The following is a 144,179-nucleotide window of genomic DNA, read 5'->3' as shown; positions in this document are numbered from 1 at the left end:
TCTTTAAGGCTGAGCACTCGGCAGTCACTTGCTCTCACTGCTTTGACCAGTTAGGAGCTCCTCAGTAAATGACACCTGCTGCAGAAAGCTTCTTGGATCAGACTTCCAGCAGGATAGGCGGACATGTTAGAAGGCAATTTCACAGGGACGCCATGCCCTCTTAGCAGTACAGCAGCAACAGCTTCACCATTAGGCTTATGTCTTCCCCAGCTTTACAGTCCCAGACACCAGTTTCCTCCTGTGGGTAGAATCAGAAAGGAGCTGGTCACCCCAGATAGTCAATGTCTTTTGTGGAAGGTCAATAATGTAGCACATAGGGTCATAGAGTAAGATGTTGTTTTTTCCTCCCAGCAGCCTGCCTGGATGACACCTTCCAGGACCGTGAATAGCCAGCATGGAGGAAGCCTCCAGCTCAGTTCCAGTTTGTCCCCTTATCCCCATCATCCTTTTTCTCCTCTCTGTCTCTTTATTGTAGTGTGGTAGTCTTCTGTTCGTGTCCACTTAGACTCCTTTCCCTCTTGCAGAATTCTTAAAAAAAATTTAAATGGCATTTGTGTGTGTGTGTGTGTGTGTGTGTGTGTGTGTGTGTGTGTGTGTGTGTATGTGTGTGTGTGTGTGTGTGTGTGTGTGTGTGTGTGTGTGTGTGTGTGTGTGCTGGTGGTAGGGGTGCAACAAGAGTATGGAGGTCAGAGGACAGTTTACAGAAATCAGTTCTCTCCTTCTACCATGCAGCTTTCAGAGACTGAACTCAGGATGTGGGGCCTGGTGGCCATTGCCTCCACCCCCTGCCACCTTGCCTGCCCCCGCCATGGTTTCTCTACTCCTGTATCAGCTGATGTCTTCAGCAATAAGGTTCTCACCATCTAGTTCCAACTGTGCTATTTTTTTGTTTTTGCAATACAGTCTTTTGTAGCCCAGGATGACCTCAAATCCAGTGTAGCCAAGGATGGCATGAACTCCTGAAGCTCCTGCCTCAACCTCTGTAGTGCTGAGCTTATAGGCATATGCCACCATGTCTGATTTTGCAGGAGACTTATTTGCTAGGACTGAACCTGGAGTCTCATGCCTGCTAGCGAATGCTCTAGCACTGAACGATACCCCCGTCTTGGAATAGCCCCGTAGCCACATCCCCTTTTTCTTGCTGTCTGAGCCTCTTCCCCGACCCACTCTTTTTTTTTTTCCTTCCTTACTAAAAGTGCATTAAGTTTTGTTTGGGAAACATTAGCAAATACAACTCAGTAGGTGTTGGTGTCGAGAATTATAGACTTTTTTTTTTTGGTTTTTTTCGAGACAGGGTTTCTCTGTGTAGCTTTGCGCCTTTTCCTGGAACTCACTTGGTAGCCCAGGCTGGCCTCGAACTCACAGAGATCCGCCTGGCTCTGCCTCCCGAGTGCTGGGATTAAAGGCGTGCGCCACCACCGCCCGGCAACTTTTTTTATATCAAGAATAAAATGTGTACTCTATTCTTTCTTCTGCTTCCGACTTGGGGCCATTCTCAAATGCCTTCATTTACTCATGACCAGAGTGTTTATTATTTGGAAGGTGGAAGATAGTTCCTACCCTTAAGGGCTTCCTTTCTAGTGCTGGGACTGAAGGAGGGTCTAGATAAAGATGTGATAATACTCCCAACAAGATGTCTGGGGAGCCTGGCCCTTAGTCTGGAGCCTAAAGTGACTCATGTTATTACCAGAGTCGTCACTTCTAAATGACTGCAAGCCAAAACTAAACAAAACAAAAACAGTTGATTTGTTAAAAGGCCTTCCGCCCTAGAAGTGAAATGTTCCTGTAGATAAGTCGGCAAGTGTTTCAGGCTCTCCAGCTGCCCTTTAGGAATGTGCTTACTTCTTGATGTGTAGAAAGTCACTTACTGCCCCCTCCCAGCAACCTGCTTCCTTCCAGCAACGCCAGAGATCTAACCCAGGGCCTGTGCACCTCCAGCCTGCATTTCCCTTTTAATGACTTTCAATTTTGAAGCAAATGGCCTCAGGGAAATGTAGGACTGAAAACGCATCTGCCCTCTGCGTGGGCGTCAGGACAGGACGTAGACGGAAGCAGTAAGGTGACACGATTTTGATCCAGTGAACTTTCCTGGTTGAACAAGGTGGGGTGTCAGCTTTGACAATATTAAATATTTTCACTTTGCTGTTTCCTCTGGTTCTCCCACACTTCCCATCTCTCATATATGTTGTGATTTAAGAAAACCCAATTTAGCTGGGCGTTGGTGGCGCACGCCTTTAATCCCAGCACTCGGGAGGCAGAGACAGGCGGATCTCTGTGAGTTCAAGACCAGCCTGGTCTACAAAACGAGTTCCAGGAAAGGCACAAAGCTACACAGAGAAACCCTGTCTCGAAAAACCATTAAAAAAAAAAAAGAAAACCCAATTTACCACTTTCAGCCAGGCTTAGTGGCTCACCCCGAAGAACACAACGGAGGCAAGAAATTGCAGTGAGTTCGAGGCCAACCTTGACTAGCTAGTGCATTCAGGCCAGTGACCTTCATAGTTAGACCCTGTTACAAAACAAACAAAAACCACACCAAAATCTAAGAAATGAGGCAGAGGATTATTCATATTGCAGAGAAACCTCCACTTTACAAAGCTGTCTCGTTTCCTTTAGCCGGCAAACCAGAAGCATGCTTTGACCTACCAAACTCCTTGGCCAAACCATTTTTTAGGAACACATAGCGCAAAATAAAAATATGTGTTTTTCCTGCTTGCACTTTCTTTGAAGGATAATCAATTAGCTTTTCCTGAGCCTCCAGTAAAATTATAAAATTCATTAATATGTCTTTCCCCTGACATTTTTATTTATCATTCTCATTGTCATCATGAGTATGTGTTTGTAGGAGGAGTCCTCTAACTGAAGATGACTGGGGAGACATTCACAGCCAAGCTGGCTGGTTTCACTTTGAGATTGTGAGCACAGTGCCAAACAGGCCCAAATGCAGATCTAGAAGTCCTGCTGTATGTCCCTTCAGCCCCCCCCCCCCCCCCCCCCCCCCCGCCCCATTTCCCTGTGTCTTCACCTCCCCTCAAAGCTTTAGACCCCACACTCCATCTCACGTTATGACTTTGCTTCTTATTCCCAGAAAATAGGGTCGGTCATATAGAAATCCCGCACCCTTCTGATACCAACTTACCTTCATTCGTACCCCGCCTGTAATTTACTCCTGTTACCATGGATGCCCGTGCTCCTCCCCATTGTGTTCCTGGTCCCATCCTCTCTCTGCTGCTTAGGGATTCCTTTGGCCCAGAATAATCCCTCCCATTCCTGTGTCATTATCTGCCTGCACCATGGCATCATCCTGCCCCATCGTGGCATACCCCAATCCTTCTGTCACATCAACTATCTCACCCTTTCTAGACCCCAACTCTCATTTCTCTGACCCTATTACAGAAAACCTGGACCAAAGGATTGTTTATACTGCTGTCTCCTTCACCATTAAATCCCACCCCCCACCCCACTGGGAAACACCTTCTGCTGAGGTCACCAAGGGATGTGGCACTGTTTTCTTGTGGGGCCCTATACAAACCAGGGAAGCTCAGGTGTCTCAGCTTGAGCAGAGCTGCCCCTGGGGAAGCAGGGAAGAAAGCCGCTGGATCCCAAGGGGAAGAGGGCCAAGCAAACCTGCCAGGCTAGTTCTGCTCACATTTGCCAAGCAGAGCAGTTACTGTCTCCTTGGAGGCCGAATGAGGAGAGGGGTCCAGAGTCTCCTACACCAGCCAGGAGACAAAGGAGTTGGGGGCTGATGTTTATTCCCAGCTGTCAAGCTCATGTCCACATCCTTTCACATGGTCCCTGGCTCCTTCCACGCTCGGTGTCCGGTAACACATCTGCCTCATTCTTCTCTTATCTCTCTGAAATCTCCTTTTGCTTCTCGCTGGCAATTCTCCTTGCAAACTCCCAAATGTTGGGGGCCTCAGAGTTCAGTCCTTGGAGACCTCTTCTCTCTGCACTTCCTTTCTTAGGTGAGCTAGTTAGCCTGGCAGCGTTGTGTGATTTATTATACATTTGTATTTCCAATACCAGCTTTTCTTCTGCATCGCAGACTATCTGAATGTCCTATAGGTTTCTCTTTTCTTTCCCTCCCTCCCTTTCTCTTTTTCCTTCCGTCCTGTCTTCTAAGACAGGGTTTTTTAGTCACTGTTCTATTGCTGTGAAGAGACACCATGACCAAGGCAACTTAGAAAATAAAGCATTTGTTTGGGAGTTGGCTCATAGTTTCAGAGGGTTAGTCCATGACCATCATGTCAGGGAGCATGGCGACAGGCAGGCAGGCAGGCAGCCATCACACTGGAACATTAGCTGAGAGCTCACATCTGACCATCTGATCTGAACGTGACAGGGAGAGGGATGAGAGAGGTGGGGAGGGACGTGGAGGAGGGAGAGAAAGAGAGAGACAGAGAGAGACTGCACCCACCCTGGGCTTTGGGCCCTCACCAAGTGACACACCTCCTCCAACAAGGACACAGCTATTCCTTCCAACACTTCATCAAGGAGGGACTAAGCATTCAAGTCTGTGAGCCTGTGGGGGGGGGGGCATTCTCATTCAAACTACCACACAGGGTTTCACTGTATAGCCCTGGCTGGCCTGGAACTCACAGAGATTCACCTGCCTCTGTGCATGCCACCATGTCCAGCACTCCTACCCCCCCTTTCTTGGGTCTTATGTATCCCCAGCTGGTTTCATACTCGCTATGTAGCCAAGGATGACTTTGAACTGTAAACCTGCTTCCTTCATCTCCCAAGTGCTGAAGTTACGTAGGTGTGTGTCTCTAAGTAGGGTTTCTTGGAAGTCTTTGTAGCATAACATGTCTAAAAGCCCACGCCTGACTTCCTCCAGTGTTCTCTTCGCACATTGTTCTCCATCCTAGTAAATCTGAATAGTGTGACGACTCTGGAAAAGAGTTTCTAATTGCCATGGACACTGTTCCACTCGGAAGTGTACCCGGGACCTGGAGGCCTGGCTCAGTGGGAGGGGTGTGCTTGCAATGCACAAGGCACAGCTCAGCCCCCAGCACTACTCCTTCCCGCCTACAGCTCACATGCCTGGAGTCTGACCATCTTCTAGCGTGGTCCTGCTGTCACCCTGGTCCACCCTGTCATCGCGAGGTTGGACTCTTCTCATGTCTGCCGTTCTGTTCTCCTCTTCCAACCTTGGTCTCCCATGGTTTAGCATCTAAGTATACACCAAGGGTATACCTAACGCTCTTTCCCTAAGTATACACCAAAGGTATACCTAACGCTCTTTCCCTAAGTATACACCAAAGGTATACCTAACACTCTTTCCCTAAGTATACACCAAAGGTATACCTAAAGCTCTTTCCCTAAGTATACACCAAAAGTATACCTAACACTCTTTCCCTAAGTGTATACCAAAGGTATACCTAACATTCTTTCCCTAAGTATACACTAAAGGTATACCTAATGCTCTTTCCCTAAGTATACAACAAAGGTATACCTAATGCTCTTTCCCTAAGTATACAACAAAGGTATACCTAATGCTCTTTCCCTAAGTATATACCAAAGGTATACCTAATGCTCTTTCCCTAAGTATATACCAAAGGTATACCTACGGTTCTTTCTGTTTGAGGGTTGGGAGTTTGTAGGCGTTTGTTTAAGGGAAAGTCTCACTCTGTAGTTAAGGCTAGCCTGGAACTCACTGTGTAGCCCAGGCTGGCCTTGAACTCCTGGCAATCCTCCTGCCTCAACTTCCTAATGCTGGAATTACAAACATAAACCACCATGCTGAGCTTCATTTAAATCTTAGAAGGATGCTGGTATACCATCATCTCATTTTACAGGTGAAGAATCTTAACAGAGAGATTCTCTTGCCCAGATACCATTAAACGCAGAAGAGGCATTCTATGCAAGGCATTCTGACACCAAATAAGATTCCCACTCTAAGTGTATCAGTCCTTTGGTCCATTGAACTCCAGTGATGCAAAGTATCATCTTGCATTCTCGAACAGCCTGGCAGGCCTGAGAGGCCTTGAGGGATCTTCATGGCAGCAACAAATCAGATGTTCTGAGGGCTAACAGATTCTCCAGCTTTTTACCAAATGAATGAGTATTCTTTCCCTCTTTGTGAGTGCTGGCTGCTTGATGATGTTCTGAAAACAAGCTGAGCTGCTCCTGAACATGGTCGTAGACCAGCTTCTCTTTGTGGAGATTTTTACAACATTTTAGACTTGAGGAAATAGAAAAACTCATGTGTAAGCCTGCCAGAGACAGTGACCTGGGAACTTCACTCCAGCAAAACTTTCTTTCATTTTCTTCTATTTCCTGTTTGTGTGTGCGCTGTATCACCACTCACAGCTTGACCATCTGGGGTTAAGGATTAAGTTCTTTGAAAAATGGAAAGATGGCACATGCTCTGGGTGGATGGTTTAGGAAGAAGGGGAAATAGTGGGACAGGCACTGTCAGCAACAACAGAGAGGAAATGAAAGGCCAGAGAAGTCATCGTGACTGATGGTTAGGCCCGGTTCCCTTTTATGGAATAGAACCTCTTTGGAGGACACGAGATTAACCCACAAAAGGACAGAAGTCTAACCGTATGTGGGATCTTTCCCTGTCCTCCCGAGGTTATGTAAGTGTCAGACCATTCAGTGAGTGACCTTTTTCTCCCCTTGACTCCCACCCCAGGATCTTGCTAAGCATCCCAGGATGGCCTTGAACTCACCATCCTCCTACTTCAGCCTTCCAAGTGCTGGGATTAGAGGTGTGAGCTAATGTTTCCAGCACATCTGCAGTTCTAAGATTCTGCTCAAGAAGGAAAGTAACTCAGCCATCCACTGTGAAGAGAAGTGAGAAGCAGTGTGCCGTGAGGGGACATTGTCAGGGCTGCCTCCCAAGACTCAACACAGCCACCAACATGTGTTCACCTAGCCCTTTGCCACAGACCTAAGTCCCACCTTGGTTTTGTTGGTTGGTTGTTTTAAATAACAGTTAATATCCACATTGCTGATTTTCTCATCCACTTTGCTGGCTTTTCCCTCCATGTTGTTAACATTCTCTTAAGGTTCTGAATTGAATTTATCTCTTTGTTTATGTCCTCTTTGAGGTAACTGGTCACCTCCCTAGTGGACTTTTGAAATCTTCCTCTGGCGTTCTACCTGTGTGAGTATCTTCCAATTGAGCCGTGGTGCAGTGAGGATTATTCCAAGGAGCCATGTCGTTCCGCTTCTTGGTGCTTCCCACGTTTCTCTGTTTGTGCATCTTTTAGCTTGGCTATCTTTTAGCTTCTGTGGGGGTGGAGAGCAGGGATCTTCATATTCAAGCAGCCTGCTCTTGAAGCTTAATCTCCTTACCACTCAGTGAGGAGAAAACAAACTATTATAACATCAACCATACAAGATAAAGACATACACTTAAAGTCAACTCACTCTCACCACTATTGAGCAGATAACAGAAAAGTGCAAAACTGCCACAGAGTGTGCTGTGAAGTCAAACATTACTAAAGATAACTGTGGAACTAACAAGTGAAAGAGATAAAGAAAGGGGGAAGAAATGAGACAGAAGCAAGGTTAAATAAAAGAAAGGAAAAAGAAGAGGTGGGGGAAGATCGGAGATTAGGGGAAAAACAGAAAACTAGGTTTCCCAATAACTCAAAACCAAAATTAGATAAGTGTAAGAAGATGAATAAAAAAAATAAAAACATGAGTGTTTTATAAAAATCAATAAGGTTTAGTTGAAATTACTCTTGATCACCTCCCACAGTTCCAACACGCAGAGCAGGCAAGCATCCCTCCCACTACACTATCAACCACTGCAGGAGTACAGCTCGGGGATTCCAGCAGAGGTAAGAGAACATGCCCGACCCAGACTGCAGGGCTGAGGATGGCTAGCAGAGGCACCAGGTGAGCTATGGGCTCTTACCTTCCCTGTGGTTATACAGCTGTTGGACATGTCTGACGTAGGAGAGACTTGTCTGCACCTTGATGGCTTCCCTTCTTTGTATACCAGGTGCCTCTGCTAGCCATCCTCGGCCCTGCAGTCTGGCTCGGGCATGTTCTCTCAAGTCTTCTGGAATCCCCAAGCTGTACTCCCGCTGTGGCTGGTAGTGTAATGGGAGGGATGTTTGTCTCCTCCGAGTGTTGGACATATGGGCAGTGATCAAAGCACTGAGGTCAGTCCACGCAGAGGACTTGTCTTTGTACTCTCAGGTCTCCTAAGCATTAGTCACACTGACGGAAGTCAGCTGTGGGTATTGATCACACCCTAGAACTAAAGAATTCTCGGGCTTATGAGGGAGATATCTCGATAGAGGGAGACATCATGTGGGTAGGGAGAAACCTGGTATGAGGGAAGTTCCCAGGAATCCACAGGGATGATGCCAGCTTAGACTACTAGCAGTGGTGGAGGGGGTGCCTGAGCTGGCTTACCCCAGTGATCAGACTGGTGAATACCATAATTGTCATCATAGAGCCTTCATCCAGTAACTGGTGGAAACAGATGCAGAGATCCACAGCCAAGCTCTAGGCCAAGTTCTGAAGTCTAGTCGAAGAGAGGGAAGAGGCATTCTGTGAGCAAGGGGGGGTCAAGACCATGATGGGGAAACTTACAGACACAACTGAACCAAGCCAGTGGGAACTTAGGAGCTTTGGACCCACAGCTGTGGAGCCTGCATGGGACTGGACTGGGCCCTCTGCATAGGTGAGACAGTGGTGTAGCTTGGTCTGTCTGAGGGGCCCCTGACAGTGGGAATAGGATCCTATCCCTGGCTTTAATCTTTGATTCAATTTATCTCTTTCTTTCTCATGATCTTTTCTAAACTGAAACATTCAGATTCAAACCATTTGGGGGATTTTCTCTGAGGCAGACTCTAAGATGAGGGCCTTGTAGACTTGGGCCAACAATTCCTTAAGGCAGTTAAGCACAAACACTAACTACAGAAGACATGTGTGGTTCCACGCTGTGGATTCACACATTCCACCCAGAGCTGGTTAGGTTACTCTGAGAGGAGCACCAGCTGCTCAGGAATGGCCACGCTGTTTCAAAGCCATGTTTTTCTTGATCTGAATCACTTTCAGTCCTTTTTGGTTTTGGTTTTTTGTTTTGTTTTTTGCTTTTGGGAGTCAATATTTCTCTGTGTAGCCCTGACTATCATGGATCTCGCTCTGTAGACCAGGCTGGCCTTGAACTCAAAGATCCACATGCCTCTGCCTCCCAAGCACTGGGATTAAAGCATGCGCCACCACCACCTGGCCTCTTTCAGTCCTTATGTTATGGGGATTTCCCTGAGAAACTGGGAAAGGAACTCACCTGTACCCTGAAGCACCAGATTCTCTGGCTCTAGGTTAAAAACTGTCATGGGTCCGTAGTGGCTTAGAGAACTAGATGTCAGCAGATGCCAAAGGCACAATGAATCTGCCACCCACCAGATGTGTTGGCATGGAGGAGTTTATTGATGTTGTTTGTTTAGGCAACTGAATGCTGTGGGCCCTCCCTGCTTTATAGGACCGGACCGGTATGTTTATTCTAGCAAGATCAAGAGCAGTGCAGTCTCCTACATGCTTCTCTTCTCTTGTGCTCTTGGAAAGTGAAACATGTACATAACATAGTCTCTTAATTGTGCCTTGTAACCTAGATTCCTTGGAAGATGAATCACTGTTGATTCAAAGAGTTTTCTCACACTTCCTGGTATGATTTTGCCTACTTCAGAAATGTTGTTTGTTACGTGTTCTTTTGGTTTGGTTTGGTTTGGTTTTTTGAGACAGAGTTTCTGTGTGTAGTGACTCACAGAGATCCGCCTGCCTCTACCTCCTGAATGTTGGGATTAAAAGTGTGTGCCACTGCCGCCACCACCCCCGCAGCTATTCATTAGTTTTTATGCTTTAGAAATCTTAGGTGGGAGAGAAGGTCCATGAAACAAAGTGACCCAACTTTATTGAAAATAGTGTTAACCAGGTTGGTGGCACATTCTTGCAATCCTAGCACTTGACATGAGTTCTGGGCCAGCCTGGGCTATATAACAAGATCTTGTCTCAAAACAAACAAGCAGGGAGGTGGTGGTGCACGTCTTTAATCCCAGCACTCAGGAGGCAGAGCCAGATGGATCTCTGTGAGTTCAAGTCCAGCCTGGTCTACAGAGTGAGATCCAGGACAGGCACCAAAACTACACGGAGAAACCCTATCTCAAAAAAACAAAAACAAAACAAAAAACACATAATAAACTGCTTCATGATGTAATAGATTTTGTAGTTGGAAGGACTCAAGAAAAACCCTTCTTTGCTCTTACCCTCTTTCCTTCTCTCTTTTCCTTCTCAGATACCTGAGTAGCTAGTGTGTACTAAGGGAAATCCATGGGTCACAGGAGGGCTTGAACACCTGGGTGGTAAGTGCCAACACTGTATTCCAAAACAGGCATCAGTCTGGGGAACGTACCCAAGGCTATGCTGTACTGGTGGGGAAAGGTGTTTTCTAATAGAATTTTAGTCATGAGCCCACAGGTGCACCACAGGCTACCCCCAACCTTGACACTTGAGTGCACCCGAGGCCCTACCGTATAACTCCTGTTCCTGACACTTGAGAAACACCCTCGTGCTTCCCAGTAATCAAAGGCTATTTTCTATTCTTGCGCAAGCATTCTCCCCTCACTCGTTGTTATTTTTCCAAATAATAAGATGATTCTTACTTCAAACCTGTAGATCAGGGATCCCAAGAGGATACGGAAATGATGTGTGTAAAAATGCCACTTTCCGATCATAAAATGTTACACAGATGTAAGGTGTTGTTTGTTGATACTGTTTACATCTTCTGGCTAAAGTGGAAGACAAGGGAGACAGAGAGCTCTTGGAAGTTTAAGGTGGTCTCCTCAGTTTGAGTGTGTGTCCTGATTAGTTTCTCTGTCAACTTGACCCAAGATAGAGTCATCTGTGAAGAGGGAATCCTTTTTTTTTTTTTTTTTTTTTTTTTTTTTTTGGTTTTTCAAGACAGGGTTTCTCTGTGTAGTTTTGGTGCCTGTCCTGGATCTCACTCTGAAGACCAGGCTGGCCTCGAACTCACAGAGATCCACCTGGCTCTGCCTCCCAAGTACTGGGATTAAAGGCATGTGCCAACACCTCCACCCATGAAGAGGGAATCTTAATTGAGAAAATGCTCCCATCAGATTGGCTGTAGGAAGGCCTTTGGGGTGTTGTCTTGATTAGTGATTGATGTGGGAGGGCCCAGTCAATTGTGGCAGTGCCACCTCTGTGCAGGTGGTCCTGTGGTATATAAGAAAGCAGGCCTAGCAAGCCAGTAAATAGCACTCCTCCATAGCCTCTGCTTCAGTTCCTGCCTCCAGTTCCTGCCTGGAGTTCTTGTCCTGACTTCCCTCGGTGACAGAGTGACCTGAGAGTTGTAAGCTGAAATAAATCCTTTCCTACCCAGGTTGCTTTTGGTCATGGTGTTTCATCACAGCCATGGAGACCCTGACTAGGACAGAATGGGTCCCTTGCTCTCTGGTGGTTTGATTATATAGGACATCATAAAGGGTGGCTCTAACATTCAAGAGAATTTGGGCAAATTTAAAAACTACTAACATTTTTACTCCTGTCTATGACTGTGAGCCATTTTTGTTTGTTTTTGTGTATCCAGATGTGGGTAAACTTGAACTTATGATGCATTATACTCGCTTGATGGATTTACTAGAGTTTTAGAAGTGCTTATTCCTGTTCAATAAAAGCTATAGAAGTGCAGAAAGACGTGAACCAAGAAGGCTTGCAGGAACTTATAATCTAAACTAGAGGCCAGCAAAGTCTTTCTGTAAAGAGACGGTAGTAAACATCTTAGATGTCATCAGTTGGAACTGCTCAATTCTGCCATCCAAGTGTCGAAGCAGCCGTAGACACTTTTGTAGTATAATGGCCATTGTGGCAGTGATGATCCCTGGAAACTCGCCTTATAAAATTGAGGGGTCAGAGAGAGACTCAGTGCTTAAGGGGGCTTGCTCTTGCTGAAGACCCCAAGTCTGGTTCCCAGTACCCATGCTGAGCAATTCACAACCTGTAACTCCAGCTCCAGGGGATCCAGTGCCCTCTTCTGGCCTCTAAGGGCACTTGTACACATGTGCACAGGCATGTGCATGTCACACACGAGCACACACACACAAATAAATAAACAGTAATTCTGTCAATTTTCTGTGTTCTCCAAACCTCAGTCTAGTTGCCAGAACCACACAATTACTTGAAATGATTGCTGCTTAATTCTCCAGCAAACATCTGGACAGATGGTGGTTACCTCACACAGGGGATAGATAGTCCCTCTGAGTCTTGTTTTTAAAACAGATGCTATCTTGGAAATCATCCAAGAACAGACTCTTGTGAAATCCCTGACAGTAACCTGGAGCAGTCTTTGATTTAGGTTGAGAATTATCAGCCTTAGGAATAGAGAAAAGGCTGTTGAGATTGGAGGGGAAAACCTGCGTCAACAGTTTATTAGCTCTCTTCCCCTTCCTCCTCCGGCGTGCATGTCCACCTGACCCGTTTTCTAGTCTTCTCACAAGACTTTCAGAATCAAGCGATTCCTGGCCAAGAAACAAAAGGAAAGCTGTCCTGTTCCTCAGTGGATTCAAATGAAAACTGGTAACAAAATCAGGTACAACTCTAAGAGAAGACACTGGAGGAGAACAAAGCGGGGTCTGTAAGGATTCACACAGTGGCAAGACTGTTTATACTGAATTGTGGTCATCGATCAATCCTACCACATGGAGTTCAACATTTTTAACCTGGAGACTCGGTCATGTTTAAGTTAGGGAAGTGGTTTGTCCAGTAATAAAATGTAGCACCTTTCAAAAAATATAGTTTATTGGCTTACATGATAAGTTCTATTCTTTCCCAGGATTCCACCTTCTATGGTTGCTGCTCAAAAATCCTTATTTAAACTTCCCAGAGGAGCCCATTAGGAGTTTTCAACCATTTTTATTGGCCGCTTTTTCTGGTTAAGACGGGGCGGATGGCGATTTTAGAAAATAGAGGAGAGACTATAAACCCTCGTGATTCAGTTAGTGGGAGATGACACCGAGGCCGTGTATTGCCCCCACTGTGTTTCTGGCTACGTTACCTTGGCAGGTCCTTGCTTGTCTTCCTGTCTGCCATTGCATCAGAAGCGTCCCTGCTGTGTCTTAAAGGGGAAATGGCATGCTGTAACATGGAGGTGCATCATGACTGCCTACATGGGTTTAGTTGTCTGCAGATTTTGTGGTAAGAAACAATGCTGCCATAGGCACCACCGCAAATAAGCGGAGTGTTCTTCAGTGATTGCCTCAGAATCATTTTCTAGAAGTAGAGATGTAGGGCATTGTGCTAGCATGGTGGCACTTAGTAAGTACGGACAAATTGCTGAACTAAAAGTCTGTAACCATCAGTGTCCTTCAGCAGGACTGAAGACTTCAGACAGGGACAGTTTGTAAAATTACATCCTGTTGTTTTAGAGTAAATATTCCCTTCCTCTCTTTAATGTTTTTAACTTTGTGTGTGTGTGTGTGCCCATGGAGGCCAGAGGGGGAATCAAATATGCTGGAACTGGAGCATGGGTGCTGGGGGACTGGAGTTACAGGCAGTTGTGAGTGGCCAGCGTGGGTGGAGCCCAGCTCAGGCCTCTGCAAGAGCAAGTGCTCTTAAGCACCAACCAGCTCTCCAGCTCTCCAGCTCTTCTCTTTCCTTTGATTTGGTGACTAGAGGAAAAGGCTTCACTTGCAGTATTTCTGCAAAGGGGAGCCTAAATGCTTTCTTCTTTTACAGGAAATTAGCTTTGCAACTAAAATTATTTTTACTCTTGTCAGTGAAAATTAATCTCTGCAGCTAGGAAATGTCAATGTAGTCATCAACATTAAACAATATGACAAATGAAAAATAGTAGTGCAACTTATTTCCTTTTTAATGTTATGAATTAGAAGCATTTTCATATGCCTGATGTTACCTTGTTCATAAAAAACAAGTTTAAGCCAAGGGTGGTGGCATACGCCTTCAATTCTAGCACCTGGGAGGTAGATGCAAGAAGATCAGGCATTCAAATCCAGCCTCAGCTACAGAGTGAGCTCAAGGCTAGCCTGGACTACACAATACCCTATCTCAAAAAGAAAATAATAATAATATTTTAGTTTTCAATTATTGGCTATATTTAAACATATTTGTTACAAAACCCATGTGGAAATATTTTTAGCGAGGACAATGAAAACAGAACCGTTCTGCCAGCTTGTTCTGCCAGCTTGCGCTGATTTTCACACACATTGTAAAAGTCCCTGCCTTACCTTCAGTGTAGAACTAAGACTCTGCTGTATGTGCAGATGACTGACTCACAGTCCCCATTCTACTGAAGAGATAACACTCCCTCATTTACAATCCTGTTCAACAAAATAAATATTTTCATGGGACAGAATGTTTGTGGTTTGGTGATTCAACTCTCTCCCCGAGCTGGAAACCTGGCTTCCCAACTAACCAGTGGCACAAGAAAAGACTTGTTTTATATCATCCCCACTAAAGCTATAAATAAATAAAGGCATTTATTGAACATGAGTTATGGGGATAGAAAATGTTTGAATCTTTGCTCTCTAAAAGCCTATAATTGACCTGAGAAACATGGACACTTGATAACCAACACTAAACCACAGGAAGTTGCCAACTTATCTACAAAACTGTATTTCATAACGGCCCCCTCCTGGTTGAAAACCAGGCCCATCACCTGCCTGTACACGTCCTTCAGTTCTTGCTCCGTGAAGAGACTAGTGCCTTTGAGCTCAGGCTGGGGTGAGTGGGAGTCACCTGCCTTCCCCGATCTGTGCTGTGCGTTTGCCTCTCCAATCCACTTCCCTCCCCTCCAGAACGTGTCCTCATCTTATTGGAGATTCTTTCCATTCTGCCTTCCTAGTCTTACCCAAGGAATTCCTCTCCCTTCTCCAACTCTTTCACTTCTTTTTTTAATTATTTTTAGGATGTATTTTATGTGTATGGATTTGCACCACATGAGTGCTTGGGAGTTGGTCATGAGCCACCCTGTGAGTGCTGGGAATTGAACCCAGGTCCTTTGCAAGAGCAACAAGTCAAGTGCTCTTGCTCTTTTTGTTTGCATTCTTCGCTTCCCCTTCCATTCCATTGTAACCCCTCATCACTCTGGGGTGTCTGTAAGGCCCAAGGTTACCGCTGGTGGCGCCTCTGTGTGAAGAGGAGAAAGACATGAGTCTCTGGAAGTCAGAGGCTTCTGACAGGGAGGAAAGCCCTGCACAGTTACATTCTACGTGGTCTGAAAAGGTCTCCGGCCACTAACCCTTCCTGATTGACCCTGATTTGTTTTTTCAATAGTCTCGTTTCCACATAAAATAACAACCTACTCTTGCAGAAAACAAACACTTTCTCACATTTTATTGCTTTTTTTTGTTGTTGTTCTTTTTAAAAGCAACATTGGAGCAAGTCTGTGATTCATAATGACGTTCTTTTTCTTTTTGTCCCTATGGTTTAATATTTCAGAGCATTACCTAGAGATCAAACCACTGTTCTTACACTGTATCTAAAGTGGAATAAATCAATTACCTTCAAAATTTTTTGGCACACAACTCCAGTGTACATAAGCATTTCCTTTCAAAGCAGATGGCTAAAAGGTAGGGAAGCACAAGGCTCCTTGCAATCAGGAACTTGAAGGAGCAACTTTACAAGTTAGATTTGCTGGCGTTTGATAATCAAAGATCCCAAAGGGAGAGGGGGATATTAACAGGAAACCCAAGCAAAGACATGGGCAAAGTGTATGGAAGGGAAGGGCAAACAGGTCTTTATGACCCCAAATGGAGTCTGGGACTGAGGGCCAAGTAATGGCGTACTGGTTAATGGAGCTAGCTTGCGAAGAACCTAAATTTGAATTCCAGCACCCCCAAAAATCTGGATGTGGCCTCGTGGGTCTGTAGCTGTACTGCTGTGAGGGATAAAGACAGGAGGTTTGCTGGGACTTACTGGCTGCCAGCTAACTCCATTTTCAGTGGGATTCCTGTCTCAGGGGAATACGGTGGATATACCAGGGTGCCTAATGTTTTCCTCTCATTTCTGCATTTGTACACACAAGCACATGTACCCCCATACATGTGAATGGCACACACACACATACACCACGGACACATACAAATCAATTTTTAAAGAAGTCTTAAGTTTTGGGGAAAGATTGATGAACTTGGAGCTCTACTGAAGGTCCCTCAGGATGGGGACTCTGAACCTGATGTTTCGATCACACAAACAGCATCTCTCAAAGGACAACTGTATTAAACTGTATGGGAAGTGGGGACACTGTGGCATTCTTTTCTTGCCTCTGTGCCTGAGAAGGTTCCTCTTCCTGAGATATGAGATGATGGCTATCAGTCTATCTCAAATGGACCTCCCGAGCTCTATCTCCTTCAGACAGCAAATCAGGATCCCTAGTGTGGCCTTATTTTAATTAGAGTTTTCTTTTGTAACATTAGCATCAATTAAAGACACTAATTGGACTCATTCATTATGAATATGATGGCAATTCTAGTCACTGTGAAAGCATGTATCTAGGAGGCCCTTAAGCAACTCTGGTCTCTTGTGGAATTGACCCACCTGGTGCAGATGGACGGGAGAAGCCAAAGGTGTGATTCAGGCAATCGTGAATTATGTATTAATTCCTGGCCATTTTATACTGTTGAACAGCCATCCAGGATTTAGAAATTTGGCCAGTTGGGCATGTTGAAATAACAGGAAACTAATATAAAAACTAACTTCTAGCATTGAGGTGTAGTGCTATTTACCTTTAGTCCCAGGGCTCTCAGGTGGGCAGAGGCAGGAGGATTGCCACATAGCAAGTTCCAGGCCAGCTGCAGCTACATACCAAGATCTTGTCTCAAAAACAAACAGCAAATGCCTACCTCTAACCTCTATAAGCTTTAAAAGTTAAAGATAGTGAAACCAACCCTTATATTTTAAAATTATTTATGAAAACTTTACTGCAAGTCTTATTATGTGTGAGAATAGTTCAGGTCTCTTTGGGGGGGGTTCTTTTTTAAGATATCACCTTACTCCTCTGCCTAGGCCCTTGCCTCAACCTCCCTGGTGCTGGGATTATAGGAATGAGCCCATCATACCTGGAGGCTAGACGTCTGGTAACATTAAGGACTCCTTTCTCGCAGGTTTTTAAAGGATTTACAGAACCACGTGTGCAAGGTAGCCTCTAAACTTCTGATGCATAGCGGGGGGGGGAAGTTGAGGATCTGATTTGTGAGACACAGAGTTTGGGAAGTATAGCAAATGCTGAAATATTTTGTTTTGATACGATAGATGGTTACCACAATTTCACTTGAAACTTTATTTGTAGAAATGCCTCCGAGGTAGTAGTGTTTACAGACACGCAGGTATAATCAGGGCGTAGGGCTGGTGAAAATGACTTGTGAGTGTCTGGAAGGCTGAGTGTGTGTGAGCGCTGTGCCAAGCATTTCGGGAGCTTTGGAGGTTCCGAGATTCTTACTAATTTCTATTGATATGGGTCATCTTGGACTAGTGAGCTAAGGTGGAGCAAAGGTAAACAAAACAGGCAGATGGTGCATATTAAAGATGCTATAAAGTCAACTTCAAAGCCGTGACATCACCGTGGACTTCTGGAAAATAATAGCTGATGGAGCAGTTCGACATGGAACTCCTGTGGTTGGACGGAGGGGCTTTTGAGCCAAAGCTTTACATTGACAGTGTTAGGGACTCAGCATAGGAACTGCAGGCAGCTGCCAAACCATGCATCCACCCACCTTTGCAGAAGGGACTTTGTGTTCACTCACCCAGGAATCCCTCCCTGAACATGTGTGAAGTGACAGACATTGTCCTATGCCATGTCAGGAACCCCCTTAAGCATTAGCTCTTCCATATGAACGTAAGAGCCCCTGGTAACTGTAATGGAACTGAACTACTGGTAACACAATAACCAGGACACAGGATGGGTAAAGGAGCTAGGAAAGCGCAGCCTGGATCCAGAAGAGGGAAGCACCATGAACTGTCATCTCTCATAGCGCTGAACCACTAAACGGCTTTCAAATGTGAGAGTCAGTCTTTGTGAAGGTAGGATGGTTGGAAGCAGTAGCGGGGACTAGCTGGGAACTACTGAAGACACTGTGAGGCTGGGAACTGGAGCGTCCCTCCTTCCCTGTCTCCTCTAAAGGACTTACGGTAAGTTACGTCCAGTCAGCTATGCGAGCAGGTAAGTCCTGGGAAGTCAAAGGAGAACTGGCAGAGGCCGGAGAAACAGTTTACAGGAAATGCATTCCTAAAGTTCTGCAGTTACCACAATTGACCCATTATCGGGGTACATGATCCGCATCGTCTGAGAGTCTACAAGTGAGGGAACAAAGCTTTCCATGGAACTTAATGAAACCGGCTTTCTCCCTTCAGTCCCTAGAGATATGGTATTAAGTAAGATGATGTCAAAAGTGCAGTGTGTCTACCAAAGAGTTCTCATGAGGCCTCTCCTCTCGTAGCCCCAAAGCAAGTGTGATGACCTGAGTCCAGTGTCTGGATCCCCCCTGGAAGGAGAGGACAGACTCTTAACAGATTTCCTCTGACTTTCACACACACTCCATGGCATGCGCACACACATATAAATACAATAAAATTTTAAGATAGCAATTTAAAATACCCTCCCTTGCATTGTTAATTCGTTATTATGAACTTAGTACAGTCACTGGCCTTTCTTTGGGGAGTACATCTGCTAGCCAAAGAAATGCTCCATTTTCCCTTTGTTACCACTGGATTTAGGATTGGAGCTGCCTTTGAAGGAAACTTAGAACAATCACAGCCCTCCTTTCATACTTTGACAAGTGTATACACTTGCTCAATTTGTATGTTAGAAAGGGAAGCTGGGAGTGGGATGGGCATGGTCTTCAGCTGCTGTGGATGAGAGTATCTGGCGTCATGAATGAAACCCAAAACTCTTGATAAACAGAGCCCATCCCCGAGGCCCAGAGCTCACCAGAGTTTCTCAGCTCTCTGGAGCGTAATGTAGGGTGTGGGGTTCTGGGGTTCTCAGCCTTCACTTATTTTGTTCCTGCCTAGGATGGGATCATTCCCTATTGTGAGACCAGCCTGGGTCTGGTTTGGTTTCCTAGTTGGTTAATCAAGCAGGGTGATCCCAAATAACTAAAGTTAGTATTGACCCTCAGGTAGCTTGCTAAGTAAGCTTCACAGACTCTGAAGCTCCCAAAGCCTAGACTTCACCAAAGGGTCCCAAGCCTTAGATTGAAGAGATGATCTGCATTGTACTGGCTAGATATGAAGGGCACTTGGGCATTTCTGTCCCACAGCGCATTGAGAGATGCTCTTGGCCGTTGAGTACTATGTACATCAGTGTGCCCAGGGAAGTAGAGGCCACTTCTGAGTTGAGGCTGGGAGGGAACCATACTTCTTCAGAAAGAACTGCAAAACTCTAAGGCTGACTAGATTGTCATCCCTGTACAACCACTAGATGGCAGTTTGGACATTCTGTTTCCATTGCTGACTCTAAATACCTGCATTGATGGTGTAGCCTTCTTTACAAGGCTAAATGTTGAAAATGTTTAGAATTTTTGAAACTTGATTAAGCATATAAAACTATCTCCATTCTCCCATCCAACTGGAGGTTTTGTGATCATAAAACTCATTAGCTGAGAATTTGAAATTAGAACTACTAGTCTCTTTCGGTTTTTCGAGACAGAGTTTCTCTGTGTGACAGCCCTGGCTGTCCTGGAACTATTTGTAGACCAGGCTAGCCTCCAACTCACAGAGATCCTCCTGTCTCTGCTTCTGAGTGCTGATGTTAAAGGCGTGTGCCACCATGCCTGGCAGAACTACTAGTCTTAACTAGCCCCATGAATGTGAAGGGTTAACATCTCTGAGCCTCTGTGAATTCATCTGCAAAATGAGGCGATTTGGCAGGCAGTTAGACATTCTTTCTGGGAAGTGTGCCTCCTCAGAGTGCCATCCACATGATACCTTTCAAATTGTTATTCAGGAAATGCCACCTGTAACCCAGGTGTACTAGAATAGCTACTATTTATTGAGGACCTACGGGGTGCCAGCATGAGGGCATACACTTTGTTAACAGTTCCTGACTCAATTCCCTTGTTATATTCTGATTATTACCTTGGATGAGGAAACCTGGCTTAGAGAAGTTACATAACTAGCAAAGATACCCAATGACTGGCCTGGAAAGCTATGAAATTCACACACTTGTGGTGTTATATTCCACCCTTGCGTTGGTTGAGAAAAATTGTAAATTTGAAGACAGTGTTGCTTTTGAAAGAAAACCCCACTTTGAAGATCTAAAACCCTTGATCCTGAAAGGGAAATATATTTCTGTTCTGTTTTGTTAAATATCAAATCTACACGGTTCTATCTAGACTTGTCATTAGATGCATCTTTGTGAGATTCTTCCAGAAGCCTAGCTTCTGGTGACACATGTGGGTAACCGCCAGCAGGCTCCATGTTCTGTCAGCCTCATGGTCTCTCAAGCACAATGTCTTCTCAAGACTGCACTGAGTAAATCAAGCCAAGTAATGCCCAGGGACCTTTTCAGGCTTAAGTCTGGTGTCTATTGTACACTGGTGTGTGTCCATAATCTACTATGGAGTCTAATGTTAGAGGGGTGGGACTTACCCAGAAGGCCTTTCCCTACCGTTTAGCAGCTGAACTAAAGGAATACCACATAAATGTTTATTGTCATTAGTTGGTATGTTAAATTTTGTCTGTCTGTGTGTGGCCAGTAAATTTGTGAGCCCTCCTATCCAGTGCCTCAAACTCAGAGCACACGGAGTTGCCTTTTTAGCTGTCTTTTCTATCAGTAACTGTAAGGTTTAGGAGAAAGCAGTAATGATACTTCTTCAGACAACAGAGGGCAGTACAGCATCAGTGTATAGCACATTAGTTTCTAGTATAAGAACGAGTGGGTCTCAATGTTTCTGATGCTGCAACCCTTTAAATACAGTTCTCATGTGGTGCTGACCCCCAACCATAAAATTATTATTGTTGCTACTTCATAACTGCAATTTTGCTCCTGTTATGAACTGTAATGTAAATATATGCTATCTGATATGCGACGCCCCAAAGGGTTCACGACCCGCAAGTTGAGAACCCCCTGGTAGAGTCACATTCAGCCTTTCTGCTTTAATTATTTTACATGTATGTTAGTTACCTCTGAAGCAATAACTACAGGGCAAAGAAGTTTCCATAACTTGTGCCATACTGGCTACACATATTCAAGTTCTCCAGGAACAAGTTGGTGAGGTAGAGCAAGCAATATTAGGAAAACGTGAGGCAGATTTGTAGAAAGCAAAAAGAGCCTCAAGGCTCAGGGCCACCAGGGTCTTCAGAGGAGACCAGCACTGTAAATTTTGAAAACAGTACATTTTGTTTCCTTTTTCTTTTTCAAAAATGGATTCTTTGGAAATTGTATGCATGTATCCACTGCATCTTGACCGTATTCACCTTGGCCCCCTACTCCCTCCCCACAACTCTCCCTGCACCTCCATACATCTTCCTCCCAACTTGGTGTTCTCATTTTGTAGTAACTTACTGAGTCCAGTTAATTCTGCCCATAGCTGTGGGGTTAGCCACTGGGACTTGGGTAACCTATCAACGGTCTCCATCCTCCCAACGAAAAGTGATTCTCTCCCCAGCTCTCACTCAGCCAGAACTGGGGCTTCAGGAGCCCCTCCTACCTCCATGCTGGAATTTTTTTAAGTGTCTTGATCTTGTGCAGGTAACCACAGCTGCTGTGAGTTCCTGTGTATAACAGCCTTGTCGATGTAGACGGTACGGCTCTGGCTGAGCGGCCATGGTCACTCAGCTCAGCTCTTTGAACAGTCTCTGTGTTTACCACCTACCCACTTCAATACAAAACCTCACAAGCCTGTCTGCTCCAGGAGCTAGGAGAAGAGCGGAAGTGGGAGCCATGGGCTGAGGATTGAGGGCCCTTACCTGTCTGCACCAGGCTGTCTTCTCTTTCTTGTTTTTGTTGTTGTTTTGGTTTGTTGTTGTTGTTGTTTTTCAAGACAAGGTTTCTCTGTCCTGAAACTGGCTTTGTAGACCAGGCTGGCCTCGAACTCACAGAGATCCACCTGCCTCTCTCTGCCTCCTAAGTGCTGGGATTGAGACCTGCACCACCATCACCCAAACCTGTCTTCTTTTTCTTAAAGAGCCCAACACTCCATTTTAAGTAAACTTCAGGCTTCCCAAGACTGGGTTTTGTCTGAGGATAGGCATGAGGCTCTTTAACTAAAGAGGACACTAGCAAGGACACAACCTGGTCATTATTTATAACAGAATAGTGGTAACCAAATCAATTGCAGAGAGACGGTCAATACGGTTTTTAAAAGTAAGTTAAATAAAAGGAAATAGGAAAGATAAATAAACCAGCAAATGGTCCACTTTTTACAAATGAGTCTGAGTAAATTCAAGTACTTACCAAATATTTACTATGGCAGAGTAATGTCTGTCCCATAAAAGGGATACAGGAAAGATTTTAAGCCCAGTGAGGTGAAGTACACAGAGCCAGATGGAGTGCTGTGAGTTCAAGGCCAGCCTGCTCTGCATAGTAAGTTCCAGACCAGCCAAGGCTTTCATAGAGAGACTCTGTCTCAAGAAAAAAAGAAAAAGAGAAAAAGGAAGACAGAAGAAAATAGAAATGATTATAATTAGCAAATTAATAAATATGTTCTGCTAAGACTCCATTGTAAGATGGCAATTTCTGAGGACTTGACTTTATTTTATTAACCAAAAAAATTGTTGACCAGTAATGACTTTTATTTCTCTAATAGTGGGTTTTTTTTTGAGATTATAATTACATCATTTTCCCTTTCCCTTTCTTCCCTCTAAATGCCCCCATGTGCCCTCCCTTACTTTACTGAGTGGCTTCTTTTAACTGATATGTGTGTGTGTGTGTGTGTGTGTGTGTGTGTGTGTGTGTGTGTATTCATTCTTAGATATAATTTGCTCAAGCCATTATAACATTACTTGTATGTATGTTTTCAGCAATGACTATTTTCAAATGAAACTACTTACACGCCTCCAAATCCTGAATTTCTCATCAGGAAATCACACTCAGCCTTTCTGATCGCTCCTCTGGTCTACTTGTTAGGAATGAAATTCAAATTTACTCCCTTAGACATGAACATGTGCAACTTTCCAACTGGTCTTTGCTGTTGCAAACATCTCATCAAGGTTGGCCTTTAGGCGAGGGATTTGCCAGTGTCTAGTCTACAGGCTGTTCCTCAGAACTGAGACTGTTACAGCCCTAGGTCTCACAGACCCTCAGAATCCTAGAGGTCAGGTATGGGTTTGCTCCTTTTTATGTACGTTGATACCTGATGGCTAGAAATATAAAGAGTGATAAAGTTAACTCAGGATCTACAGAACCTCCACCCTGACTCTGAGCATTTTCTTTCTGTGCAAAACATTGTGTGGGTTACATTTTAGGCCATTACTCTACAGTCTGGGGACTGTGGGTCTGTTTGTCTGTCTGTCTTTTTTTGTTTGTTTGTTTTGGGGGTTGTTGTTGGTGGTGTTTTTTTGGTTTTTGTTTGGTTTGGTTTGGTTTGGTTTTTTGTTTGGTTTGTTGTTGTTGTTGTTGTTGTTGTTGTTGTTGTTTTGGTTTTTTGAGAGAGACCGGTCTCACTTTGTAGCTCTGGCTGTCCTATAACTCACAGAGATCCTCCTGCCCCTGCCTCCTAAGTGCTAGGATTAAAGGTATGGGTATTTTAGGAGAAACACACAATAAATCTGCTGTGTTTAGGAGTTCTGGGGCTGAGGTGATGTAGAGGAAGTGGGAAGCACTATGGATGGTAGAAGCATCTGGGTTGTGTGAAAAGCTGCCCTGGGGCTAAGCCTGTCTTGTGACGACCTCTCAGCCCACACACACGTGGCCTCTCCTCACCCCTCACCTAAGTCCAGGAGCAGAACCTGAGAGAATGCCTTGTGTGGCCAGGTGCCCAGCCACACTGCTTGGATCTGGGTCACAGGGAAAGGGAAGTCACCAGTACCTCAATCTTCGACTCACTCAAAGGCAGGTCTGAAGTTATGGGTGTGCCACAAACAGCATTTCCTGTTTCAGACTAGCACTAAAGCAAGGCCCTTCCCTTCTCCTTCAAGGGCCACTGATAAGAAACCTGCCTCAGGACTATGTGTATCTTGAGTGTGAGAGGTCAGGAGTGCAGGCATATCAAATGGAATCTACTCCCGGATCTATGCTAAACCTTACTACCACAAGTTTGTTTTTTGTTTTGTTTTGTTTTGTTTTTTTAACCCAGCAAGTCAAGAGGGCAAGCAGGTGGCCTGGAGTCACCCTACTTTGAGGCCTAAATCACACAAGTCTCAACTTTGATGCCTCAGATTCAGTCATAAGCATGTTCTGACTCTACCTCTACCAATATCCCAGTAAGTGTGGGGAGGGTGTTTCACGATCCAGCCAGGGAGCTGATAAAAGAGTGTCCATTTCCACCTCTCCCCACTCATTCTTTCCTACCAGAATCCTGGGTTTTTCAGATGTCCAGGCTCTGGACAGCAATGTCCTTCCGGCTCCAGCCTCAAAGGAACAGGTCCAGGAACTGGTTTGGCACATAATGACACATGGCAAGAAATGCCTTCTGGAGAGTATTTCCTCACTTCTAAGGGAGATGCACAGGAAGATATGTAACACGAATTGCTACATGGTCTTATTAATTAAAAAACAAAACAAAACAAAACCCAGAGCCAGGTTTTGGGGTGAAAGCTGAAAGATCAGAGAAACAAAACAAGCCACAGCCAACCTCTCTGTTTGGGTGGGAGCTCCACCTCAGCTCCTGGCACCCTGGCATCCCTATACCCAAAGAGTCTGGAATGTTCTGGTGGAAGATCCACCTCAACTCCCCTCCCCCATCTCTTTCCCAAAACCCACCCCTTCAAAGCCCACCAACACAGCTCCTCCCCAAGAGATGCTCAAGACCACTCCCACAGGGTATATAAGCTGTGTCCCAGAAAACAGACATGTGATTTTCTGGTCTCTTGTCCCTGTCTCCTCTCTGGGGGCTGAAGAATCACCCAGGAATGCTTTATCCATTAAACTTGGGCTTTTTCTAATTCAATCTGATTTGGTTTGATTTGGATTGATGCATTGGCAGAGAGGCTTATCGATGCAAAATACTTATTACTCACCTCACCAACTCCTTAACCAATCCTGTTTCCACGAATCCATAGACTGAAAGGCTCTGAGTCCTCACCCCTGAGGGTCTCAGTTGAACTGCACTTAGTTCCTGTCTCCTTTCGTGCCTTATATAGTACGGTTCTCCACCCAGCCATGTCCCTTCCTGGGATTAAAGGCATGTGTGCTTCCCAAGCAAAGACGTGAGATCTCAAGTGCTGGGATTAAAGGCGTGTGCCACCACTGCCTGACTCTGTTCCCAGTGTGGTCTTGAACTCACAGAGATCCAGACAGATCTCTGCCTCCTGAGTGATAGAATTAAGGGTGTGTGCCACCACTGTCTGGCCTGTATGTCTAATCTAGTGGCTGGCTCTGTCCTCTGATCCCCAGATAAGTTTATTGGGGTACACAATATATTGGGGTACACAATATATCACCACAAAGATAGCCTGCCGTTCCTGTGACTGGAGCCACCACAGAATTTAGCAGCAACTGAATTCACCAACTAAACTCAGGAGCTCCTCTTGCTTTATCTGTTAACAAACTTTTTTAGTGGTTTCTCTGAGTTAGACTCGTGTTACTTCTAGGGGAGAGGACCTACACTATGTACAGGCAAGGACTGACTCACGAGTGTAACATGTAGAAAGAGCGGACTTGCCATCTTCAGAGCATTTAGCATGGATGATGCAGTAGGAAGGGGCCGCTCCTTTCTTAGACCTTCACTATCATGATACTTATGGAGCACACATGAGCACTTTCGTCTCTTCAACCCCTGGGTAATTTGATAAACACACCTCCAAAGAGGAACAATATTACGGACAGCAGCAGCCTATCTATACAATTTGCTTCACTGTCGCAACTTATAAGAAATAACTTTTCTGTTTCAAGTTCTAAGTGTCTTTTCTCACTTGCTGGTCCTTTTGGCACATTTGCGCAGAGAAGGTCAGGTGAACATTGTTAGCGATAGTGGAGCAGCTCATGCAGATAGGTCTTGATGAAAGGCACATGCACGGTACGTCTTCAGACCTCGGCTGTAGGGTGTTTTTTGGTTGTTATCCAAATTCTCCTTTATATGTTGTCTTTAAATTCTTAGTTACCTGAAGGACTCTTTTAGGGTTTTTTGTTGTTGTTGTTGTTGTTGTTGTTGTTGTTGTTGTTGTTTATGATGCAGTTTCTCTACACAGCCCAAGATGACTTATACATAGTATCAAATGTTGCATGAATTAAATTTGTTGAGAGTGAAGTTATGTTCTAACCAAAGAAATCATATAATTTCATTTTTTTCCTTTGGAGTCTCCCTATGCAGCCTCAGATGACCTTGAATTCAGAATCCTTCTGCCTCCACTTCCTGGGTGCTAGGATTACAGAATACCTCACTGTGACAGGTCTATGAGATCCTTTAGTTCAATTCCTTCCTCTACTGACACAATTTTTTTTTTGCTATGTCTAAAAAGGAAGACAAAAATGCTGCTTCTAATGTACTTTCTCACTTTATGTCATGCAAAGAATAGGTTTTTTTTTAACAAAAAATGTACAAGGGCAAACTTCCCCAAATTATGCCCATATAGTGCCAGACATGGTAGTGCCTGCCTGTAATCCCAATGTTTGGGAAGCAAATGTGAGGGGATGAGGATCATACTTGTATTTTCTGAACTCTAAAACATTGCCTCCTTGGTCCCTTTACCCTTGGCACTGTAGAAATTCTCAGAAGTTTCAATTTCTTCTGTGAAATATGAGTCCTTGAATGGTACTTTTCTTCCTGCTTCACTGGCATTTTTCATTAAAGGACTAAATCTTTCTCTATTCTAGCCTCAACCATATGATTGGGGAGAAAAAATCTATGAACACTTATATTAATTCCAATGCTCTGGTAACTCAAAGTGGCTTAAAGAATAGGATATTATCAATCCAACACAGAAGCTAGGAGATGAAGCTGGTGCTGGAGCCGATAACTTAGCAGCTCAACAATGTGTTCGAAGATTCTGTTGCTCTTGTGCATTTGTCCAGCTTTCTTTTCAGTCTGTTCTCAGCCTAGCGGTCCCAAGTCAGCTGTCTATCGTACATATTCACAACATGCAAGAAGGAGAGTTGTTCCTTCCTGTAGGCTTCTTTTAACAAGGACCTTTCCCTAGTCCATGTCCTTCATGTCTCATTCATCAGAATCACACCATAGTGACTATGAACCCTTTACAGGTCACAGAGACATGAAGTGATGTGGTAACAGCCAGCAAAGAGATCTGCCTGGGCTATGTCTAAATTGATTACTGGTAAAGGGACCAGAACACTAGGATTGAACCAGCCATGACTGGCTACTTTGGATGGCTATGGCTTCTGAAATGTACGAGGGACAGGTGTTTGGAGAAAATGAGTGGTAGAAGCAAAGAAAATGTGTGTGTGATGAGATGGCAGGAGGATGGCTAAAGGAAATAGCTTCTTCCCATCGTTTAAGTCAGATACATTTCATTACCCTGGGAATAGTAACTTTTCCTGGCAGAGCCTGTCAGGTGTGGCTAACCTTTGGATGTAGGGGCATGACATTGTCATCTACAGAGTTTATGCTCAAGAATGGTACAATCGAATTACAAAAATAAATCCCATAAAACTTCAAGCTGTTCACAGCCAGGGACAAATATGCCCACAGTCCGCAGGCCGGCCACTCCTGGTAGGTCCTTGTGCCAGCCAAGATTCGTGTCCACTTTCTTCCAGTGTTCATGAAGCCTATGCATTTCTTTGTCACTTCTTGTTTGTTGTTTTGAGTTTTGTTTTTGAGACAAGTATAGCATGAATGTTAAAAGGTCTTACTAATAAAAACAAACCTGGAGCCAGGTATTGGGGTGAATGCTGGAAGATCAGAGAAGCAGAACAAGCCACAGCCATCTCACCTCACCAATTCCTCAGCTGATCCTGTTTCCTCAGATTGGAAGCCTCTGAGTCCTCATCCAAATGAATCTGAACCGCTGCTAAAAACCTAAAAGCTTAATCAGCCTAGTTCCTGGTCCTCACGCCTTTCTGCTTACTGCCATCACTTCCTGAGATTAAAGGCACAAGTCACCATGCCTGGCTGTTTCCAGTGTGGCTTTGAACTTACAGAGATCCCGATGGATCTCTGCCTCTGGAATGCTAGGATTAAAAGTGTGTGCTACCACTGCCTAACCTCTATGTTTAATATTATGGCTGTTCTGTTCTCTGACCCCAGATAAATTTGTTAGGGTGCACGATACATTTTGGGAAACACAATACCACCACATTTCCCCTTTCTTGTCTAAAATTTTTAAAAAAAAGCTTATAATACAAGAAAAACTATATCCAACAAGTATATACAAGATATACAGTCAAGAATTGCATTAACGATGTCTAGTCCATTAACATTTTTGACAGATTCAGACAAAAAACTCCATTAATATATAACAATGTCCAGTCCATTATCATTTGACAAATTCAGACAAAAATTTTTCATTACTTATCCTATTTAAAGCAAGTAGTTCCTTTTGAAAAGTAGATTCAATAATCTCCCTTTTTATCTTATCATAACCATATTCTCTTTTTTCTTTTCATAATAGATTCAATAATCTACCTTTTGTCATTTTTATATCTTCCCCTTTTTCTTTTAAGAGTAGATTCAATGATCTACCCATTTATCCTATTGTTTCTTTATCTTTTTTTCTCAGGGTTGATTCAATGATCTACCTCAAATCTATATTCTCTTTTTTCTTTTTTAAACAAAAACTCTGAATCTAATCTCCTTGTTCAGCTTTTTTCTTGACCATTAACAATTAACAACTTGTAACCAACCATCATAAACAATGACAATACCCATAACTTACTAAACAACCAAAAGCTCCCATCCCACATCTTGGAAATGTGGGCGTCGTTTTCTTAAAATTACTTCCTGCTTTCTGGGAGGCAAAGGCAACTTTAGGGAATCCTGAAAAGAAAATTTTTGGGGTTAATTGTCAAGTCCTGAGAGATTTAGCTGTATCATTTGTCTAGTCTCTGCATAATGGGAAAGTGCAGGGCTGTCTCAAGTCCTTGCTCAAGTAGTTGTGAATTTGAACCATCTCAGCTAGTCATTTCGAAATTGTCCTGAGCAGTTTGTAGTCCAAAGCCGATCTTTCCATGGTGTTTGTTAATGGCTTTACCATAGTCCATGTGGAATCGTCATTATGGGGTCCCATCATCCTTTTGAAGATTTCAAAGTTGCTGTTAGGCGTGGTCATGGTTCCCTGCAGATTTTTTTTTTCTTTTGGTTTTGGTGCCTGTCCTGGATCTCAGTTTGTAGACCAGGCTGGCCTCAAACTCACAAAGGTCCGCCTGGCTCTGCCTCCCGAGTGCTGGGATTAAAGGTGTGTACCACCACCGCCCAGCCTCTTTGTTTAATATTATGACTGTTTTGTTCTTTGACCCCAGATAAATTTATTAGGGTGCATGATGTATTTTGGGGAACACAGTACCACCACAGACAAGGTCTTGCTCTGTAGCCCATGCTGGCTTCAAACTCACAGCAGTCCTCCTGCCTCTGCTCCTGAGTGATGGGATTGCAGGTGTGAGTCATCACATTTCGCTGTGTTTTCCTTTTCTTAACAGCAATGACAGTAGAGCAACCGAGAAACTGCCAAATGAAGTGGAGTGCCTCATGCCAGGCTCTCTGCCCATCAGGTTATCTGAGTGCCTGTCTGATTTGCTTTCACACGGGATGTAAAAGAATTCAGTTAACTACATGGTGACAGCATCAAGACCTACTTATTGTGTGCTGGAAGAGTACCGGATCGTCTACAATGATGTCTTTAAGTCTCTTCAGTTTTCAATACTCTTGATGGCTCATTGCTGTGACCGTTTCCATCCTCTCTAGAGCTTTTGGTGTACCAGATGGAAGCCAAGGGGAGTCCCAAGAGGCCACACTTCATGGCGGGGAACCACAGTTACCTCAGAACCCCAGTGAGGTGCCTGGCCCTTCATCTACAGAGTCTGCGATGTTTAAAAAGGTAATGATTCATTGTATTTTATTTTGTTTTTTGGTTGTTCAAAACAGGGTTTCTCTGTATAGCCCTGGATGTCCTGGGACTCTGCAGACCAGCTGGTTTTGAACTCAAAGAGATCCACCTGCCTCTGCCTCCCGAGTGCTGGGATTAAAGGCATGTGCCACCACGGCTAGCTTTACTGTTTCATTTTAAATATATGGTTCTCAGAAGTAAATACTTTTAGTAATTAAAACATTTAAAATAACCCATTTGGCTAAACAATGCATGTTTATAAGGAACATTATGTACTATATATAGATACTTATTATTATATAGCTATGCTTATTGTGTATAACCTATTATGACTTATTATCTAATTCAGTGTGATATCAAACGTATATTATATACAACATATAGTATACAGTATAACATAATATGTCGAAGCGTATGATAGTAAATGAGTCTCATTGAGTATGTTGAGTCCCCCTTCACAGCCATGGTCATTCTTCCTCACTGTCATGGATCTTTCTTTACTCTTTCCTTTTACTTTGGACACATCAAGTACTATGACATCGGTATTTGGGGTTAGTGCTTCATTCCCATAAAGAGCATTAGACTTCTTCCTGTGGTCAGATGTTCAGCGTTGTTATTAGCTGCTTTTCTTTTTTTTTTTTCTTTTTCTTTCTTTTTATAAATTTTTTATTTTTATTTGTACATCTATTTATTTTTGAGACAGCATCTCACTATGTAGTCCCAGCTGGTCTGGAACTCAAAAGAACTTCCTGCCTCTGCCTCCTGAGCATTGAGATTAAAGACAGGGACACCTCTCCCAGGTAGTAATTGCTGGCTGATATTTGCACAGAATGTTCTGTATACTTGGGATACACAAGGCCTTGCTTTCAATCTCTGATTTAATTATATTTTCTTAAAAGAAACGTTTCCCTGAGGTGGAAAAAGATGTGTATTCTTGCTATCTGTGTTCCCTCATATGTATGGAGACACCTTTTGTTATGTATTTATATGTGGTATAGGAGGACAGATTGATGCCCTTAGTCACCATGAGGGCTAGGTTGCTGCCAGGCCCCAGAGGAGTTAGAATACACTTTCTCTTTATAACTTATAACATCAGTGAGGGTGCATAATAAAAGATATTTTGTTGTGAAAGAAGACTCTCCAAATGCAAAAGACATCTGCTTCATTAATGCTCTATATTAAAAAGTAACTTCTTAGTGCAAACTGAGTATGGTGGCTCACAGCTGCCAATTCCAGTAGACCCAGTGCGGTCCTCTGCACACCAGGAACCTATGTGGCAGGTCCTCTGCAGTGTCCCTGCTGGCCATGCATTGCCATCAGCAGTCCCGTTGTCTCTTCACAGCGATGACTTGGTCCCTGGGCCCCTGCTCACACCCTCAGGCTACAGCCAAGAATCTGGGGGTGGGGGGGTGCAGTCCTGGGCTTTACCCAAGGGAGACCCTGAGGCACCAGAAGGGAGAAGAGAGGGAAGGTGGAAAGGCCAGAGCTTGAAGGGTCAGCCAAGTGAATGGGAGCCCCGTGTGAACAAAACGGGTAGAAGGGAACAGGCAGGAAACAGCTCAGGCCACACTGTCCCCAAGTGTCACCTCTGTTCCACACTGTGTGATGCTCTTCCCCAGGGATGATCGAATACTGATGGAAGAACTGCCTCTGAGGTCCACTGCTGTCTCTCTCTCTTTGTCGCCCTGCTCTCTTTTCTACCCCTCTAGTATCTCTCTGCCTCCTTTTTTGTTCTTATTCTTTTTTTTTAATTTATTTATTATGTATACAGTGTTCTGCCTGCATGTATACCTGCAGGCTAGAAGAGGGCATCAGATCTTATTACAGATGGTTGTGAGCCACCATGTGGTTGCTGGGAATTGAACTCAAAGGGACCTCTGGAAGAACAGCCAATGCTCTTAACCTCTGAGCCATCTCTCCAGCCCTTGTTCTTATTCTTGAGCCAGGCTCTTATAAGCTTTCTCGTTCTCTTTTTTATCACTCGATGGCTGGAAACAAGAGGAGTGTGCAATATCCTTTCTTATCATCAGCAATGTGGTTGTTTTTCTTATGTACATGTGATGTGTGTCCATGTGTGTGTCCATGTGTGTGCACGTGAATGCCTGATGGGTAATTCCCCTGATCCACTCTCCATTTTATTCACTGAAACAGGGTATCTCAGTTAAACCCAGAGCTCACTGTTTATATTGGATCCACATATTCTATGCCACTATATTTACTTGTTGCTAATTTTAAAGTGCTGTAACAACATTCCTTAAAGCTGGTAATACTATATTGAATCCTTCCATTAAAATAAGATGATGTTTACTATAACTGCTTGTGTACACGGAAATAAAGATTTCTAATTACAAAGGTAACATCACCAGGCCACTGCTTTCTCATTGAGTGCCCAATCCTCAACCTCATCCCTCCAGCAGATCAACATATATACTGTGCTTAAGAGGCCTTCAAATTTAACCCTACCCTACCTTACACGATCCCACAGGCCATAGTGGCATGTCTCCCTCTGAAAGCTGTCCCAAAACCGGACAGAAACATCGCTAGGTTCTCATGCTGTCTTAAGGCACTCTGGCTGCCAATTTTACTAAAAATAGTTCAAAAATCATCTTGAAGAACTTAACTTTCCCACACCCTAAGGCCGAGACCCAACTCTAGTGCTGAGATGAGGGCATTTACTAATGAAGGTTCAACTTTCCCACAGTGACTATTTCGAGGACTTAAAAACATCGTTCTTCTAGACACCTCAATCCTACATTGCATTTTCCTATTAGGATTTCTTTTTTTTTTTAAAGTGTGTGTGTGCATGTATGTGTGTGGGTATGCACGAGTGGGTGTGCATGTATGTTCACGCATGTCTGTCTATCCGTGTGCCTGAGGTGGCCGGAAGAGGGTATAGGATCCCCTGGAGCCAGAATTATAGTTGCTTATGAGCCACCTGATGTAAGTCCTTAAAACTGGGCTCCAGTCCTCTGAAACAGCAGCAAGCATTCTTAACTGCTGAACCGTCTCTCTAGCCCCAGGGACTTTTATTTTGGGTAATCTGTGCCATTTGGAATCGTGATTAGACTGCTAAACCCTGGGACCTCCTTATCCCTGCTGCTTCCCTCTTAAAGAAGTCGCTCACTTTACCTGGGACGTGGCCTATCTACACAGGTCCTTTTAGGGACTGGGATTTAGTTTAGTGTGAGAGCTTGTGCCTAGCATGAGTGAAGCTCCAGGTTCACTCACTACTACTAAAAATAACAAAAACAGAAAACTGTCTAGGTATGTAAGCATTTCATCTCAACCCATCTTTCAGTTCAAGGTGTCTGCACGGCAGGAGTCTACGCTTAGTCACTATTGATCTAAGGAGTAAAAATAACAGACAACAAAACAAAAAGTCTAAGACAGGAAGCAGAGTGAACAGCATGTTGTAGCTTTTACAAAAGACACTAGGATAGAACATACATATATCTGTCAGTGCATTGAATATAGAAGTGTACATTGAACCGGGTGGTGGTGGCACATGCCTTTAATCCCAGCACTCGGGAGGCAGAGCCAGGCAAATCTTTGTGAATTCGAGGCCAGCCTGGGCTACCAAGTAAGTTCCAGGAAAGGCGCAAAGCTACACAGAGAAACCCTGTCTCGAAAAACAAAAACAAACAAACAAAAAAGAAGTGTACATTAAAAGCTAGTAATGATGGTGTGAAGGCACACTCTAGAACTTGAGAGACTGAGGCAGAAGGATTGTAAATTCCAAACTAGTCTGTTCTACATAGGGAGATGCAAAGTCTCTAATTAATTAGTTAACACTGGTAATAATTAGCTGTGAAGGAGTCGGATGGGAAATGAACAGGTAGGAGACACAAGCTTTTGATGGTGTGTATGTTTGCATTTCTGTACTGGAGCTATGTGAAAATATTGTTTAATCAAACAGTTTTTGAAGAAGGAGAAATAATTTAAGCATTATTGTGATTAAAAGTAAGACAGGAATGTATTTGTGATTGCCCAGACTCTCTGATTTGCTATAAACTATAATCGTCTTGCCTGCATTGTTTGGGATAGTCTGCTTGGTCCCAGGTTTCCTTTACAGGCCAGTCTCTTGCCTTTGGACCCTTCTTCTCATGCCCAAGCATCCCCACTTTCATATACTTGTAGACACGCTGTCCATCGATGGCCTCTGCCCAGGAAAACCGGTCATTTTTCCCCTTGTGTTGCCAGTTACCTTAAGTGTGCTCTGGAGTCAGCCTTTACTGGGCTGTCAGTAAGTCCTCTTGCTAGATCAGGAGACTCTAAGGGTCGCTGATGGTTTATAGCGATTGTCAGCTCAGCAGCATCTAGAACGGCCCTGGAGACAAATCTCCAGGCATGCCTGTGAAGGGCTCTGGATTAGGTTAGATGAGGTGGGAAGACTCCTCTTAACTGCAGTGTGACCGGCACCCTCAGTCCCTGCCACGTGATGACTGTGAGCAAGATAAACCCCTTCTCCCCTAAGCTGCTTCTTCTGTCAGGAACATTTGAAGGTGTCAGGGTCACCAGGATGTAACAGGAAAGCTCAGTGAGAGATTTGTTTTCTTTTCTTCCCAAGTACATGCTATCTCTCCCTTTGAAGTAGCCACTGTGGGTGTTGTTTATTTACATATGTATAAATAAACACATAAATATATGTAAGCCAGTCCATTTCCTGTATTCTGACAAGCTAGAAGGCTTTGTCTGTGAGAGGGTGTGTTTGTTTGTTTTTTCAACAGCACAGTAGCATATTTATCATTTCTCTTCTAAATATTCTGTTTTCTTGTGGCAAAAGAAATGTCCAAATAATGAAATATACAAAACAAAGGCTTGAGGCTCCTTCTACCTTGACAGGTAACTGGCCTGGTTTGTATCTCTTACTCCTTATTCTATGAACAGAAAGTTCAAGTACCACATACAATTCTCCAACTTATTTGTTCTTTTCTTCTCTCTTCCCAACGGTGTCACCTGTGGTCTAGTCTAGCCTGGAACGTATTACATATACTTGAGGATGACCTTGATAACTCGTTTTTTCTTAACTAAAAAATCTTGGTTATCCTCTTTCCAAGTCGCTCTGTACCACGTGCCCTTTGTGATAGGTAGTATTCTTCCTATGTGATATGATGGATAGACTGTCATACTTCTCCTGTGTTCTACTTTTCACCTTATTGTCTTTTGTTTTTGTTAGTTCTATGAGCTAAATTCTCTTAGAAATAGAATTGATAAATTAAAAGCATTTGTGTTTTGGGATATATTCTCAGACTTGCCATAAAAAAGGATTTACCAGCTTATACTCCAGCAATGAATGTGCCTGGTTTTTCTCTCTTCATGTGATGTATGTAACCAATCTTTTCAAGTCTTGCCAGTCTATTGATATTGTGTTATTTAAATTTGCAATCTTCAATTAAATGAGGTTGAAAGTCAGAAATGGCGAAGGCAGGAGGATTTTCTTGAGTTCCAGGCCAATCTGGGCTACAGAATAAGACCTCATCTCAAAAAAGAAAAGTAAATCAATAAAAATTTAAAAAAAAAAAAAAAAAAAGAATGAGCCTGATTTTTTTTTTGGGGGGGAGGTATTTTATATTTTTGCAATGAATTCTCTTTTCCTGTTCTTTCTTTGGGTTTTTACTGGTTTGTTTGTGTGGAGACAATCCATGATGCTTCACACTGACAAAAGTTTTTGTTTTTTTCTTTTCTTGAGACAGGCTCTCTCTCTGTAGTCCTGGCTGTCCAGGAACTAGCTATTAGACCAGGCTAGCCTCACAGACGCATTTGCTCTGCCCCTGGAATACTGGGATTAAAGGCATGTGCCACCACGTCCAGCCTTGATAAAAGTTTTTTATTGAAATATTTTTTATCTTCTGTGGCATCATTTCCTCCCTCTTCCTCTCCTTCTCATCCTCCTTCTCCTCTCCCTCCTTCCCCTCTCTATCCTTAGAGGGACTGTCAGGCAAAGGGGAAGCAGTTGTGAGACTTGTAATTCTTGGCATGGAAGTTGAAGAGCCGCAGTGTCCTTCACTCAGCGCATTCTCTAAATGGAGAGAGGGAGACAAAAGTGCATTTGTTGCATATGACACAAAAACTTTCCAAGACTTCACAGTCGGGGTCTGAAAACATTTAAGAGGGGTCCTCTGGGATGCTGCAACCAGCATCAGGGGAGACAGGCCTCCTCCTTTTGGGAGCATTGAGTGGTGACTGTCCTGACCAGCATACCTGCTCTAAGGAATCACCAGTGGTCCAAAACCACAGGGACAATGCAATGCTCGGCACAGTGGTAATTACTGTTATTGTTCTGACATCCTGACATGTGAAGCTGAATTCCTACCAGCAAATGCAATAGGGGAGAAAATTAAAGCTGTGGTGACATCATGCCTACAATAAAGAGGCGTCACGGCCAGTGATGCTCACTTGTTTTCCTGAGGCCGTCAAGAGAGGATCGCTCTCATTTGGAGAGATGACACCGTTGAGCCTGGCCTTCTTTTGAATGGAGACAGGGTCTCTCCTAGTCTCAGCAGAGTGTTTGTTTTGACCAGAAGTCTCTCTGTGGGAGCTGTGCCCTCACTCTGGGACTGTCAGGAGACTCCCTGGCTGCATATGTGGCCGGGGTGTTGCTCACATTCCGTAGCACTTACTGTTCCCTCTTGGAGCAAATCTGAAGGTTGATCTACTCCAGCACCTCAATGGGGGGTCGAACGTGCTGTGGCTGTGGCTGTGGCAGGTGTAATGGGTGTGCCAACAATCGAAGCAGGAGTGTCGACTCTCGAAACAGGGGCCTTGACTCCCGGAATAGGTGTGAAAATTCCAGAAACAGGTGCTGTGACCGGGATCTTGAGGTGAGTCCTTACTGAGAGTCTTCTGTGGCATTGGGCTTTTTGTTTTGTTTACAGCATCTCTCGAAAGGTGTTCAAATATGAAGCAGGTGAGTGGGAGCCAGCATTTATTACTATTGTGGATTGCTAAACATTTTAGTCTTGCATCTGTCAATATCCCGATCAGTACAATTAAAATACACATTCTTCTCTCTCTTCTCCGCTCCTCTCTTCCCCTTGCATGTGTTAATTTTTCTTCTATTTGGCTATAGTTTAGTTAGTGAAGTAAATACAACTGAATCTCATTACTACAGGGTATTGTTCTCTGAGGCTCAGCCCTCTCTATGTGAAGTTTTTCAGAAACTTTTGTTGGAAAAATATAAATAAAACTTACTTCCTATTTTCTCTAAAGCTATTTTCCTTTGTGCTGAGCTCATCTGCAGAGTACCAAAGTCTTATTGGAGGTAGATAATAATAAACCACAAAGATGCTTGGGGCGAGTAGAGACACAGCACAGTTGGTAGAATGCTTGCCTGAAATGCACAAGGGTCTGGGTTCGATCCCCAGCTCTGCATAACCTAGGCATGGCCGCACATGCCCGTAATCCCAACACTCAGATGGAAGCAGGAATTCAAGGTCATCTTGGAGTGCAGAGTGAGTTTGGGGCCAGCTTGGGACACAGGAGGGCCTGTCTCAAAAAATACATCAAGATGCTTTGAGAAGTGGCATTTGAGAAAAGTGGGCAATCATTTTCAGATTCTGTTTCTGTTGTTTGCAGGGCTGGGGATCAAACCTAGGGTCTTCCTTGTTCGTATGAGGCAAGAGCTCTACCATTGAGCTCTATCTATTGCCTGTTTTCAGGTTCTAATCCTCAGCTCAAAGTTGCCTTTTGGGTACCACATCTCACCAGCTGTAAGACGGAGAGATGGCTCTCGCTCTCTGCCTCGATGGTTTCCCCATCATCCCCACCCCCTGTGTGTGGGACCTGTACTGTTCTGTAAAGCACAGAGGCTGTTGCCAGCAGCCTGCACTCAGCTTTGATGCTTATTCATTTCTTCTGCACCTGTGATCGTATATAGACATTTGCTTTGTTCTGTGCCGGGGAACTTTGAAGCTGTTGGCTGGAATGCATAAAATGTGTGTCAGCCTTGTTTTGTAATATGCTCTAGGAAAAAGCGTGTCCTATAAACTTTTGATCTATTCTTTTTTTTTTCCCTGACAGAGAGTACTGATCTAACCCATAATTGAATGAAACAGGCAGTTTATTTAAAGATGTGTGTGTGTTTGTATGCATATACGCATAAACACACTTTTGAAAGATGTCGAAGTGTTGACTGACAGTTCAAGATAGAATAAAGCATTTGATGTTGGCCCTTCTCCAACCACATCAGTCAGAGCATCCTTTCAGGTGTGTCCTATTCTCGGGATGTTGGCTCTTAATCATTATTTATTCCCACAACTGTTGGTTTTACTGTTGTGGCCTCCGAGTGCCTCTTGTGCCTCTGGGCCAGATGATCCTCAAAGTTGGAGATTCTTAGTTTTAAACAGTACCTAGAGAGAAGCCTAAAGTCATTATACATAGATTCATGGTCTTTGCTAATTATTGGCTAATTAGCAACTCTCTAGAGATATTTTTTAATGATTTCCAACCAGCACTTTGGAAGGAAATGTCCAGAAGAACTTGGGAAAAAGTCAAGTTTGTGACTTGAAAACACGACCAGGAACACTAACTTAGATGCCCAGAGCCTTGGTGACAACTTGTGATTAGGAAAGAGCTCTGTGATTGTGAGTAACTACAGGCAAGCTGGGTCACCTCAGGACACAGGGATCCCAGGACCCGTGCCCAGCTCACTGAGTGAAGGTCTTATGAGCCTGAGAGAAGGCAGGCTGCTCCCTAAGGTGACCCTACTGAGAGCCCTGAGCAACAAGGGGTTAAGAGAGAGGCGGGGAGATTAGGTCCTTGGTATTGAAACATCCACTTTAAAGTATCTCCCTGTTAATGATGATTCCACTCAAATCAGGGCCCTCAGGTGTTCTGATGATCTTTGCCTAAAATAACTTAAAAACTAAGAAAAGTGTTCTTCCTTCAAGAGTTAACGTCTAGACCTGGAGTGGTAGCACATGCTTCTAATACCAGCACTCGGGAGGCAGAGGCCGGAGGCTCTCTGTGAGTTCGAGTCCAGCCTGGTCAACATAGGGAACCCCAGAACAGCCAAACAATCAAACAAAGAATAGTTAACTTCTAGCCAGGATTGGGGGCACGGGCCTGTAATCCCAGATACCTAATAAACTGAGGCAGGAGATTCAGAAGTTCAAATGGGCTACAGAATGAGTTCAAATCCAGCCTCTTCAATTTAGAGACCTTGTCTCTAAATGAAACAGTAACCAGGCTGGGGCGGCAGTATCAGTACTTACCCGGCATGCACAGGGCCCTCAATCCCCAGTTCAGTCCTCATGGGGAAAGGAAAACGTCTAAGAATTTGGGAATTGGGTAATGTTTCACCATAATGCACATGTTAATTAAAAATATTAGATTTTTAAATACTGTACAAAGTGACAATATACATAGTAAATTTAAAAAAGTAACCTTTTGGGGAGAGCCATCTTTCAGTTTTTGTTTTATTTTAAAACTGTAATAATCCAAATATGTATTTATCTTTAAATTCTGATTAAATACTACCTTATTTGTAAAGGTTCTCTGGGTTTCTGGAGTCTTCTCTGACATTGCTCGTGTCCTCATGGAATTTTGTAACATTCTAGTAATTTCTCCATATTTAGAAATGGTGTTTCTTTCCACTAGGAAGTGATTTCTTTAGAGCAGTGAACTTAACATCTTTTTGTTTTGTTTTGTTTTGTTTTTTTGTTTTTCTTGAGACAGGGTTTCTCTGTGTAGCTCTGCGCCTTTCCTGGAACTCACTTGGTAGCCCAGGCTGGCCTCGAACTCCCAGAGATCCGTTTGTCTTTGCTTCCAAGTGCTGGGATTAAAGGCGTGCGCCACCACCGCCTGGTGAACTTAACATCTTTTAAAAAATGAAGTGTATTGTTTTTTGTGCGGGGGTGAGAGGACAACTTTGTTGAATCCTCTCCTTCCATCTTCAGGGGGTCCAGTTGGGTCACCAGGCCGTCTCCATGGAAATAAAGCATCAATGCAGCTGAAGATCAGAGCTCACTGGCTTTGGCTTCTGAAAATGAGTGGCTGGGAGCTGGATTAGATGGTGCTTTGTTGTGCCTCAACTTCTTGTGATGCCTCCCAGACCTTGAAGGAAAGGGAAGCTGGTTGGGAGAGGAAATTGGGCTTGTCAGCCTCAGGCCCTGCCTTCAAGGCTCAGAGGACACTCCACTACCACACCACCACCACCACCACCACCACCACCACCACCACCACCACCACCACCACCACCACCACTTTGTGTCTGTTTTTGACATTTGTCTGAATTTGTGCAGATTTCTTTTTTAATGAAATATTGAAGTGCTGGAAAAACTCTTGGAAACAACTAGAATAGATTATACATAATATTCTTCTGCCTCTAGTATCTGATTTTATGAACTAATTTTATTAATTCACTTTATTCTCATATTACATTTTTAAAAGAAACAGATTTGGGGCTGACAAGATGGTTTAGCAGGTAAAGGTGCTTGCTGCTGAGTCTAGCAACCTGAGTTTGTTCCCTAGAATCTGCACAGTGGAAGGAGAGAACTAACTCCTACGAATTGTATTCTCTCTATAAATAAATGAAAATTTGTCATGTTGATACCATTAGCTTCCTAAATCCCCCCATATCCCCAGATCTTTTTGCTCTACTATTGCATACTCATATTATCTATTATTTCTTATAAATATTGTTTACATTCAAGTAAGCTTCCTGTCCCTACAGGATTTGTAATATCACTCTTAAGTTTAATTGCTTTTGCATTTTATTTTTATCTGTGCATCAGTGATCTTAACTGTTTAGATATGTCCTTTCTTCCCAGTCATCTATAAAGCCACTAAGCAGAATGATAATCGAGTTGGAATTACTAGAGAAGAGAGCAATTGACTAAGTTGGTACTTTGACCTCATGTTACAATGAGTCATCTTATATACCTTCATGTTTATGAAAAATGATCCTTGCAATAGCAACTTCTGTCAAGGTTGTGAGTACATGTGCAGTGGCTATCATCCCAAGTAGAAAATGGAGCCATATGTAATTTCAGAGCATGAACAGTAATGAGAGGGTTGGGTGGATCAAAAAGAACTCAGAAGAACCATCAGAAGGTCAGAGTACATGAAATGAAGGAAGGGCTTAAAGTCACCATGTGCTCAGCATCCACCCAAAGCCACTAACAGGCCTATATGTAGAATTTTTCTTCAAGACCACCAGTTCCCCCAATAAATGCACAGAGACTTAATATTAATCATAAATGCTCAGTTAATAGCTTAGGCTTGTCACTAACTGGCTCTTACAACTTAAATTCACCCATATTTCTTATCTATGCTCTACCACGTGGCAATACTGTTTTTAGCATGGCATGTTCATCTTGTCTTTCTCCATGTCTCCTGGTGACTCTGCCCTCCTTCACCATGCTCTTTTTGTCCTTAAGTCCTACCTAACCTCTACCTGCCCAGTTATTGGCCAGTCAGCTTTATTAACCAATGAGGGTAATACATATTTACAGTATATGAAAAGATTATTCCACAGCACAGGCCCTAGCCCTTCTGCAGGCTTTTGTTGTTATTTTTTTGGTTTGGATTTGGGTTTTTTTTGGTTTTTTGTTTTGTTTTTGTTTTTGTTTTGTTGTTGTTGTTTTGTTTTGTTTGAGGTAGGGTCTCAGTGTGTAGTCCTGGCTGACCTAGAGCTTCCTATACAAGCCAGGCTTGCTTTGAATTCATAGAGATCCCTGCTTGCTTCCAAGTACTAGAAGTAAATATGTGTGCCACCATACCTGACTATTTTTTTAAATTTTAATTATATGTGCATGTCTGCGTGGAGATATGTACACATGAGTTCAGGTATCCTGCCCTCAGAGGCTGGAAGAATGGGTTGGGTACGCTAGAGCTGGAGTTACAGGTGGACTGCCCTACATGAATGCTGGGAACTGAACTAGGTCCTCTGCAAGAATGATATGTACTTTTAATCACTGAGCCATCTCCCCAGTCCCTTCTGTTTGTGCAGTTTTACTGCTGACATTCTGCCTCTGTCTTGTCCTTTGCCCCTCAGTTGGTATGCATGCTATTTACTCATTCACTTAACACTTCTAAGATAACAGGTTATCTTAGAAGCTGCTTCTTGCAACAGAAAGAAAGGGAATGAGAAAAGATAAAGAATTATCTTATGTTACTAACGCTTAGCCTAAACCAAGGCTAAAAGAAATGACAGACCAGTGATTCAGATTTAAAACTAAGATACACTGTATTGGTTATATTTAATACTGCCTTGTTCTCATGCATCTAGGAAAAGCATCAGAATAAAGGTGCTGGTTGAATGTAGAAGAGAACAAACTGATCCAAGGAGACTGTCTCTGGGCAGAAAAGGGGGCACAGAAAGGAAACTGAGGAGTAGTTACACACACACACACACACACACACACACACACACACACACACACACACACACATGTTGGGTGGGAGTCCATTTGTTAAATGCAGACAGAGAAATTGTTGTGAGGTCTTAAGCAAAGACACATATTTTATAATAGATGAAATATGTCAAAAACAGTGGCGTCGGTCTTCCTGGTATAATGGAAAAGGTGTATACAGGAAATAAAAAGCTTTGAAAGCAGGTGGGGAGGGACTCTCAGAAGCTGCTCATGTGGCCACCCAAACTGTAGGTTTGAACGGCGGCAGAGGCTCTTGTGTGAGGTAAAGTCAAGACACTGAATGACAAATCCCTTGTGTTGTGTGAACAAAAGTGGACAGACATGATTTTAAACATTTACATTCAAGGGCTGGAGACGTGCTCCTGGTGACCAGCTTGAGGCTTTAGAAGGGAACTGGCTCACGTGGGAATCCATCTGATCATTCTAGAGGATGCTGAGTTTGAAGTAGTCACTTGAGAACTAGCTAGAGAGATTCAGAATATTTTCAGAACAAATGAGAAGCTGAAGGTTTTTCTGTTACTAATTTATTAAATTTTGTAAATTAACATCAAAATTCATTTGTCAGCAAAATCTAACCACGACAGACATGAAGCAATGTGTCTTTAATTATCTCACTTGAGCACATAGCATATATTTTGCCATCAAAACTATTATGCTATACACAGAGACCATCTTCCCCAAATCTTCAAAATACTTCTGTCTCCAGGAGCTTTTCATGAGGGGTGGGAGACTTCCAGCAGCTTCAGAGAAAGTAGCAGTGAAGGGACTCACAGAATCACGGAACTGGAGGTTGTCTGTAAGAGTTAAATGGAAGTTGTCATTTGATCGTGGGCCTCGAATGATTAAGTTTCAAACGGAAACAAAAAATGTAAAAAAAAAATTCAAAAGATTAGGTAAAAGAAGGATATTAGATTCGGCAAAAAGAATGACATAGGACTAATATCATTCTTAAAGATCATGGGAGTAGAAGCAGGTGGCCAGGCTGCTCTGAACTTACTCCAAGTCTTCCACCCCATGGGAAAAGCTCTTTGGAAACAGAAATATTTCAAAAGAACATTCAGATTTGGGGAAGATAGCCTCTGTGTACAACGTGATACATTAATGGATTTGAAGACAAATTATATGCCATTTGCTCAAGTGAGATAATTAAAGACACGATGTTGGAAGCGGGGCCTGAGTTTCGTCTTCAGACTGATGGAGAAGTCCGGAATGGGTGGGTCGTGGCTGTTGGGGGGGTCACAGGCACTGTTGGGGGAGGCTCCTTGGTAAGATGGGACAATCCAGGCAGTTTTAGAAGCCAAGAAGAACACAAAGGAGACAGGACAGGACTGAAAGGACTTCACAATGAGGAAGGGCAGGTTATTGGGGTGTCCAGCATGGTGGCCATTATTTTGTAGAGTAAAAGACTTTTGTCGGTTAAGAACATGGCAATGACACATTTAGAAATTCATGCTGGAGTTAATTTTCTTTGTAGAGAAAGAGGTAAGCTGGTGTCTGGAAAGAGCATGATTTGTCATTAACCGCCTGGTAACCAGCGGCAGGTGTGGTTGGAGGTAACAGAATGATGTCTGCAGAAGGACCAGGAAAAAGGGGGTGTTGGAGATTCAGAGTCCAGACCCAGAAGTGGATGTTTGACCGTGACTGCCATGTTATTCAATGGGATGGGAAAGTTCCAATTCACAAAAAAGTGTGGTCCTTTTATTCTCCCAGCAGATAAGTAGATGTGACCTATGAAACAAGGCACACCATGTGATCCCTGTTGTTGTGTTTCCCAAAAATAAGCAAGTAGCTGTTGCAGGTCAAAGACTGTGGCCGTGGCAGCAATCTGGTCACTGTCCTTTCCGCACAGAGGAGCTGGACCACCTTGTGTGTGTCAATCATGTCTCCTCATTCTCTTGCTTGTGTCCCAGGCGTCCTATTTGCTGAGAACAGAACCTCCTGTCCCTTGTGACCCCCGTGTGCCCTGCCTCCCTCACTGCCCATCTCCTGCCACCCTCACTGCCCATCTCCTGCCGCACCTCCTTATCCCACCTGAACTCTTTCTCGCTGGGAGAATGATACAGCATCCCCTATTTGCTTGGCCTGGAACATGCCTTGGGGCGTCTTTGGACTGATTGCCACTCACCGTTCACATTTCCTTTAAATGGTACCTCTGCAGGAAGGCCACTCTGACACCTCAGCCTACAGGAATTGTCTACAGAGTACAAATCACTGTGTGACATTTTCCTGTTTGTTTTTGTCTCTCTTCCATCTCTTGCAACATGAACCAGGAAGCAGGGATTTCCGACTCTTGCTCGAGGCTGTCCCTGTTCCTAACACTGTGCCTGGTACACACAGAGTGCTCCGTAAAGTTTTTCAACCGAGGGAAGGCATACTCTTTCTGTTTCTTCTATTTCAATTTAACTTCCCTAATTACTTTATTTCCCAAGGACCTCTTAACACTTAGCAGGCACTAGGAGTTTGTTAGTTTTTAAACAGGGTTTGATTTGCTCACCTCAGTATGACACAGTAGTAAGGGACTCTGCTCCTCTCCAGCACAGGGCAGCAATTGCTGGTACTAACCATCCTGTAAAGGTTCTTAGGCAGTTAAGTCCAAAACCTGTTTTGTTCCTTTCTTATCCACCGCCCCCAATTAACAACATTAAAAAAAAAAAATAAAAATCTCCCCTCGTAGATATCTTACATAGCAGAAAGCCATTTTGGGTTAGGAAGCAATTTTATAACGAACAGCTTTGGTGGCTCTGCCTCAGGGCCACACTCTGGCTGTCACCTATGCCAGGATGCTCCTGAGTACTCGGACTGCCAAGCTGAGTCCTTTCTTTTGCTTGGGGACATTTCCTGCTATTCTTCTCTCCAGTGAGTTCAGTATCAGCCAGGTAAAAATGGGCATGGTGACATACCCAGAACTAAAATTCCAGCGTGCCCTTCCCTCACGGGACACACTGGAGGAACAGAAATAAAACATCTGTGCTTCATGAAGATGAGTGCAGAGTAGGAACCCAAAGGCCAGGATGGAATCATTCAATGAAGTGAGTGTAGCTATGTTCAGACCACCCTCCTTCCAGTGACTGACGCAGCTGTGCTGGGCTCAACACTATGTAATTAATACATACCATTCCTCAAGGGCATGCTACCTGCTGGTGCCATGAAGCCTGCTTACAATTAGCACCATACAATCATTAATTAGCCCATACTCGAGCCCCTGAGCTGGGTATCATTATTTCTGCTTTGCAAACAAGGAAAAACAAAGGTGCCAGCCCCAGACTCTGAGTATCCTGTCACTGTGCTTAATAAAGAATCTTGGAATTCCTCATTCTAGCTGGGTTTCCTGCATGAGGGAGTCTATCTGTGCTACTGTTGAAGACTGCCCAGTGGGAAGAACTCCAAAGCAGTTGTGCTCGCAACCTATTTCAGCTTCAGGCTTGTGGTTCTCTGTGGGAAAGGAGACTGCTTTCTGCTTGGCATGGTGGGAGAGGAGGGACTATGGCAGAAGGGGGGCTGGCTGGCCTCAGTGAAGAGCAGGGACATGATGTGACTGTTGGTCTTTAGAGAGATATTACCTGAGCTGAGCATTTTGAGACTCTCACTTATGTCTGGAAAACATGTTGTTTTTTGCAGAGAGGGCTGAACATGCAATTTGGCATTCCTCTCCAGATCATTTCTGGTAAATTCTATAAGCTCAGAACAGAAATCTGGTTCTAGAAGCCCTTCAGCTCACAGGGAACAGAGCAAGCCAGATGCTGTGCACTGAAGTGTGGGGCTTTATCTGTGTTTCATGGTAGCTGCCCAGACTGCTGGAAGAGAAGGCTACCTAGTTTCTGCTAGTCACATTTCCACAGGATCCCGTCTATTTTAGTCTTCTGTATAAATTATTCAAATAAGCCCAGAAGATGTTCTGCACCCCAATGGGAGATGCAGTGCCTAGGGGTTGGTTTCTGGAACATCTCACTCCATAAAGGTCCTGTTAGGAGAGTTCTGCCTTTTAGCTGCTGGTTACTTCCCAAATTGGTTTAAGCACTAACAACCAGGTAACAGGTTGGCTGTGAGACACCATGGAAGGCAGTCACTGGCTATCAGTTCTCCAAGCTCCCTGACCCCAGGAAAATGGTGCTTCAGCCCTGTTGAGCAATCTTTGTGCTGGGCATTTAAGAAAAAATAACTTTTGTTTATTTGCATGTCCTTGACATAAAGGAAAAGATGGAATCTCACACACACCATCCCATTACCTTCGGTCTGAATTAGGGAGAGAAGTTTCACTTTGAAGCATTTCTTTGAACAAATTGAGCTAGTCAGTAAAACATTCACTGGTTCAAATACATTTTTAAGTAATGCATACTTTCCCTCTTAACACTCAGTTTATTAATATGGCTTTATATTTTTTTGTTTTGCAAAGGGAGAAAAACTATCATAGTATTCAATGAAACTTTTTGCAGATATAATCCGCATTATATTTTTTAAATCAGAACAGAGTTTGAAAACAGTGGGGGTTTTTTGTTTGTTTGCTTGCTTGCTTGCTTGTTTGAATTGTTCTTTTTGAGACAGGTCTCACTGTGCAGCCCAGGCTGGCTGGAACTCTTCAGTCTTCCTTCCTTAGAGCCTCTGCAGTCCTGGGATTATAGGCACAAGCCATCATGCCTGGCTTGGGACAGGTTGTCTTTTCTGTAGAGCTTTCCCGCCACAGAGTTGTACAACAGGAATTGATTTTGTTGATTTTCTTTTCAAGTTAAACCTGAGATTCTCTTGTGCCCTTAAATGTGCCCTTTCATGGATATATAAATTATAAGTGTTTTTGGAGACTTGGGTAGCCAAAGTGAAGGTGTAATATGAGACATCTAGGACCTCAGGGAGTGAGCTGTTCTAAACAGCAGAGTTTCCTAGATGGCTTTTTTGTTTTGTAGGTTGAAAATGTCAGCATTTTTGTTATTGTTTTTAATACAAACCACTTAGCTTTCAATACTTATTTTTCTTTTAAAAAGAGTATACCAAACATTATTTAGATTTTACTCGGTAATGCACAATTATTTGGATAAGAGCAATTACATAGAAATATAGAAATAGTCCCACAGTTTATTGAAGTAGAAATTCGTGTGTGTGTGTGTGTGTGTGTGTGTGTGTGTGTGTGTGTGTGGTATTAGTTCAAGCCTTGTGTGTGTCAGTATGAGCCTCATGCTCACTATGAAGTGAACTCACAGCTCTGTACATGCTGAGCACACATCTTCCATACCACTGAGCTGCACTCTTAGCCCTGAAATGTGTGTTCTATCTGCTATTGCAGTAAATTATCACTTGTATATTCCTTTTATTAGGTTTTCCTAGAAGTTTCCTTTTTGATACCTGTCATTTATTACTTTCGTCAGTGTGCATCTTTTCAGGTTTTGATGTTGAATTAACTATGTACTTGGAAATTAGCTCACAGTGCTCACTGGTGTCAGGGAGGTCAGAGGTGCCCTCCTCAACTCTGATATTATTTTTGTGTGTACATAGCTCTCTGTGTGTACACTGATATACAGGTGCATGACCCAGAAGTTGATACTGAGTGCCCTCCTCAATCAGACTTCACCTTACGCTCTGACTGAACCTTGGTTGGATAGTCTAGCTGGCCAACAAGCCCCGATATCAGTCTGTGTCCACCTCCCCATTAATGGGACTCTAGGCCCCTCCCCACACCTGGCTTTTTAGGTTGGTCCTGGGGACCTGAGCCCAGGTCCTCTCGCTTGCATGGCAAGCTCTTCACTGACTGAGCCGTCACCCCAGTGCCCCTGCTCTAGTTTTATTAATAGTGGTTCGTTTGTTTTTGGTACAGAAACTTCAAAACACCCACAAAATAGAAATAATAAAATAACGAACAACCAATTCTTCACTCCACTTCCATTTACATGCAATACAGTTTTAACAATTATCAACACCATATCTCCAACCCATCACAGACACACACAGAATTAAAAGCCAAACCTGGCTGGCCAGATGGTTTAGTGGGTAAAGGTACTTGCCGCAGAAGCCCGGTTACCTGAGTTCGATTCCTAGAACCCACATAAAGATAGAAATAGAAGACCAACTCCATGGAGTTGTCCTATAAGTTTCAGGCATGTGCCATAGCACATATGAACACACACCATACACACAAACACACACGTGCGCACGCGCGCGCGCACACACACACACACACACACACACACACACACTCATAATTTTTCAAGAATCAAAAAGGCCAAACCAATCAATGTGAACTCATGTTTAACTTACTATAGATACAAATGGTTACACATACAACTTTATATTTATTTGTAATTAAGTCATTAGAGTATACACCCATACTTTTTTTGGTTTTTTTTTTTAAGGTTTATGTATTTATCTTTGTGTATATATATGTGAGTGCCAGTGCCTGTAGAGACCTGAGGCATTCTGTCCTCTGGAGCTGGAGTTACAGGTGGTTGAAAGCCACCATGTGGATGTTGGGAATTAAAGTCAGGTCTTCTGGAAGAACAGCAAATACTCTTAACTACTGAGCCATCTCTCCAGCCCCCCATACAGCTCCTTGCTGTACCAGCTGACAGGACCTAGAAGTAATGACAGCTCAGAGGCAATGAGCATGCCTAGACCTCTTTGCGGCTATCATCAGAGTTCTATCAAATGAACCAGCACTCAGTAGGACGATATCTGACCTTAGGACGAGTGCACAAAACATTTAAGATGAACTGGCAGGAAGTAAAAACTGTGAAACACGTCTAAAAACACAACAGAGAGGGTATGGAAGAAAGAAGTGGCAGCTGGCCACAGGCAAACTAAAACACCAACAGGAAAGCTAGAGCAGTTTGAACAGAGTCAACAGAATAAGGAGCACTCCTGGAGCCCCCGGCGCAGACTGAGTGTCCCTGGGCCCATATTGATATTAGAAGTATAAGACGCAGACGTGGCGCTGACCCTGACCCAAATCAATTGTGAAAATACATTTGAGGTGATAGGAGAAATTAGAATATTGGCTGGGTATTTGATAATATGGAATAATTAACAATAAGGATTTTTTTAGTATGATGATAAAATTGTGGCTGTGACTTTTTGGAATGTCTTTACCAGCCATATTATTGACCCATTTACGGGAGAATGATATGTCTAGGGTTGGATTGTTTTAGTTTGGACGCTGTAAATAGATGAAGCTGGGCAGCCGTGGTGCACGCTTTTAATCCCAGCACTCAGGAGACAGAGGCAGGTAGATTTCTGTGAGTTTGAGGCCAGCCTGGTCTACAGTGTGAGTTTCAGGACAGCCAGGGCTATGCAGAGAGAAACCTTGTCTCAAAAACAAACTGACAAATAAGTAAATAATAACAAAATAAATAGATGAAGAAGAAAGGACAGATGTCTACAGGAGGGTTCTGAACATTAGGCAACTAAACAAGCATGGGCCTCAGCTAAGGATTGTGCACCAGTGTGAGCCATTAACTGTAACAAACAAACCACACCAGTACCATGTGTTAGTGACAGAGAAAATGCACCATGGTGTGTGGTGCCTGTTCTTGATTGTCAACTCGACTACATCTGAATTTAACTGAAACCCAAGTGCCTGGGTACACCTATGAGGGATTTTTTTTCCCTTAATTAAATCATTTGAAGTGGGAAGTCCCACTTTAAATCTGGATTTTTTTGAGGTGGAAAGATCCACCTTTAATCCAGATCTTTTAGGGTGAGAAGGTTCATCTTTAATCTGGGCCACACCTTCTGCTGGCAGCCCATATAAAGGACATGGAAGAAGGAAGCTCGCTCTCTTTGCCTGCTTGCGCTCTCTGGCAAATCCATTCCTTCACTGGCATCGGAGCCTACTTCGTTGGGATTCCAGCATATACTGAAGAACAGCTGAGATATTCAGCCTCCTGGACTGCACAACTAATGGATTCTTGAACCTTCCATTGGTAGACAGCAATTGTTTCGACTAGCTGGACCACAGCCTGCAAGCCATTCTAATAAATCCTTTGTGTGTGTGTGTGTGTGTGTGTGTGTGTGTGTGTGTGTGTACACATATATAATATGTATTTATATATACACATACACAGAATTTTATATATGCATATATACATATACATATATGTATGTATATATATATATATATATATTCAATCAGTTCTGTTCCTCTAGAGATCCCTGACTGCAGTATGTATAGGAAATCTCTGAACTAGGTTGCCAGTTTTCACATGAATCTAGAATTGCTTTAAGGATTAAAGTCCTTTAAACTAAAGGCAGTCCATTCCTAGACCTAGAGTTATTTTCTATGAAGTGTCAGTGTAGATCTCTAGAGAAGATGCTGTCAGAAAAACCATAATCACAATACTGTTTCCACACTGACGCAGGGATTGTTAGTTACTTCCTGTTGGCAAGTATCCTGCCACGGCTCTAATTTCTCCAGTCATCTCATGGATGTACATGTGGTGTGAGTTTCCAGACTGCGGCGTGGTCAGTGTGTCTCTCGGCATCTTTTAGTCTGTGACAGCCCCTCCTTCCTCTTCTCTGCTTGCCACTTCCTTACATTAATTAATTAGAGACAAGGGTCTCACTGTGTAGCTCAGGCTTGCCTCAACTCACTCTGTAGACCAGACTGGCCTCAAACTCACGGAGATCCACCTACCCTGCCTCCTGATTGCTGGGATTAAAGATGTGTGCCACCACACAAGCTCAGCCACTTTTTTCCCCTGTGGAATGTCCCACATCCTGGGTTCCTCTCTCTGGCTTTGTCTAATGATGTCACTGAACTCTCCCTCCATCCCTGGTATTTACTAACAAATAGTAAACTTTGTGATCTTGGTTCAGGGAAGGATATTTCACAGATGGTGCTTTGTGTCATGAAACATGTACCGGTTTCTCGTTTGTTTCTTAATGTGAAGATTGATATGGTCCTCTGGATGCCTCCCTTTCAAAGTCCTTACCAGACAGTGTTATAGCTGTTGATGACTGCTGCTTAGGTCCATCCCCTCATCTGGCCACATTTATTAGCTGGGACTTTTCAATTGGAAGACCTTTCCCTAATCAAGGGCACGTGAGAAAAACAGAACAAATGCTTGATTTAATTCCCTTATTTTCCAGTTTCTGGACTAACGAAACTTCCAGAGATATGACCTTGGTTTTCTTGTTGTCTGGGATGTACTTGCAACCATGCAAGAATCATATAATGAACAGATATTGTTAGAAAATAACAACTAAAAGCTGTGGGTTTCCTAGCTTTATGAGCCACTGGTACTCTTTCCCTCTTCAAAATGGACATTTGGGGCTGGAAGATGACTCGGTAGATAGACTGTGGAAGCATGAGTTCAATCCCTACCCAGTGCCTGTGCAAAAGCTGGATGTGGAGGCGGACACCTGTAATCCCAGCCCTGGGACTGGGCAGAGGGTGCTGGGACAAGCGGATAGATTATTTCTGGAGCTCAATGGCCAGTCAGCCTAGCCAACTGATGATCTATATGTTCAGTAAGAGGTCCTATTTCAAAAAAATCAGATAGATCATGATTAAGGGAGCATGCACAAACATGTCCCCTCACACCCTTATGAACATATTCATGTAACATGCCCCCCCATGGCCCTTCACTTGCACCAACTTACTGATGGCACCACACAAAATAAATAAGTGGAGAGAGAGAGAGACAGAGAGAGAGAGAGAGAGAGAGAGAGAGAGAGAGAGAGAGAGAGAGAGAGAGAACACTTCCAATAGCATAAAGAAACCCATTTTGGAAGGGAGAGAGAAGTGGTCAGCAGAGAATGACGTTTCCAGCAAGGGTGAACTGTCCCTGGCACCTTCACTGGCTGACATCATCTGTGAGCAAGAGAGAAGAAAGAGAGGGAGCCACAGAAAGGTGACAGGCACAGTACAGCGAATCATGAAAAGGAAGAGAACAGCCAAGAGCCGGAAAGACACTTGTGCTGTGGCAAAACGGACTCCAACAATGCTAACTGCTGACCTGACCTCCGTGGTGAGCTTTCTCTCCTAGATTCTCTTCTCCACTTAAATGCTAACCTAAGGGTGAATCTTCTTTCTCAGTTTTCTTCTTTTACTTCTGTGAAACATAAGACACTTTTCAAGATGCTTGATTTCAAAACACTTGGTCTGTTCTCACCCCTGCGCTAACTGTGCAGTAACCTGTCCTGTGTGCGCACTCCGATAAACATGACTTTCCTTATCCACTGAGGAATAGGATGCATGGTTATGCCCTTATCAGAGGAGCATTGCTTGCTTAGAAGGAATGAAGATGAAGATCACATCTGCCACACCACACTGTGACTCAGAGGCTGACACAGCAGGGTTGGAGAAAACAAATGTCACCGTGTCATGAAATGTTTGTGGTCACCTGGAAAACTGATCTTAAAATCTCTGTGTTCAGAGAGTCAGCTGCGCTCTTACATCTTTTGCCAGCAGGTTCTTAATTCTTTTGGTGGTGCTGGAGGTGGAGCCGAGGTTCACATCTGCTAGGCAAGGCGCTACCGCTGGGCTACACCCTCAATCCAGTGTGTTTAATAGAAGCCATTGCGCTGTAAATGTGTGGGCAGTCTACCAGGAATCACTGTAGTGTGCGTAACAACTTACAAACTTTCCTAATTATACAGTCTTTCCCTTTTTATGTGCTTTCCTATTTAGGAAGATTAAAAACACCCTCAAAAGTTTAACTGGTCTTTAAAGTCCCAACGCTTTTACTTTTTATTTAGTATTTTATTGTTACTGCTTTGAAGACAGGGTCTGACTATGTAGCCAGGCGTTACAGACAAGCACCTACCTCTATGCCTGACTTCTTCACTTCTGAACATAAATTCAGTCAGAAGTTTCAGCTGCATTCAAACTACTAAATAAACCCAGGTGTGGCAGCTCATGGGATATTGAGTTTGAGGTCAGCCTGAGCCATATAGTAAAACCCTGACTCATAACAACAACAACAACAACAAAATGAGATAATAAGAATAGATTTGGAGGGCTGGAGAGATGGCTCAGTGGTTAAGAGCACTGGCTGCTCTTCCAGAGGTCCTGAGTTCAATCCCAGCAACCACATGGTGGCTCACAACCATCCATAATGAGATCTGGTGCCTTCTTCTGGCATGCAGGCACACATGCAGACAGAACACTGTATATATAATAAATAAATTAATCTTTTTTAAAAAAAGAATAGATTTGGAGGGCTGGAGAGGTGTCTCAGTGGCTAAGACCCATGTTCCCTTCCCAGCACCCACATCAGGGGCTCACAACAACCTGTAACTCTAGTTCCAGGGGATCCAGTGCCCTCTTGGAACCCATAGCCTTGAGGTACACACGTGGCTCACACACATACATGTAGACAAAACACTCATACATATAAAATAAAAAAGTCTGAATTTTGCAAAGGGAAATTAAATAGATTTGGTGTCTCCCTCAGATGGGAGGAAGAGTGGCTCGGATTCCAAGGCCTGCCTGGACCTCCTCTTCATCCTCTGAGAGTAGACCCTGCAGCTGGAAGGTCTTCCCAGGACCGAGGCGTGGCCCAGTGGAGGCTGTGTCCAGGGACTCCATTCAGAGCTTGCATGTATGTGCAAGCTGAGCTATCCCCGGGCAGGCGTGGAAGGCCTCCGGTACATAACATGGAGGCAGCTTGGGGAGAGAAGAAACATTGGGCCTCAGATAAATGTGGAGAAATGTTTTTCAAAGGCAAAAGGACAGAAAACTTGGGACATGAAGGAAACTGGGGGAAGATGGGCTAAGAGAGGGAGAGGGATCTCGGGGTGAGGGAGACGAAGGGGAGGAGCGTCTACTAAAACACTGTGCAAAATGCCCTAGTGGTATTCAATAACTTCTAAGCTAATTTAAAACATAAAAGAGAAATTGGAACATTATTTGATAGTTTTTTAGCTTGGCTCACAACTTTAAAATACTTAAGTATATGGTGTGGAACTTTTCATTTAGAATCTTGTTCTCTCTTTTTTGGAAATTAATGTTTAGGCAAATCTGGACAATTTTAAAAATATTTCTAGTGCGTATTAATTATATGTAGTGGGTTTCATTATAACATTTCATACATTATATTTTGATATATTTTCTCCCCATTTCCCTGTCTTGTCTCCTCCCATCCCTATCGATCCTCATCCTCTCAACAGCTGGTCAAACCTCGATACTTCCTAAAAAATTAGTGTGTGTGTGTGTGTGTGTGTGTGTGTGTGTGTGTGTGAGTACACACGTGCCACAGCTGCAAATGGAATCAGAGGATAACAGCTTTCACCCTGGGTCTGCGGGATCGAACCCAGGCCATCAGGCTTGCCTGGTAAGTGCTTTTACCCTCCAGGCCACCATCTCACCTGCCAGAGTATGAGTAGCTTTTTAAAAATCAAAGAAGTATGACATTCTTCTGTTCCAATTACTAAAGAGCTGCATTTTATATTGGACTTTCACCATGGGCATGGTTATGAGGCTATTCCTAGAAATACGCCCCATCAATCTGTGGAATTTTAGAAAAATCTTACAGAATCACGCCAAGTGTGATAAGAGCAGCTCTGCAGGGAGGGCTGGGGTAGAGCTGTGAGCTAGTCAGAGATCTGAGCCTTCCATCTTTATGTGTTTGAGGCATAAAGTTCACTGGGAAATAGTTTTGCTTCAAAAATGTTTCCTGCTCTAGCAAAATGTGTAAACTGAATGGGGAGGTAGGAGAAATGCATGTGGGAAACGGAACCTGAAACAAGAGTCTGCAGTAGGCGAGTTCCCAGCAGTCAGTGCTTTAAGAGGCAGATTTCAGTTGGCTTGGGTTGTCTGGAAGCCTCCGGGCTGGGCTCTGCCGTGTGAATCAGAGTTGGGTTGGCACAGGCAAGTGAGGTGGCATTTTGGAAGGGAAAAGTCCACAGGCAGAGATAGGGAGACAGGCAAGCACAGCCTGTGTTTAGAGCATCGAGAATGATTGTCCCAGTGTGCTGAGAGTGGACAATTTGTGCAGAACCACAAAGACAGGATGGCTTTTGGAACCTGAGGCATCTCACCTGCTCCTTCTTGAGCTGTGTCTCATAGCCAGAGGAAGTCCTTGCATGGAGAGACCCCTTTCAGTCAGTCTACAGTCATGCAATTTAGGTCTCACACCGAACGGGCACGCCGCTGTCACACGGATTTCTACACACGCTTTGACTCACGCTCTAGCTGAAGTTCCTGGCAGCTATGACTGAAAACTGACACAGCAACGGACTTCTCTGTGATTAATTCGTGGGAAGGCTGAGGTGGAAATTTTTTTGTCTTTAATGTTGACTGTATGTATATCAAGGTTACTGGGCCAGTCAGTGTGTGAAATTCTATCTCCCTTTCCACAGTGACTCACTCTTGAAATAGGTTAGCTTTTAGACAAAATTTAATAGATGATATTCCTTTTGCAATTGGGGTTTAGAAGTGCCAGAGCCTGTTGTGAATTTTGGTGGGGTTGCTCATGAGGGGTGTGAAGTGAGTTCAGTTCCTTCTGGAGAACTAACTACATACGGACTTCCAGAGTCACATCTGCCCAAGTTCAAATCCACGCTCTCAGTGTACTAACCAGCTTCATCTAGTCAATGTGCTTCCATTATGCAAAGCACTTAGAATAACATGTGCTGGGGCTGGAGAGATGGCTGCTCTTCCAGAGGACCCAGGTTCAGGTCCCAGCACCCACATGGCAGCTCACAACTGTCTGTAACTCCAGTTCCAGGGGATCCAACACTCTCACACAGACATGCATGCAGGCAAAACACCAATGCACATAAGATAAAAATAAGTGAATTATTTTTTAAAAGAGTATCATTTGCCACAAACATCTGCTGAAATAGTGCTGATGCCATAAAGAGCAAGGAGAAGGAGTCCTATTTATGAGGAAGGCACCCCAGCATCTAGAATTGAAGCATATTTGTGTGGACCTCGTTTTTCTTGTTCAGAACCATCTCTACTATTCTGGCCCTATTTCTTGGAACTGGTGTGATTTTAATTCCAAAGCCACCAAAAGGACACTGTTCACATTATTTGCATTTTACTAAGGATGACTATTTTGTCTGTTTGAGGTACACACTTAATGTTAATGGAGGAATGCCTCACAATGGAAGAGAGACTGAGGCCGAAGTGGGTGAAGGGCGTGGCGTTGGCGCTGGCTCTGCTTCGGTACTTGGTGGGTGAATGTTCATCACAGGAGTATTTACTGAGGGAAGTTCTGCTGCAGTTGGAGGAACTGCAACGTCAAGTTCAGCTGAGGCAGGAAGTCAGCTTTCCCAAGACTTGCTGCACTCCAGCTACTCCTGTTTATGACAGGTTGCAATTTGGCTTGCAGCTGAAAGATCACCTTAAGTCGTCTTAAATTAGGCTCCATTCACTCAAACTTCAGAAAACCCCTGGAGAAATGTCCCTGTCACTCATCCTTGGTGGTTTGAGCTGTGACCAAATATCCAAAACATAAAAGTAAGGGGTGGGGTGGGGCGAGGGACCGTGAACACAGCCCCTTTGTGGCCACGCCCTTCCTTCAGATCTGCGCTGCAGCGAGCAGTTTCTGCCCAGGTTTTTCAGAACTTGTCTGTTCCTGGGGCTGAGAGAGAGAGAGCCTTTTTTGTGTGTGTGGCGCTCATCAGAAGTGGGTGTGAAAATTTCCTTCTTGTCTGAAGGCTCTCCAGTCGTGAAGAGAGCTTTTCATTCTCTCTGGGTTGGTCCGGAGCAGAACGGAAGGCTGGGGGCCAAGTCGCCACTTCCTCTGCTGCTCCTCTGCTGCGGGGCAGGAAAGGCGGCGCAGGAGTCCCCGCCCCCGAGCAGAGGAGGCTGCGCAGGCAAGGGGGTTGGCCTCCGAGTACCAGGCTGTGCCTGAGCTAGAATGTGGAGCAGTGGGGAGGCCAGCTGCAGAGGAGCTCGGGTCACACCGTCACCCCAGCGGGTTTAGAAGACTGCAGGATTAACCTTCACAGGTCGTCCTGTTAGGCCAGATCTGTACATCATGTGAAATATTAAGGGTGCACGACACTAAAATGAAAATAATAAGTGGGTACCTGTTTTCCTTTTGTGTTAAGATTAGGTCTGCCTTATCTCTCTTTCTAAACCTCAATTCCAATTATGTTTATAATCAGATAAAGCCAAGTAAACTGTGGTTTACGCGGAGACCGGTGATAGCTACAATCTGGAAACTGATGTGCATGCCGAATTATAAAACCTGTGCTAAAAGTAATTGCTGGGTAGACTAGTGCCTGAAGGTTTGGGTTGTGCCTCTCACAGATCTGCTAAGGACCGTGTGACATTTGGCAAAGAGTAATTCAATGAAATTATGCCCAAGTCAAAGCTATATTCCATCCCAGACAGGACCTTTTTAAAATAAAACACCTGCTCTGAATGCTGATTTCTGATATGTACTGATCATTTGTGCCCCCTCCCTAATTAATGTGTTGGGAATTTATCCTAGAATGTATTAGGAAATGGGTGCTTTGGGGAGTTTGTTGTTCCTGAACATGAGACCTTTGTGAATGTAATTATTTTGTTTGTTTGTTTGTTTGTTTAATGCCAGAGCCACACATAGTGGTCCACTCTTGTAATCCCAGAACTTGGAAGACTGAGGCAGGAGAATTGCCAAAATTCAGAGGCAATCTGAGCTACATAGTAAGTCAGAGGCCAGCCTGGAACGAGAGGAGAGAGGAAAGGGAAAAAGAGACAGACTATGAATGAATGAAGGTAGAGAGCTTGTTTGTGTGAAGATACATGGAGAAGGCCTTTACCAGACACTGACCCCGCCAGCCCCTTCATGAAGTCGCACTTCCCAGTCTCCAGAACCATGAGGAATAAATTGGGTATCTGTAAGCTAGCTGTTCAGCCTATGACATTCTGTTTTGATGGTCTAAATAGACTAAGTCACACAGCTTTACTTTCTAAGTCTTTGTAGCCAAGGAACTTCCTAAGGTTCCCAGTCAGGGAGGTTCATTCTAACCAGTGCATGCCTCTCGGACAAAAGCATAAGCCAAGAGTTGATACTCAGTGAAGTCTGAGTGGATGAACACAGTGCTGATGGGCCTTCACATGGAGATGGTTACTTTGCTAAGAAAACCATCACCACCCCAACTAAGCATGCATCCCTGGGTGTTTGGGATTCGGTCTAGCGGTGCGTGTTCTTTCTCTTCTTGAGGCAGAAGCCAACAGTGCAGCAGCTCTAACAGGTGCAGACCCCTCCGTGACCCCCAGTGGCTCTTGTATGTTCCCCCTTCCGATCCAAAAGTGCTTCCTTTATCATTCCTGCACTTCCTGAGTCCAGGTCACCTCAGCATGAGCCCCCAACTCAGTTTCTGCTCTTCTTTGGAAGCTCAGCAGGGCATCAGGGAGTTCCATTTGCACACTGTTGCTATGCATGGAGAACGGTTTTCAAAGCCTTGCTGTAACAAAATGCCAGAGACTGGAAGATTATAAACAGCAGAAATGTATTTCTCACAGTTCTGGATGTGGTCGGGGGCCAGCAGGATTAGGTTCTAATGACGGTGTTGTCCTGGGTTGCAGACAGCTGGTTTCTTGCATCTCTACTTGGAGAGCAGGGAGGGAAGCAAGTTCTCCTGTGACTCCTACAAGGGCACTAATCCCGTTAACGAGGGCGCTGCTCTCATGGCCTGATCGGACCCTACAGGTCCCACATCCTCATAGTGCCACACAACTAATGTCAGGGTAAGGTTTCAGCATATGCCCTCTAAAGGAAGAAAACATCAGTCCGTAGCACCTGCTTGTTATCTTGTATTGCCCCGATGGCAATACACTCCTCTGAGCTGTCTTCAGACCACAAGTAAATGCTCTTAACACATGAATACAATACAATGATACAATTTGTAAGTATTTGTAATAAAATTAATTTGCAAAACATTACATGAGATTTCATTTTACGAGGAACAAAAATTCTTATCATTATCTCAGTGTAACTGAAACTTTATTGTCATCTAGAAATACAAGCTTGACCTTGCATGCACATGACCCTAGGTTCTACTCCCAGCAAACGACTCTGCCAGCTGTGGTGGCACACATCTGTAAGTCCAGCACTCAGGAGGCTGAGGCAGGAGGATTGAAAATCTGAGGCCTAATTCTTGAGTGATATAACAAGTTATAGGCCAGCTTGAGATAAAGAGTGAGACCTTATCTCAAAGGGAAGGAAGGAAGGAAGGAAGGAAGGAAGGAAGGAAGGAAGGAAGGAAGGAAGGAAGGAAGGAAGGGAGAGGGAGAGAAGAAAGCTGGTGTCTGAGTGCCCCCCGCCCCGCCCCAATTCTGTGAGGTCCATGGGAGGTGTTCCCCAGACCTCATTCCTGTCCTGTGGTCTTCCTGCTTCCGTTTCTATGACTGTAAAGCTGAGAAGGGTTCCCATGGGACTCCCGTGACACCATAGCTGTCATTTCTTGAAACACCAGGTTCTTCTTTTTTACTTTCACTAATTTCCTCAGAGCGATGAAATAAGAGTCTAGAAGGATCCAACCTCATTGTTGATTATCACCATTTTAAAAATTGAGGTATTCATAATCCATAAAGTTCACCATTTAAAATGTCCAAGGAGGTGAGTTTTAGTCTGTTCACAGCTTATATAACCCCCACTACCCTCGGATTTCAAAACCTTTTCATTGCTCTCTCAAAGAAACCGGGCAGTTATTCCTTGGTCCCTCCCTCCCTAGCCGCTAGCAAGTACCACCCCTTTCTCTGACTCTGTTTGCCTGTTCCGGCCTATGGTATAAATAGGATGACTGTGTAGGCTTCTGTGTATGGCTCCCCTCACTTCAGAAGTGTCTCCAAGGGTCTCCCACACTATGGCATGTGCCAGCACTTCTTTCTTTCATTAGCAAGAGTGCCATCTTTTATTTATCCATCCGTTGATGAACATTTGGGCTATTTCTGCTTTTTAACTCATGAATAGTTCTGTCGTGAACATTGACCTACAAGGTTTTTTTTTTTTGTTTTTTTTTTTTGTTTTTGTTTTTTTTTGTGTGTGTGTGTGTGTGTGTGTTTTTAATCCTTTTGGGTTTTTTTTTTTACTAGGTGTAGAACTACTGGGCATTGTGGGTATTTACACCAACAACGCCTAAGTCCCTGCTTCTGCATATCCTCACTAACACTTGCTTTATCTTCTTTATTTTATCCATCCCGATAGGTACAGGGTGCTATCTCATTGTGTCTTTGATTTTTAATTCCTCTGATGAACAATAATGGTATGCATCTTTATATGTGTTCATTGTCTATTTGCATATCTTCTTTGGAAAAGTGTCTCTTCGTGGTCCATATTGTGGGCCATCTTTTTATTTTCTTAGAAGCATAGATGCTTTTAATTTTGATGAAGCCCTGTTTATTATTTATTAGTTGGTTATACTTTAGGTTCATAAGGAACTAAGGTTAAATTCAAAGTAAGGGAGATTAGATTAAACCTATCCTCCCACTTTACAGGCTCAGTGCTTCCACGTAGATCTTTCATTTGCTTTGTGTTGGCTTTGGCGTGTGGGTTAGACAGGAGTGATCACGCATTTTGCTAGAAATGCAATCTGTTTTCTCAATGGCGAAGTCCCAAGGGAGATAAAGTCTCAGGACTGATTGCCAGGACGGTGGTCGAGTATGTACAGCACAGGAGGTCCAGGCTGTTGGCTGAATAAGTGCAGTATGGCAGGCAAATGTGATGCCCACAGTCTGCGCTCAAGCTGGGACGGCTCACCTCAGTCTGGAGTTAGCTGGAGTATTTCATGTTAAGAGAAAGTTGGCTGCTCCTGTGGAGTGAAAGCTGAATTTATTGTGACTCTGACAAACTAAACTCATGAAGAGAATGATTAGAAGCCCTGACCAGCCGCAGGACGATGCCCTACGAGATCCAATGCAACCCTGGCAGAGTCCTTGACAATCTCTGTGTGTCTGTAGACTCCCTGCTGGTCTACACATGACTTAGCAGGACGAGGGGCAGAGCCCAGCTCATTCCTGCGCCTGTAGGTTCTGCATATCTGGCCTCATCCTCCTCCATCCTCCCCTGTGTCTTGTGTGGACACAGCCACCAGTTGTGTCTAGATGGTCCATTGGGCTTTCTGTTGGCACCAGACATCTGGGTCTTGGAAGGAGATCAAAGAGAGGGAAGGAAGTGAGGCTGGGATCTCATTCTTCCAGATCCCTCCCTGCAGGGCATTGCTGACTGGCTCTGTCCCTCAGTCCCTGCCAATAAGCCCCTGGCATGGCCCTCTGTGGGTCCCTGTCTTAGCAGCAACTCCCTCCTTGTCCTCTAGGGCTGTTACTATTCTTGGGTTGGGACACTACTCTTGGGGTCTCTGTGCCCATCGTTGCCCCATTATTAGACCCATCAGACCATCTGTCTGTCTGTCTCACTTCTGTCATTCTTTCTTGCAGGGTCTCACTAAAGCTCTTTCTCCCCACTCAGGAGTTTCTGTGCTATGCTGAGCAAGCCTTCCTTGTAAAACAATGCTGTGAAGTGAATGTATCCATTCCGTAACTCTCTGGGGTGCTTACTGTGCATCTGAAACATCTGTTGCAAGACAGCACTAGGAGGCTGTGAGAACATCCAGGGAAGGAAGATGGCAACATCCCTGTTCTCGGGATGGATGCTCCAGTGGGAGACAAAAACAGAGACACACATTTCAATCTAGTGAGCTAGAGACAGGTACTAGATGAAAAACAGAGCAGAGAGAGGAGGGAGAGACAACTGTAAGAGAATATTGTTCTAACTGGGTTGTGGGGTCACAGGTGACTTCTCCAAGGTGACAGACGAAGAATCTGTGGTAATCTGGGGAGGGCATCCAGAAGAGCAGCATGTGTGCAGAGCAGATTGAAGGGACTCACACTGAAGCAAGAGCTAGTTAGTGCTGGGACAGTAACCTAAAGTATAGGACAGTGGGTGAGGGGACTGTGGCAGCCGTGTCGGCCACTTCCCAACTGCAGACAGAACCCTCCGTGTCACTAGGAAGAAAGAATTGCTCAAGAGCACCTAGCCTTCCTTCTTCCCATGTGGCTTCACGAAGAGTCCTCTAGCCTCAGGCCATCGAATGTTTGAGCATGGAAATACACTGACAAGAAGCCCCCGAAGCCCCACGAAGCAGATATTGCATTGGAGACGAGGATGAGGATACAAGAGATGCAGGAAAGCTAGGCAATGAAGTCATGAGAGAACAAGACACAAGGGACCCACAGAACCAGTGGTTTCTGGAGAATTAGCTGGTGAGAGCTGCTGGTAGAGAGGAGTGGCTGGCGGGCCTCAGGGCGTTGCTTCCTGACAGCCCTTAGACAAGTTGCTCGCCTTCTCTTTTACTTGCTTCTTGTTTGCAAGAATCCTTATTTTCATATTGCTGTGATAAAACATCATGACCTGTGGAGGCCCACAAAGGTTTCCTAATGAGATCTGAGCTTGCTTTACCCAGCAGGGCTGCATTAGAGGATTGCTTGACCACGTGTGTGGTTACCAGGTGACTGGAAAGAGTCTGCACTTGGTTGTGCAGGGGGAGGTCTTTTGCTCCACCCCTTGGCATTACTATAAATAGCTCTTTAGAAGAGATAGACTGTGCTGGTAGGTTAGCAGCCAGGCCCTCCCGAGGCTATCCCATGTTTCTGTTTCTCTCCTCTCTATTCAAATCTCTTATCCCTCACCCCTCAAGAGTACCCTGGGGTAAAATGTGGGAGCTGGTCTCCCAGCTTGTCTCCCACAATGACCAAGGCGACTTGGAGAAGGAAGGGTTGATGTGGGGTTTGCGGTTCCACCATCAGCACAGGGGAACTTGGCAGCAATAGCGACTAGAGCCTGAAACAGAGCTGAGCTTACATCTCCAACCACAAACAGGAAGCAGAGAGAGTCTACTGAAGGCGTGTGGCTTTTGAAACCTCAAATCCTACCCCCAGTGATGTACTTCCTCCAGCAAGGCCACATCTCCTAAATTGCCTGTGATGGTTTAAATGAGATGTCCCTCATAGGCTCATATATGTGCATGCTTAGTCCCCAGGTGACTGTCTGGGAAGGACTAGGAGGTGTGGCCTTGTTGGAAAAGGGTGTGTTACTAGGAGTGGACTCTGAGGTTTCAGAAGCCCACCCCATGACTGAGTCTCTCTCCCTCTCCCTCTCCTTCCCTTCTCCGCCCCCACCCCAGGATGTAAAGATTTCTGCTACTGCTCCAGCACCACACTTCCCTGCCTGCCACCACACCTCCCACCATGATGATAATGAACTAACCCTCTGAAACTATAAGCAAGCCCCCAATTAAGTGCTTTCCTTTATAAAACTTGTCTTGGTCATGGTATCTCTTCACAGCAGTAGAACGCTAAGATACTGCCAAATAGTGCCACCAACTGGAGACTAAATATTCAAATGCCCTCTACGACAGGTGACAGCTTCAAACCACCACAAAAACTAAAACAGTAATATGCACCTCTTTACCTTCAATGACTTTAGGTCTATAAAATACTTACCAAATTCATGAGACATAGTTGACCTAACCCTCACAGTTACAGCTTATGAAAATAGAGTGCACATATATATTGTCTGCTATGCCCTGAGACTCCCAGACATCCACGAACACCAGTCGTGATGGAAATTCCCATTCCACACGCCAGGCAAAGTCAGTTCTCCTCCACCCCTCACTGCTTGCTGCTGTCCCTCCCTGAGACCACCTCTTCTCGCTCTCTTTCTCCTTCCTGTTACCACAGTCACCTGTGCCTGGAACCAGTTTCCTTCCTGATTTTTCCCAAAGCACCACTATCTTACTATGATTCTACAAGCACAGTAGACTTTTACTGAGGCTTGGCACAGCATGCAAACCACTGGAAACGGCACTGCTGTCTGCTGCTGATAAAATGTCTTTAGTCATTCCACATACTAGAAAATCCTCACTGGCCTTTTCCTCTCACTAAAGTCCACTTTCCGATACCCAAACTGATATTCTTTTGCCCTCCTAAAGATCTCTATTTCTTATTCTGACAAAAGCCTATTTAAAAATATATTTTAAAAATTCCCTGCTCAAGGGACATCACATTTTGGTTATCTCTTTCCTAAAACACACCAGAAATTTGAAGCTATTTTCTGTGTTGAAGCATAATTAGATTCTAGGTATGTGCCCTTCATGTGGGAGAAAGCAGTGTAAATTTGTGAATGATACTGGGTGTGTCACTCTGTACTCAGCCCAGCCTCCTATAAAAATGAAAAGAATTGCTGTTTTACTGGAAAGAATAAAATTTCCCTTTCATTAGTAAAGACACCTGGGGTGTTCCTAGGTGGGAAAAGACTGGGTGTTTATTGTAAATAAGAAAGCAAGAAGCTGAGAGACAGATATGCCAGCTTTAGAAAAGACAGTGAGGAAGCTGGGCATGGTCATGCATACTGCTAACCCCAGCACTCAGAGGGTGGAGAAAGGGGAACCAGGAGTTCAAGGTAATTCTCAGCTACATACTCAGTGTGAAACTAGCCTGGGCTACATGAAATCTTATATCAAAACATAGCAACAGGCTGGAGAGGTGGGTCAGTGGTTAAGAGCATTTGTTGCCCTTGAGAAGATCCCAAGTTCCATTCCCAGTACCCACGTGGTGGTACACAACCATCTGTGACTACAGTTCCAGGGTATCTGATGCCTTCTTCTGGCCTCTTAGGTCACCAGGCATGAATGTGGTACACAGACATACATGCAGACAAAATACTCATACGTATGAAATAAAATTTTTAAAATGTTAAAACAAAGCAACAAAATATAAAAGATAGAGTAAAGGACCTTCCTTACCTCTGTGTTGTTTGCTTGCTTGTTTGTTTTGAGACAATGTCTGATGTAGCCCAGGCTGACCTTGAACTCTTGACCTTCTGCTCCCACCTCTCAATTATAACTGTGTCACTATGCTTGACAATTTTTTAACTTTTTTTTTTATATCTATGTGTGTGTATATATATTAGTCAGTTATTAGTCAGGGTTCTCTAGAGTAACAGAACTAATAGAATATACATACATATATATAAAGAAGATTTATTAGAATGATTCACAGGCTGTGGTCCAGCTAATCCATCAATATCTGCCAGTCAGTGGATAAAGGCTCTTGCTGCCAGGCCTGATGACCCAAGTGACTTTGCTCCCTGGGACTCACATGGTAAAGGAAAAAACTGACTGCAAATTGTCCTCTGACCCCTACGTTTGTACTCTGACACATGAATGTATGCATCGTGCGCAGATACACACAGAGACAGATAATAAAGTATTATTTAAACAAAAGTAACTTTTTGTTCGTCCTGACCTGGAATGTTTAATCCTGCCTCTGCCTTTTAAGTGATTACAGGTGTAGACCAGAACTCCCTGCTTTCTCTCTCTTCTAAACCAAGAAAACAGTCAGCCTTTCAACATGCTTGGAGATCCAAACACTCGATGCTTTTTGTTGCATACATGTGCTTTTCCTCCTCCAACGCCTGCTGACCATGTGTACTTCTCATGACCACTGTGTACTTTCTGGACAACACCATGGGATCTTTGTGAATTAGCCACCAAAGTGCTCCATGAGCAGCTCTCCAAATAGACTTGGGGCACCCTTCCACTTGGAGGGACAATCACACCTCTGTCTCTATGTCACAAAGTTATTCACATGTAAGTTTGTGTCCTCATAAGTCCTAACCCTGCCTCGACAGCTTCTCTTCCATTTCTCCAAAACTCATAGTGGATACCATGGTTACCAATATGTCCTGTTTTCTTTTGTTATTCCCCAGGTGCCTGCATTATGGCCCTGGTAGATTAAAGTCACTCACATGCATGAACTGACCCTTATGATTTAAAATATCTAATTTGGGGCTGGGGAGATGGCTCAAGGGGTGAAGGTACTTCCTGCATGAACCCAATGACCTAAGTTCTAGCCATGGATCCCATGTTAGAGTTTCTATTGCTGTGATACAACACTGTGACTAAAGCAACTTGGGGAGGAAAGCATTTATTTTGCTTATAATTCTACATCATTGTCCATCATTGAAGGAAGTCGAGGCAGGAACTAATGCAGAGGCCGTAAAGGAGAGCTGCTTACCGGCTTATTCCCCATGGCTTGCTCAGCCTGCTTTCTTACCAAAACCAGGACCACCACCCCAGAATAGCACCACTCACAATGGGCTGGGCCCTCCCACATTTATCACTAATTAAGAAAATGCCTTATAAGTCTGCCTACAGCCTGATCTTATGGAAGTACTTTCTCAACTGAGGCTCCTTCTTCTCAGAGGTCTCTAGCTTATGTCAAGTTGACGTAATACTAGCACACCATGTAAGGGTGCCATTTATAGACAGTCTTGTATTTTCCTTATCAAACTGTGACCATAGTGACTGATTTGGGGTTCAGGTTAAATGCAGATGTATTGTCTTGAGAGTGAAACTTCTGTGGTTTATGGATACTTCCACTTGAGGATAGTAATTGTCCCCTAAATTCCACATGACCCATGCTGCCCCTGGCCCACCCCTGGAGCTCATCATTGTCCTCCAGCCTTTGTGACTACACTGAGTTCCACTGGGTTCATCCTTCTCTCCCAATGTCTTCGTCCTCACTGAACATTCTTTCCTTCCCTCTGGCCCCACGACTGCTGGTCACATCAGTCCCCATTCCACTTCACGTCTGAACGGTGGGACCCAGGAGAGGCCGCAATGCTCAGCCTCTTCCAGTGTCCTTTATATCATGTTACTTCCTACTCAGAAACCTGAGGAGAGCTCCTGCTTCCCAGGATTTCACACCTCAGCTTCTTGACTTGTTTCTCAAGGCTCTTCTTCCCAAGTGAGATCTTTTATTATTCACCCTTCCAGGATGCCCTGCCAGCCTTTGCTGTGCCCCATAACTCTAGTTTGACTGCTGTGCCTAAATTCACTTGGCCAACTTCCTTCAGGCCCTGCCCTCTCCTGGAGTGCCTTCCCTCTACCCAGGCCTTGTTAAACCAATGCTTCAAGGCTCACCCATGCCAATCTCCTTCCCTTTGAACTCCTCAAGTGCTACAAATGTCTCTATACCTACTGGAACACTTAATTATACACCTGCTTGCACAGTGACGGTAGTTTTATGGATAAATCTATAAGCTTCTAGAAGCAAAAATGAGCTATCTAGCTTGCTCCTCACAGAGTGAGAACATGGTAGCAGGATACACACATTAATGTTCTGTGCAGTTTTTGTTCAGGTTGAGTGGATAGAATAAATCTTGCCTTAAGTTATGTTGTCTGTTTTTTGTTTGTTTGTTTGTTTGATTGATTGGTTGGTTGGTTGGTTTTTAGTTTTTTTGCTTTCTTTTTTTGTTTTTGTTTGTTTGTTTTGAGACAAAGTCTCATGTCACTTGGGCTGGCCTCAAACTCACTATGTAGCCAAGGATGACCTTGACCTTATCCTCCTGCCTCTGCCTCCCAAATGTTGGGATTATGTGTTGCCCGTTATTATGCAGCGCTGGCAGTAGAACCCAGAACTTCATGCATGCTAAGCAAGCCCTCAGCTAGCTAAGTCACATCCCTGGCCTTGTTGTCACATATTCTTACAGTATCTAAAAATTTTAGTATAAATGGTCGCACAGGCTGGGGAGAGAGCTCAAGGGTTAAGAGTGCTTGATGCTTTCCCAGAGGACCAGAATTCTGTTCCCAGCTCCCAGATCAGGCAGCTCCCAGACACTTGTAACTCCAGTTCCAGGAGGCTCCAGTGTCTCTGGCCTCCATAGGTACCTTCACATACACACACACACACACACACACACACACACACACACACACACATACACACACACACACTAACAATAATAATAATAATAATAATAATCTCTAATATATATGATAGCTACAGAATAATTTGTTAAGTTAATAGTAATTTACAAAAGCTGTAATAGTTCTTTAAAAAGGAAGAAAGAAAAAGTTTTTTTAAGTCAGCTAATCTACTTAACAAAGCATAAATTTTTCTACATGTGCCATCCCTAAATGGCAGCTATTGCTACTACATTTCTGTCTTATCTGTATACATACTTCTAAATGACAGTATTTCCTTGTGTTTTCTCCACAATATGAGCCTCCACATATTCCTTGTTTTGTAACCCGAGTTGTGACTCCTAGAGCTGGCAACCAATAAATGCCTGATGATCTTGTTAATTGAATAAATGAAATAGATGATATGCAATAGCATGGGTCAACCTTGATAGGTTATACTAAGTAATTGTGGGGTGGTTTTGTTGCTGATGATGTTTGGTTGGTAGGTGTTTTTTTGTGTTCTGAGATAGTATCTGTTGTAGCCCAGGTTGGCCTCCTTGCTCCATAGAGGAGGTTGGCCTTGTATCCCTGATCCTCCAGTTTCTACCTCCTGAGTGCTGGGGTTTACAAGCTTGCACTCCCATGCCAAGTTTGTACTAAGTAACTGTGCTTGGAAATAAGTCAGTCACAGAGAGACAAACACCGTACAACTCCATATGAGTGATACCCAAAGTTGCCAGACTCAGGCAGAATGTAGGATGGCAGTTTCGAGGGCCAGAGGGCAGAGTTGGGGACTCATTGTTTAATAGAGATACCATTTTAGTTTTGTATGGTATTTTGCAAAGCAATATGAATATAGTTAGCATTATGGAATTATATGCTTAAAAACGGCTTAGATGGTAAAGTGTGTGTTGTATGCTTTCTACTGTGGTTGGAAATAAAACTTTATAAAATGAGGACCATCTCACATGTACTCACCATGGCAGAGTGTGTGCGGCCACTGGCTCAAGCCAGCGGGTGTTTCTAACACTCTGTTCCTGATGGAACAAGACAGCTGTTTTATTTCTGACCTATGTTACCCCCAAAAACGACAAACATGAAGAGCGCTGCTGGAACAAAAGAAGGTCACCAAACACTGAACACTTTTAGACTGAATGTTACAATGACTTATAATTACTGGATTAGATTTATTGATGAATATAGGTGTCAGTTATTTGGGTACTAAATGGATGTACTTCTTACCCTTCGTAACTGGATGTAATTTTTACCCTTTCTATGATGTAACACCCCCCGCATGCGTTTTAGTAATATTACAAGAGATGTGATTTATGGAAAATAATTTATACCTTTGTAAAAAAAAAACCCAAAAAGTATAAGTAAATAAGACTGGAATTAGAACAATATAGAATAAAAATAAAAACCCAGTATTAAAGACAATATACTTTGTTTACCAGAGAATTAAAAATCAGAGCTAAGCTGTAACTTTCACTCTTCATATGTCTCATTCACCCCCACACAAGTTTTTTTGTTTTGTTTTAATTTTAGAGTTTAATATATGCAGGCCACTTTCCCCAAACGACCTGCTTACTACTTCCTCTGCTGGCTCTTCAGCAAGTTTGGCTTAGTGTCACACCCAGAGAAGGGCGCACCTCCTTAACCCTCTCAACTCTGGAATCAAACACACCCTTAATAAATGAGCTTTTCACAGGAACTGTCAGTGTCTGAGCCTGAGCTCCGGCGGCGGCGGCGGCGGCGGCGGCGGCGGCGGCGGCGGCGGCGGCGGCGGCGGCGGCGGCGAGAGTCAGCTGGCCAGAGCTGAACAGGGCAGACTGGAGGGTGGACAGGTTGGGCTGTGGTGAGAAGACCACAGTGGGGATGCCAGCCGGGCTGCAAGCGTGCTCTTTTGCTGTATCCATAGGGAGTGGAGAAGAGGCGACAGTATGGTAAGCGATGACCAGAGTCTTGTCTCTCCGTTGCCCGAGACCTCGTTTTTTTAACTTATATGGTAGTGATACGAATGCCATCGATTAACTTCACAACGTGTTTTATTGTCTCAATCTGGCAAATTCTTTGCTTTTGAAAGTCTTGAGCAATTATGAATAGGAGGAATAATACGGTGGGAACCACATACCTTTGATTGTCAGAGGAATGCAGCATCCTGGATGTGCTCCTGTGGTTCACACTATCCAGTTCTCAGGTGTTTATGACATTAGCAATCTAATCGGGATCATTAGCAAGCTACTCTTGTTAAATACATCTGGGTTCCGGCCATCAGCCATCGGCCATTCTCATGTTGATTTGTAATCCTGCTCTTGGGTGTACTAGTAGGACTTAGTTAATCCTTTTACCCAGTTCCTATCCCTGTCCTCTTTTCAGATTCCAAAGACAAACCGGTATCAGCTCTTTGGGGCAGGGGGAGGGGGAGGGGGGAGTGCCACTAGTGGGGAAGAAATGTTTTGAGAGTTGGTGTTGATTTTCTTTTTCTCGGGGGCAGACGTTAAAACACTATTACGCATCCGTCTCAGGTGTAGGCTATCTTTCAAATGTGTCTCCAGTGGGCGTTGGCTGCCCTGCTGCTCTCACCGCCTGCCCGGTAACAAGTTATTATGTATTGCACATGCTTTCCCCAAACCAGGTTTATTAGGACACAGAGTGTTATGGGAACATCTTGGCTTGTTACAACCTATCATTCAAGAATTGCTAAGGATTCAGCTAAGAGAAAAAGAGCGATCTTGTTAACTTTTAGGGAAAAGGACACTTATATAAGACCTGTTCAACTTTGCTACGCTGGTTTCATCGCACAGGTGTGAACATTAAACCCAAGGGCATGGTGGGCTTTGGTGTCTGTTTTCTGTTAGAACTCAACTCTTTCCTGTCATTTGGTATTTTAGAAGACAGACTTCAAATTTAGGTTTGAGTTCTTAACCTTCCTTTTTAAAAAACTTTTATTTTAGTGTGTGTGTGTGTGTGTGTGTGTGTGTGTGTGTGTGTGTGTGTGCGCGTGCACTCGTCATGCACGCCTGAGGAGGTTAGAATGCAATTTGCAATAGTCAGTTCTCTTCTTCACCCTCTGAGTCTCAGGGATAGAACTCAGGTCCTCGTCCTTGGTGGCAAGCATCTTGACCAGCTGAGCCATCTCATTAGACCTCTTTCTTGATCTTTTCTCAGACATCTTAAAGGAACTAATATCTTACACTTTACCAAAACAAACAAAACAAAACGAAACATAAATTTTCAAAATTATTTGCCAATTAAAAAAAAAATCCACCATGTAAGTTTAAGAACATCACGAATACGATTCATCAAAAGCATTTGAAAACTTTAGTAAGTGAAATTTCTGATGTTTTAGTCAATCATCCTATTAGGGCCCAACTCCGGAAGCTGTGCTGAGCAGTTCAGTCTGTGAATGCTGCTAGGTGAGCTTGGGCTGGGCTGGGAGGTAAATTGGCCAGGCTGATCATTCTGAAAGCTGTTTCTGTGTTGAATGTCTGTACTACGAGATTAAAGATACAGGGAAACGTGCCAAGTATTAGCACCCCACACTAGAAGTACTAGGAGCATATGGCTAGTGAGGATGACAACTGAATTTTAATTTGAAATGTTGAAATGGGCAGAGCCTGTTGCCCATGTCTCCAGGCATAATCATGGCTGGCACTGTGCGGGAAAGTCTGGGTGTGCAGACTTGTCTGCCTCAAGCCCGTACAGGAGCGCAGGAGCGGGCTTTGCAAATGCAATCCAGACACACAGGCCGAGGCAGAGAGAAGGCATCTGAGCTCACACTGCCTGCCAGTACAGTGATGAGAGGTGATGAAACATCTTACTTTCATCGTGATTCTCACAGTCTCCTCACTCCCCAAACACACAGGCTCCCAGCCTCTTCAGCCACCTGCCCCATCCCACCTCTGCCAAGCTAGCCTCATGGAAGGAACTAAATAAAAACTATGGTGGGGGAAGCAAACCCGTCTTCCTGCCAGTGGAAAGAAAGTAAGGGAAGAGCCGGCTGGCAGATCCAAGGACCAGAAACAGATATTGGATGATGTATGAAAATCCTTACATCGATCAACTTAAATGTTGTGTCCAAAAAGTTGAAAGCAGCTTGGTGATTCCTGAGAGCCTCTCGGGGCTCCGATGAGCTGCCTCAGGGGCTAGTTCCGTCCTCACAGCTGTTTCCTTCCTGATGGCCTCACCTTCCTGCAGCAGACATCGCTTTTCAGTTCTTTTTGTGTCTTAGGCAATCTCCATGCCAGAAGAGGACATCAGATCTCATTCATTAGAGATGGCTGTGAGCCACCACATGGTTGCTGGGAATTGAACTCGGGACCTCTGGAAGAGTTGCCAATGCTCTTAACCGCTGAGCCATCTTTCCAACCCCCAGGTCAAATGGCTTTTTTAAATAATTTGCCAATTTAAAAACAAATTAAACATGTAGGTTTAAGGGCATCGTGATCATGAACTTTTAAAAGCATTTAAAATGTAGTCAGTGAAATTCCTGATCTTTTGGTTAACCCTTGTAATAGTGTATAATCATAAACACCTAAAATGTACTAAGCCATTGATCTACAACAGCCTGTGAACCCTGCTAGGCAAGCTTGGGCAGTTTCCTTGGGTGTGAAGTGAGAATGGTATCTATCCCCTCACAGGGCCATTAAGAGGTCCCAGGCACAAGACAGGTTTTTAAGTATGGTTACTGAAATCACAAAAGAGAAAAATTAAAAGGCCAATTAGTATAGGACACACATTCATTGCCTTTTGAAACCAAAGAAATGCATGCTCCTAGTTATTGTGAAATATAGCTTGCATCAGAAAAGTGTGTAAAATTTAAATGTGGAATATAATGGATAATTATGAAGCAGGCACTGCTGTAATTAGAAACAGCCTAGGAAATAGGATGTTGCTACTTCCTCCTGGTCTCTGATCAGCACTCTCTCATCACCAAGGCCAGGTCCAGAGTGACCGAGGAGCACCAAAACCCACTAATAAATAAATAAAAACAAAACCAGAGAGTGAAGAACAGCAAACACTCAGTAATCAAGACATACAATGCATTAATGCTATATTTTGAAAATTAAAAGTTAATGAGAAGTATCCATGATAAAGTAGTAAAATTTTAAATAAGGAGCTACATCACAAAGAAATAACCATGATATTCTTAACTATTTATTTTATTTATTTAAGAAGTTTTTATGTGTATAGGTGTTTTGCCTGTATGTATGTCTGTGCCCCACATGCATGCAATACCCGTGGATGCCAGAAGAGGGCATTGGATCCTCTGGAACTGGAGTTACAGTTGTTGTCCACCATGTGGGTGCTGGGAGTTGAACCAGGGTCCTCGGAAGAGCAGCCAGAGTTCTTAATTACTGAGCCATCTATCCAGCCCTAATACCTATTATCTTAAATGCTATGATAGCCATATCTATGTTTTTTTCTTATGATTTACTACCTGTAAGCATACCCCAAGACAATATAATTTAGTTTTTGTGTTCCTGAATTTCATATAAAAGGAATTTTATGCTAGAGTCTCACCTATATCATATTTATGCCACACACACCATTAAATGCATTCCTAGCGTTTAAGAGGGGAGGCCTCAGTCTCTCAAATGGGTTATATAGTTAGCTCCAGATCACCCTGGGCTACAGTGTCAGCACCTGCCACAAAACAAATAAATAAAACAAAAACAGAACAAAACCAAGCCATTGTACTCACAAAACTCATCCGCGGATAGTGGACAGCTGAAGGTGTTGCCTCTCTTGCTGGGGGGGTATTCTACTTTATGAAAGCTTTGCTGGTCATTGATTGGGAATTTTAACAAGCACTACTGCTGTGAGAGTCCTTGTGTCTGTGTCCTGGAACCACACACAGACTTCTCAAGGGTCACTGTTCTCATAGCAAGGTCTTAGGGCCCTTGGGACTTCCTGAGGTATTTTGGGAAACTTGGCAATGTCAAAATGGTTATGTGATCCTGCTAAATATCATGCCCCTTTTCACTCCTCTGCCCTTATGAGTGTAGAGTGGAAACCCAACCAGTCAACATAATATGTAGTGGTGTCTTGTTCTGATGACCAAAGGATGCCCTGTGTATTGTTGAACAACTCAATAGGTATACCAAGGTAGTCCTGAACTCAGAGATCCACTTGCCTTTACCTCCTTAGTGCTGGAATTATAGACATGTGCCACCATACCTGGCTTTGTCTGAATTTCTAACCCAACCATTGATAGATAAAAATCTACCTAAACAAGAATTGTGTGGTCCTTCATTTCTAAGAATGTCAAGGGATTCTAAAATCAATTTTCTTGAGGACTTTTTGTCCTAAGGCGTATAGGAGGAGCAGAATTATTTCATGAGGAATGCTGAGCTTTTCGTGGTTATCCACGGCAGTTTTCACAGTGGCCACCAGTGTGTGGGAGTTCCCGTTTCCTGCCTCTCCGGGATAGGGATTGTTCTGTTCAGTTTTTACAAGTTTGTTCCCTTGGTGACTAATTAGAAATGTTTCCCGTGAAAATAATTCAAGATCTGTGTACAGAGAAGCGGCAGTCCTTTTCGCCTCCTGCAACACATTGAGAGTAAATAAACCATCGTCCAAGGCGTGATGGGTACGATGGGCATGGTGGGCATGGTGGGCATAGTGGGCATGGTGGACATGGTAGAATTTAGTGCAGTGATTAATATTAATATAGAATTGTATTTAATAACATGAACTCAGTGACAGATGAGGATACCAAATGGTACATATGAAACGGTATTATATAGTTCACTAAAAACCTGAGGGGTAATGTAGCAATAGCAGGTATTTGGGAACTTTCCTTTTTGACCTTATGTGTGGTTCTGACTTGCCAATATTAATGCGTATTTCTTTTATGGTTTCCATCTTTGCCTTCTTGCTTGCTTGTTGCTTTGTAACCCAGGCTGCTCTGGAACTTGCCATGTGCCCCAGGCTGGCCATGTGCTACCAGGCCAGTCCAGCAGCTTTTTGTGATCATACCCAAGATAAATCAGCTCATTAAGAGAAGAGGGTTTTTTGTTTTTGTTTTGTTTTGTTTTTCTGGCTCCCAGTTTTGAAAGTTCCAGTCTGTGATTAGCTGCCTGTGACTTTTAGGCTTGTGGCCAAGCACTGTGTCAGGGAACACACAGAAAGTAAAACCAGTCGGCTCATGGCTGAGTGGGAAAGACAATCACCTTTTAAGGATATGCACCCAGTAACCCAGTGACCGAAAGACTTTTCACAAGATCCTACCTCTTTAATCCTCCCAGGACCTCCCAACAGCACCAGGGTGGGGACCAAGCCTTTGGGGTCCCTCCAGATCCAAACTGGAACAGTGGTCTGCCCCCTTCCCTAGCTCCTCATTCTTCCCCAGAAATAGTGTTAGGTGTTTCACTTGGTTCTTAGCACACCCGGAGGACAAGTATTTCAGAACCAGAATTTGGGGAAATCATCATCAGAGACTACCACTACAGTGAGGCTGGTTCCTGCTGGGGCTCCATTACACACTGCACTCTGCCTCTTGCTAGGTTGGAGAGTAAGAGCGTTCTAGAAAATGATGATGCTGTGTTCATCTAACTAGAAATGTGTATTCAGTGCTTATTGGCACCAAGCACTAATAAAAGACAGGGGCCTGGAGGCTGAACAAGATTATGTTCCTCTCCTCATAGGGCAAACAGCAAAGAGTCCCAGCATACAAATACCAAATACCGCCATACCCTCCTGAGGGCCTTGTTGCTGCCAGGGCCATGCCAATCTGAGTGCTCCCTGCTGCCATCTGGGGTCATGGAGTTGTCCAGGCCAGAGCTGCTGCTGAGGACCATGTCTGGGTCCATGGCCCTACCATAGCCAGGGTCTGAGTTGATGTCCATGGCTCCTGATACCATCAAAGGCCATGCTGATGCCAGGGGTCTGGGCCACCATGTAGGGCCATGCTGTCATCTGAGGGCCTCGATGTCAAGAGGCCCATAACAATCCAAGTGGCCTGTGCTGCCACCTGGGGCCATGGTGACATCCAAGCCTGGGCTGCTAAGGAGGACCATGTCTGGGTCAATGGCCCAACAGCAGCCAGGGTCTGGGCTGATGTCCATGTCTTATGTTACCACAGGGGGGTCATAGGAACCATGCGTAGGAACAATGCATAGGCCTAGGAGAACTGGCTCTGCCCCTTGCCTGAAGGGACAGTCCCAGTGGCCCAGACTGACCAGCTCGGCTACCACCCAGACCCATATCCTGGGCCTTGGGTTGGCCCACCCTATCATCTACCCCATCTGTGACCTGCTGTAGTACAGAAAGGGACTGGTCCTGCAGAATGATAGCTGCAGGATCTCCATGTGTCAGGGTGGGATATCTGAGGGGGGTTTCGATGACGGCCCAGCGATGATGGTGTGCCAGGGGTCCTGAAGCAGAGCAAACTCATTGCAATGAACATTTCTCGGGTGGGGCTGTTGGACAAAAGGGTGGACTGAGTGACACACCGCAGCTCCCGGTGCCACTAGGGTGGATGAAGAGGTGCTGGAGAGATACAGGAGCCAGTTGGGTTTTCTTGTTTGTTTTGTTTTGTTTTTAATTAACTGGGGGGGGGGCATGCTGCAGAAGTGTGGGGCAGATATGGAGGGACTGGGAGATGAGCAGGATGGGGGTGCATGATGTGAAATTTCCGAAGGGTCAATAAAGAATTATGTAAAACAAACAAAGAAACAACAACAAAATGCCATACCTTTGTGTAAGGATGAGTGCTATGGAGGAAAATGGAAGAGGCTGCAGCTATGGAAACGGAAGTCCTGTACCACATATGGAGAGACAAAGACGGTCACTCTGGGAGGTTCTTGTCTTCTAAATCCATCATCTACATAAGTTGTGAACTTACACAGTTTGTATACACAAATTAATATAAAAGTGGGCTTCTGGTTTCGGTTTGTCCTAGCCATAACAGATTTAAATGTTCATCAACAGTGATAAGCCACATTCCTCAGACACACCCAGCCTTTTTAAAGTGTGTGCTGGGATCCAAACTCAGGACCTGTGCAAGCATTCTTTCCTCCTGAGCCATCCTTCCCTCCCCTAGATGTGGAATTTCTGAGAGGATAAATGGGTTGACCCCTTAGTATTCCCAAGATCTCTTCATGAAAGCACACACTGGCTTTTCTTTCCTTCTTTCCACCCCTCTCTGCCTCCTTCCTTCCTCCCTTCCTTTTCTGTGACACTAGGTCTCGTTATACAATTGGAATTGGCCTGGAACTTGAACGATTCCTGCCTCAGTCTCCTGAGAGTTGGGATGCCAGGTGTACACTCAACAGCTTTCTGTTTCATTTCCTGAAAATTACTAGCTGAGTGTGATGGCACACACTTGTAATCTCACTACCCAGGAGTCTGAGGCAGGAGGAGTGTGAGTTTTGAGACACCCTGAACTACATAGTAAGTTCCTGTCAGTTCAACTAGGGCAGAACAGGACAGAATAGAATAGGAAAAAGTTTGCTAAAAAGTTAATAATTCTTCTGGAAATTTCAGGAAATTAGGGAATTTCTCAGTTATGCTAATGCATATTATTTGGGTGCGTATTCTAGTATGTGTTCATTGGAAACGTAAACCTTTTTCCATTTTCTAGAAATAAGTCCACTATGTTCTGCCACATTTAAAATGTGCTTAAACTCGCCTTAAGTTAGGCGTTCTCAAGGTCCCTCGGCATCTCAGAGGCAGCCTGAAGCCGCAGTGCTTGTCTGTTTCTCTGTATGGCTGCCCGCTCTCTCCAGCTCTCTCCACCTCCTCCTGGCACGCTGCCCCTGTCCAGCCTGAGTGCAGCTAAGCCAGGCTGGTCTCGCTGCTGTTGCTCACTCCGCCCACCAGCGTCTTCCGAGTCTCCCTCCTGTCCTTTAGAAATGGATTGCTGGCTAAAACCAGTCCTTGCTCCCTTGGTGCTTAACTCCAGGACTCCATGAGTACTTGCAGTATTGCAATTACTCTTGATCTTTGGCAGGAGTTGCTATCCAGACCATTCTTCCCTGTTTGGCTAAACTTTAGTTAGAAACTCACTGGTTAGTCATTTAATTATGTAGTCAGGACAAGCACAGGTTAAGCAATATATACCTGGGCTTTAAATGTCAAATTCCTGTGTCTCCTTTAGCCACACACTGTGCACAAGGGAGAAAAAAATCACCAAATTAGGATTGCGTATCTCCATCGCAACACAAATCAATTCAGCCTGACAGTTATCTTTGTGAGAAAAAAGAAGGTATCTGGGAGACTGTTTAGTTTATACTGAAGGAGACATTCTGGGTTATCTGCTACTTCTAATTAGGTAGACAGTATTGGGGTTGGGGGTCCCCGCCCGGGAAACACACTGACTTGGATAACTGAGGAAATCACTGAGAGGCCATTGCAAAGTGTGGGTGAGATTGGAAGCCAAGGTCACTTCAAGATGATTCAGCTCAAGTTCTTCAGCCACACGGCCTCTTCCAAGTGTCTGTGTCTAAATCTGCAATCCAGAAGCTTGTGTTTCTTTTCCTTTTCTTCTTCCTCCCTCCTCTTCCCGTCCACTTCTTTCCTTCCTGCCTTCACTCATCTTTTCCTTTTTCTTTTCTGTTGGTTTTGATATTTTGAGACTGGGTCCCACTGTCCAGAACTCACAATTCCCCCACCTCAGCCTCGAGTGAACATCACAGCCCATCACCGTATCTACCGCATTTTCAGTTGTACCTACTTCAGCTCCAGAAAATCATGTTGAACCCCTGGGAAGGACTAGTGAGTGCTCAGCTGGCACTGCTGGGGCCCTTTCTCATTGTGGGTCTGGAAGGGCAAGAGGAGGAGGAAGCCATGATCAAAGCCAGCATAGTTACTACGGAGGGCCTAGCTGGAGGAGAGGGGGAAATAACGCCTTACCCCCACTCCAGTCTCTCCTGTCAGGGCCTCCCACCAGCGGAGCCTAATCAAAAGTAAAGGGCAAGGGCTTCGGTTTCTATATTCCATTACAGTCGGGGTGAGGCACACACACAAGGGCAGAGTGGGGTGAGCCAGCAGGCATACCCAGAACACACTTTATACTGCTAACAGTCCTGAAGCAGAGCTCCACCCCAGGAGTGGGCTGACCTGCTAGCTACTCCCTAGGCCTGCCAGCACAGCCAGGCCTAGGGACAAGCAAGGCACAGGGGCGGGACGCAGTGGTACAACGGTACTACGTCAGATCACATCATACAGTAAGTCTGGTGTCTAATAATGGATTGTAATGCCAAACAGGAAAAGGTATGGAATCAATGTTTAGAAAAGCAGAGTCATGTTTAGGAAATTTGTCTTTTTGGACCATGGTTTACCTTTCTAGGGTAAAGAGAAACTTATGATATAAAGTAGATTCTGATCAATCATTATTAGTGAAATTGATGAGAAAATTATTTCACAATTCAAAGATTCTTCTTTTTATTGATCAAGTGTCAGTGGCTTACCCGGGTGTGGATGCCCATGCCCGTAATCCAGCACTTAATAGACTGAGGTAGGACTATTGCCAAAACTTGAGGCCAGCCTGGACTATATAGACAGTTCCAAGCCTGGACTGAAGTGTGAGATCCTGTCTCAAAAACAAATACAAAACAAAACAAAAAAACCAACAACAACCAGTTTTGATGGCTTTAAATAATTGGATTCCACTCTGGCTCTGGAAAAACCATAAATGATCTAAGTCAGGTGAGGTAGCAAACACCTATTATTCCCAACACTTGGGATGTGTAGGAAGGAGGATCAAAAGTTTAAGGCTAGCCAGAGCTCTGAGACCCTGTATCAGAAAGTGAAATCGAACCAACCAAATATAAATGATCTGAAGACAATTCTTTCCTGAAACCAGAAAGCTGCTTTTTATTTACCTTTATTAACTTTTTAGTCAGTGTTTGAGAAAATGGACTTTGTCGAAACATTTTCATATAGGATAGGTTTTTTCATTGTACTGCTCATAATCTCCATTGCCCTCTCTTTTACCCCCAGATAGATCCATGACTTTCATGTCATATATCTGGATTCCACATTTAAGAGAATACTTGTAATATTTACTTATCCATGTCTAGCTCAGTGCCCTTAACATGACTTCCTGTCCCGTCTATTTCCTTGCCAATGACATGATTTCATTCTTCTTTGCTATGGAATAAAACTCCACCATGTGAGTGTCCATGCGATGTATGCTGACTGAGATGCCTTTGGGTGCATGCCCACATGCCCAGGAGTGGTATATTATGATTTCAGCAGTTCATAGCAGCTCTCTTTTCAGTTACTTGCTGATGTCTTTTTGGGGGAGCTCTGGGGACCAAACCCAGGACACTGAGCATGCCAGACAAGAGCTCTGTCATTGAGTTGCACCCCCAGCTGGGACTCTGCCTTTGAAAAGAAACTCATCAGAAGAGTGGACATTTAACTCTTCCTAAATGAAAGCGTATGTACCGGTAGCACCTCTGTTTTGGACATCACTAAGTATGGAAATTAAAGAGAAGAGACATGAACGGAAGGTTCTGTCACTTTTTTAAAAAACAGAGTAGTACAACTGATTTTTCACAGTAGGATGTGGTTGTTGTTGGGCTCTCATGACATTATTAGAAAAAACATGGAGGGGTAAGTGAGGGAGTGCGTGTCATGAGACTGCGAAGGGGTAGAAGATAGACTCAGAAAGTACAAGAGGACAAAGTGGCAGAGATGGAGCGGATATTGGAAGGGCCAAGCAATGGATCCAGCAAGCGTTCCAGGCAGGGAGGCTGCGAGGAAAGATGATGGAGAGAAAGGCCTAACATGGTACTGATTACACCATTTGAATTGGACTGTAGATCAAAAGCAGTTGCATGGAACAACTCCATGTGCTGCTCCATCAGAGGCCTCCCTCCCACTGACCAGCGCGTGTCACGGTCTGCAACGGCCTTGGGAGAAATTGCTGTCAAAGCTCAAATGTAACAATAGAGCGTCTTTGTTCTACCTCTGAACCACTAAAAAGTCACTAACTGTAGTTCCAGGTACTCCAGAGGCGAAGCTCTTGAGCCCAACAAGTTCAAGGTCAACTTTGGCAATACAGTGAAACTCCGCCTCAAAACCAAGCAACCAAACAAACAAAAACCCCAAAACAAACCCAACCAAACAAATCAACAAAAACCCATTAAAACAAACAAACAAGGACCCTCAGACCCTCATCCCAGAAATGGCTAAATTATTAAGGCTATATTCTGAGAACAGGACCTGGATTATATATGATAGAAACAATTAAAGTTAAAATTTGAAAAATATCAGTACTTAATAAGTCTAGTTAGTGAACATTCCATTTCTTTACATTATCTGTATATATTTAGATTGGGCCACATACATTAGCACAAGCAATATCAAGAAGGAAGAGAAGCTGATAGGTGATTAACAGGTTAAGTGTCTAATCCAAAGCCAGGTCTGTAATATCTAAGATCCAGATCTGGATCCTTCTTGGATGTAATTTCCTCTCCCTCTGAAACTGTATTGAGATGATAGTCAGTGATACACTTAGTGTGGGGAAACGCAGTTTTAATTTAATTTTATTTTTTTAAACTTTTTTTTTAAAGATTTATTTATTTATTATGTATACAGTGTTCTGTCTGCACATATCCCTGCAAGCCAGAAGAGGGCACCAGATCTCATTACAGATGGTTGTGAGCCACCATGTGGTTGCTGGGAATTGAACTCAGGACCTCAGAAGTGCAATCAATGCTCTTAACCGCTGAGCCATCTCTCCCGCCCGCAGTTTTAATTTTAATTCTGAGGTTGCACTGGACTACTTATCAAGTACAAGGCTAACCAGGGCTGTGATATCCTACATCCAAACCAAACCCAAACAGCAATCAAAAGGGTGAAAGATCTTCCTTGGTTTTTTTGTGTATTTCTTTCCCCAACGCAGTGCTCAGAGGTTTTCTGTCCAGCTGTGGACTGTTTCTTTTTTCTCTCCATTCCCTCCCCTCCCTATCTCTGTTCTTTAGTTAGCTGTCACATGGTTCTAAGATATTTACTTTAAAAATAATCGACAGGGTCTTATTTACCCAAGACTGGCCTCAAACACCGTGTGTAATCAAGGATGACCTTGAACTCCTGATCTTCCTGCCTCTATTTCCCAAATGCTGGGATGACCAGCATGCACCACTATGTCCACTTTCTATGGCACTGCTGGGGATGGGACCCAATGTTTCATGCATGCTGGGTAAGCCGAGTAACTTCCTTAGCGGTAGGTATTTCTTACTTCTACTGAAGGAATTTTCTAACTTTTTTTTTTTCCTTTTGATAGTTGAAGACTAAAGTAGCTTATACCTATATTTTGGAGGGCAGTATAGCTCAGAAGTCCAGACCTGTACAGGGCCCTGGATTCGATTCCAGGGGGCAAAATTAAAAAACAAAAAACAAAACATTTCTAACCTCTCTATTTTTTTAAATCACATAGTAAAGCTATAGATAATAGATAGATAGATAGATAGATAGATAGATAGATAGATAGATAGATAGATAGACAGACAGATAGATATAATCTATTCAGAAAAAGAAGTCCTTCACTGGAACAAATGCCAAGCCCCAAAGCATAGGCTCTGAGGACATCAAACCTGGGAATATCCAGCCTCAGGGCACCCCAGGATCACCCCTAGGTCCACAGGAGGGGAGAGTTGAGGTGGGCATACTCCAAGGGGGCATGAAGCATCCTGATAGGTCCCAGGCCCTTCTCTGCAAACATTCTTCTTCCTGGCAGGGCTAAGGACAAGGTGCAGGGTCTGTGCGCCCCTACCTTAGATTTAAGACGCTAAACCCTAAGTTCACTCTCTGTCCCTGGTGTTTGGTGCTTTATCTGTCAGACCATGATCACTGGACAGTAACGATCTCTGGCTGTAAAGAAATGTGTAACTTACTTAAAAAAGGAGATGTTCTTCAAAGACTGAGAACTTTCTTTAACAGAATGAATGGGGCCTGTGAGCCCTGTTCAGCTGGTCCCTCTCAGACGGCTCCTGAGTCCCTCCAGGGCTGGTCTCTTTCAGAAATCTTGTCTATAAGAGAGGAGCCTCTGAGATGACTCGAGGGCTCCCACACTCCTGTGCATCTGACACACTATGTGTTTCTTACTTCCCAGGAGAAAGCTTAACTTTAAAACAACTTTATTAAGATATAACTTACAGTCAGGCGGTGGTAGCGCATGCCTTTAATCTCAGCACTCGGGAGGCAGAGCCAGGCGGATCTCTGTGAGTTCGAGGCTAGCCTGGTCTCCAAATCGAGTTCCAGGAAAGGCGCAAAGCAACACAGAGAAACCCTGTCTCGAAAAACCAAAAAAAAAAAAAAAAAAAAAAAAAAGATATAACTTACATTTAACAAGTTAGGAACAAACTCACCTTTGTATTGTTTCATCTTATTCTTTTGAGACACAGCTTCATGTAGACCAGACTGGTCTTGAACCAACTTAGTAGTCAAGGATGACCTTGAACTCCTGATTCTCCTGCTTCTGTCTCAAGTGCTGGGATTACACATGAGCACACCTTACACTTTTGGCTTTTCTGTTTGTTTTTTGAGAGAGGGTCTTGCTATGTAGCCCTGGCTGTCCTAGAAGTCCTTATATAGACCAGTCTGACCAGAACTAGTGGCCATCCGCCTTGTCTCTGCCTCCCGAGTGTTGGCATTCCAAGGGTGCTCCATCACACAGACTTGTCCTCTTGCTTTATTCTCCTGAGTACCTGGGCAACTTGTATATGATGGCGCAGCCAGTCTACCCATTTTAACTGTACAGCTTGAGGAGCGTTGAAAGCTATGTATATGTGTAACCATCACCACAATCAATAGAGGACCTTTCTGACTACCCTTGAAAGGTTTTCTGGTGATAGTACTGGGGACTGAACACAGAGACTCACACAGGCTAGGCCAGCGGGGTTACTTCCTCACCTCCAGTTAGCATAAGGCTTTGGAGAATGAGCCACATCCTTGCATGTCAAAAGCTTGTCTCTTTTTACTGTTGAGTGCTAATCTGTTGCATAGACGAGGTACCTACCACAATTTGTATATCCGGTCACCAGGCGATGAACAACAAACACTTCAAGTGTTTCCAGTTTGGGGCTCTTCTGAATGAAGTTGTTATAAAAGTGCTAGTATAAGCAAACCCAAACTAAAATTCTTGAAAATTCAACAGAACTGTCCAACAAGTAAAAAATAGGCTACTCCTCTGGGGTGTAAGGGAACAAATAGTCGATAATGAGTTGAAGATCAAGCCACTGGCTTTATAAACAGCAACTGCAACTAAGATTGAGGGTTGGGGGTTGGGACACTTACACGAAATAAAGAAGGCTGCTGGGGCGGCTTCACGGCCTGGGAAACATGGGTTGCAACATCACTAGGACAGAGTGATACATGCAGTTGTTGTTCAATTTTGACAGGGACTGGAATTGGGCCAAAAGACTCAAGCCTGTTTTCCTGTCCACTTTTTCAGAGTCTGCTTGATGGCCTGTCCGGGCACAGAAACAAAGGGCTCTATTTTCAGAGCTGGACGGACTTCCCGGGCTAGGCAGCTATGGATATATATATATATATATATATATATATATATATATATATATATATATATATATATATATATATATATATATATATATATATATATATATCCCACCAGTCCCGGGAGCTCTGGGTGGCTTCTTCTTTTATCAGTCTCCTCTGTCGCAGCTCTCTGGTGAACCTATCTGATCTCATCTCAGCCACCCTGGAGCACTGACTCTGGGTCTGGGTAGCCTGGGGTTTTTACCTGGGGCTACTGGGGTTTCCGGGTCCCCTCTGCACCCGTGTGTCCTTTGTGATAGACTAGAAGGGCCCTAGTTGAACTGGAGGGTATGGGTGTGAATTCTGACTTTATTGGCCCTGCCCCCCAGCACATTTTGTTTGGGTCCCAGCCTTTGGACATCTTTCCCCATCACTGTAGGTAACACATTACCTCACTAGGCTGCAACCGGGTTACACGACCTAACGCTGCCAGACTGCCCCAACAGATGCGTGTTCACTCTTGATCGCGTGCACTTACTACCCAGGCTTTTTACATTTTCCCACAATCCCCGAACTCCCTTGGCTGCGCTTGTAGCTCAGATGAAAGGATCTGCGTCGACTGCCGCAGGAATCCCTCAGTGGAGAATCAGTATCACCCTGAACTGCCTGCCTCCTCAGGGCTTAGGCTCTCACCTGCGTTTTTAGTTTAAGGGTTGCCTCTTAAGGAACTGTCCTTAGGTAAGAGGTTTGGGTAAGTTGGGCAGATAAGATTCACAAGCTGCCAGGGAGCCAAGAGTGGCTCTCGGCTCCCTCCCCTTTCCAGCCCCACAACCCCCTAACCCACCACTCCCGGTCGGTCGCTGACCCCTTTGCGGGGCGTCCTTGCTTTCCACTGATCTGCAGCAAGCTGGTTGAGGATTTGCAAGTCCGGGTAGGGATTGTAGCTCCCCCACCCGACCCCACAGGCGGTGTTAGCCAGGCTAGCTTTCCAGGATCCTCCTTCCGTGGGAGGTGCCCGCCGCCTGCCCCGCCCCCTCAGCCCGGGACTCAGATTCCCAGGTGAAGCCCCGGGGTGAGCTGGGAAGGGGCGGGACGGCGCTCTGCCGCCCGCGCGGTTTGAAAGCAGGCACGCGGGCCCCATTGGGTGAGCGCGACCCCGCCGGGCGGGGCCAGGTGCTGCATTCCTGTACCTTTGCTTGGGTTAAGCCCAGGTGTTTTCCTGTTGTTTTCCAGAAAGCCGCTGGTTGTTTTTCCTGGCGCCCCTCCCAATCCACCCCCTCCCAGAAAAGAAGGGGAGGTGTTTCTGCAAAAAATTTCTCCCTAAGATATTTGGGCGCGCGGGGGGGGGGGGGGGGCGGGCAGCGAACCGCGGGGCTCCCGAAGTCATGCTTGGTTGCTTTAAATTTGCATTTTTATTAAGGAAGGAGATAAAAAGCTGAAGCCAGTGAGCGCTGGGAATTGTTTACTGTATACATGTGATAATTGGACACTCTTCGAATTAAAAACACTTATTACGAAATACTATTCTAAGTAATGTAGCTTCGAAAATGAGTTTAAGAAAAAGAAATTTAGGGCTGGAGAGATGGCTCACCCGTTAAACGCTAGGCTCACAAACAAAAATACAAGAAAATTTAGCCATGCAGATGTGCATGCATGCCTTTAACCCCAGCATCCAGTGGGCAGAAGCAGGCGGGTCTACATGATGAGTTCCAGGACAGTCAGTTACGTGGTGAGACCCTATCTCAAATAGTTTTTGTTGTTGTTGTTAGAACATAATAAAGACCAGACAGTCGTGCGCCACCACGCCTAGTTCTACCTTTTTATTTTCAGCTACACCTGGTCCACTGCCAAGTTGGTTCCCAGCAGTTTTGTAACATACCAAAGGGGAACAAAACGGATTCTCATGTTTTCTCTCCCTGTCCTCTTATTTTCCAGTCCAGAGCGCAACCACCAGAAGACAGCAGAAGGAAGCCAGTGCTGGGGAAACTTGGCACTCTTTTTACGGCTGGAAGGAGAAGGAACACCAGGAACGGGTTTGAGAGTCCCACCAAATCGGCCTCTGCCAAACTCCCTGAAACAGAGAGTGAGAAAAATAAGGCTCAGGGCATCCAACCAAAGCCATCCGACGCGGGCGCGGCGGGCTCCGGGCAGGAGGCAGAGGGTCAGCCTGCGGAGAGCTGTGTTCAGACAACCCCCTGCGACGCCGAACTGTCACCTTGCACCAGCAACAGTGTAGGGGTTGTGCAGCAGTGCCACGGCAGTGATTCAGCCCAATTAGAACCTCTGCAGGCAGAGGGAGAGACTTTCCCAAATGCCACCACCGCTGCCAAGGAGCTGCATTCCTCACCAGGGAATTGCTCGGGGCAGGAGAGCGCAGAGACGCCCGCCCGCAGTCCGGGGGAGGACGCGTTGCCAGGCGCTGGCCTCCAACCAGAGACAGCGAGGGGTGTGTCGGGGTCGCCGCCTGAGCAGCGCCTCGTGGGAGGACTAGGAGAGGCCCCCGACGGAGCCCCCGGCGTGGATGCCGAAGCGGGCTCTCTGGGGGGCCCCGGGGAAGCGGTTGCGCCAGGTGAGCCTCCCTCCCTGGGCGCAGAGACCAGCCGCACAGCCGGGTCGACGGACCGCGCGCATCCCTCCAAAGTGATAACATTGGACATCTACTTGAGCAAGACTGAGGTGGCGCAGGTGGACGAGCCGGTCCCGATAGCTCCGGGGACAGACGATTGCGACGATTCGGACGACATGGAGAAGAGGTCAAGCGGCCGCCGATCGGGCCGGCGGAGGAAGTCGCAGAAATCCACGGACTCCCCGGGCGCGGACGCCGTGGCGCCCGAGAGCTCTGCAAAGGACGACGCGGTGTTCGACGACGAGGTGGCGCCAGACGCGGCCGCTGAGAACGGCTCGGCGGAAAGGAAAGTGAAATTGGCACCCGCGACTCCCGACGCGGGCGCAGCCTCGGTCACCAGCCCGGAGCCCAAGGCCAGCGCCGGCGCCCGGGGACAGCTCCGAGGGGAGCCGGACCGCGGCAAGCAGCTGCCGCCCGCCTCGTCGCCCACCAAGCGGAGGGGCCGCAGCCGCGTCCCGGAGGCGGTACCCAGCGGCGGCCCGCGCGCTCCGGCCAAGGAGTCCCCACCCAAGAGGGCGCCAGCCGCGGCGGACGGCGGCGGGGAGGAGGCGGGCCGCGTCGTCCCGCGCGAGCTCACGGTCAGGAGCAGCTCGCTGCTGCCCGAGATCAAGCCCGAGCACAAGCGAGGCCCGCTGCCCCACCACTTCGACGGCCGGGGCGACGGGGGCCGCAGCCGAGAGTCGGGCAGGGGAGCAGGAGCGTCCGACGCCGACGGCCTGAAGCCCAGGAACCAGTTCGGCGTGGGCAGGTCGACTGTGACCACTAAAGTGACCCTGTAAGTACCCGCGGAGTCAACCCCTGGGCAGGGGCGCTGCTCAGAGTTGTACGGCTGTCTGTAGTCTGTATGTTTTCCTGCTGAAAACTTTCAAAGAGAGAAGGAGCTGTTTGCAGAGCTGTGACACACTTGGCAGCCTCCACGGTTAATTCCTGCTTTAATATAAGATCTAAGTTAAATGAATGCAAAAATAGGATATCCCTTGAGGCGCGGTGTTTATATAAACATCAGCGATAAGACTTAACGGCTTCATTTAGCTAATTATATTCCTTATCCAAAGTGTACAGGGGTATTTCAGGGTAGTCACAGGGAGCCAACAGTATTTTGAGTGTGACCCAGTGGCTTTGACAGGGGAGACTTAAAGAGAATTTTTAATGAAAGTTAGTACATTGTTGTCCAAAGTAAGCTTAAAGGAAGTCTCTAATAATTCTCCCTTCTGTGATCTAGGGAAGCTGTTGGTATTTTTGTTTCTGGACTGGAAATAACTTTTCTGTTATTGAGATGGTCACTGTTATTGCTAAAATATTACCTAAGTGAAAGGACTCAAAAGAATTGACCGTACCTGCGTGCTTTTAAGTTCAGCGATTTCGCAAGTATCTATTGAGTGCCCTTTGTTCTGTGTGCTATGGGGGGGACATGACCCACACCTGTGATTCAGTCTGTTGCCCTCAACGTCTTTACGCCCCCCTTGTGGCAGTAGGAAGCACACAAATCAAATAAAGACCGCCGGAGTGCATTTTGCGGTCTCAAGGGTTCTGGAGGTACAAGAAGTCACTGGTTTCCTGGAGGCGCCTGGGCCTGTAGCTTGATGGTAACTGATTTGTGTGGGTAGGGAGGGCTCTCTATAGAACTGGTCGTCCCAGCAGGTGAAAATTATTGAGTGCTCAAATTTTTCCTACGTCCATTCACACATTGATCCAAAAAGCTGGCCATTTTTTTTTTTTTTAACTGAACGGTTTCATTCTATTTGATTTCTTAAAAGGAGTAATTGAAACAGGTCTGTTTGGAAGCCAGGAGGGAAATGTGCTTAATGAATAACGTCGAGCTACCTCACCGGCTGGCAGCCTGGAGGCCTTGGACATAATCAGCCATTTATTCTGTAACGGTAGTGTCAGGAAAGTAACCTGCGTGAATGATGCCCATTATTTGTGGAAGAGAGTGTGACGGAACACAGAAACCTGCTAAGCCTCCCTGCACGACTGAGAGAAACCCGGCAGGACGCTCTCCCTGTCGTCCAATCGGAAGACAGCAGTGGAAAAACCTGAAAAGTTACACTGTTGAGGGACCCGTAAACAAGTTCAGGAAGGGCTCTCACAAAGGAGCGCTTCTCTGGGTCTGTGTCCTATCGGAACGGAGCCAAGTGTCTTTTTTCTCACTAGTGGCCATTTTTTACTTGTTTCTTCACCAATGGTTGTATTTAAATAACTTTCGTACAGTGCCTAAGTGGAAAATTAAGAGTTTGATGTGGTTCTTTGGCCTGCCCGTCTGACGGGGGCTTTCAGACCCTTTAGTCCTGTTATGGCTGGATTTTAGGCAAAGATGTTGGCAGACTCTGATTTGTTTCTTTGATGGTCTCACCCTGTAGCCCAGGGTGGCTCCTAGCTCACCATGTAGCTGAGGCTGGCCTGGAACTCAAGGCCATTCTGCTACTTTACAGGACGAGATGTGAGCCTGGCTTGGGGAGGGTGGAGTCATCTGGTCAAAGAGTTAAAAAAAAAAAATCAACAACAAGAACAACAACAACAAAAAACCCAAAAGACCCAAATATCACTTGAAAAATGATGACTGAATCCTGTTAGAAAAATGATTTCTTCACATTGTCTATGGAGCACTGGAATTCTTAAAAAGGAATATGTTAAAACAGGGAGGCTCTTCCTTTTATAGCATAGCCTAGGCCCTTTGGACTCCCTCTCACGTCATAATGAAGGCATTACAACAGGAATTACAGGAGCCTTCCTTTTAATCAGCCCCAACTGGGTTAATTGCACTGACTCTTGGTAACACAACTTAATGGTAGAGAGTCTGAACTGTAAAAAGTGTTTTGATCCTGTGTAAATCTTTAATGAGCAGATATGCTTCCTACCCTTCAGGGAGCCATGGACTCACCTGGGGTGCTTTCCACTCACATCCCCAGATGGGCTTTGATGTCCACTCAGTACTCTTCCTTGTGCTGACTGGCCAGAGTTTTTTTTTTTTTAAATATTCTGGGTATGTTACCTTTGCTCATTAATTAATTAATACAGCACTCGCAAACCCTGTGTTTCTTCTCGACTCCCTGGCCCAGACTTCAATCCTGAAGCTTGCTTTTCTGTTTTTGCTTTTTTGAGACAGGGTCTCATATAGCCCAACTCACTCTGGTTGCCAGGGATAACCTTGAACTCCTGGTTCTCCTGCCTCCAGATTACAGGCAATGGCCACCAAGTCTGGATTTTATTTGGCTTTTAAATTTAAGATGTGAGCCAGCAATAAGCAAGCCTGGGTATTTAAGGAGATAGTGGAGGAAGCAGTACCTAGAGAAATTCATGAACACATATCCAAATCAGGGAGCTAACCTGGGCTTCGCATCCTATCCCTCTGGAGGCTCAGCAGGCCCCACCTTCTTGGGACTCTGAGGTGTGTGATACCAGTCTGGAGAGCTTGGGATTCCTTATCTGATAGACCCGATAACTCACTGAACTCTCACCCTCATTCCCCAATACACCCCCGCAGCCCTCCCCAAGTCCCCTACCCTATCCCAACCCCTCAACCCCCACCCCAGCGATAAAATGGAAAGCGGCTGAGGGCTCATTCGGGTCGGTCTAGTCCGACCCCTAACGGGGAAGCAGGGTAGTATGGTATGATGTGGTGTCACAAAGTATGTCATTCACCTTCTCTGCACCTCCTCAGCCTTCTCGCTTTAGAACAGAGCATTTGAGCCGTACACGAGGTAAACCAAATCAAGTAACTTGTCAAGTGCTTGGCAAGCACCGGATTTTCCTTTACGACAAACTGACAAGTCCCTCTGTCTGCCCCGAGGAACACATATAAAAAGGTTCATAAAACAGAAAAATGGGGGTGATTTTGACTGACAACAGCTATGGGGAGCCTCCTGGGCCTGCAGCCTCTCTTAGCCCTAGAGTAAATCCTCAAGGGGACTTCCAAAAATTCCTTTAACCATAAGTTTCAGGTGAAATAAAAATAACCCTATTCTTAATCATTTAGGTGTTTTGTGTTACCTTTAGGTTACAGATACAAAAGAGAATAGGCCAGAGATGTGAAATAAATTGGCTATGTTCACATGGATATTAGTGTGAGAGCCAGGGCTGGGGCCAGGGCCAGCAAATGCCAGCAGAACACATTTTGTTTCTATGAAAGAACACATTGTGTACATCCAAAGGCATTATTTCCTGTAATAAGTCATTAGAACTAAGAAATGTGAGTGAGAGGAGAGACTGCCTTAGAGTAAACAAATTATGGTATAGCCATATGATGGAATTATACACAGACATTAAAAAGCTTTTCAAGGAAAAAATTTCAAGGACCTGTAAGTTCTGATGGTAACTCATCTTTTTTTCTTAGCAAGAGGCAAGCTGCCAAGCCTCTTGAACATGGCATTTTCCATTCGAGTAAAATATTTATGCATATGAAGCCGTTGGGAATGAGGCAGAATGTGGACAGCAGGTTTATGAATGATTAAAAACACTTTCCAGGTCAGGAGAGACAGCTCAGAGACAGAGTAAGGAGCTGAGTTCCACTCCCCAAGACCCATGTAAAAGCTGGTCACGGGAGTGTGTCTATAATCCCAGCACTCCTGTATCCAGATAGAAGCCAAGAAAATGCCTGGCAGCTCCCTGGCCTGAGAGCATGGTGTATGCAGTGGTGAACATCCAGAGGCTTTTCTCAACAAGGTAGAGGTGTGACACCCATGGTTGTCCTCTGAATCACACAGACACACACAGGCACACACACACACACACACATATATATACACACACACATACATATATACAATACAAATTTCAGATAGTAGACACATCATACATTAGAAAAATTTTAACGGGATGGATGGCAGGAACAAAATGTCCTAAGAGGCAATACTAGGTGAATATGTTTTATTCTTTTTTTTTAAGATTTTATTTATTATATATACAATGTTCTGTCTGCATGTATTCCTGCATGCCAGAAGAGGGCACCAGATCTCATTACAGATGGTTGTGAACCACCATGTGGTTGGTTGCTGGGTATTGAACTCAGGACCTCTGGAAGAGCAGCCAGTGCTCTTAACTGCTGAGCCATCTCTCCAGCCTTGAATATGTTTTATAATCTACCTTTTAAAGTAGTTTTTTTAACAGCAGCCTAGTGGGCTTCTGTTTTTTCTTTTTCTTTTTAAATTTTTAATTTTTTTTTTTTTTGAGACAGGGTTTCTCTGTGTAGCTTTGAGCCTTTCCTGGAACTGACTCTGTAGCCCAGGCTGGCCTCGAACTCACAGAGATCCACCTGCCTCTGCCTCCCAAGTGCTGGGATTAAAGGAGTGAGCCACCACCGCCCAGCTAAAATTTTAATTTAATTTGATGTGTATGGGTGTTTTACCTGTATGTGTTTACATGCATGCAATGCCCACAGAGGCCAGAAGAGGGTGATGGATTTCCCCAGGAACTGGAGTTATAATTGTTTTTGAGTTGCCTTGTGGGTGCTGGGAATCAAACTCAGTTAAGAGTCAGTGCTCTTAACCACTGAACCATCTCTTCTCTCCTCTCCCCAAGACAGTTTTTGAAAAATTATGGGATGATTTGGCCTGGTGGCTCATGCCTATAATCCCAGTACTTGGGAGGTAGAGGCGGGAAGATCAGGAATTCAAGGTTATCTTCAGCCAAGCAGTGAGCTCGAGGCCTGCCTAAACCACATGACACCTTGTCCCAAAAAAAACTAAAGGTGAATAAAGCATTACAATAAAATAAAAACGCATAATTGATATCTGGGAAACTCATCTACATATTTAAAATATGGGAATGTATTAAATATTTAAATTTGTTTTAAAGCTTTTTATACCTTGTAATGTCTTCCAATTCTAGTGCCCATCACTGTGAATACATATTAATACTTGGTAAGTTAATAGCTTCTTAGACAGATATATAATCTCTTCTGTCATATGCAGGTAAGAGAGCCCTTAAAAAATAGTTCCTAGTATTTGTAGGGTTGTTTAGGAAGTGTCATGGAAAAGCAAATCTACACCTGGAGGATCCAGACTTTGCAGCCTTTTGTGAGCTGGTTTATGTGTTCACGTACCACCAGGCTGGCGGCTCACTGTCATTGCTTGTTTTCTTGCAGCCCTGCTAGACCCAAACATGTGGAACTAAATCTGAAAACCCCAAAGAATCCCGACAGTTTGGGAAATGAGCACAGTCCATTTAGCCAGCCGGTTCATAAAGGAAACACTGCCAACAAAATCTCCTTATTTGAAAACAAGCGGGCTAGCAGTAGCCCCAGACACCCCGACATCCGCAGCACAAGGAACAATCCTCCCTCTAATAAGACATTTGTTGGGAGGGCTAAGCTAAACCTAGCCAAGAAAGCCAAAGAAATGGAGCAACCTGAAAAGAAAGCCTTGTCACCCAGCCACCAGAATGGCCTGGTGACCAAGGAACCATCCGCAGAAGCCAAAGGCACGGAAGTCCCTAGCCCCGGAGAAGACCTTCTTCCAGCTGCCAGAGGAGGGGGAGGAGAGCCCACCGAGAATCAGGTCCTCTGCCCTGAGCCTGATCAAAGTGATAAGGCAGATGTACAAACAGATGCTGCCTGTCCTTCACAGCCAGTACCCACTGCCGTGGTTCCTGTGACAGACCCTGAGCTCTCAGGAGAGGACCGCTCAGAGGCTGCTGACAGCAAAAACCATGTATTTGACAATATGAGTAGTACTGCACAGGACATCCCTGCCGTTCTTAATGCCACAGAGCCTCCTCCAAAGCCACAGGGTGCCTTTTCTGACTCACAGCCTGCATCTGAGTCATCTAGGGAGTCTTCTTGCCTGCCTTCTGCTCCCATTCCTGAGGACACTCTCCAAGATGGCTGCGTTCAAGTTCCCACACGCAGTTTTCCATGCGCTGATCTAAGAGTGTCAGAGAACCACGATGAATGTGATGTGCCAGTGTCTCCTCACACTGAGAAAATGCCAGTCTCCAAACTTGGAGGGGGAGAAGCCAGCCCCACTTCATCCCCAGAGCACAGCCCAGAAGCTGTGGGGAATGAGTGTCCATCCAGGGTCCTCGTCCAGGTCCGGTCCTTTGTGCTTCCTGTGGAGAGCCCTCAGGATGTGAGTTCTCAGGTCACCTCAGAAAGCTCTGAAGTTAGAGAGGTACATCTGCCAAGTTGTCACAATCATGAGTTTGAAGTGGTTTCTGTGGCCCCTTGTTCTCCCGAGCAAGGGGATGTACCCGGCACATCAGCTGTGCACACCCATCGCAGAGAGGAGCGTGTGGCACAGTCTGGCCCACACATCATAGAGCCAGGGCCTGAGAAGGCTCTGCCTGTCCAAACTCAGAGTCAGAGCAGTGGGACTACCCTGACAGCCGAGTTCAGCCCCATCCACTCTCCCACCAGCAAAAGTCATTCAGAAAGTCCCCAAAGGCCAGGCCAAAATGTCACCAGCCGGAATACCCCTACCAGTCTTTTGAACGTTTCTGCTAGTAGTGACGATAGTGTCCTTGATTCTTCTTCTGATATGGAAAAATTCACTGAAATTATTAAAAATATGGACAGCACAGTATGTGTGCCCCAGAAAAAAAAGAAGGCCAGGATCCCAAACTCCCCAGCCCCTCATTTCGCCATGCCTCCAATTCACGAGGACAGTTTGGAAAAGGTGTTTGATCCCAATGTGTTCACCATTGGCTTGGGGAAAAAGAAGGAGAGCCAGCCAGAGCTGTCCCCGGCTTTGCACTTGATGCCGAACCACGATCCCTTATCCAAACTGAGAGCGAAGCGTGCCTCCACTGAGCAGAGTGCCCTCTTCAGGTCCTTGCACACTAACACTAATGGGAAGAGTGAGCCTCAGTCCGCGGCAGACGTGAATGACAAAGAGAACAGGGACATCACCAACCTTGGAGTTAAGCGGTCGAGGCTAGAAAAAAGCACGCTGTTCTCAAGCATGCTTTCTTCTCTGCCACAAGACAAAATCTTTTCTCCCTCTGTGACGTCAGTCAACACCATGACCACATCTTTTAGCACTTCCCAGAACAGCTCTGTACCTCAGTCTTCAGTGGCACAGCCCCGGAAGGAGGGAGACCCGCCCTGTGGCTCAGACAAAGAGCAACCACATCTTGCACCCCACAACTCCTTAAAGGTCTTCAATTTCAACTCATCAAATACATCTCATCCGAGTTTGAAAAGTCGAAGCCCCATGGAAAAGTACCCACAGAGAGAGGAGACCAAGGAAGACCTGAATTCTCGGAGCAACCTACCCTTGCCAGAGTACAAACGTTCTGACTTACCCAAACTGAAGAACAGTGATGACATGGAAAAGCCTAACCTTATGGAGAATGTTCTTAAGTCAAACATGCCGAACATTGGGGCCACTGACACGGACATCTTGGGCCTTTTCAAACCCAGCCGGTATGACCCAGGCCTTTCTTTTTCTGGAATGTCATTAGCAGATCCCATGGTAAGTACCAACTGTTACTTAGTTGGTGGTTCTAAGCCCAGGAGGCAGCGAGGGGCTTGGGCTGTGTTTACAGGTGGTTGTTTGTGTGTAATACTTTGCTATTTGTTCACCATGTGATTTTGTTTTGTTTATTTTTGTTGGTGGTGGTTTTTTGTTGTTTTGTTTTGTTTTTGAGACAGGGTTTCTTTGTGTAGGTTGTCTTGGAACTATCTCTGTAGACCAGGCTGGTCTCAAACTCACAGAGATCCACCTGCTTCTTCTGCTTCCCAGTGCTGGGATTAAAGGAGTGCACCACCACCACGCAGCTTTTTTTTTTTTCTTCACCAAATACTTTTAAATCTGTATATGAGGAACTCCGAGGTTCCAGGAAAGAAAAGACACCCTCATCCTGAGACATTTGTGGTCCAGCAGGGAGAATTAAGTTATGTGTTTCAAGGCATTTGTGAACGTCTATGTCATACTATAAGAAGTATAGAAAAGATGCTTTGAGAGTTCAGAGACCTAGGAGACCCATTTTCTTCTCTGTAAAACACTCAGCGCTATATTTAGAATTTTGAAGATGTGTGAAACAACTTCCTCTATTTGCAAAGGCCCCACCCAGCCAAAGGATGTCCCCTTCTCCTTCCTCCTGTGCTGTGGGGTGTCACTCATTCCTCCACAAGCATCTTTGCTCATCCTGGGTAGTTGGGAAAGTACCTAATGGAACCTCAAGTTTGGAGCATAAAGTTTGGTTTGCATGGGTCCTTTCCCCTCGGTGTAACAGGGGGAACTGCAAGATACAACTTGGATTCTTCCTCTCTGATCTGCTGGTTTTCTCTTTGCTGGTGCTGAAGACCGAACCCAGGGCCTTCTGTGCTAAGCACACCGCTGCTGCTGAGCCTCCCTCCAGACCGGGAGTTGTTTTCATGCTAACTTGTGCCCTTCTGCTTCCAAGCTTGCTATTTAAGTTGGAGGGGATTGTGCATGCAACTTGCTTTGCAGTGGCCCAGCTGTGAGCCAGCTGCCAGGCAAGTGGAGAGGAGACCACAGGAACGACCTGGCCCTCTCTTTCACCTGAGCAGGGCGCTGTCGCAGCAGTGAGTCGTGGTGGCTTTTGCTGTAATCCCATCATGGACTGTGATTTTGGAGGCTTTTTCAAAATTATATAGTTGGCTAGTTGTGATGAAGCATGTCTGTCGTCTCAGCACTCAGGAGGCTGAGGCAGGAAAGTTCAGAGGCCTGCCTGAACTATACAGCAAGACTCTGTCTAACACACACACACACACACACACACACAGGTTTTCAGCAGTACTACATACAGATCTTTTTTCATGGATTTTGTAAACTAATAAGTTTCAAGCTTTTGTAGTCCTAGGACCCACTTTCTTTTAAAGATTGAGAACTCCAAAGAGCTTTTGTTGGTTTGGGCAATGTGTCTGTATTGGAACTTGGTCCTGGGAACGCAAACCACCAGAAAACAGACACACAGGTCCCGTAGCCTTCAGAGTGAAGACATGCCTCATGGAGAAAAGGACCAGAAAGGGCAGATAACCTTTTGTTGCTATGAAAATAACTTTGAACTTATGGGGCGCCATTTTAGCTTCTTGGGGACAAACCTCCCCTGTCTCCCCTACTCCCACTTCCCCTGCCCCCCAGCACTGGGAATGAGCCCAGAGCTACACATGTGCCTATGAAGCTCTCCAGCCTCCTTTTTACTTACAGTCTCACTAACTTACCCAGGCTGGCCTTGAACATGTGTTCTTTCTGCTCCAGCCTTTGGATATAGACATATAGGCCTAGTCTCCTGGGGCATTTTCATCACCCTTTGACAATCAACCTGTACCACATAGAAATCCTAAAAGTTTTCTCAAAACAACAACAACAACAAAACAAAACAACCCAGTGTCTTTCAGGCACAAAATTTCTGCCAGTCCATTTCCCATTCTTTATGCCATTGTTCCTGTTAATTATTCTTAGATCATTTATTATTTGGCTGTAACTTGACAGAGCCTGATTTTTAAAAATAGTTTTTCTCAGGCTGGAGAGATTGCTCAGTTATTAAAGCTGTTGCTTTGCAAGCAGCAGGCATGAGGACTGGTTGGTCCCCAGAACCCATGTAAATGGTGTGTGTGTGTGTGTGTGTGTGTGTGTGTGTGTGTGTGTGTGTGTGTGCATGCGTGCATGTGTGTGTTTCCATGACCCACCTGTAATTCCAGTGCTGGGAAGGGCAGGGACAAGGTCCCCAGAGCAAGCCTGTTAGCTAGACTAGTCCCATTGGTAAGCTGTGGATTCAATTGAGAGGCCTTGCCTCAATATATAAGGTGATATATAAAGTGATAAATGACAACTCCCAAAGTCAGCCTCAGGTCTCCACGCTCATATATGTGTGCTCACACACATAAACACACATGCACATTACACACATGTGAAACAGGAAAAAGTAGTTTCTCTCTGAAGCCAAGTCAGACAGCATGAAAGAAGAAATAGTAAATATATATATATATTTTGGTTTGGTTTCTTGAGACAGGGTTTCTCTGTTAAGTTTTTTTTTCAAGCCTGTCCTGGAACTCACTTTGTAGACCAGGCTGGCCTTGAACTCACCAAGATTCACCTGCCTCTGCTTCCTGAGTGCTGGGATAAAAGGTGTGCACCACCACTGCCTGGCCAGCTTTTTATAATTTTTTCCAAAATGTCTTTCTTCAGGTCTTAGGCTTTGCTGGTTGTAGTTTATATTTAATGTATTTCTTGGCTTTTGTTTTAGATTTTAGGTCTTTCCTTCAGTTTACTGACTTCTGTGTGCACACAGCAAATCAGTGCATGCTGTTTTCTTTCCAATAATCCACACGGGGCGGGAGGGGGGGGCGGGGCTTGCTCAGGCCTTGTGGTCATAGTCCATTGGTGTGAGGCAAGAGGGTGTGATCAAAGGCAGACCTCAGGATTGGCATCCTGTTCAGCCGGGAAGTAGCCCATGTTTTGTAATATTTTTACATGTATAATTATTATTTTTATTATCTTGCACGTTACGGGTTTTACTGGTCTTGCCAGGTGATCTTGAAAACGATTACTTCTGAAGCCGTATAAAAAGGTACTTTGTCCATCAAAAAAGGGGAGATTAAAAATACCATGTGCAGGACTGGTGAGGTGGCTCAGTGGTTAAGGGCACTGGTTGCTGTTGCAGAGGACCTGAGTTCAATTCCCTGCAAATGCCTGCTGGCTCCCAACCATCAGTAACTACAGTTCCAGAGGAGCCAACACCCTCTTCTGACTTCCATGGACACGTGTCACACATACGTACATGCAGAAAAAAAAAACATTCATACACAAAATAAATAAATCTTTTTAAAAAAGTGCCACATGCCATGTACATTGTGAAATATATTATACCTCCTCTTTTTTCCTTTTTCTCTTGCTGTCCTGGGGATTGAACCCACAGCCTTGCACATGCTAGGTGAGTGTTGTACCACTGTGCCACAGCCCTGGCCCACTTTTTACTTTTTTGTTTCGATATAAAAATGTCTTGCTAAATAAGCACTTTGTACCCTAGGCGGTCCTTGGGTTTGTGATCCTCCTGCCTCATCCTTTTCCATAGCTGCAATCGCAGGAAAGTGCTCCTGGGCCTTGCAGTGCACACTTTAGACTCGTACTTGTCACATGATGGAGAAGTTACTATGGCAACACAGTGTTTATAGATCTAAGGAGGGTGTGCATACGAACACATCAAATCCACTTCTAAATAAATGACTAATGTAGTCCATTTCTTTCTTTGTTCTTCTTCTTTTTAATTTGAGGTTACTCAGATTCTTTGAAGAGAACCTGGTTAGTTATTTGGTGAACTGATGTAAGCATAGTTCTGACTTTTGGGCCCTGAATTTTCTGGTATCAGTGGAAATACTCTAGACATTTTAATGAGTAGAAGCTAGAATGGCAAATTCATTTGGAAAATCTTGTAATTTAATCATGTAAATTCAGTGGGAACACTAACATAACGAGTGTAAAGCAAGGTATACTTCAGTACTGACAAATGGTGAAATAAATATGTTCTGACTAAAAGGCGCTCAGGCGGAGAAGGACAGCTCCCCTGTAATGCTGTAATTGTTTATTGTATTTTCATTCCTCTGATTGCAGACTCTTAGAGGAGGTGTGCATAATAAACTCAATCCACGGCCTGGGAAGGTAAGGTTACTTCAGTTTCTGGTCCAGGTTCTCTCTCGTCTGATGAAGGGACAAAAATGCTTCAACTTTCTTTTCCTTGCAGATTGTGATATTCAGTGAGCCTGATGTCTCTGAGGAGTGCATAGAGGTGTTCCGGGACATGGAGGACTGCAGCTCTTGGCACCTCTCCCCAGTGATACTTGTGAAAGTTGTCAGAGGATGGTAAGAATGCGCTGCAGGTGAAGCTTGCAGGGGTGTTAGTCCACTGCAAGTGCAGCTTACAGGGGTGTTAGTCCACTGCAAGTGCAGCTTACAGGGGTGTTAGTCCACTGCAGGTGCAGCTTACAGGGGTGTTAGTCCACTGCAGATGCAGCTTACAGGGGTGTTAGGGTCCACTGCAGTGCAGCTTACAGGGGTGTTAGTCCACTGCAGTGCAGCTTACAGGGGTGTTAGTCCACTGCAGGTGCAGCTTACGTTAGTCCACCGCAGGTGCAGCTTACAGGGGTGTTAGTCCACTGCAGGTACAGTTTACAGGGGTGTTAGTCCACTGCAGTGCAGCTTACAGGGGTGTTAGTCCACTGCAGGTGCAGCTTACAGGGGTGTTAGTCCACTGCAGGTGCAGCTTACAGGGGTGTTAGGGTCCACTGCAGGGGCAGTTTACAGGGGTGTTAGTCCACTGCAGATGCAACTTACCACAGGAGTTGGCTTTCTCAATTACTATTTGGACCTCACTGCTTACTTATGAGTGAGTCTTTATCAGCATAATCGACTTACAGGGGTGTTAGTCCACTCCTGTAAGTCCACCCCATCTGACTAGTTATGAAACATCTTTTCTAATAGGACTTTTAATATTTGAATATATGTTTCTAAATAGTGAACATATTCACTAGAAAAGTAAAATGTCCTTTCATTATCAAATTGGAAAACTGAAATTTATGCTAAAAACTAAAAACTAAAAAAAAGTTCGCAAGACAGTTTTGTTTGTAGTAGGAGAGTTGCTGTCTCTTTTGCAACCTTTTTTTGTTATGTTTTGATGATTTGTTTTGTTTTGTTTTTTTCTCGAGACAGGATTTCTCCGTGTAGTTTTGGTGCCTGTCCTGGATCTCACTCTGTAGACCAGGCTGGCCTCGAACCCACAGAGATCCGCCTGGCTCTGCCTCCCGAGTGCTGGGATTAAAGGCGTGCACCGCCCGGCTGATGATTTATTTTTAATTATACGTATGTGTGGGTGTTTGTGAGGGCACGTGAGTGCAGGTGCCCATGGAGTCGAGAGGCAGCAGATCCCCTGGAACTGGAGCTAACAGGTGGTTGTGAGCCACCCAGAATGTGTGCTAGAAATCAAACTTCAGTCTGCTGCAAGAGCAGTCCTCACTCTTAACCACTGGACCATCTCCCCAACCCTCTTTTAGCAACTCTTATTGGCTTTGTGAAGGTGTGAGCCCCGGCCATGTGCTGGGCTGTTTTTCTTGGTGCTGTGTGGTTGCTGGGGAGAATCTTCTTGTTAACATACATATAGTCCTTTGTATCAATGTATCCATTGATTCAACTGTGATGTATGCATTACAGTCGCTCTAAGAGAAATGTGTGATAATATATATATGTAAAGGGAAAGTTCATCCAGAGAGCACTTGTGATTACTGGTCAGTCTCCACTCTTGGTTCTGTGAACATGGGCACAGTGATAACTCCAACATCCTTCAAAATACCTGTATAGTTTTTTAATTATCTGAGGCTTGATAAGACCCAGTGAGGTTGGTCTTAGGGAGAGCTTAATGCTATTTCTACTAGTTACTGATGTATAGTATGTATTAGCCAGAATTAAGTAATCACACCTGCCTCACTGTGACAGATAATGACTTTTCTGTGTTTTATTCTCAGTTGGATTTTGTATGAGAAAGCCAATTTTGAAGGGCACTCCATCGCTCTAGAAGAAGGTGAATTGGAACTGTCTGGTCTCTGGGGCATGGAGGACATTTTGGATGAAGAAGCAGAGTCTGATAAACCTGTAGTAATTGGTTCCATCAGACATGTGGTCCAGGTCGGTTATGGGGAATGTGGACTTCATTCAACATGGGGAGATGGGTGTTAGAGTTAATTTTACTTTAGGGGAATCTTTAGTTTATAAAATAAATGGGAAAATATTTGATCGATACTCTTTGGATATGTGTTCTATAATGTAAATATTTGTATACCACAAATTACTAGAAAGGAAACATTCTAATCATTAGATATTTTTTCATGATATATCTATTAGGAGAGATTTTTCGCTCTAGCTTCCACTCACATCCCAAAGAAGCACTTTACTACGTAACCTGGCTGTGATGAATTCTCTATGAACAGACTGGCTTTTTTCCTTAGATTTATTTTACTTTTTATTTGTCTGTGTGTCTGCAAATATGTACACAGGTATCCATGGAGGCAAGAAGAGGGTTTGGGGTCCCCTGGAGCAGTGACATGGCTGCCAGGACCCGAACTCTGGTCCTCTGGGATGCAGCAAGTGCTCTAACTGCTGGGCTATCTCGCCAGTCCCTTGCTTAGGTTTTTGATTGCTGCATGAAGTTCTGCTTTCCTTGAGGCACTTAAGGATATTTTACTTTAGAAGGGCAATCTAGAAATAATTTAGTTGATAGCTCAACTCAGGTTTTATGTGGATTTCAAAATATTATTTGAATCTCTCTGTGTATCTTTGCTTCCTGGCTGCCATTAGGTGACCTTGCACTATTCACACGTGCTTCCATGGTATCCAGGCTCATCGTAGGTCCAAAGCAATGACCCTTGAACCTCTGAGCCGAAATAAATCTTTCCTCTAAGCAACAGCATAACCCCAGATTATTTGAGCTATTTGAGGTCAGTTTATAGAGGTGGGTAGAAGTTCCTGCTTGCTTTTGAGGAGGAAGGTATTGTCAACATCTTTCTTGGTAAACAGGTAATTGCTGGCATCTTACAAAAGGAAGGTTAGATCATAACTTTATGCCATAGAGGTGGATGTTGTCGAGTGCAGTAGAGGAAAGAGGAAGGGTCTAAAGGGAGATGAGGAAGGATGGGAAACAGTTTTTGGCAGAGAGAAGCCTACTTCCTAGTTCAGTGTTTCCTTTTGTTTGTTTGCTTTAAGACAGCCTTGCGTAGCTCAGGCTAGCCTTGCACTACTTCCTGATCTTCCTGCTTCCACACCACGTGCCAGGACCTGGGTGTGCGGCATCATACCCCAGGTCAACACTTCTGAGTGACTTAGACAATGACCATTATTTATCTTTTAGTGGGTGTTGACACAATCTGGCTGTGTAGCTTAAGCTGCAGCAATCCTCCTGCCTCTGTACGTTCCTAGCCCCCAGAATTATAGGCATCACCACCATAGCCAGTAGAGTACATAGTGTGGTAAGCCATATACGATAGGACTAACACTGTGTTATCACTTTATGTGATGAGTATTTTGCTTACATATACATCTGTGCACCACATGCATGTCTGGTGCCAGAGCCTCCATGTGGGTCCTGGGAATCGAACCGGTGTCCTCTACTACAGCTACAGGTGTTCTTAACCACTGACCCAACTCTGCAGCTCCAAGAAACACTATTTTAGGGTGTTCTTTCGGTGGAGTATTTTACATATGCTTTACATTTACACACACACACACATTTATATATTGCAGCACACACCTCCGTTTTGATATGCCCAAGGGCATGGAACAGTGGCCAGAATGAAGAGATTTATAAAGTGCTGTGGGTGTATTTTTTTCCTACATTTTAAGCCAAACCAACATCCTAGAGCTCTAGTCACAGTCATGGAAAGTCACTATGGAGGGATTATGGGCACAGAACCATAGTTAGGGAAGAACCTAAGTGCAGATTTAGACTAGCCACAAGACTGGGATAGTGACTTCGGAGCAAAGGAACCAAAAGTCCTCTGACCAAGGAACGCCGAGTGAGGATAAGAGAAAGATGATTCAAAATGCCGAGAAAGTACCTTCCTGGTGACGCTGGAATGTAACCCTGAGCTGTGTGATCACAGCAGGATGTCTGGCCCAACAGAGCCTCCGTGTTGTGTAATGAGTGTAAATAGGAAAGGAGAAGATGACGTAGCAGTGCCCTGTGAATTGTAGGTGTATTTAAAGTGTATTTAAGGGACTGGAGAGCTGACTCAGCAGTTAGGAGCACTTGCTCTTCCAGAGGACCCGGGAGTTAGGAGCACTTGCTCTTCCAGAGGACCCGGGTTCAGTTCTCAGCACCCATACTGAGCATTTCATGATGGTAACTACAGTTCCAGTTAAGCTGATACCCTCTTTAGGCCTCCACCAGCACAAGGTATACATGAATCTATGCATATACATAGATTCAGGTGCTCACACATACATGTGAAAATTTTTTAAATAAGGTTTTCAGTCAGTTGTAAGAGAAAGAATAATGATCTTATTACAAGTTCAATGCACAATATATTAATTGTATATGTAATATGTGTGTATTTTTTTTCAGGATTACAGAATTAGTCAAATTGACTTGTTTACAGAGCCAGAAGGGTTAGGACTCCTGAATTCTTACTTTGATGATACTGAGGAAATGCAAGGCTTCAGTGTGATGCAGAAGACGTGTTCCATTAAAGTGCACTGGGGCACGTAAGTCTTCATTTCAAATGCAGTTTAATGAGGGTCCATCAGGAACACTAGAGGATGCAGTATCCAGTATGGGGATCCAAGCTCCTGTCACCATGCTTATGCTTTCCCTGCTGAGGCGGCACCCCAGCCCACCCCACCCTTCTCCTGTGCTGGGGTTCATCTTAGGCATGATAGGCAAGGACTCTACCACTAAGCTGTATCCCCGCCCTGGAAACCACATTTTTCACATAGAACTTTTCAGTTGTCACAGAGAAACCTGGCCCCTCAGTGCTGAGGAGCAGATTATACATTCATGATAATTCAGTGTTTCCAGTGCGATGGGTTCAAGCTGAACAGAGTTCTATCACCATTGTTGCACAATGCTGTCGTGTTGGCTGCAGAAGCCCCAGGAAACCGTAAGAATGTTTTGAAGGAAGTGGGAATATCTGAGACAGGGGAGATGAGGATAAAAACTGGAGGCACAGGACAGAAGATGTCATCTTTAAAGTGGAGCTCAAAGCCCCGGCACATGGGAGGGATCTGCTGACATGCTAGAAAAGTCCCTATCAAAGTTGCTAGACATTTTATATAAAATTTTTTTTCTTTAGAAAAGTTATTAAATTTATTTTTCATTTATTTATGGTATATATGGCATGTGTGTAGACGTGTGTGTGTGTCTCTGTGTGTATGTGGCATGTGTGTGCTATGGAGTTTGTTTGGAAGTTAGAGAACAATTTTCAGGGATCGGTTCTCTCTTTCCAACATATGGGCGCTGGGTATGGAGCTCAGGGCATCAGGCTTCTTTACCCCACTCAGCCATCTTGCCACTCAGATCTCTTCCTTTTTAACATTTTATTTTTGTGTAAGTTTTCTGAAATGCATAATTAGTTCAATGGTAATGTATGTAATATATAATTATTTACATATTCGGGTAACACTGACAAGTTTTTATGAATGGATGTACAGCCACAGGTTTCAGAGTCTATCTGGTAAAGCAGTCTAGGATATCTCCGAACGAATGCGAAAGTGCTCCTTAGTCATGCCTTGGCCTTCTGTTGGCCACTATGAATCTTAGTTTGCCATTGTTGTTATCAAGGGGAAGTGGTTTGATTGTGTAGATAGGAGGAATTGTGTAACCTGCAGATCACAAACTCTGATTGTCAGTCCCCAGAAATCAAGAACTGAACACGTTCAGGTGTCTGTAGGAAGTGTGACTGTGAAGGCTTTGACTTGGAGAGGGTAGCAGCCATCTCTGAAGAAATGAAGTGGAGAAGTTCCGCTCGTTTTCTGGTGTTCCATAGCAGTCCTGAGGGACAGAGCTAGAAACTGGAGGAGTAGGCGTTGGCTTCCTAATGGTTGAAAGGAAAGCGGGCTGCCTTGTTTGGTAGAGTTTCTTGTCAAAGGAGGTATTCTAGGACAGGACAGATAATGTTTTATCTAGAGCTCTGTAGGAGGAAATATGGTGTAGATTAGCTACCTTTATGACTGTTTTTTTGTTTGTCTAAAAATTTGAGTATACCTAGAAAAGCTATAGTAGGTAAATGTACAGTTGAAATAAAGTAAGTATCCAAGGAAACAGGTTAAGAATGAACACCCTTCCCCCCAGCCCCCCAGCAGTCACGTGTGCTCCTTCCATACCTTGGGAATGGAAGAAGCGCACTCTTAAGAAATAGCTCTTGGGAAACAGCTCTCTGTCTTAGTCCATTTTCTGTGGCCATGATAAATATTACATGCCGAGAGTTCAGGAGGAATACTGTTTCTTAGCTCACAGCTTTAGGGGATGGGAGGCGTCTAGTGAGGGCCTTCCTGCTGGTGGGGACGGTGAAGTCCCAGGGCAGTGCAGGGCATTGTGTGGGAGGAGGGTTGTGCACACAAGACAGCCGGCCTGGCTGCAGTAAGAGCTGCTCTGAAATCACCCCTTAGTCCATGAATGGGTGGCTCCATTCATGAGGAAAGAGGCCCCATGACTGAATCTAACTGGATTACCTCTTGAAGGTCCGTATGATCTCCTGTCTTAGGACCTTCCAGTGGAGGTTAAATTTCAACTTGCATTTTGAGAGGAGCATCCAAGCCATACTACCCTCCTCTCCATAAGTGAGATAACGGCAGGGAGAGCATGGCCATGGCTTGTCATCGAGTGAAGGGCGCTTCTTAGGGCAGAGTTCAGGATTACTGACGGCTGTATAGAAATAGACTGCCAAGAGGGGAGGACAGGAGAGAGCAAAGCAGTCAGAGGCAGTTCCAGTCATTCAGGCAAGGGGTGGTGGTGGCTTAGGAGCTGTAAGAGTGGAGGTTTGAGATACAGTTTTTATTTAATTTTATGTATTTGACATCCCGACCACAGCCTCCCCTCCCTCCTCACCTCCCACTCCCTCTCTCTCTCTCTGCCTACCCCAGTCCACCCTCCTCCATATTCACTCGGAAAGGGGCAGGCTTCCCCTATACATCAGCAAAGCATGACATACCAAGCTGCCCTGAGACCATACCTCCCCCTGTGTTCAGGCTGGGCATGGCAATCCAGGAATAGTTCCCAAGAGCCAGACAAAGCACTGGAACAGCCCCTATTCCCGTTGCTAGGGTCCCACAAATAGACCAAGCTACACAACTGTCTCATATATGCAGAGGGCCTAGGTCAGTCCCACACAGGCTCCCTGGTTGTTGGTTCAGATTCCATGAGTTCCCATGAGCCAGGTAAGCCATCTCTGTGGGTTTTCCCGTGATGTCTCTGACTCCTCCAATCCCTCCTCCCTCTCCTCAGCAGGACTCTCTGAGGTCGGCCCAATGTTTGGCTGTGGGTCTCTGAATCTGCCTCCATCAGTCACTGGATAAAGACTTTGAAAGGCAGACTGACTGCATTTGCTGATAAGTTTTAGAGAGGTACAGGGGCCTGGGGCTCAGAAGGCTTGGAACCCTGGCCTGTTCCGAGAGGGGAGGCCTGCAGGAGCAGCATGGAAGGAGTGGAATTCAGAAGTTGTTCTGGACAGGCTAAATCTGAGATCCACTGCGAGTTCACTCGAGGGGACAGGGGGCCAGTGGAAGTGTAGGCCTGGATTGCAGGGAAAGGCTGCAGGTAGAACCCAGGAGTCCTCCCCTTAGAGGAGGTATTGAAAGGGCTGTGGAGGTGACTCAGCGTTAGAGCACTTGCCCAGCATGCAGAAGGCCTGAAGGTCAGTCCCCAGCACCACATCAGGGAGAATGGATTCATGTGTGTGCAGAGCAGATAAAAGCAAGTTTTGAAAGGGAACAATGACCATTGAGAAGGCTTTAAATTAGGTACCACGTTAGATCTCAAAGGCCGGTAGATAGGGTTGAGGGAAAAGATGTTACGTGCCTTAGGCACTTTTATGTTGGGGGTTTGGGAGAAAATGTATGAGTCTGGCAAATGAAAATGTCTCTGTGATCGCTGCCTTTGGATGTCTCCTTCAGTTGTTTATTTCTGTGCCAGAAGCCTCCTGAAAACTGCCTCTGATTGTTCAAAGTCCAGCTTACAGAGCTTGGTTGGTGAACTCAGGACATTAATGCTTTTATAGAGCCCAAGGAAGTCTGGGTGAGCTGATAGGATTGTTTGTATTTGGCTTACTCTCTGCATCCACCCTGTCCTCCCTAGGGTGGGGTTGCAGGTGTCAGCCACCACACCCACCAGGGTGGGAGGGTTTACCTGGTAATAGGTACCCCTCACTCCCTCCTGCTGATGCTGGTACACCAGTGCTCTGGGTCGTGGAGGGGGTGGGGACTTCTCTAGATCCGATTAGGAAACAGATTCCTGGGCCCATTCACTCTAGATTAAGTTCCTCTGCACGTGTAAGGGCGTAACTGGCCTTGTCAGAGTCTTTCTTGAGGAAATGAGTAATTCTTAACTAAATCTGCCTTTCAGATTCTGTTGAGTATGAATGATTTCTAAGCCTCTGCTTTAGCGGCTGGCTGATGGAAGCCCCCATCTTCCCTGAGGCAAAGGCAGGCTTGCATAATCCTAGTGTATATTTTAAAAAAACAAAGAATTTTAGAACTCCATAGGGAGTATATGATTTAAGTAAGGAAGACAGGCTGGCTACTTTGTGTGGACCAAGGCTGTGAGTTGGAGAGTTCTGATGCTTTGAAGTGAAGGGACTGCTTTTTCACTAGTCCAATGTGCTCCATCATTTTTACCATGAAGTAGCTGATGTCTACCGAAGAATATATGTCTGTATGCCAGCTTGGGAGCCCAGTAATGACACACACCCTTGGGAGCCTGCCACCCAGCTCAGGACCTGAGTCACCCCCAGCTCTGTTGCAGAACCCCATCACTTGTTCTGGTCCCATTCCCTCACTCTGCACATCTATAAACTCTCTCCTAAGACTACACACATCCATTTGGTTTGCCTGCATTCCTGTGTTTTTCTTTGCTATGTTATAGTAACTATAAGTATTCTACTGTGGAACATGTTATATTAGTACCCATTTGTATTACACAGGCTTTCAAACACCACCAGAATAGTGGAAACGCCTGCCCACCATCCTCTAGATTCAGTGATTGTTAACATTTCCCATGGTTGTTATCTTGTTTGTTTGTTTGTTTGTTTGTTTGTTTGTTTGTTTGTTTGAGACAGGGTCTCTCTGTGTAGCACTGGATGTCCTGGTACTCACTCTGTAGACCAGATTGAACCCAGAGATCTGCCTGCCTCTGCCTCCCAAGTCCTGGGATTAAAGGCGTGCACCACTGTGCCCAGCTTTGTGTTTGTTATCTTTTGCTGTCAGCTGACCTACAATGCAGATATTTTCTTCCTTTGTTCCTATAGACTCAGTCTGAATCTCTTTATAATGAAATCATAACTTCCACTTTACCTAAGAAAACTGCGTTGTGTCCTAAGATAATATGACATCCCAGAACCACATTTTCCCGGTTGCCTCCAGACTGTCCTTTGTAGTTTTTGTTTTGTTTTAAATCAAGACCCACAGCCAGGCCTGGTGGTGCATGCCCGTCATGCCAGCACTTGGTAGGCTAAGGCAGTATAACGTGAGCTCCAGGTTAACTTGGGCACCATAGTGAGAGACACTGTCTGGCCCCCAAACCAGAAGGTTCCCGTGAGAGTCCCTGCTTTAAGTTCATTGTTTTTTCTGACCCTGTAAGTCTCTTTGCTGCTCGGGCCAGACTTCGTTCATCGTACGTAGTACGTGCACCATAGTCCACTGTGCTTGCCTGTTCATGCCTGTGCTTGTAATTGTCATCTAGACTGACAGGTTGGTGAGGCCAGGGAGCCGCCTGTCTCCGCGAGAGCTGGGTTATAGAAGCGTGCAACTAGGCCAGGCTTTTCTGGAGCGGGGCCTGTTTCTTTCTTTTTTAGTGTTTTATACTTTTTCGAAATTATATAATTATTTCCTTCCATCCCTTTCCTCCCCCTAATCCCTGTGCCACCTACCTTCTTCTAAATTAGGGGCCTCTTTAATTGTTCACACGTGCCCGTGCGCGTGCACGCGCACACACACACACATACATACACACACACACACACACACACACACACACACACAAATATATTTCTAAATATATAAAATATATATAAATACACAACCTTCTCTGTCTGTACGTTGTTACTTATATGTGTATGTTTTCAGGGCTGACCACTAGGCACTGGATAACCAATCTGGGGGCTCTTTCCTGGGGACGGCTTTCTCCTACCCTCAGCATCCCTGAGGTGTTTTTAGATCTGTGTCTAGGGTGGGGGCCTCATGAGCTTCCCCGCGTCCATGCTAGCATGTCTGTTGGTGGTGGTGGTCACGTCTTGTTCAGGCAGCTGTGCTAATGAGACTCCATGGGTGTAGCTTCTTGGACGTTCCCAGGAGACTCAGTCTCACAGCAAACTTCCCATTCCTGTGGCTCTTACGATCTTTCTGCCTCCATCTTCTGCAGTGATCCCTGAGTCTTAGGTGCAGGACAAGCCAGGCTTTTAAGGCCTCAGCCAGCTGTCTTAGAGCATGGGCTTTCCTGAGTGTTTATTTTCTCATGATCCTCTTATTAACTATTCGTTGTATGAAGGGTCATGTCTAAAGGTACGATTAGACTTAGGTTGAACAGTTTTGGGCAAGGGCACTTCATGTGAGGTGGTGTCGTGTATGTATGCTGTATCAACACATGGCAAAATAGCCCCCTGCCTACTGATGACCTCAAGTTTGCCTGCCTAGTTAACGTGGTGCTTCCCACATATCTCCATTGCAAAGTTATTCAGAAGTTTTGAATAACCTCATATTTAATCTTCAGTTAATTTCCATAAATATTTGGCCAGTGTTTATGTCCAGCTACATCTCCTAGGACCCAGTGGGGTGTGCACAGCTTAGTTTTGCGTGCTAGGTGGTCAGCTATTAGTTACTTGTTTTAAGAAAAAGCACACATGATATGACAGATTTTTCTTATGGAACTAAAGGGTATTTCTAAAGGAATGATAACACATATTTTAATACACAGATTGTTTAATATACAATGGTCATTGTTCAGCAGTATTCGTATATGTTCCTTATACATACATTCATACACAGTCATCTTGTCTGTTCCTTATGCATACGTTGACACATGTTCATCGTGTATGTTCTTTATGCATACATTCATGCACAGTCATCACATATGTTTCTTATGCATACATTCATGCACAGTCCAGTCATGGTTGTTAAAAAAAAAAATAAGCACATGCATCTTGACAGTATAGTTGATATGACTCTGAACTGTAGTTTTAATGAGCTAGGCTCATTACCTAAGTACAATGGAAAAGGAAAAAAAAAATCTTTAGAAACAGAAATGGCATTGCCTGAAGAAAATTCCCTGCTCTCCTGAAGCTCTGTGCATGCGTTTTCAGATCCCCAAGTGCACCAGACGTATGTCCTTCCCAGTTACTCGGAAGGTCCCTAGGCTGGCTCACTGAGGGAGGACTCTCAGTCTTGCAGATTCACCGGTTCATATGTCCCGCTTCCTCTCAGAGTCCCCCACCTTCTGTAGATGCTGTGCCTAGCCCATGTGCTTCAAGGAAAGTGAAATTGATTATAAATAAATAAGTGTTAGATGAACTGTACCAAAGAAGGAAAGCCCTCATGAGAAGGCTACTTTGAAAACATCATTTTAGGCCGGGAAGATGGCTCAGCAGTTAAGACACTGGCTGCTCTTCCAGAGGACTTGGGTTCAATTCCCAGCACCGACATGGCAGCTTACAACTCCAGTTCCAGGGGGTCTGACACCCTCACCCATGCAGGCAATCCACCAATGCACATGAAAATTAATAAATCTTTTTTTAAAAAAAAAATCATTGTCAAATTTCAGGGTTACTACATGAGCCGCACATGCTGTTTGTGAGAAAACACAGACATCCACTTGTAAGGCACTCAGACTCGACAGTGTTGACTGCAGAACTTCCATTCCTTGGCCAAATCAAAAAGCTCATGTGTAGCGTGCCCAAGCCAGCCTTGGGCTCCAGGAATGTATGTGCCTTCCTGACTGTCGTGGTTCAGATGTAAGAAGTTAGAGTGTCCCCTCAGCCTGCTGCCTTCTGGCTTAGAGGTATTGAAGGGTGTTTAAAAGACAGGCTTTTCCTACCTTAGTTAACTTGTTTTGAAGTGTAACGTTTGCACAGAAGAGCACTAAAAAAATCTAGACTGTATAAGCTCAGTGCATTTTTGTAAGCTAGAAATAGACACCCTAGCATGTGAGGAGCCCCATCATCCAGGCCTCCTTGCTCTTCTACTCGTTCCCTACTACACCCACTCTGCCTTTGTAACTGTTATCTGCCTTAGGACACTGTTGAGGTCTTTGATCTCCACTTAGACGCACCACAGGGCTTCCTAGTCTTTCGTGTATCCGTTGACAGATCTTTAGTAAGAGTTGGGTGGCAAATCTCTGGGTAATTAGTCTAAAGAATGTCTAAGGGCATCTTTAACACACACTTTCACTAAAATGGCCAAAATCAGAAACAAGAGGAAAGCAACTCCACCCTCAGACCCTGTTTTTCTGTGAAGGGTTTCATTTAGAGCTCCCACTTTGGGGCACAACATTTGGGAATGTAGTGTGATTGGTAGAGTACCACAGCTGGGCGGTTCAGCCAGACTACCAAAGTTATCCCCTGTGTGGGGCTGGGGCTCAAGAGGGAGGGACAGAGGGAGGAGCTAGTCTGTGTTTCTGGAGGAACAGTAACATCTGCACAGCATAAATCACTTCTCCAGTAGCTGCACCTTCCCAGAGACATGCACTCAGCTCCAGTGGGCATGCTTTTATGGTTCTTTGGCCTTAGCTCAGGAGAGGGTGGGGCTGCCACTCCCTGATCAGAGCAGAAATGACAGCTGACATGCCCAATACGAGAACTTGGAATTGCAATGTCTTTAAGAGGAGAATCAAGCGCTCAGAAGGCGTTGCCCCCTGGGAACAGGCAGCCCTTGGACCTTGGCCCTGAGGACAGTGGCGTGTGCTGAGTGGTGCGCACAGTGAGGATGCTTCGTGGGTGTGAGAAGAGCAGATTATGTTGGTACACTCCCTGCAATGGGAAAGAATGGCAGGGAGTGGGGACCAGGGGTCAGTCTGCAGCAGCCCTGCCTTGGGACAAGTGACTTAACTGCACCTGTAAAATAGGGACAAGAGCATTCCTTCCTGGTAGCACTGTTGTGAGGAGTAGCCGAGATTCTAGGTAGCCTTCCTTGTAAGTTTTTGGAGGGGTCACCTGTTACAAACTTTTGACCCCGTGGGACATGATTAGGTAGAACTCTGTAAGTCTTTATTTCCGAATGAAATACTAATGTGAAACCAGGCTTGAGATGGCTTGACTTGGGGTCTCTAACCAGGTGACAGAGACATTCCCATGTAAAAATAGTTATAACATGGCTTAAAGTGAGTGGCCACTCCAGCCAAGAGGAAATCATAGGCTGGGGGAACACCGTACAGCTGACTCCTCTGGGGGTTGCTCTTCACCCACACTTAGGAGCAGCCATGCCCGTGTGGCCACGTTCTCCTCAGTTCTTGCCCTCCTCCTTGTCAGGGGCGTCCTGTGTACCATGCAGGAGGGACCAGAAAAACATAAATCATGAGTTCCCGCCTCTTTGCTTCCGTGGTGGTGATTTAGGTGGTTGATCTACGAGGAACCCGGATTTCAAGGTGTCCCCTTCATCCTGGAGCCTGGTGAATACCCTGATTTATCCTTCTGGGATACTGAAGAAGCGTACATTGGATCCATGCGGCCCCTGAAAATGGTAAACATGGAACTGAGCTTGGTGTTCCGAAGGCAGCAACTCTGTTAGCTTGGCCTCCATAATCTTTACCAGCTGTGACTTTGAACAGGAAAACTAGCTTTTGTTGCTGTACATGCACATGTAACATGTATAGATGAGTCCTGTTGCTGGGTAGAAATAATAGAAGCAATAACTTACTCAATTTCACAGCTAAGAAAAGGGGACAAGACTGTGCCCTTTGCCCTGAGGGCGTCGTCTGCCTCCCAGAGGAGATGTCTGTGCCAAGCTTCAGCTAAGAGCAGGCCTAGTAAGTGGAGGAAATAGTTATGGAAGATGGGAGCATTGATGAATAAAACTCCAGTTGGGAAGAGAGGCAGGGCAGGTTCATAACTGGGAAAACTTTCCGATAAGTGAAGCTGAGTCTTAAACAGGAGCAGGATTGTCATAGCTGGAGCTGGCAGAGAATGCACGTGGGGCCAGGGCAGACTCACGGCTGGGCAGGGCATGCTGAGGAGCAGCCCAGGGGCAGTGCCAGGAGGCCAGGCTGAGGTGGACAGGAATAAGGGGAGCTGAGGTGAGTGAGTGTTCAAGTACTTAGCCTCCCAAGTAGTTGTGCCTTAGAAGGAGCCTGCGCTTCCTTTTCCTTGTCGCCATATTTGCCTTGGTCTCTGGCTGTTCTGCTGGAATGAAAGGCTTCGGTGGGATGAGGCTGCCACGCGGGGCTGTGGTGTGCGCCACGTGACACTGGGTGCTCACTCAGCGCCAGGGAGCGAAGCCCCTGCTACTGCTTGCTTGGGAAACCCCGCTTTGCAGGTATCTTCAGAGCCAGCCTGAGACAAATTAGAGAGTTATTTTTATCTCCTCTCTAATAAAACATTCAGTTTGATCATCTGCAGACCTCGATGCAGATGACTTGAGGCTTTTGTTTTCTTCTAAAATGAAACCCACTTTCAGAGAGCCCAGTTTTAGCTTTGGGAATGCATGAAAGAGTTATTCCAAGCTTAAAGAGCAATGTGATGGTTTTAAAACTCTGAAGTTTATTGAGCCCCCAAAAGATTATTTTTTAGGAAGATGCTCCTTAGGCTGTAAGGCCTGGTTGAGTTAGCCTGTTTCTTTGTGATTTCAGTTTATTTGGGCCATATCAAGATCTTCAAGACACATGAGTGGAACATCTCCCAGCTTACCCACCACTGACCTTTGCCTGTCTAGTATTTTTATGTAATACTCTCTTCTCTGATTTTAGTTGGTTTTCTTTCTAACAACAACAAAAAAGCCTCCTTTTTATTATAAAAGTGTAATAATCCCAGCCCTGTGAGAGGTTTTAAGGGTTACCTAATAGTTTGTCTTATTATTCCATACTGTGTGAACTTCAACACTTTTGTAGGCTATTGGTTACAAAGTCAGATGCCTCAGGGACCGGGCAGGAAACACAAAGGGGTGAGGCTGCTGGGAGTGGTGGACCAAAGGGAGGGGTGGTGATGCCAGCCAAACCTGAGCCCTGCTGAGGATGCCAGCCAAACCTGAGCCCTGCTGAAGGGCCAGCCAAACCTGAGCCCTGCTGAAGGGCCAGCCCGTGCAGGTGTAGAAGGTGGAGCTCACTTCATAGGAGACGTTTGGTCTAGATGTGTCAAACCTTAGGGTTATTTAGCAAGAGAGATAAGAAAGAGGAGTTTGGCCGGGTGGTGGCGGCGGTGGCGGCGCACGCCTTTAATGCCAGCACTCAGGAGGCAGAGGCAGGTGGATCTCTGTGAGTTCGAGGCCAGCCTGGTCTACAAAACGAGTTCCAGGAAAGGTGCAAAGCTACATAGAGAAACCCTGTCTCGAAAAACCAAATAAATAAATAAATAAATAAGTAAATAAATAAAAATAAAAAAATAAGAAAGAGGAGTTTGAGGAGGTTGAGGCAGGAGGATTCCACGTTTGAGGCTAGCTGGTCTTCATGGTGAGTGAGATCGTGTTTCAAAAGAACAAGAAAAACAATAGCACTGAGTCCTGGAATACAAATTAAAATTGTAGAAATGTAAAAACAACACAAAGCAAATAACCCAAGGAGCTAGGCTGCGGCTCAGTGGTGGCGTGCTGCAAGGCCCTGGGTTCAATTCCTTAGCTCTAAAACACCAAACAGAAACAACAGAAGCACACACGAGGTGTGCACATTCACTTAGAGCACCATGTGAGTCTCTTGCCTTCATTTCCATTCGGTAATTTTGGCGTCATCTCATGTGAATGAAAACACACGCACCAGAAAGTAGTTACACTGTGTGCTTTAACTACTGTGATGCTATGAAACACTGTCAGTGGAAACTGGGTTTTTTACTATGCTGTTTTTTCTTTTCAGGGTGGCCGAAAAGTGGAATTCCCTACAGACCCCAAGGTAACGCGTGTGTGTGTGTGTGTGTGTGTGTGTGTGTGTGTGTGTGTGTGTGTGTGTGTGTGTGAGAGAGAGAGAGAGAGAGAGAGAGATTAGTCTATTATCTTCAAGTCTGTGACACTACTGTGATTTCCCCTCTAAGCCTCCCTTTGCTGCAGCCAGAGGAACTGCCCAGCAATGGCCTCCAAGGCTCACTGCTGTATTAACCACCCCTGGTTGTGTTTGCTGATCGCAGAGGCTGCTGCTGGCAATAGAAGAAGGTGTCTGAGCTGAGTTCTCCCTTCTCCAGAGGCCTCTGCTGTCGCTGTTTCTATTCACTTTGACCACGTGCATGTTTTCATTTTTAAATCAACTTTAGAATCCTCTGGCTCTTCAGTATCTCTTAAATCTTGGCTTTGTAGTGTTCCACACTATGGGTGGAAGGAGGGGGAAGAGACGCCCAATGACTTTTGTCTAAATATATTAGTAGGTGTTGTTATGGACTTAATTTTTATTACAATTTTTTGTTTGTTTGTTTGTTTTGTTTTTCAAGACAGGGTTTCTCTGTGTAGCTTTGCACCTTTCCTGGATCTCGCTCTGTAGACCAGGCTGGCCTCGAACTCACAAAGATCTGCCTGCCTCTGCCTCCTGAGTGCTAGGATTAAAGGCATGCGCCACCATTGCCCGGCTATTACAATTATTTAAATAAATTTAAAATTTTAATTTGCATTCCAGGTTTTAGTGCTACTACTACTACTACTACTACTAACATTATTACTATTATTATTATTATTATTATTATGAGTAACGTTTGCTTTGTGTGTGTGTTGGTACATGTGACAGGTCACACGTGAAGGTCTTAACTTGGTGAGAGTTGGCTCTATCCTTCCATCATGTGTGTCTGGGGAGACTGAACTCAGCCTGTATGTGCTGAGCCTTCTTGCTGGCTCTGTTTTTGTTGATTCCAGCCTGTCTTTATTATAAAGCCCTTGGCTGGCTTTGGACTTGGGATCCTGCTTCCTCATCCTCCTGAGTGCTGGGATTGCAGGCCTGTGGCACCATGTCCAGCTTCTTTGTTTGTTTATTTTCTGGCTGTGTCTTGGGGGCGGGTGGAACCCAGGGTCTCACCTATGCTGGGCCAGTGCTCTACCACAGAGGCACACCCCTAGCCTGAGTAAGTGCTGTTGAATGGCAGACGCAATGTTTAGCTACTTAACTTCTCCCAAATGATTGTTGTATCTACCTTACTTCTATTGCAGGTAATTATTTATGAGAAGCCTTCCTTTGAAGGAAGGTGTATGGAACTGGAAACAGAAATGTGTAGTTTTGTCACGGAGGGAGGCGAGACAGAAGAAACAACTGGAAATGACCATCTGCCCTTCACATCGTTGGGGTCTATGAAAGTTCTAAGAGGCATGTAAGTAGATGGGTAACTGGTAAGGATTTATCTTTTTTTTCCCTAATGAAACAAGAAATGTGTTGTCTTTCCCCACAAAAGACAATATTCTTGATTATGGTATGGTGATGTTTGCGGGGGGTGGGGTGGGGTGGGGTGGGGGTGGAGTCCTGAGGATTGAACCCCCTGAGCATCACACTACATCCCCAGCTGGGTCTGGTGAATTTCAACAATGTTCATGTTCTCTCCAGTCCACTGTGGACTGGACTTGAAAGTGGCTGGAGTGATGCTGTGGGAAAGTCTGATGCAAGGCTGATCAAATTGATTTTTAAAATATTGTGTTCCAAACTAATGAACCACTAATTAATTTTCTTTCTATTTTTATGATCTTTTTGAATTTTATAGATCTTGCACATTTCTTGTTGGAGTATATACTGAAGTTGTCCTGTAAACAGGGAAATCTTTCTATTTTCATTACTGTTTGAAGAAAGTTTGTCATTTTACTTGCTGGTTTTCATTTTAATTCTTTTTTTTAAGATTTATTTATTTTTATTTTATGTGTATGAGCATTTTACCTGCATGTATGTCTGTGTATCACATGTGTACAGTATCTAAGGAGTCTAAAAGAGGGTGTCAGATCCTCTGGAACTGGAGTTACAGTTGTGAGCTGCCATGCAGGTGCTGAGAACCTAACCTGGGTCCTCTGCAAGGGCAGCAAGTGCTCTTAACTGCTGAGCCATCTCTCCAACCCCTCATTTGAATTCTTATTAGACGCACACACCCACACACCCACACGCATGCACATACACACACACACACACACACACACACACACACACACACACACACGGCTACACTCCTTTACAGAACTCTAATATGTTTCTTAGGTTTTCTGAACAGATTCTCTTAAATGTTAAACAATTCTCACAAAAACACATTTATATGCTATCCTCTCTAAATTTAGAGAATTTCAATAGTAACACAAATTCACACCTAATTTTATACTTGTACTTGTCAGTAAAACTGGCCTACGGGGAAGTATTTAAGCATCTGAGAAGTTGCTCATGTTCTTTCTCTGGCAGTTGGGTTGCCTATGAGAAGTGTGGCTTCACTGGTCATCAGTACTTGCTAGAAGAAGGAGAATACAGGGACTGGAAAGACTGGGGAGGCTACAGTGCAGAACTTCAGTCTTTACGACCTATATTAAGTGTAAGTGAAAGAGAAGCCAATGGCTCATTTGTGTTCTTTTTTGGATGATAAATGGCTACCATCTGAATTTGAATCTGTGTTTTTTTTGTTTGTTTGTTTTGTTTTTTTTTTAATAGGATTTTTCCAATGCTCACATGGTAATGTACAGTGAAAAGAACTTTGGCTCCAAAAGCTCCAGTATTGATGTCTTAGGAATTGTTGCTAATTTAAAGGAGACCGGATATGGGGTGAAGACACAATCAATCAATGTACTAAGTGGAGTGTAAGTGAAATAACTTGAGAGTTTCAGCTTGGGTTTCACTGGGATTTCTGTTAAATTAATTGAGTCCATGACACAGAGTTGGTCCTCAGTAAATATCTGACAGGTAAACATTAGTTCAATCACTTGATATTTACAGCTGTGCCATTTTTATAGCTGTTTTAAAAATACTATGATGTAACTTTTTTTTTTCCCCACTTGGAGCAGGCTTTGGGTGTCATGGTAGAAATATGCAGACCTGCTGCCCTTTTTCTAAATGGGTAGATTGTTTGTTCATGACGGGAAGCAAATAAAAAGAGAAGCTAGCATTGACCTTGAGGCTGGGACAAAGTCCATTCATTAGGTTGCCCTATAATTCCTACCCTGCTAGTCTTTCTTCACTAGTATTCTGACATAAAAACAATTGTTTAGCCTACCTAGAGTTAGCAATTTGTGTTTGTTGTTTTGTTTTCAAGAGCTTGGTTGTGTAGCGCAGGTGACGGGACCTGGGACCTGCCTACCCCAGTCTCCCATGTGCTAGAATTATGCCCCAGTACTTTCACTAATGCCAATGCTAGTCTTCCCTGAGAGATGACTCTGAGATGCAAGAGACTGACCAAGCTTGCCAGCCCGAATCATAAGAGGAGAACTCATTGGCTTATACACATGAAAAGCCCTAGAGAAGGTTTTGTGCCAGGCCTGGTGGCACAGGCCTTTACTCAGCATTCAACACACAGACTCTTAATCTCAGCACTCAGGAGGTGGGAGCAAAAACATTGAGTTCAAGACCAGCCTGCGTCACGTAGTCGGATCCTGTCTGAAAAGAGTAACAATGACAATGACCATTCAAACACAAAAATACCTTGCTGCAGGCATGACTGATACTAGGGATCAAACAAACAGCATCTTCAGAACTTGTCTCACCTGGGCTTGGCTTCACCTTAGGGAGCCCTTTCCACCTGGTAGCCCTCAGCCATGTTTGGCTTTTGTTCTCCCAGCTCATTGCATGCTCAGGTTCCGGGTTTGAATTTGACTCCTTGGTGTGGCTCATTGGTTCATGCCTGAACTGGAGAGGTGGCTGTGCCCGTATAACTTCCTCCCTCGGGTCAGTCCCCCAGTGGGTATGATTGGAGTGTGTGGCTCCCCAGGAGCATCAGAAGGACAGATGCCAGATTTCTGTTATAGGGAATTGTTCTCACAATCCGGGTGGTGTCTCTTCTAAGTGAGAATGTTATTAAACGGACATATGGAAGAAGTTGACATTGATTCTGTTGAACGTGGTTGGTGTTCGCCTACCTGAATCAGGCTAGCCTCAGCCCTCCTGCACTTCTTGGGGCCTCCCCCACGGGCCCGGCATATCTGACACATGTCCACAGTAGAATATGCTTATGTAGTTAGTCACTACGTCCTTGTGTAGGCTGTTGCTTGTGACCCATCTTGGCAGAATGACATCAGTGACTCTGGATTCCAGTTTTAGCAGAAAATGCCTTCCATGCGTCCTGTTCTGTAGCCCTAACATTTTATGATTATTGTTGGCTGTCTACCAAAGGCAGGAGTCATCTGAACATGTGGCAGAAGCCACTGAAAATGGTGTTGTGCCTCTGCAGTATTTCAGGTTGCCTTTATAGCTAATTATGTCTGAAAAAAAAAATAGAGTGAGCATCAGTCCTAAAGAAACAGGTGTGGGTTTTGACACTCACCAGGGATCCTTGTTCATTAGTCACAGGCCAGTCGGTCATCTACCCTAGTGGAGGAAGTGAAGGACTCTGGGTAGATGTTGATGTAGGTTAACTGTTAGTACAGGGCATTGTTGTGCTCTGAGCCTGTTTACCCGTCCTGCTTGTTTGAAATCAGTTTCCTTTACTGGGATGTTAGGCTTTTTGATGTTTTATTTTTAGTCATTTTTAGCTGTATTTCCTGGATGAGGCTTTTTTTTTTTCTTGTTGTAGAAAATGAGGTTTGGTATTGGGGGAAGTAGAAGGGAGGCACGGTTGTACACACACACACACACACACACACACACACACACACACACACACACACGCACATGCACATGCACACGCACGCGCACGCATGCACACACGCACTCACATGCTGAGGTCAGTTACCTCTTCATTCTCATTCAGTGTGTCGTTTGACCAACGCTTGTTGAGGTCTGTTACACCTCAGATAGGACACAGAGTTGATGTGGAACAGGAGCGCTGCTGTGAGAGGCAGCGATTGAACCCTGGGAATGCACAGCACGGGGAGCTTCGAGTCTGTGCCTGGAGGAGGTGGGACGGTGCCCGCCATGGGAGGCACCGCAGCAGGGAGGGCGACTGGCCTATTCAGTTTTTAATAGTTTCCAAGAAAAGTGGTTTTATTTTAATGGCTTTACTTTTACTGGTAAATAAGCAACCCAATTTTTGTTTTGTTTTGTGTTTTTTATTATGCATTTTTGAGGAAGGGTCTTACTGTGTAGCCCTGGATGGCCCAGAACTCTATGAAGACCAGGTCTCACTATGTAGATCTAGTTGACTTTAAACTCACGGAGATTAGCCCGCCTCTGCCTTTTGAGTGCTGGGATTAAAGCTGTGTGCTCCCAGACCCAGCTTTACTTTGCTCCTTTATTTCTTATCAAAAAATTCAACGTTGGAAGCAACTTTTTGTGTTGCTTTTATTGTTTGAGATACAGTCTTGCTGTATGGCCCAGGCTAGCCTTGAACTCAATCCTCTTGCTTCAGAGTCCTCCCAAGTGCAGTGTGGGTGGATGTGGAAACTGGGGGTGGGAGATGGACGGAGTGTTACAGATGTAGGCCACCATGTCCAGACAGAACAGAGCTTTTGAAACTCTTGGTCTGTACCACCCTGGAGGCACTATCACACGGTGTTAGATCCCGTGATCATCACACGGTGTTAGATCCCGTGATCATTACACAGTGTTAGATCCCGTGATCATTACATGGTGTTAGATCCCGTGATCATTAGCTGTGAAACATTATGAAGGATGCTCAGGAGACCAACTCAGCCTTTGAGGAACCACATTCCAGTTCTTAAGGAGTCCAGAAGCATTCCCGTACACAGCTGCGTACGGTTCCTGTTCTGTATTGTGCTCCTGACCAAGCAGTGGAAGTTGGGTTAACTTTTCAACACTAAGAGTAAAACAAAAACACTTTTAGAGTTTAGATAAAAATAAGCCCAGTGTGGTGGCCCACACCTTTAATTTCAGCACTCAGGAAAGCAGAGGCAGAGTGATCTCTGTGAGTTCAAAGCTAGCCTGGTCTACATAGCAAATTCTAGGCTAGCCAGGGATACAGTGAGAACCTAAATAAATGAATAAAAACAAGTGTTCTTATTTTTTTTTTTTTCCTTCACTCCTCCACAGAAGGGTAGGTTTGTCCTCTATCCTCATTCTAAGCCATTATTGCCCCAGGCTGGAGCCTGCTGAGTCACGGGCTTCTCTCTCATTCCTGCTACCCATCCTCAAACACAGCAGGAATGACTCAGATGCACAGAACCCATCTGTGCAAGGCCCCTGAAGAGTTCCAAGTATAAGTAGACTCAACACCATAGATCCCACAGAACCTCGGCTCTGGGTGTTTGGGTGTCTTCCCTCTTTACCCTCAATTCAGGGAGATTCAACCAGGCCTTAGATGAACGCTTTCCTCTCAAGTCAAGCCGTGTCTTAATGTACTTCCTTGCTTCCATTTGAGTGAGTCAGTGAGGCTCGCCCACTGCCCTCTGTTTACCTGGCCGTTGTTTATTTAATTCCATGGGGAAGTGAGCACAGGCACTTGTTATTTCAACAGGGCTGTGGGGCTCGGGCTCCTGTCCTGGCTACATTTGCTCTTCATTGGTGATTTCCTGCCTCAAAGTCAACCCAAAAGACCCAAAGTCTTTGGTGCTCAGAACTGCCACAATCTCAGAGTCCTGCCGCAGCTTTCTGGGATACGACCTGTGCTCAAGTTCTGGTTTTTTTGTGGCTTATCTTATGAAGAGGCCCCCGTGGCGGGAGCTGGCTCCCTCTTCGGTGGCGTGGCTCCCTACCCACAGGCTTACCTGAGATGTGTGCGCAGAGGAGGCACTACAGATAAATGAGTGGCCTCTCCCGCTCAGCACAGGGTCCTCAGCCAGCTCCCTCCCTCATCAATGGTAATGGACCCCCTTCAGCATTTCTGAAAGTTACTGTCAGGACCACAGAGAGGACCAGCTCTCCAAACTCCTCCCCTCACAGTGGGGGTGTAGAAGTTTGAAAAACTGCTAATGTAACTTTGAGATGGGGGTGGGGGCTTATTTTCTGAGAGAGACTGGGACTCAGTGTCTGTATGCAAATGGCCAGAGGTGAGCTCTTGAATGTTAAATGTTGAGCTCCTCTGACCGGTTAGTTTCTATAGTGTTTTTTCCTCCTGGGGGGGATGTTCATCTCGAAGGGATAACTGTAGACATATTTCTGTTGAAATTGACCCCTCACACAGTGAACTGTGACTCTGTCTCGGTCGTGGTACAGACATAGAGGTTTTACTAGAACATGGCGGGCAGTCACAGAGTACAAAGAGCCTTGTCAGCCTCAGGCTCACTCACGTTCTGGCCGTTAACTGATTGTGTCACTTTGAATCCGTCACCTCCCATCCCAAATGTGTCACAACAGATAGTTATTTATGATGCTCCTCTATCCACCTGCCAACTTCAAGGACAGGGGTTCTGTCTTCTTCCATCTGCATAGTCTTCACATCAGTCTAGTTTCTGACGTGTGGCTGATGGTCAGTGTTTGCTGAGTAAGTGGAGCAACTTTCTGGTCTGAAGTGGGCATGCCAGCAAGCCCTTAGGTGAATGTGATGTAAAAGATCTGCAAACAGCCAGGCGGTGGTGGCGCACGCCTTTAATCCCAGCACTTGGGAGGCAGAGCCAGGCGGATTTCTGTGAGTTCGAGGCCAGCCTGGTCTACAGAGCGAGATCTAGGACAGCCTCCAAAGCTACACAGAGAAACCCTGTCTCGGAAAAAAAAAAAAAAAAAAGATCTGCAAGCAGCTTGGAAAGTTCTGAACATAGCGTGTGCCCTTCAGCTGTGAGTGGAACATTAGAACAATTAACTGAGGACTACACTGAGTATCTGTTGATGGAACAGAATTAGAAAACTCTTCCCCTTCAAGGACATCCCCTTTGCACGGGAAGCAGCAGCGTCAGTTACTTGGTTTGACTGAATCCGCCTTTCTGAGATCACTGCAAAGTTAACATGTAAACATACAAGAGATTTGTCCTTGGTACCCCTGGGAACTGTTTCAGTGTGTTCTTCTGTAGCTGTGCTAAGTTGCAAATACTGTTTGAAAAAACGTAAGTGCTTTTCTTTCTTTCGGCTTTTTATTAGTCATTGTGGTTTGTTACATATGAGACAGAGCTTCCTGTTAAGATTTATCGGCAGAAATCTTTCAATGTTGAAAAACAGTTTTTATAAAAGAATAGAAAGAAGAAGAAGAAAAAAGGAACCAGACTCTTTAAAACCTGCTGTATTTCATTGGCCTGAAACTAGAAAAAAAAATTGCAGCACAAAATTATTCTCATTGGTGCTTTCTTGAGGCATAGGAGTTTGGTATTTAGGAACACCAGAAAGTCTGCATCGGCATTCTTTTGTGATAGACAAAGCAATCAGTCCCTAAATATTAATAAAGAACCAGGAAAAAATATGGCACCTGATCAGCAAAACAGTTTTCTGATGTGTGAGGCAGTTTCTATGTATGAACATGTACTACGAACTCTAACCATGGTTTCGTTTCTGTAGATGGGTAGCCTATGAGAACCCCGACTTCACAGGAGAGCAGTATGTCCTGGATAAAGGCCTGTACACCAGTTTTGAGGATTGGGGAGGCAAAAATTGTAAGATCTCTTCTGTTCAACCGATATGCTTGGTAAGGAGTTCATGCATATGGGAATATTAAGTCAGTCTGGCTTCCCTTCATGTGTAATGACGGCCACAGAAGGTGTTCTGGGATAAATTTTAACACTAATTGCTTAACTAGGAAAAAAGTTTTGAACATGATTCCTTCAGTAATCTTTTTTTTCCTCTCTCTCTTCTTTAAAAAAAAAATGTTTAGGATTCTTTCACTGGTCCAAGGAGACGAAATCAGGTAACTAACTTAAAAAAAAAAATTCTATAATTAGGGGCCGTCCATTTTCCATTGAAAAAGTGAGTGTAAATGCCAGATGTATGGGACATTTTGTTAATTTTACCCATTCTTAAGTCTGAAAACATTAACAGTAGTGCTTAATCAATGGCATTGACCCATGTCTAAATATTTGCCATAAATTTTATTATAAAATGCTGGATTTAATTTCATTCCATCAAGTCAGTTTCATGAATCTACATAAGTAAATATTCCAGGTAATAGCACATGGTTCTCTTGGCACATTATAAAATGAACTCACATTTGCTGTGTCTGCGTTAGAAAACACTTTATATGGCCTCCCCAAGCTTTCGCATTGCCAACTCTCAGATCAACCTCATTGTCACATTGTTTTAATGCAGATGGCCGGACACCTATAATTACAGAGACACAAAGGCCACTGGAGCCTCTTTTATTGGCATATGGTGATTCTAAAAAGTCAGCAAGTATCATCCCCGGAGGAGGAGGGAAGCAAGAGCGCATACTTCCGAATCTAGTCTATTGCTAGTGTTAGAACCGATAAACAATTGCTTTTGGCCACAATAAAGTGTTAACGCGCCTTTAACATCGCTTTTAACAAGAGGGTGCTCTTTAGAAAGTTGCCTCTGTTGTTCCACTGCCTTTGATGCCTCTAAATCAAATACTCATGAATGGTACAGCCAACCTGTTCCTAACTGATCACTGGTAATCAAGTAGAAAGTTAAGGGATTTATAAATCTCATACCAGCTTACTGTAACAAGAGTTAGCAGGTCAGATCTGAGGCATCATTTAAAAAACTGAGCTAAGGGGCTGGAGAATGTCTCAGAGCACTGGCTGATCTTCCAGAGGTTCGATGCCCAGCACCCACATGGCAGCTCACAACTGTCTTAACTACAGTCCCAGGGGACCTGACACCCTCTTCTGGCCTCTATAGAAACCAGTCACACATGTAGCGCAAAGACACATATATTCAAGCAAAATACCCATACACATAAAAAGAAATAAATTTTAAAGAATCCTGAACATGTTTAGGAAAATAATTTTGTGTTTCTCTTTTCTTTTTTTTAAAGATTCACTTGTTTTCAGAACCACAGTTCCAAGGCCAAAGTCAAAGTTTTGAAGAGACAATAAACCACATTGATGATTCGTTTTTGACTAAGTCTTGCAGAGTTCTGGGAGGCAGGTGAGCCGACAGCAGTGGGTGGATACAGATAATCTGGGTAGAGAAGTCACACGTTTGCAAGTCTTCCCTGACTCTTGTAGGTGGTTGGTGCTGTGAAACCACCACACTGGTTGGGAAGCTTGCTCTGCAGCATCTGGGGTCAGAGGTCAGAGGACGTGCATGCCAGCATGAGCTGGCGAAACAAATGAGTTCAGCACTCGGGAGGATTCAGAACAGTTTATGTTCTGTGCCAGCTCCAGCGGCTGTGAAAGGGGCGGGACTCCCACGGCAGACCTCTTTTACAGGAAGACGAGAGTAGGGCAGGCACTCTGGGCAGGCAGGTGAAGGGCCACACCCTGACGGAGAGGGCTTGTGCCAGCAGAAGCGAAGCCAGCCTGAACTAGGGGAGGGGAGGACCTGACTCCCTGTGGGCAAGGGCAGAGTTCCATGGATTCATAAGAAACGCAGATGAAGCTTGGAGGGGCAGGTGGAGGCAGTGAACGCAAGGTGCTGTGCTGAAAGCAGCCATCTTATAAAGGCTTCATAGGAATGGAGAAACCGAGGAAGCCCTTGGAGCCCTCTATAAAGAGGCCAGGGGAATTAAGCCTAATGACAGTAGCGATGGGGCCTTTAACATACAGTCTGTGTGGTTCGGTGCCGCACAGTGAAAGAGCACGGACTTGGTGTCAAATGCGGACCACGTGACCGGGAGGTGTCAGTTTCTTGGCTCACGCACCCACCCCACGCCAATCCTCTTCTCTCCCGCCTTGTTTCCTACTGCCAGACATGCGAACTTTTATCGTTTATCATGTCTCAGCTTGCTGGAGTGACTTCAAGAGAGCAGGAACTGTTTTGCTTCTGCTGTGTCTTGAGCAAGAGGACAGTATCCAATATGCAGCCCATCCTCACTGAGCATCTGTTAGATTCTGATATAAAAGCATCAACACCTTTAGGGGAGCGTGGCAAAACACTGCGGTTCGCGGGCTTGGGCTCCTGGCCCAGGGTGCAGGCACTCGGAGCAAGGAAAGCGTATATGGAAGGAAGTTTTCAGAAAACCAGAGCTGGACCTGCTCCAGGACTTTAATCCCAGCTGTTTGGGAGACGGAGGCAGGAGGATCACAGGTTCACTGGGTTACCCAGTGAGTTGAAGACAGCCAGGAAACTCAGGGAGACCCTGTACACAAAGGGCAGGGGGTGCGGGTCAGTGGGAGAGCATGTAGGGACCTGAGTTGAAGCCCCAGGAGAGCAAAAAGGAAGCCCGGAGACTGATGAGCTCCGAAGGCTGAAGGGTCTTTACACAGGGAGGGGAACTCCTAGGCTTACAGTGACACAGGCTGGGAGCCCAGAGGAAGGGTGGGAGGTGGGAAAGCAAAAACATAAAAAATAAATAAATAAAAGCCATCTTCCTTCCCATCCAGAAAGTTAACCAACTTCGGCACATTAAATTGCCACAAGGTGAAATTCAGCAAATATATTCAGATTTTTTTTTTTTTTTTAAGAAAAGTCGCCGGGCGGTGGTGGCGCACGCCTTTAATCCCAGCACTCGGGAGGCAGAGCCAGGTGGATCTCTGTGAGTTCGAGGCCAGCCTGGGCTACCAAGTGAGTTCCAGAAAAGGCGCAAAGCTACACAGAGAAACCCTGTCTCGAAAAACAAAAAAAAAAAAAAAAAAGAAAAGAAAAGTCAACTAGAAGCTTTACACTTATTTTATAGCAGGCATCTTTAAAAATCAGATTTATTTTCTTTCATTCATTCATTTATTTATTGTGAGCCAGGGTCTCACTATGTAGCTGTGACTGTCGTGGAACTCACTATGTACACCAGGCTGGCCTTGAATTTACAGAGATCCAGGCCCGGCATAAAAATCAGATTTCTTAAATAGGGTTACAGAAATTTCATACTGTGTGTTTGTTCCTATTCTAGCTGGGTTGCTTACGATGGAGAAAATTTCTCCGGTAATCAGTATGTGCTGGAAGAAGGCCATTATCCTTGTCTCTCAGCAATGGGATGCCTGCCTGGAGCAACCTTGAAGTCTCTTCGCTTTATAGATGTGGTGAGTATGGACACAGTGGCACAGGATATACTGTTCGCGGCCTGGCAGTTAAAGCCAGGAAGGGAGCAGCTGGAAAGCACTCAGATTAAAGCTGCGCTAGACCGGAGCTTGCTATCCTGCAGATTTTGTTCCTTTTCTAAACAAGAAAATATCTATTTTTATTTAAATGTATGCTTGTGTGTGTGTGCATGAGTATGTACATGTGTGCATGCACATGTGTGTGCAGGTGCCCTCAGAGACTGGAAGAAGGCATCTAATCCCTGGGAGCTGGAGTTCAGGAGGCTGGGGGCCACCAGAAATGGGTACTGGGAACTGAACTCAGTCCTCTGGAAGAGCATTGGTGCCCTTCACTACTGAGCCATTTCTTTACCCCCGGCTTTTGTGCTTTTTTTTTTTTTTTTTTTGGTTTTCGAGACAGGGTTTCTCTGTGTAGTGTTGCGCCTTTCCTGGAACTCACTCTGTAGTCCAGGCTGGCCTCGAACTCACAGAGATCCACCTGCCTCTGCCTCCCGAGTGCTGGGATTAAAGGCGTGCGCCACCGTGCTTTTTATGTCCGTTAAAACCAGGTCTCTTATTGGCTCTTTCGCTGACTTCTTGCTCAGGACGTCCATTTATTCACACCCACAGCAGCCATCCGGGAGCTGTTGGCCCCTCTCCCGTCTTTTCCCCCACTTCTTTCTTTTCCCTAACTCCTGTTTCTATTCCTTTCCCTTTTTAGCCATGCTTTCTGTCTTACACAGCTTGAATCTTCTTGTAAAGTGTGTGTGTGTAACTTTTAATCTCATATCAACATTATGCTATAGTTCTCACGGACATTACTGAGACATTCATGTTACCATTTTTGGAGAGCTGTCCATTTTGTTGCCTGCACATCTGGTTTATTGACTGTAACTGTCTCATATTCTGCCACCACTGCTTCCTGAATCCCTGGGGACATGTGGCGGACAGGGTCCCCGGGCTCTCCAGAGCGCAAGTACTGCTGTGTAGGACAGGGTCCCCGGGCTCTCCAGAGCACAAGTACTGCTGTGTGGGACAGGGTCCCTGGGCTCTCCAGGGCAGAAGTACTGCTTCATGGGAAAGGGTCCCCGGGCTATCCAGGGCAGAAGTACTGCTGTGTGGGAAGGGGTCCCCGGGCTATCCAGGGCAGAAGTACTGCTGTGTGGGAAGGGGTCCCCAGAGCTATCCAGGGTGGAGTGCTGCATTTCAAGGGCAGACCAGCGCCTCACTCTGTGCTGACGAAGCCATCCGGACAGTGCCCTGGCAGACCAACAGCTCCTCCCTCCCACTGCCCATGACTGTCAGCTTGGTGGAAGGGTTGATTTACATCTCACCATTAGTGGCTTGGTCTCCTATGCTTGTCATTTGGGGTTTCTGTTTGCCATCTCTTTCTTCAGATGCCTGTTCTCTCATTAATTTGCAGAAATTCCTTGTGGTCACTCTGTTCTTTTTAAAATGTCAGATGTATGGGTGTTTTGCCTGCATATGTATCTGTGTACCATGTACCAGTGCCTGCAAAGGCCAGAAGAAGACATTGGACCCTAGAAAACTGGAGTTACCGTGGTTGTGGGTGCTGGGAATTGAACTCAGGTCCCCTGCAAGAGCAGCAAATGTTCTTAATCACTGAGCCTTCTTTCCAGATCAACTCAGGTTATCAACTGTGTGAGAAAGATGATAGTGCCTCTTAAACAGTATCTGTCATCTGAGCTAATCAAACCATATATTCAATACAACAAAGCCAGAGGATGATCTTATACGTAAGTCTAGGCGTGTCTATAGTTTTGGAAATTTTTATTCGCTTTTGGTAGCTAGTCTCATAAAATGCTTTGAGCATTCCTTGTTGATGAATTTAGTCTGAAATGTAGGAAGAATGTATGTGTGTTGGCTTTGTAGCACCTTTACCTGCTTGCCTATTTAAATAATAAGATGCGGTTGAGACAGGAAAAGAGTAGCCATGAAACACGGAGGAATGTGGCAAGCCATCAGCGTACAGTAGTGGGATAAAGCCGTGGCTCAGCTGATAGAGTGCTTGCCTGGATGCATGAACACTATCCTGCTGTTAACTGATGGCACACTCGGCCTTGCACGTTAGGGCACATCCACGTAAATGAAGGAGTAATGTAGCTCACCCTTGCCCCAGAACCTGAAGCAGGTTGGGAAATAGCTGTGATCCCTGTGTGCTTTTTTGATGTGTCATTTATGATCCTGGGATTATTATCATTAGAGCCTAGGGCAGAGGGTCTGTAATTTGAAGTTTTCCTTGTCTGAAAATCAGTTGGGTCCTGCTATCCTCTCTAAAATGTCTGTGCCTTCTACCTGTGGTCTTTGTGGCCCCTGACTGTAACTCCTACAAGAGGGTTGGGAACATGAGCTTACAGAATCCTTGTTATCATATCACCAGGCCACTACTACCACAGCCTTCTGGCCATCACCATTCATGTCTGTGGCTTTCCATCTAAAAAACTCCAAGTTGAAAGTAATTTTCATTGAAGGGTTGGTATTCCATGTATATAGCCATTTCTTTAGGCACGGGCTATTCCATGCCCCTGCTCTACTGTGGTCTATTTCAGTCTGCCTTTAGATGCAACAGAAAAGCTTCCTACCTTCCTCTCTAACTTTGCAACCTAGAAACATCCAGATTGGCTGAGTCTAGGATAGGTAAACCTGGCTGGGTCCTGTGCCTTGGCCTTGAGAGTAGACGGTATCTCATCAGCTTCAGGTTATCTACAAAAGCTCTGCACTATTAACAGATGAACAAATTTCTCCCCAAACAGGAATTTTCTGAACCAACAATTATTCTTTTTGAAAGAGAAAACTTCAAAGGAAAAAAGATTGAACTGAATGCTGAGACAGTCAACCTCCGATCCATGGGATTCAACACTCAGATACGCTCTGTTCAGGTCATTGGTGGCATGTGAGTGAATCACCTACTTGTTGATCTGCTGAAACAGGAGACTTCTCTTTTCCTGCTTTTACAAATGTGCTCTTCCTAAGAAGCACATTAAAAAGTACATCAACACATATACATATTCATATGAATACACACACATGCATACCATGTCAAAATGTACCATGTCATCTCCATTTCTTCATAATGAAAACTATTTGGATGTCATCATTGACATCATTAAGTGAATGATGTGAGTGACATGTGCCAAAAGGGGACACTGGGAAACTTCAAATACGCATTACATTCTCTTAAATGAACTGACAGATGGTCCTTGATTTCCTGGTGGGTTAACATTACACACTTCCATTCTATACCTTTCTTGGTGTGTAAAGCATCATTCATTCATGTATCCAGATTGTTTTGCTAAGGTTAGGTTATGTACTCAAAATCCCCAGGGGAAGCTTGACAACACAGTACTCAGCAAATTTATGGAGCATTCTTTTTTATAGCATGTAAGAAAGGGTTAGGTTTTCCTTGGCTGCAGATGTTGTATAAATTACTAAGTCAACTGCGGAGGGGTCACAAGATGGTTGGATGAACAAAAGGCACTCACTGTGCAGACCTGATGACCTGAGTTTAGTCCCTAGAACAGAGAGCTGACTATACAAAGTTGTCTTCAGACCTCCACATACATGCTGTTGCATGTCCGCAGCCCATCACACACACACACACACACACACACACACACACACACAAAACACACACACACTAAAAAGTTACACCACCACCCAATCTTTTTTTTTTTTTTTTTTTTTAAACTTTTGGCAGGATCTCTCTGTGGGGTCTTGGCTGGCCTGGAACTTGCTGTATAGATCAGGCTAGCCTCAATCAAACTCACAAAGATCCACCTGCTTTCTGTCTCCCATAGCTGGGATTAAAAGTATACATCACCATGCCCAGCCCGCATCAGCCAATTTTTTAAACTTGGAAAAATTTTGGTTTTATTCTCTGAGTAACTCTGAAACTGAATTGGGCATAAATAAATATATATCCATGCAATACTTTTTGTTTATGAAAATATTTTCCTTTTATTGAAACAGCAGATATTGAAGGGACAGCAGCTGATATGAGCAGATGATTGTACCATGTTCACTAAAAATATTTAAGAAATTATTAGAATTGTAGCTCATAATGTTTTTACAGTACGTTTTAATGACTATTTTATAAGATAGATGAAATGTTAGCATTTTAGAGTTTAGGGGTTTAAAATAGAGAACATCCTTCTCGGATGGTCAGTGGGGCAGAAGGAGGATCACAGGGCACTCAGTCTGTAGGGTTCTCAACTGCAATCCAGCAGCTGGGTGGAAGGAACCTAGCTTAACGTTTTTGGGATTTGGGGAAGGTTACTCTTATTTAAGAAAATGTTTTATACTTGTTATAATATTTATCTTAAATTAGCATCAAAATAACAGGTTCCATCATGGCTTCATACATTCTTCATGTCGTAGGTCCTCTTCCTTCACTTGTGAAGGGTTTATTTCTATCCAGTCATTACACTCACCCATGCCCACATGAGAACTTGGTAAATGTTAATTGTTTGAATAAGGATCCATAACCTGAAGATGTTTTATGAACAACTTTCAGAAAGGACTGGAGAGTCCCACTGAGAGAACATCACTATTTCATTGCTTTATTGGAGGGGGAAAATGTACCTATTTCTCTCTCAGAATGGATTCTGACTTAAATACTTAAGTACCCCTTATCCTCCAAAAATTCACTATTTATCAAGAAATGGCTTTGAATGCTCTAGAACACGGGCTTATTTTGCCCTTCAATGTGTATTTAAAGTTCAGCTCAGAATTGATAGTGTTGTTAGCTGGCCATGATGGGGTGGGTACGCCTTTAATCCCCACACTTGGGAGGCTGAGGCAGTCAGATCTCTGTTGAGATCCAGGACAGCCGGGGCTACACAGAGAAACCCTGTCTCAAAAACAGAAAAGGCAGAAAGAGAGGCAGAGAAGGGGGGGGGGGAGGGAGGGAGGGAGGGAGGGAGGAAATAAATTTGTGGCGTTCGGAAAACAAATGTAACTGTTAGGGCCACCATCAAATGGATGTTGTCACCACGGTGGTTTGTCCTCTTTTCAGATGGGTTACGTATGAATATGGCAACTACAGAGGCCGGCAGTTCCTACTGTCTCCTGCAGAAGTACCAAATTGGTATGAGTTCAGTGGCTGTCGCCAAATAGGTTCTCTCCGGCCCTTCATTCAGGTATGTGAATTTTCCCTCCGTGCTGTGAGTAGACTCTTCTCAAAAAATATTTTTGTAAATATAGTTCAGCCTTTTAGTTCTGATTGGAAGCATGGCATTGGCTCCTCTTCCCTCAGTATTTGGACATCCAGTTTGTGGCACCAGGATATGGATATTTCAGAAATGCCACCAGGCCCAGTAGCACATATGCATGTGTCAGCTCTGCTTGTCCACAGGCACACTCCATGGCCCCGTCACTCTGAAATGTCCTTAAACTCTTAGCATGGTAAACAGTGAGTGCTAAGACCCTTAGCACATGACCCCTTAGCACGTGACCCTGGGGTGTGGTCTCCCTCCTGGACCCATAGGCTTCACTTTGGACTCTTCCAAACATCAGTGTGTCTCAGTTCTTCCAACAGCACAGCTGTATGTGACTCTCACTGGGGTTTTGTCTTCCAGAAACGAATTTACTTCAGACTTCGAAACAAAGCAACGGGGCTGTTTATGTCAACCAATGGGAACCTAGAGGATCTGAAGCTTCTTAGGATCCAGGTCATGGAAGACGTTGGTGCCGATGATCAGATCTGGGTCTACCAGGAAGGATGCATCAAATGCAGGGTGAGCATTCAGGGTTGCACAAGGAAGATGCATCAAATGCAGGATGAGCATTTGGAGTTGCACAAGGAAGATGCATCAAATGCAGAGTGAGCATTTGGGGTTGCACAGACAATTCCCAAAGACCTTTTAGAAATTAATAGGAAGGTTTTTCCTGGGAAAATACTTCCCAGCTGTGACAGAATCAGAATCAGGGTCAGGAAGTTAAAATGGGAAGGGGAATCTAGCAGCCAGGGAGTGATGGTGTTAGTTTGCTCATAGCCATAAACCAGAGCCAGCCGCACAACATCAGAAACCACAGGTTCTGTTTGGAGAACTCGAAGAGCAGGATGAGGGTGCAGACACGTGTGCTGCACAGCTCAGTCCATTTCCTAACGGTCAGACGCTGTACATGGAAAATGGCCGCTCTGCTTTCACCACCCCTGCCGCGGCAGACATCTAACAGCAATGGCCAGATCCCATGAGACAAGCTCATGCACTGTTCCGGGCATCTTCTTCAGTCCTTGACTTTATGGGCTTGCCTGTTTGCTCCTGATACTTTAAACTTGGTGCCTGTGAGTCAGCAGGAGCACACCCGTTTATTATGTCTGTTGTGCCTGAGGGAGAATCAGGCTTTTGTAAGAGAGGAACTGCTTAGCCACACAGAAGAAACCAGCATTGAGAAGCAGGGGTGAAGGACTGGAGCTGAAACAAAGGGAACTTCTGCCCTGGGATCATCTCAATGCAATAAAGTGAGACCCTCAGCAAGTCTAACATTTCAGTGCGTTGTTTAATACCTCATCTCAGCAGGCCTAGGAGAAAATGATCACAATGCTTTCAACAGTGTGTGTGCTGTACCCAAGGCCTCACACATGCTAGCTGCTTGCTCTCCCACTGAGCCATGTCCCCTACCCAGAACAGCCCACTTTTAATAAGCTTTCACTGTAGAATGGTGTAGCAGTGAGCAATGCTCTTTGTTACTTCATGAGGGACTTTGAAAATCTTTGCATTAAAGCACCCTCTTCTGAGTTTGCATTTTCCTACTTTTTATATCTGCATAGCATGCCAATTTAGAAAATTTTAGATGTTTCTCATGAATGAAAGACAAGGAGCCACTGAATGTAACTTCAGGGTTTTTTGGGGGGGTGGGGTTGGGGGTAGGGGTGCATTCTGTGGCTGCTCTAATGCAGCTACAGAGAGGAGCAAGCATGAGCTGGAAACTCAAGCCACATGTGAGCTACAGATGCGGCCTCAGAGCACGCTCACTGTTGGTGGGGAGAACGTCACAGTGGGCGGGTCGCTGCACCGAGGCTTCTCTTTCTCCTTTTCAACGTTTAAGTGGATGGATATTTGGCCTGCTGGTATGTCTGTGCACCACCTGTATGCCTGGTGCCCATGGAGTCAGAAGAGGGTGTCAGGTCCCCTGAGATTGGAGTTACAGACAGTTGTTAGCCACCTTGTGGGTGCTGGGAATGGAACCCTGGCCCTTCCAAAGAGCAACCAGTGTTAACCACTTAGTCCCCATGAGGCTTCTCTTAGTAGTAATGGAGAGTCTTACAAAGGGCAGTCTTACAGTGCATGAGAATGGAGAACTCACCGTCACCCATGTCATCTGAGATAAAGGGCTGATTGTTTGGCTTCAGCTACTCCAGCTAAAGCTGCAACGGCTCATGCGGAGTAAAGGCAGCCAGGGCCTACGATCGTTTTAGACGTCAGTTTGTGAGACTGCAGTGTATCCTGAGACAGACTGTTGTTTCCTAAGCAGATAGCAGAAGACTGCTGCCTGACGATCGTGGGCAGCCTCGTAACGTCCGGCTCGAAACTAGGCCTGGCCCTTGATCAAAACGCCGACAGTCAGTTCTGGTGCATGAAGTCGGATGGCAGGATCTACAGCAAGTCGAAGCCACATTTAGTCTTGGATGTGAAAGGTAAGCACTGTTTGTTTCCCTGTGGTGATGCTCCCTTCTTTAGTTAAGGAAACGCCTGCTGTAACATGCTGGTGTGCTACTAATACGCTGCTGGTGCCAGGGGCTGGTTTTTGTTGTTGCTGTTGTTCTGGAAATTGAATCGAGGGTCTGACACATGCTGAGCATGTGCTCACTGAGCTATATCATACCCAGCCCTGTTTTTATATAGCAGTGCTAGGCTGTGATTTTATTCGGTCAGTGGAGTTGATGGTTCTCAAGGTAGCTTGTCATTGGAAAAAAACAAAAGCAAACCCGAGTTCTAGAAGGAATTACAGTGTATTGGGGTTCTCTAGAGTAACAGAACATATAGAATAAATCTTTCTATATATAGAGAAAGGGTATTTATTAGAATGACTTACAGGCTGTGGTCAGCTACTTTAACAATTATGAACAGAAGGTCCAAGAATCCAGTATTGTTTAGTCCACAAGGCTGGCTGTCTCAGCTGGTCTTCAGTGTACATTGGGATTCTGTGGAAGTAGGCTCCAATGCCAGCGAAGGAATGAACTTGCTAGCCAGGGCAAGGGCAAGCGGGCAGAGAGGGAGGCTTCCTTCTTCCATGTCCTTATATAGCAGTGCTTCTCAGCCTTCCTAAAGCTGTGACCCTTTAATACAGCTCCTCATGTTGTAGTGAGCCCTAACCATAAAATTATTTTCTTGCTCCTTCATAACTGTAATTTTGCTACTGTTAGGAATTATGATGTAAATATCTGTTTTCCGATGGTCTTAGGGGACCCCTGTAGAAAGGATGTTCGACCCCCCCCCAAAGGGGTTGAGACCCACAGGTTGAGAACTGCTGTTATATAGGCTTCCAGCAGAAGGTCTGGCCCAGATTATAGGTGGGTCATCCAACCTCTGGATTAAAGGTGTGTCTTCTAACAGCAAAGATATGGATTAGAAGCGGATCTTCCCACTTCAAATTATTTAATGAAGCAAAAACCCTGCAGGTGTGGCCAGCCATTTGGGGTTTTAGTTAATTCCAGATGTAGCCAAGTTGACAACCAAAATAACCATCCCAGACAGCCTGGAGGGTTTCAGCGAAGCTAATCTTCTTAGGAAGAAAAAGTGGGGCCCATGGTCATCCAGGGTAGAAGTGTTAAAACACAGACTACTGGCGTCATCCGTAGAGTGCCTGATTCAGGGGGTCTGAAGGTAGGGCCTTCACGTGTGCTTTTCTAACAAGTTCCTAGGTGTTGCTGATAGTGATGGTTTGAGAATCACAGTACCATTGGTGGTGATTTTTAAAACAGTCAATAAAACCAACCCAAATGATACATGGGAGCTCAGCCAGCAGCGGGCACTGCTGCTGTTTTCGAGTCTATTAAAGCAAGCTTAATCACAGCACTGGGATGATTTATAGTTTATTTGTCCATTGTAGTTACTTTATTTTTATTTTTGAGACAGGAGGTCACTCTGTAGCCCAGGCTGCCCTTGATCTCTGGGCAGCCCACCCACCTCAGCTTCCCAAGTTCTAGAATTACAGGTGTGTGCTCTGCCACACCGGGTGTCTTCCGAGGTTACTGCACTCTCTATTCCCTATCAGGAAAGACTGAGCAGTGAACTGGGGACCGTGTGACCCCACTGTACATCCCACGCTTCTAAATAACTGCCAGAATTTGGCTCAGTTCTTACTTTAATCAGGGCTCTGGGCCAAAGTCATTGAAAATGAGTAAGTCAGGGCAAAGAAACAGTGACAGCTTGGTTCTTGGTATGAGTGCTCTGTCTGGATGTATGCCTGCATGTCAGAAGAGGACATCGGATCCCATTATAGATGGTTGTGAGCCACCATGTGGTTGCCAGGAATTGAACTCGGGACCTTTGGAAGAGCAGCCCATGCTCTTAACCACTGAGCCATCTCTCCAGCCCGACAGCTTGCTTCTTAAGGCACTTTTGGAGAATGGGAAACAGGGCGTGGACACCACCAGGGGCGTCTGTAACTGTACAGGGAGCAGAGGCGCTTTGCAGTCCTGGTGGTCCAGGCAGGTAGGGTGGCCAGCGCACTCATTAGTCAGAAGACACAGGAACCCGAGGAGCCGGGTGGTGTTCAGAGAGGCAAACCAACTAGACTGAGGGAAGGCAGAAAGCATCGAACTTGAGTAACGTGACTACCGACGGCACGGGGACCAAGAATGTCACGGAAAGTGCAGGGGCAGCCTTGGGTCTGAGAAATGACCAGCCCTAGATAGCGTGTCTCCACACCGCATCTGTGGACAGACACGAGGCCCGTCTCACAGATGACTCCCAAGTGTGAACTGTCTGAGAACCACTGACCCAGGCTGCCAGCCCTTTTCTTCTTACAGGGCCATGCTGCCTGCACAAGATCAGTTTCAAAACCACTAGCGAGGCTGGGATTGTAGCTGGGTGATAGAATGCTTGGTTCAATCCCTAGTTGCACCTCCCCATTGGGAAGATGGGGTATTTGAGTACATGTTGGGGGTGGGGGAAATCACAGTGTTTAGTTCCCCAACGCAGGTGAGCATTGGTGTTTCTAACCGATGGGATCAGCATGCAGGGTTAAGGTCACTGTAGTCCTTAGGGTATTTATTGTCTTTTATTTATTTAGCAGTCGTCACTGTGTGCCAGGCTCTGTGTTGAAGACAGTGGCTGGCTCTTCTCTCTATGGGACTCCTCTTTACGGCTTTACCCTGATGTTCACTGGGTATCAGTCCCACTCTCTGGAGTGAGGTGCTGGCCCGTAGGTTTGTGGGTTTTCAGTGTCTACGGCAGCAATGCAGTTACTTTCTTATTCCCCTGAACGTTCTCAGAATGTGGGAGCATGGCGCCACCTCCTGGCCACAGGAGCAGGCTGCATGGCCAGCACCCTGGCGAGAGAAAGGCACACACAGCTCTTCCCGCTTCTGTGGTTTTCGTTACCGACTAAAACTGCAGGGGACTTACTAGATGGAGTCTTTCTTCTGGCCTTGTATTTGGGGAGCGAGTTGTTTTAGTGAACACTGAAGTATGATTCCAGACCGGGTATCCTATGACAACAGGGGAAGCTGATTCACACTCGGTTTCAAGACATCACAAGCCTGGTAGGATTGCGCACCAAACGGGCAAATCAAACTACTATGTAAAACACAGAAACTAAAAGTGAACCACAACAAAAGGGGTGACTCCAGGCGATGTCTTCCCTTTGTCCCTTTTGCTGGCCTTAAGTCTGCAGTCTCTCGGCCCTCTGCCCAGTGTGGGTCACAAGCCACCCAGCAGCATCTTTCCACTCTAAGCTGCCATTTACGGAAACACCAGCGATTTAATTAGGATGTCAAATTTCTTTCAAATTACTCCTCTTCGGTCCTGTGTGCCAAGAACTCAGATATAGCCGTGATGGCAGCACCCTTCTCAGATAGATGGGCTTGTCACCATGTCACAGGTGACATGGGTATGTAGGAACTACCGGTAGGGGTGGCCTGGTTCACATCACCTGCACACCTGAGACCTGGCCTTCGGGAAAGTACCATCTTCCTACCTGTGTCTAAACACATGGCAAAAAGAAGGAAGGGCTTTGTGCTTCGGTTTACAGCCATTTAACTATTCAGTTGACTTCTGCATCGTTCAAATAGAAATATGTTTTCTAGAAGAAAAAAAAGGCCTAGCATGTTTTAAATCCTTCTCAAAGGCAAAAGAATTAATCAAATTATTTTCCAAGAACTCTGTAGGTCTTGTGATTCCAATGGCACTGGGAGAAACATAAAGTTTGTTAAGGCACCAGAATCCTGAAGAAAGAAAAAAGACGCTGTGTCCTTAATACTCTCTGAACTCTTGGGATTTTTTTTTTTTTAAGTCTTCTTTTTAGATTTATTAATGTGTATGAGTATCATGTATGCCTGTGTACCTTGGGAGTGCCTGGTGTCCTCCGAGGTCAGAAGTCATTGGATTCCCTGGAACTGGAGCTGTGGGTGGTTTTTGAGCCGCCATGATGGTGCTAGGAATCGAACCCAGGTCCTCTGCAGTAACAAGAAGTGCTCTTAACTGCTGAGCCATCTCTCCAGCCAACAACTGTGCTGTCTTGATGGAGAGTGCAGGATTTGCTGGGCCTAAATGGGAGGCTTGAAAGTCTTTCCTTTCCCTGTGCTCTGCACCCCACCTAGCTCCGGAGCACTATGGGTGCCAAGTGATAGCCAGCTAGTTCCTTAAAGAATGAAGCGATGAGTTCCTTCCCCAGCTACTCTTTCAGACCCTTTTGATGTCAAATGATTTAAAGGAGAGAAGAATGTCGTTTCTTTGGTCTGAGGATGAAACATGATTTCAGTACCAGCTGCACCCTGCATCCAAATGCAGATTTTCATTTCCACGGGGTCTTTGGTGAAGAGGCTTCTGCTGAAGCAGATAAGGCACCAGAAAGGATGCTGATTCCACACTGGGGAAAATCAGATAGTCCCGGCTGTTTGAAAGGGGGCACTGGCTGCTTCTAACACTAAAAGTACCTCACGTTTTCAATAAGCACCCTCGGAAAGGCCCCTCCAAATATCCTGGTGAGAGGGAAGTACAGGACTCATGCAGTGATACTCGGCATTACTTCGTACATCCAAGTTCGCAGCAGTGGGGGGGGGGGGGGTCTTCCGTGTCCTGAGCATGCTTCCGGTGTCATTCAGACCTTGAACCTAGTGACGGCTGATTTTTATTATGCGTGCAGAACTCATTGCCTCTGCCTGCCTCCCCACAGCCTTTCTTTGCATTGCCGCTGGGTGTGCCTGCCTGCTCATGAGGATCTCACATCTATCTGCCTGCTCACTAGGATCTCACATCTCTGTTCTCTCCAGTGCCATCTTACGACATCTTTGCTTTTTCCTTTCTCTAGACTTTTCCCTGAGGCCCCCCATTTCAGATGGGGTAATAGGAGCTAGAGTGGCCTATGAGAGCTGGGTAGAAAAGGGAGAGCCAGAAGGCAAGATGGGCTGTGTGGAGTTGCTGGTCCCCAGAAGGAGTTTAGCCACACGGCCCAGCAAGTTGACCTTGCCCCTGGGTCCCAGAGCTACAGCGCTTTTATTCCAGTTCTCTTTTGCTCTTCCCCTGTCTCGACACACACCTCCCCTTCCTGCCCCCCACCCCCCACCCCGCACAGTTCTTACTTTTTTTTCTTTCATTCAGGGGGTGCGCAGTACGATCAAAACCACATCATCCTCAACACGGTGAACACAGAGAAGTTAACACAAGTGTGGGAAGCCATGGTCCTATGAACCTGAACCAAGACTGCAGGAGGAGTGTTTGCAGGGGATTTCTGGCCACCTTACTGAAGAAAAAATAAAATCACAGAGCTGACGGAGGAGCCAAGTGGGAAGTGGCCCGAAGGCCATGACAGGGAAATTATCTTTTCAAAGACATTTGAGGTTGAAGCCAATAGTTTGTTCTCATTTCTTGCCTTGTATTTCTCGTAACTCCTTAAACAGGCTGCCCCTGTAGCAGCTTCCGGGTGTAGACGTTTTAAAGATCAAGACCACATCGTAACTTATCTCCAGGGACAGAGACAAGACCTCTGATCTGGACACACAGATTGCCTTAGTGGGAAGCATAAAAGCCCATGTTTGTTCATCACAAGACTTTCAGCATTGGAGGATCCACTGCCTTAACGTTTTCCAGGACCGTTTACTGCTGAATGGCAGAGTGGGAAAGTCCTGTATACTGAGACATGTTCAAGGAGTTTAGCAAGAATAAACAAAACACTATTTTCAGTTAATGTTCAAAGTGAATAAATTTGCAAATTTTCATGTTGATGTCAGCTCACAAGCAGAACTTGGGTTATTTTAATTCTCCTGTGGGCTGCCCTCAAGTGTCACAGATAGTTTAATGCCCTCCTTACAGCTGCTATTGGGACAGTATTATGGCCTAATTTATTAACTCTTACTTTGTCACCTACCTATAATGCAGAAGCCATACTCTAGAATTTTGGCTAAACCTAGACCTTTCAGCCTGGTCTCTCCAGGGCTACCAGCAGGGGGACTGCTTTGGATCTGAAGACACCGGGGACCTCCCTTCTGGAAGCAGAGATGTGGGAAGCTAGCAGCCACTTCCAGTGAGCGAGGGAGAGATCCCAAGGGCTCTGTAGTGTTAGTGCAGAGACCCAGACCTCCGCAGGCAGTTCGGGGACAACTGCTGTGATCTACTGGTCCAGACTCTGCTGCTCAAACAGCACATTGTCCTTTTGAGCAAAACTGCCAGACTTGGACACATCCTCCTCACTCTGTCCTCATCACAGTACTGGTGCTCGGGTCAGAGGCTCAACAAGTCCACTTCTCTTTCACCTGTTCGAGCCTGCCTCCCCTCTGGAGCCAACGGCAGGCAAGTGTGCTCCTCAGAAGAGTTTATCTGCAGCTTAAACAGCGTTCACAACAGCATCCAGCACGTCTGGCTTCTTATGTGTACATGTCTGTAGGCTTTGTGTATGTCGCTATAGTACGGTGGGGTAAGGTGTCCTATCAAAAGCCTGTTTGATTTCTCTCTTGAATAAACTTACTCCTTGTTAACCATGTAATGAAATGCTGGAATCAGTTTAGCAGTCCTCTAGCACAGCCGAGAGTCGGTGGGCAGACTGAGGCACAGCATACTAAACTGCAGGCACTTTTTAGCCACCTTTTGAGCACTTTTTAAGGTGCTCACATGTGCACTCAAAGATTTAATGCACTGACACCTGGGAGCTCTCCGGGACAAGAACTGAGAACTTCTAGATAGACAAGTCAAGTGGCATTGGCATCTTTCTTTTCTTTTCTTTCTCTTTCTTTCTTTTTCTTTCTTTCTTTCTTTCCCTCCTTCCTTCCTTCTTTCTTTCTTTTTTTTTTTGGGACAGGGTCTTTATGTAGTCCTGACTGTCCTGGATCTTGCTCTGTACACCAGGCTGGCCTCAAACTCACAGAGATCTGTCTGCCTCTGCCTCCTGAGTGCTGAGATTAAAAGGCATGTACCACAATACCCTACTTTATGTACAGGAACTGGAGAGGTGACTCAGCAGTTAAGAGTGCTTGATGCTTTTACAGAGGGCCCAGGTTGTGCGTACAGTCTAACTCCAGATACAAGGGATCTGATGTCCCCATCTGGCCTCTGCAGGCACTGCATGCTTATGGTACACTTACATACATGCAGGCAGAACACTCATACATGTAAAACAAGTAAACAAATTTGTACTGAGGGAAATCTAGAGTGACCTTAGAGGAAACCCTACATCCAACATAATACTAAACAGGTATCTAACAGGAATACACGGGGTGGAGAGTTTCTCCAAATGGGTCTGTGTACATGAAAGGCTAGGAGCAAGTATCTAAGGTGCAGTAAGGAAGCTGAGTATAAAACAGCAGCAAACACCTTGAACAAATGGAGACGAGACTCAAGAATGACAAGTTTATGGGTGAGGCACGTGAGGTCAGAAAATAGTGGTCAGTAGCAATGTCTGGAAAAGCCTTCGGAGAAGCATGATGCGGGCTGAAAGAAGCCCAGCCTACGTGCAAAATGTTAGGGGCTTTAAAGTCTTCAGCCAGGTGCAGTGGCGTATCCCCATAATCCGAGCACTTTACGGTTGGAGGCTGGAGGGTTAGGAGTTCAAGGCCAGCTTGTGCTACAGGAGCTTCTAGTGTCAAAATAAAGGAACCTTTCATTATTAAGAGGCAATTTTTATATATACACCCAGGCAATCCCACATGTAAGGATGTGCTAAGGACAGTGAGTGGCGAATGAAAGCATAAGGAAACCCGGCTTTGCATCACTGTGACAAGATAACCAGGATAATGTCTAAGGAGGCAGGGCTGACAGTGGATGGTTTCATCTGACGTTAGTTCAGCTGCTTCTGAGAGCACAGTGAGGCAGCACAGAATGGTGGAGTCTCGGGTTCGCGCTGCTGGGTTCAAACACCAACAGAAAACAGTCTCAGGAGGAAAAGGTCTATTTCACCTCGCACATTTACAGTCCTTCGTGGAGGGAAGTCAAGGCAGGAACTCAGGCAGGAACCCGGGGTAGGACTGAAGCAGAGCCTGGGGAGGGGTGCTGCTCACTGGCTGGCTCAGTTGCTTTCTTATGGACCACCTGCCCAGGGACGACCCACCCACAATGGGCTGGGCGCTTTCACATCAATTCAATCAAGAAAATGCCTCACAGGCTAATCTGATGGGACATTTTTAAGGTTCTCCTCAGAAAACTCTAGCTTGTATCAAGTTGACAAAAAGCCAGCCAGTACAACCGAGCCCTTTTCAATTGACACACAACCACATCACTAGTCACTATAATCTTTCCTTTCTCATTTGTACCCAAAATGTCATGTCAGTATTAATATCACAATATAAAACAATGTAACTTTATAAGTGCCAGTCTTTAAAAATTTCAACACTTGCCGGGCGGTGGTGGCGCACGCCTTTAATCCCAGCACTCGGGAGGCAGAGCCAGGCGGATCTCTGAGTTCGAGGCCAGCCTGGACTACCAAGTGAGTCCCAGGAAAGGCGCAAAGCTACACAGAGAAACCCTGTCTCGAAAAACCAAAAAAAAAAAAAAAAAAATTTCAACACTTTATAAAAGT

The 144,179-nt window shown here is 45.0% G+C and overlaps 2 protein-coding genes across 2 annotated transcripts; both read left to right on the top strand.

Moving 5' to 3' along the window:
* Nucleotides 1–12,476: 12,476 nt before the first annotated feature.
* Nucleotides 12,477–12,629, top strand: LOC128118217 (60S ribosomal protein L39-like; the record flags this gene model as incomplete). Its single annotated transcript, XM_052750684.1, has 1 exon — nt 12,477–12,629. A coding segment is annotated over one exon (153 nt), but the record flags the coding sequence as incomplete, so codon positions are not given.
* A 17,341-nt stretch (nt 12,630–29,970) lies between these two features.
* On the top strand, nt 29,971–142,371 carry Crybg1 (crystallin beta-gamma domain containing 1). The gene is made up of 21 exons (XM_052751563.1): nt 29,971–30,093; nt 86,475–87,940; nt 93,248–95,573; nt 99,678–99,725; nt 99,808–99,926; nt 101,582–101,741; nt 104,173–104,312; nt 113,360–113,486; nt 115,804–115,839; nt 117,075–117,232; nt 118,294–118,420; nt 118,537–118,682; nt 124,414–124,540; nt 124,727–124,759; nt 125,846–125,958; nt 127,859–127,988; nt 130,760–130,899; nt 133,021–133,144; nt 133,583–133,741; nt 135,483–135,645; nt 140,774–142,371. The coding sequence occupies exons 1-21, from the start codon at nt 30,082–30,084 to the stop codon at nt 140,860–140,862; spliced, it is 5,943 nt and encodes a 1,980-aa protein (XP_052607523.1). The 5' UTR covers nt 29,971–30,081; the 3' UTR covers nt 140,863–142,371.
* The last annotated feature ends 1,808 nt before the right edge of the window (nt 142,372–144,179 follow it).

The sequence above is a fragment of the Peromyscus californicus genome, unplaced genomic scaffold (genome assembly GCF_007827085.1).
Source record: "Peromyscus californicus insignis strain IS unplaced genomic scaffold, ASM782708v3 Scaffold_22__1_contigs__length_63687245, whole genome shotgun sequence".
Classification (NCBI taxonomy): Eukaryota; Metazoa; Chordata; class Mammalia; order Rodentia; family Cricetidae; genus Peromyscus; species Peromyscus californicus.
The sequence above is the reverse complement of the archived record's forward strand: the minus strand, read 5'-3'. Positions and strand labels throughout refer to the sequence as shown.

Bases quoted from the DNA above. Each gene is read 5' to 3' on its own strand.
- Crybg1 (XM_052751563.1), top strand. The intron at 99,927-101,581 runs GTAAGAATGCGC...TTTTATTCTCAG, and splicing joins GTGAAAGTTGTCAGAGGATG to TTGGATTTTGTATGAGAAAG. The intron at 118,683-124,413 runs GTAAGTGAAATA...TCGTTTCTGTAG, and splicing joins ATCAATGTACTAAGTGGAGT to ATGGGTAGCCTATGAGAACC.